We start from the raw sequence: 142,550 nt of genomic DNA, 5'->3' as shown, positions 1-142,550 counted from the left end.
TCATCACTACTGTAAATAATAGCCACAAATTCAGCAGCTAACAGCAGCGCACCGCCAGCATCTGTGATCAGAAACGCCGCACGGGCCTCACAGGGCTGAAGTCAAGGTGTCGGCTCAGCTGTCCCTCTTTTGGAGACTCTGACGGGACCGTCCGTTCCTCTGCGTTTTCCAGCTTCTGGGGATCACCACGCTCCTTGACTTGTGGTCCCTCTAGCTTCAAAGCCAGCATTTCCAAGTCTCTCTTTTCCCCTTCCCCTGCCAACCACCCCCCAACTCTACTTAAATTCTCACAGCTCCTGCAACTCTGACCCTGCTGCCTCCCTATAAGAACCCCTGTGATTCCATTTAACCCACAGGAGAGCCCCCGTTCCAACATCCTTAACACAGTCCCACCGGCAGGGCCCCTTTCGTCGTGTGCAGCGCCGCGCTCACAGGCTCCAGGGTTACGACTGTGCATCTCTGGGGGCAGAGGCATCATTCGGTGCCCCAGCCAGCACTGGACATCTAAACAGCAGGCTGGAGCACAGCTGGCAGCCGGCACCCCACTCCATTTGGCTCAGAAATCACTTTCTGCCTGGAAGCTTTCTCTCCTCAACCAAACTATCAATCAAGTGGGAGGGCAAAATGAAGACATTTTCCAAAGTAAACTCTCAAAAGATTCACGTCCCACACATCCTCTCTCAAGAAACTCCTGGAGGATGTTCCCAAACAAATGACTCAACCAAGAATGAAAAGGCGCTGGGCTTACAGGAAAGTGTAGGTGCGGGGGGCGGAGGGGCGGAAAGAAACGGTATTGGCAAAAGTGTTGAAGACACCCTGGAGGACAGGGCTGGCGTCCAGATCCGAGGGCTCAGAAAGGCCCAGCGCTGCTCCCTGGGGAAGACGGGCTGACTCTGTCCAGTGTCTGTGACCTTACGTGTGTACGGATACTGGGTAAAGAGTGCGCGACTGAATTAGCAGTAAGTTCATGGAAAGCCAGGCGTATGACTGTAAAAACAATGATTGACTCCAAGGAAGGCAGAAGCTGGGCAGGAAAAGAAACGGGATCGTCGATTGTTACTTCGGCAGTTTCCCAGCTGCAAACAGTACTTCCTGGCCCTGAAAATGTGGATATTGATCATCTGTTTTGCCAGAACCAACCTAACACAACCATGAGGGGTGAGTGAGCAGGGCTGGAGTGGGAAACAGAGCTAGCCTCAAGGTTGAGTGAGGATCAGAGAGCTGGGGAGAAAGTGAAGAATCGGGAAGGAGAGAGGTGAGAACGCTGTTCAGGGCCTGGAGGCAGAAGCCGGAACAACCAACCGGAAGAGCCGTCGCTGCTCTTTAGTCACTCAGGCGTGTCTGGCTCTCTGCAACCCCGCGGACCATAGCCCGCCTGGCTCCTCTGTCCCTGGGATTCTCCAGGCAAGAATGCTACGTGAGTTGCCATTTCCTTCTCAAGGAGATCTTCCCGACCCAGGAATCGAACCCACGCCTCCTGCTTTGGCAGGCGAACTCTTCACCACCGAGCTAGCAGGGAAACCGGAAGTGGAGGTGAAGAGGAGTTTGGGTGAGAAAGAGAAATGGGGCCTGCCGGCTACAAGGCCAGCAGACCTTTTCTGCAAACAGCCAGCCGCACAGGTCTCCTCTGGATTTTTTCTGGCCGAATAACAGTCAGAAAGGCGGTGACTCAACACCACTTCTTAGCCGTCAGCTCTGTGGGTCAGAACCTGGCGCAGGTTGGCTGAGTTCTCTGCTTGCCGCTCACGAGCAGAAATCAAGGTGCCAGGGGGCTCCTCTCGCCTGGAGACCCTGGGGAAGAAGCTGCCCCCCCCAAGCTGGCAGCTTCTGGGTCCTGGCGCTTGTAGGACCAAGGACCCCTTTCCTGCTCTGGGGCCCCTCTAAGCTCAGGTCTCACGTGCTTCCGATCTCTCTGCCTCTCTCTTCTGCTTTTAAGGGCCCACCCAGATGACCCCAGGAGAACATCCTTATTTTAAGGTCCACTGATGAGCAACCTTAATACCGTCTGCAAAGCTCCTTTGTCAAGCAAAGTACCACGGTAACAGATTACACCGATGGGGAAGGCCTCACCGATGGGGAAGGTCACACTGATGGGGAAGGCCTCACCGATGGGGAAGGCCGCGCTGACGGGGAAGGCCGCACCACCTCTGTCACCGGGACTGGGTTCTGTCCTCCAGCACAAGAGCGGTCAACAGAGCGGAAACGACCACAGGACACCCAGGGAAAGAGCCAGAAGAGGCCGAGTGCCCGCGGTCGCCGCTCTGGGGAGGGGCTGAGGCTGGCGCAGAGGAGTCCGAAGCCTCGCCTTCTGCGGTGACTTCAGTGTTCCGATTAAGCAATAAAGACCGTACACGTGCCTGTGTGCACTCTGCTGTGTGTAAAACGGGTAACGAACGGGACCTACTGCAGCGCACAGGGAACTCTGCTCCGTGTTACGTGGGGGCCTGACGGGAGGGGAGTCTGGGGGGAATGGATACAAGTGTATGTATAGCCGAGTCCCTTTGCTGTTCAGCTATCACATTGTTAATTGGCTATACCCCGATACAAAATAAAAAGGTTTTAAAAATTGCATGTGTACATAAATAAACAAATGTTAACACAGGCACAGAAAACAATGAGGGTGACTGACTGTGACTGAGGACAGGGGGCTTAAGGAGCTTTTTCTCTCCAGATCACACCTTCCTGTCCCCTATGACTGCTTTGTTACAGTTAGCTGCGGTTATGAAAGAAAGCGTTGCTCAGTCGTGTCCGACTCTTCCCAACCACATGGACTGTAGCCCTCCAGGCTCCTCTGTCCATGGAATTCTCCAGGCAAGAGTACTGGAGTGGGTTTCCATTTCCTTCTCCAGGGGATCTTTCTGACCCAGGTTGAGCCTGGGTCTCCTGCATCGCAGGCGGACTCTTTATTGTCTGAGCCACCAGGGAAGCCCTGAGTTATGGCTTTGGTCAACAGAAAAATGCACACACATTTGATTTTACTGATGTTTATAAAGAGTTCAAGAGCCAGGTAGTAAATAGCTTCAATACGTATCTATAACAGAGAAACACTCATGTTGCAACGCTAAGTTAAAAGTGCGAGAGAAAAGAGCATACCCAGAAAATGAATCCTGCTACATAAATGTTCATGGGAAACAGCTGAAGGAAACCCACTGGGACGCTAACAGCGGGGGTTCCAGGCGGGGAAATCACGGAGAATTATTTCCTCCTTGCTAGTTTCTTAATACTTCCCAATTTTCTGTTATAAGCGTGTATCATTTTTATAACTGAAAAAATAAGCAGTCTTAAAAAAAAAAAAAACCGAAGCGTAAGTGTCAAGTGCACGGCAGGGCCCGTGTCAGTGGGTTGCCAAGGTTTCCTCTCAGCAAAGGCAGCTTGAGAAACACTCAAAGGCAGAGCTATTCCCGGTGAACCTGGGTTCTCAGGAAAGCGAGCCTCAGTGGGAAGGTGAGAGGGGGCTGTGCTATGGTCTCAGTGAGGCCACTCCTGCCCAGACCAGGGCTCTCGGGGTCCTGGAAAGGCCCACCACCCCGGCGCACGGCTGGCACATGCTGAGGAGCTGCCGTTCTCCACACAGACCAGATTTCTGATCCCGGTACTCCCTCCTCTATCATGATACAATGTTATAATATGCCGTAGGCAGCAAGGAGATCAAGCTAGTTGGTCCTGAAGGAAATCAGTCCTGAGTATTCATTGGAAGGACTGGCGCTGAAGCTGAAACTCCAGTACTTTGGCCACCTGATGCGAAGAACTGACTCCTTGAAAAGACCCTGATGCTGGGCAAGGTTGAAGGCGGGAGGAGAAGGGGATGACAGAGGATGAGATGGTTGGATGGCATCACCAACTCCATGGACATGAGTTTCAGCAAGCTCCAGGAGACAGCGGAGGACAGAGGAGCCTGGCGGGCTGCATCCTCGGGGTCACAAGGAGTTGAACATGACGGAGCAACTGAACACCACCACCGCCTCACGCGCGATGTTCCAGCAGGTTGATGACGTGAGCTATTAGAGCACATTCACACGGCTCAGGGGACCATGCAGGCCCCTGAAATGAAGCTCTCACTGGGCAGGCCCTTCCCCAGACAACCCGCATCTGTGACCCGTCAGCCCCTGTCCGGCTGGCAGGGAGCCCCTGCTTCCCCTCCCCCGCATGCTGTGGGAGGCCCGAGCGTGCCAGAGCCGGACACATGGGCTCCCGGAACTCGTGAGCCATGAGACACAGACATGGCCGAGAAGGGGATGCAGACGGACAGTGGGGACAGTGGGGAGCGCCCTGGAAGGCGCCTTGTCAGGGGAGACGGATGCAGCGTACAGAGGGGAGTCACAGCTGAGCTGTGACTTAGGGCGCGTGGAGGACTTGTTCACAGGGAGATGAGAAGAAAAGCGAAAACCCTCCAGCCCATTCCCCGAAAGGCAGCAGGGACACAGCCGTAATAGGTTCCCTGTGAAGCTGGGACAGGATGAGTTGGCAGGGACAGGAACAGAAGTTAGACACTCAGAGGGTTTTGAGATCTGACTTAGAAACAGTCGCTTGCACCCCCAGCGAGAGGGGCTCCAAAGACCATAGAAGCGAAGCAGATCTTGGAGCGTCTCCAGCAATCACGTGCTGTGAGCGCTGACAGGGTGATTCTGAAACGCACACACAGTAAATGAGAAGCAGGCAACACTTGTCACTAGGAACCAAGCTTTTTGCTGTTATTGCTGAAACAATATAAAATCTAACAATTTAAGGAAAAACTCTGTAAGCCTTCAACTAAACAAAAAATACCAATATAACCTCAGCACACTCTTCAAAAGGATAAAGTCTTTCTCAGCAACATCTAGAAACAGCAAGGGACCCAGGAGCTGCGAGCAGCCCCAGCACCCAGCTTGTGGTTTTTAAGTGCCTTTCCTGATAAGAGGCTACCAAGGGTCCACGGAATACAGTTAATTCCAGATATGGGGCAGGAAATACAGAAGATAAGCCTGAAGCACCTGTCTTTCCTAGGGTCACGTCAAAAGGACTCAAGAGGACACTGACGGGCTCAAACAAGCCAAAAATGAGGCAATTTGATCATCAGAAAGAGTAACTGTGGGGAATTGGAGCTCATCACCCATGGGTTCAAAGGGAAACTAAAGCTAAAAGTCTTCTTTGTCATCTCTGGAGGATGTTTAGAAACTAATTATCATTCTGAAAACTGGTAAATATGAAGGAAAAAAATCAGACATCTAAGGAACTCTGCCCTAGAATAATCATAAATCAAAGACAGAAAAATCTTCTTTTGGGGAAAAAAAAATCCAGCAAATGAAAAGAAGGACAGAATCAGAACTTTGCCGTTTTGCTTCCTTGTCACACGATGGATCTGGGCAAAGACCATCGCTGATCCTGAACCCAGAAGGCCGCTGGCCAGTGGAGGACAGAATGGGCCAGGCTGACCATCCGAGTCCTCTTGGTCGAAACACCGGCTGACCAGACACGAAGGAGATGAAAGAACGTGGTGGACTCAGCAAAGTGCACGACGTGGGAAACTCTGCAGGACCAGAGAGCTGACTTCCTCACTAAGTACACTCCAAGAAAAAGATGGAAAAGGCAGGGGAGAGTCCATAAATTAGGAGATTTAAGGATCCCTCAACCAAATGCAGCGTGGGAGTCTGGACCCTGAGTCGCATGAGCTAGCCGTGGAAAGCACTTACGAGTCAATGAGGGGAAAGGTGATGCTGCTGATGCGTTAAACGACTGATGCTTGAGACTCACTTCACAAGGCTTCCTGCGCCACCTCACACGGTCAGAATGGCCACCATTCAAGAGCCTCCAAGCGTCAGACGCTGGAGAGGGGGTGGAGAAAGGGGGCCCCCACACTGTTGGTGGGAATGTGAGCCGGTGCAGCCACTATGCAGAACAGTGTGGCTCCTCAGAACCTAAAAACACAGCTGCCACGTGACCGAGCAGCCTCATGGCTGGGCGTATATCCCGAGAAAAGCGTGGTTCAAGAAGATGCACACAGCCAGTGTCCATGGCAGCACCAGTTACAGGAGCCAAGACGGGGAGGCAACCTACACGGCCGCTGCCAGAGCAATGGATAGCGCCAGGGTGCACCTCTTCAGCGGGACACAGCCCCGAGAACGAGCTCAGTAGCGCCATCTGCAGCCACGGGGCTGGGCCTGGAGACCATTACTCTAGGCAGGACAGAGAAAGGCAAGCACCGCGTGACGTCGCGCGTATGTGGACCCTAAAGGGTGGCAGGGATGACCCTAACAACGAAGTGGAAACAAGCTCTCAGACACAGAGGCCAGACTTGTGGGTGCCCCGGGGCGGGAAGGCTTGGGATCGGCAGGTGCAAAGTCCTGCTGCGGGGTGGGGAGACGACAAGCACCTGCACAGCACGGTTTCCAGTCTCCGGGGATAAGCCGTAGCGGGATGGATACTTTAAAGGATGTATATACGTGCATCACCGAGTCGCTTCACTGTATAGCAGAGACTGGCACAGCATTGTGAGTCAACGGCCCTTCTGTTAAAATAGTAAAATCAAAGTTGTTATTGCAAAATGGAGGACAGTAAAACAGAATGGACCATTAATGATTCATGAAGCCAGTCCTCGTTCAATCTCTGTTCTTTTACACATGTTCAAACTCCCCCCCAGACAGAAGTTTCTAAAACGTTTGAAGGTGTTCTAGTCACGGCTCACGGCATGCACTCAGGAAGAGCTATTCACACAGCCTATAAAAGGTGGCACGTTTCTGGAAATCTGCTTTGGGTGACTTAAGAAACAACTTTACAGCAAAGGTGAAGTCAGCGGTGCATGTGAAAAGTTTGAAAAAAGATTGTTTCATAAAATGAGAGAGTAGGAAAATGGAAGCATTTTGAATTAATATATTGTACAATATGTAATTTTAAATGTGCAACTGCAGTCATAAATAGTATAATTAGGCCACTGCTTATTTATTCTATGACTCTTGCCTGAAAGTTTGCATAGTCAAAGTAGCAAAAATGAAGCTTCTTACTTTTATCCTTTCATTAGGAAAAGAGATTGCCTAAGATGTAGGTTGTCCAGATTCCCTGGAGAAGGAAATGGCAGTCCCCTCCAGTATTCTTGCCTGAATATCCCACGGACAGAGTAGCCTGGTAGGCTATTGCTGGGTTTACAAAGAGAAAAAAACCAAAATCTGTAAAGCAATTATCCTTCAATTAAAAAAATAGAAAAAAAAAGAGTTGGACACGACTTAGCAACAAAAACAACAACAATAAAAAAAAGTAAATAAAATTAATGCCAACTGGTGAATTAAAAGCAAAATTTACCCCATAAAGTTCAACAATACACTTCCCAGTTTGCTCCTTGTAAAATATAAGTGTCCAGATTTGCAACTTCAATAACATAAGAAGTGCCGGTACCAAAGATCAGCATCCAATAGTATTTATTCAACACTCGGTCAGAGGAGATGTGATCCACGCCGGGTGGTGATCCACCCGAGTGTCTGTGGAGCTGGGAGGGGCACCTGGACTCCCTCCCCCCGGGATCCTGCTGAGAGGCAAGTCTGCACCCCACCACCTCTGACTTCATCTCATGGAAGTTAAAAGCAGAGGGGAACCTTGGCAATCGTCTATCTCCTCATGTGTCAGAAGGAAGTCTCAAGGTGGCACCCCAAGTTAGTGGCAGGACCAGGATGATCTGCGGGTCCCTCGACTCAGATGGAGCTGATCTGAAGCTGGGGCAGACCCCCGAGCATGGGCACCCCGAGGTTGTTAGAAGGTCAGTCGTACTGCGTCTGTTAGCAAACAGCTGTTTCCTTGAGCCTCCCAAAAGCACGTGCCCATCCCGGCTGCCTCGTCTTCTGCCCCTAGAGCCTCCCAGACATTGTCATGTCACAAACCTACAGGCCTGTCCGCCAGATGGTTGAGATTTCAAGGAGCGACAGCACCAGTGCTGGGCGGGGCACAGGATGAGTGGGACTCTCCCCAAGTGTCGGTCACAGTGGAAGCGGCACAACTACCCAAACGGGTAAGAATCTCCCTGCAGCGCGGGAGACCCGGGTTCAATCCCCGGGGCGGGAAGATCCCCCAGGAGGAGGAAACGGCAACCCGCTCCCGGATTCTTGCCTGGAGAATCCCATGGACAGAGGAGCCTGACGGGCTATACAGTCCATGGGGTCCCAAAGAGTCGGACACGACTGAGCGACTAACGCTTTCACCTTTCACTTGGAAAAAGCATCTGGCGGCTCTGAGACAGACCGGAATCCGGGACACTTCGCTGCAGCGCTTGCACCTGGACAGAGGTCTCTCCCAGCAGCAAAATACGAAGAAAGCACACGGGGCTGAAGACAGCTGCATGCAGACGCAGTCAGGGCAAATCCCACGGAAGAGACACGGAGAAGTCCCCACTGCCGCTCCTCAAGAGCCAAAAGCAAAAGCAGGTTGCTGGGGGCTTCCCTGAAGCTCGGTGGTAAAGAGTCCGCCCGCCAATGCAGGGGACACAGGTTCGATCCCTGGTCCGGGGAGATCCCACACGCCGCAGAGCAGCTGAGCCCGTGTACCTCAGCTCCCAAAGCCCGAGTGCCTGACCCCATGCGCCACGAAAGAGACGCCACCGCGGTGAGAAGCCGGCAGGCCGCACCGAGTGCGCAGCCCCGGGGCCGTCACCGAGACAGCCCACAGGGCAGTGAAGACCCAGCACAGCCAAGGGTGCATGACAAAATAAAGGAGCAAATCAAGTAATTTAGAGCGCAGGCCATCAGCAGCAAGAGCAGGGCAGGCCCTGCTGCACCCCCTGCCCACAAAACCAGCGGAGCCGCCCCTCTGCCTGCCCCTTGGCACGCCCCTATCCTCAGCCCCTGTGAGGAACGGCTCGCCCCTGTCTCCGGAAGCTGGCGGGAAGGGGCCTGTTGTTGGTTCCCACTCCCGCCAGTGCCGTAAGGGGCCCCAGGGAGGCCTCTCCTGGATTTCTTGTCTGGCCTCTGGTCAATTTCTACGGACAGGGGAAGGCCAAGAACCCTGGTCAGTATCAGATCCTTCCAAAACGAGACATGCACTTCACCTACGACCTGTAAATATCATGCCTGAGTCTTTGCTCAAGAGAAATGAAAACATGTCCACACAATGACTTGTGCAAGAAAGTTCACAGCAGCTCCATCCTTACTCGCCCCAAACTGGAAACACCCACGTGTCTCTAAGCCACCGACTTGTGCAAGGCGGTACTGCGTGGCAACAACCAGGAACGGACTACCACCACGCACAAGGGTGTGGGTGGGTCATGCGCGACGGTCAGAGAACCAAGCCTTGGAAAAAAACTCACTGTGAGTCCATCTACAAGCTGTTCTAGGACAGGCAAAACTAAACCACGGTGGGGAAATCAGAACGCTGCTTGCCTGTGGACTGTGAGGAGAGGGCGAGGAATCTCCGGGGTGATGGTATCTTTTTCTCTACAGAGGTATCAGTTCAGTGCAGTTCAGTCGCTCAGTCCTGTCCGCTCAGTCCTGTGACCTCATGGACTGTAGCACGCCAGGCTTCCCTGTCCATCACCAACTCCCGGAGTTTACTCAGACTCATGTCCTTCGAGTCAGTGATGCCATCCAGCCATCTCATCCTCTGTCGCCCCCTTCTCCTCTTGCCTTCAATCTTTCCCAGCATCAGGGTCTTTTCCAAAGAGTCAGTTCTTCCCATCAGGTGGCCAAAGGATTGGAGTTTCAGCTTTAGCATCAGTCCTTCCAATGAATATTCAGGACTGATTTTCTTTAGGATGGACTGGTTGGATCTCCTTGCAGTCCAAGGGATTCTCAAGCATCTTCTCCAGCACCGCAGTTCAAAAGCATCAATTCTTTGGCACTCAGCTTTCTTTATAGTCCAACTCTCACATCCGGAGATGACTGCTGGAAAATCCAGAGCCTTGGCTAGACAGACCTTTATTGGCAAAGTAATACCTCTGCTTTTCAATATGCTGTCTGGGTTGGTCAAAACCACACAGGTATAACTGACATAAAACATCGTATTAGTCTCAGGTGTATGCCGCGACGACTGGATATCTGTATACACTGTGAAATGATCACCATAATAAGACTGGTTAATACGTGTCATCGTCCAGCTACAGAAGTTTCTTCTTGTGATGAGAACTTTCAAGATCTGCTCTCAACAGCTTTCAGACACACAGTGCAGGGACTTGCCTGATGGTCCAGCGGTCAAGCACCTGCCTTGCAAGGCAGGGGACACGGGTTCCATGCCCGATTGGAGAACTAAGAACCCACGTAAGCCCTTGCATCCCAGCTAGAGAGTCTGTGGACCACAGCGGTCCCACATGGTGCAACAAAGACCCTTAGAGCTGTAGCTAAGGGCTGATATGGCCAAATGTGTAGGTAAATATTCGAAACACACGGACACACGATACGGAATCATTAGCTGCTGTCACCAGCTGTGCCCCCCATTCCCAGGACCTGCTTGTTTTATAACTGAGAGGTTGTGCCTCTTGACTCTCTAGCTGAGGGTATCTTGAAAAGGGCCTGGGTTACATGGGTCTGCGCACTTGTCAGAAACGACACATGAGCTTGAAATTGGGACGTGTCATTACAGGTAAGTGTTGTTGTCGATGTTCGGTTGCTAAGCTGTGTCTGATTCGTTGCAACCCCATGGACTGTAACCCATCAGGTTCCTCTGTCTGTGGGATTTCCCAAGCAAGAATACTAGCGCAGGTTGCCATTTCCTCCTCCAGGGGATCTTCCCCACCCAGAGATCAAACCCACGTCTCCTGCACTGCGGGCGGACTCTCGACCTCTGAGGCACCAGGAAAGCGCAAGTAAATGTCGCTTCCATAGAAAAACGTAAGTGAACGGGGAGCTCTGCGTAACGATCTTCATGCTGAAGCGTTTAGCAGTGAAGCCCGGACGTCTGTGACCCGCTTTGAGAGACATCCTTATAAACCGGACTTGGTTACAGGAATAGAAAGACAGACAGATGTGTGAGAGGCAAGCGCCCAGCAATATTACAGGATCCAGGTGACAGGTAGATAGCTGGCTGTAACATTCATCTTTTCTGTAAACCTCTTCATAATGACACACTGAGGGAAGATCTGCCGATAAAACCCGCAGAGGTGTGGGCAGGTGCTCCCAGGAACTCACCCTGGGCCCCGCTGCCCCAGTTTCTGGCCGGGTGTTAATGGCTTGGGCCCTCCCACCTGCACCCAGGCTGACATGCTTCCCTCCACCCGGGTCACGCTGCCCCCGTGCAGCCTGGGGCATCTCTCCCTGAAGCCACCTGCCCAGGTCAAGGTGCCTGGCAGCCCTCGGTGACACCTACATCTTACTAAGCCCTCTCTCCTGTGAAGACACCTCTCTCTGGGAACATCTGTTTATTCAAGTCACAGCAAAGTTGAGATGTACATTAACAGACATCGCTGATACTGGGTGCCAGACAGTGGGGTGTGGAGGACATTAAGAAAGAGTCCTTAGAGATGCCTTAGGGGCCGGATGGGAGGTTCTGGAGGTGGGGGAGGGGTGGGGAGGGGTAAGATGGAGAACAGAATTTGGATCCTGATCTCATCTCTTACAGCTGCTAAGAGGTTTGAGTTCTGTTCTCAAAGCTACAGAGCTCTCTAAACCCTCCTGAAAAGCTGGGTATAAGTCCTACCACATTTCAAACATTTTACCAAAATGCCCAAAGATTTTGAAATTTAAAAAATGATGCGTGAGACATCTAGACCAGGCAAAGCAACAGTCAGAAAGCAGATGAGAAAGTGCCAAGAGCTGGGGTGGGCAGGGGAGGCGGTGGCCAACGGGTCGAGGCTTCCCGCGAGGGGGTGCAAAGGATGAAGTCAGTGCCTGCACAGGGGAGGCGGTGGCCAACGGGTCGAGGCTTCCCGCGAGGGGGTGCAAAGGTTCTGAAACACACAGATGACGGCAGTGACGGCACAGGTGTGCGAATACACTGACCGTCGGCCTGCATGCTTTACACAGTGGACTCAGGGCATGCGAATTACACCTCCGGAAGGCTACTACCAAAAAACATCTTCAATATTGATTTTGGTCAATTTATGAAGTAAGAGACAGGGAAAGATAGATCCAACCGAATGCAGAGTTCCAGAGACTGGCAAGGAGAGATAAGAAAGCCTTCTTAAATGAACGATGCAAAGGAGAGCAGAACAGCAGAACAGGAAAGACTAGCGATCCTGTCAAGAAAACTGGAGTTACCACGGGAACCTTTCGTGCAAGGATGGCCGTGACAAAGGACAGGAGCCGTGTGGACCTCACAGGAGCGGAGGAGACCAAGAAGAGGTGGCGAGAATGCACGGAGCAACTGTGCAAAAAAGACCTCATGACCCGAATAACTACGACGGTGTGGCCACTCACCCAGAGCCAGACTTCCTGGAGTGCGACGTCAAGGGCGTTAGGAAGTGTTACTGTGAGCAAAGCTAGTGGAGGTGATGGAATTCTAGCTGAGCTATTTAAAATCCTAAAAGATGAGGCTGTTAAAGCGCTGCCCTCAACGTGGCAGCAAATTTGGAAAACTCAGCAGTGGCCACAGGACTGGAAATGTCAGTTTTCATTCCAATCCCAAAGAAGGGCAATGCCAAAGAATGCTCAGACTACCGCACAATTGCGTCCATTTCACATGCTTGGCAAGGCAATGCTCAAAATCCTTCAAACCAGGGTTCAGCAGCACAGGAAGCAAGAACTTCCAGATGTAGACGCTGGGTTTAGAAAAGGCAGAGAAACCAGAGGTCAAATTGCCAGCATCTATTGGATCATAGAGAAATCAAGGGAATTCCAGAAAAATGTCCACTTCTGCTTCACTGACTACACTAACACCTTTCACTGTGTGGATCACAGTCACAAACTGGGAAATTCTTAAAGGGGTGGGAACACCAGACCACCTGACCTACCTCCTGAGAAATGTGTATTCAGATCAAGAAGCAACAGTTAGAACCAGACGCGGAACAACTAACTGGTTCTCAATTGGGAAAGGAGTACGTCAAGGCCGTATATTGTCACCCTGCTTATTTAACTTATATGCAGAGTACATCATGAGAAAAGCTGGGCTGGATGAATCACAGGCTGGAATCAGGATTTCTGGAGAAAGAGCAAAAACCTCAGATGTGCAGATGACACCACCCTTATGGCAGAAAGTGAAGAGGAACTGAAGAGCCTGTTGATGAAAGTGAAAGAGGAGAGTGAAAAAGCTGGCTTAAAACTCAACATTCAGAAAACGAAGATCATGGCGACTGGTCCCATCACTTCATGGCAAATAGAAGGGGAAATAGTGGAAACAGTGTCAGACTTTATTTTCTTGGGCTCCAAAATAACTGTGAACGGTGACTGCAGCAATGAAAATAAAAGCCATTTGCTCCCTGGAAGGAAAGCTATGACCAACTGAGACAGCATATTAAAAAGCAGAGACATCACTTTGCTGACAAAGGCCCTTATAGTCACAGCCTTGGTTTTTCCAGTGGTCATGTACAGTTGTGAGATCTGGATCTCAAATATGGCTGAGCACTGAAGAATTGATGCTTCTGAACTGTGGTGTTGGAGAAGACTCTTGAGAGTCCCTTGGACTGCAAGGAGATCCAGCCAGTCCGTCCTAAATGAAATCAGTCCTGAATATTCACTGGAAGGACTGATGCTGAAGCTCCAATACTTGGGCCGCCTGATGCGAAGAGCCAGCTCATTGGAAAAGACTGTAAAGCCGGGAAAGACTGTGGGCAGGAGGAGAAGGGGGCGACAGAGGATGAGACGCTTGCATAGCATTCCTGACTCAATGCAGTCGAGTGTGAGCAAACTCTGGGAGACAGCGGAGGACAGAGGGGCCTGGAGCGCTGCAGTCCACGGGGTCTCCAGGAGCTGCACACGACTCAGTGAGTGAACAACAACAGCAGGGAAGTCCAATACGGTGATTCAAAAATTTATCTGGGAGATCTTTTGGAGATGAAAATTATTTTATATTGAAAATCAGTTTTTACTTTTTTTAAAATTTAAGATTTGCAAATGTATGCTATACTTGCTTTAAAGGGAGGCATACTACTTGCAAACCCCACCCCATTCACACGGTTCCCAGCAGCGGAGGGTTTGGGTCAGGAGATGGTGTGGTCCACAGCCAGAGAGCGACTGGGCAACATCCGTGCCAGCAGTGAGTGTGAGGCTCCAGTCACGACCCCTCCCCCTCCAGCGGTCTCTATGTTGTCAGTGAGCACGCACGCAAATGTATGCGGCTGTAAGTCAGAGCTAAACCAATTCAACCTCAGTGTAATGATGGAATAGTTTAGCGTAGAACCACAACCTAACACGGCTAGGGGAGCTGTAGGGATCTCTTGGTCCAAACCCCCCTCACTTCATTGCGAAAGCCGACAAAACCAAACTACGCTAAGTGAGTTGGCGTCACACAGCTATTACTAGTAGAAAGCAAGGCTGAGGCTACGAACCAAGCTAGAGGAAGTTAGGGAATTCCAGCTGAGCTGTTTCAAATCCTAAAAGATGATGCTGTTAAAGGGCCGCACTCAACGTGCCAGCAAATTTGGAAAACTCAGCAGCGGCCACAGGACTGGGAAATGTCAGTTTTCATTCCAGTCCCAAAGAAGGGCAATGCCAAAGAATGTTCAAACTGCCTCGCAGCTGTGCTCATTTCACATGCCAACAAGGTTATGCTCAAAAGCCTTCAAGCTAAGCTTCAGCATTCACGAACCGAGAACAGCAAGGGTTGAGACTCAGAGCTCCGTTCTACACATACACTCAACTGTCAAACGCCTTTCACCACTGTCTCTCTTTCTTCTTAATCCATAGTATTCCACTTTTCTCGAGAGAAGGTATAAACAAGGATTAAAGTTACAATGTTAAACATTTCTATTATTTTTAAGGTTTTCTAGGAAAAATGTTTGAGGAAAAATAACTCAAAGTGGTTGAAACTCGAGGTCTATGGGATGATTCTGTCACGCACATTTCACGTGGGTCTCTGCGGACAGAACTTCCTAGGGGTTTATGGAGTCTGCAAACATGACCTATTTCATTAACGAGTACCAAAATACCCTTCCAAAAAGCAAGTTCCACCAAACAAGAAGAAAACCTTTAAAACAGGACGGTCTCTCTGAACGCCCAGCCGCTGACAAAGCCCCGTAGAGTGGATATTCTAAGCTCTGCTTCAAAGACCGAGTCTGTGTTGACTCACACCCCCTACAGCCACAAGAGGGTCCCTGCTCCGGGGAAGACCTCAGGCTGTTTGCTGAACCCACAAAGCAATCCGCTCGAGATGTCTTGACGGTAATCGCACAGGGAACTGTGCGGCTTCACGCGAGTCTGTCCTTCCTGGGCTTTCAAGTTAACCCTTTTTCCTCTCCGCACGGGATGGGAGAGGAAACATTTCCCCTCCCCGACAGTGGGGCTCCAGCTGGGTCTTTCCAGTGGGAGGTGCTCACGGACCCACATACTAAAGACGCTCCCGGACTGCATGGATGGAAGGGGTGGGGGTGGGGGCAGCATCTCCAGTTACCCCCTGCTGTCTGGGCACCAAGAGCTCACCCCTTATGACCCTCCTAAGGCACCCCTTCCTGCCTTAGTTGAAGACTGGTTTCCTTTCTTAAAATCCCTCTCTTAAAATATACAGATCCCCTTTTTCCTTGCGTGCTGACTGACTCTGCCATCTTACTTGACTATGTAACGTTTCCCTGCCTTCTCAAATGGATTCAGAGCCGTGTGTATCCTTGACTTGGTGTCCAGAGTGCATCACAGCGCTGTAACGCTGAGGCCCTTGGGGCCCGTCTTAAAGGGCACACGCCCCTGCCAGCCCTGCTTCACAGGAGCACTTTGTAATGACGGAAGGAGAGGAAAACATTGTTTATGAGCTACAAACGGGGCTTTCCTTATGGCGTACACGGTAAAGAAGCCGCCTGCCATGAAGGAGACCCGGGTTTGATCCCTGGGTGGGAAAGAGCCCCTGGAGGAGGGCATGGCACCCACGCCAGTACTCTTGCTTGGAGAATCCCATGGACGGGGGGGCCTGGCAGGTTACAGTCCACGGGGTCACAGAGCTGGGCTAACACTTGCAGTTTTGTGAGCCGTCACGTGGCGTTGGAAAACACCAGAGGTCTGCCCCCTGCAGAGAGGAAGTGCCAGGACGGGAGCCACCGCGGAGGCTGAGGGAGGGAGGAGCCTGGGCAGAGGGTGGAGCTGGCGCTCACAAGGAGCCCTGAGAGGTCTCTGCTGGCCTGCCCAGGCGCAGGGAGCTGGAGCCCGTCGTGGGCGTGCAGCTGCCTCCAGGTGGGGCGGAGCCTCCCCTGCTCTGTAGGCGCAGCTCCTGGCAGGGAGGGCGGGCAGGCCCCGGCGGAGGCCCTTGGCAGACAGGCAGAGCAGAGCACCGGGAGACGTGGGAAGGACGGGGCTCAGCCAAGGGCAGGGCTGCCAGGGACACGGCCTTCGTGCCACGGTGCCTGGGGGCTGCGGGCGTCTGCAGCCAGCACAGGGGGCTGAAGCCTGCAGGGGCCTCCGCGTTCACACGGAACAGCCTCCAGGGGGCCGGGGCGGGGGCGGCACTGGCGGCAGAGGCCGCAGCAGAGGGCCCGGCGCTGAGCAGGACTGTGCTTCCTCAACAGACGCACGCGGTGCCCACGAGTGGGACCAGAAGCAAGTCTGGCCTCCCCGGGGGCTCAGCGGGAAAGAACCTGCCGGCCAGCGCAGGAGACCCGGCTTCGGTCCCTGGGTCGGGAGGAGCCTCTGGAGGAGGGGATGGCACCCACTCCAGTACTCTCACCTGAAGGATCCCACGGCGGGTCACAGTCCGCGGGGCCCCAAAGAGCTGGACCCGGCCGAGCGACAAAATGACCACGGACGCCGCCACCGAGCAAAGGCCAGGAGAAATCGGAAGCTGGTGAGCAACCCCGTCACGGCGCCCGGTCCCATCACGTCACGGGAAACAGACGGGGAGACAGTGGGAACAGTGTCAGACTTTATTTTGGGGGGGCTCCAAAATCACTGCAGATGGCGACTGCAGCCATGAAATTAAAAGACGCTTACTCCTTGGAAGAAAAGTTATGACCAACCTAGATAGCATATTAAAAAGCAGAGACATTACTTTGTGAACAAAGGTCCGTCTAGTCAAGCCTTTGTTTTTTCCTGTGGTCCTGTATGGATGTGAGAGTTGGCCTGTGAAGAAGGCTGAGCGCCGAAGAATTGATGCTTTTGAACTGTGGTGTTGGAGAAGACTCTTGAGAATCCCTTGGACTGCAAGGAGATCCAACCAGTCCATTCTGAAGGAGATCAGCCCTGGGATTTCTTTGGAGGGAATGATGCTAAAGTTGAAACTCCAGTAATCTGACCACCTCATTCGAAGAGTTGACTCATTGGAAAGGACCCTGATACTGGGAGGGATTGGGGGCAGGAGGAGAAGGGGGCGACAGAGGATGAGATGGCTGGATGGCATCACTGACTTGATGGAACTGGGTGAACTCCGGGAGTTGGTGATGGACAGGGAGGCCTGGCGTGCTGCGATTCATGGGGTGGCAAAGAGTCGGACATGACTGAGCGACTCAACTGAACTGAAGCGATCCCAAAAGCACCAGAGATGATTCAGCACTCCAAAGGAAAAATAAACACCTTAAACTTACTTTAGTTTCTTTTAAACTAAGTATTTTAATGCAAAATTAATGTATTAGTTAATTAATTAAAACCAGTTATGCCTTTATTCAGCTGTGCGGGGTCTTGGCTGGGGCATGTGGGATCTAGCCCCCTGACCAGGGCTCGAAGCTTGGCCTTGGGAGTGCGAGTTTTAGCCTCTGGACCACCGAGTGGTCCAGTGAAGTCGCTCAGTCGTGCCCGACTTTGCCACCCCGTGGACTGTAGCCCACCAGGCTTCTTCGTCCCTGGGATTCTCCAGCCAAGAACACTGGAGTGGGTTGCCACTTCCTTCTCCAGAGGATCTTCCAGACCCATGGATGGAACCCAGGCCTCCTGCATTGGAGGCAGATGCTTTACCGTCTGAGCCACCAGGGGACCACCAAGGAAGTCCCTATATTAATTTTTAAATCAATTTTAACTTTTAGTTTAGTTTTAATTGTTTATTGAAAAAATCTGTACGAGCACAATTCACAAATCAAAGGAAGACAGAGACACCGTGTTCAGAAGCCTCACTCCCACTTTGCCCCTCAGCTTCACTCCTCCCCGCCCACCAGGTGACCACACTAGTTAGTTTCTTGTGAAACTGCAGGCAGCTATGAAGGAATCTCCGTGTCTCCCTCCCTGGCTTGCACGAGCGTGGTGGGCTGTGCGTGTGAGCTCACCTGGGCTGCTGCAACCGAGCACCGCACGCTGGGCGGTCCTGGAGGCTGCAGGTTTGGCATCGGGGTACCGGCAGAGTCGGCTCCGTCTGAGGCTGGGCTGGACTCCGCTCCAGGAGCCGCCCCTCGCCGGCAGACAGCCCAGCCGCCGGGCACACCTGGCCGCGTCCACGTGCCCGCCCTCTCTAGGGGCGCCAGTCATCCTGGGTTAGGGCCCCCGAATGACCTCATTGTCACTTGGCTCCCTCTTTTTAAATTGCTTATTGCTCTATTTTTGGCCGTGTCAACATGCAAATTTAGGGAGACAAAATTTAGCCCATAACACTGCAATACTGTTCTGCTTTCTCTTTTTTCTACTTAGTCACGTGACCCTGGAGATCTTCATATGTCGACACAGAGAGAATTTTCTTGTTAGACTTCATTTTTTTGTAGACACCAAATTGCCATATAAACACGAGGCTGTTTATGGACTATATCCATTTCTGGTGAACAAGTACCTATTTTTCTTTCAGTAATACACTGTTTTAATTTCTCTACTGAAATTAATTAATATTATGAATTAAATTAATACAAATATTCTCTGTTGAAAAATTAACGTTTCAATATTTGATTGGTCAAGTCAGCTCTCTGCACCACTGCCTTTTCCAAGTTGTACTGCCCATTTCTGTATTTCTTTAAAAAAAACATTTTATTTAAATTAAAAGCAAAAAACTAAAAATTAAATAAGAAATATGGAAAATCTTATAAAAGGCAGTCTAAATAAACTATCCAAAACGCTGACAAGCAGGAAAGAAAATAGTGTTAAATATGGGAGGAATATAATTTCAAACATATGTCTACAGCCGGATTTTGTTAAAATTTCAACCATGAGAGAAGAATGAAAACTTGTGTGAAACTGGAAAAAATCGCTGAACTTCAGAAAAAAAGGGCTTTTAAAAATAAGATGTCCCTAAAATATTTCTCTGAGGTTATAAAACAATTAGAAACTTGGATATACGATATGCTTGCATCTACGTGTCTCAGTTGCGGAAGAAAGCTGCGGACTCCTTGCTGCGCAGGAGGAGATTTGCGCTCTCAGAACTCTGTCTCCACTAGCGCTTTGTCACTTAGATTTTAATTAGTATTTGGTCAAGTGTTACAACGCATTTAGTTCAACAAACATTTCTCCAGTTGTGTAGTTTTAATCTGTGTTTACATGAGTCTGGCACATAACACTGGCCTTTCTTTTCTTTTAAACTGCATGAAACCTTTTACACCGTTTTCATCTCATCACTGGTTCTAGTTCTTGTCATTCTTTTTGTGTGTGTTTTTTTTTGCGAGACGCGCCATACACAATATTTCTTGTGTCCTTTTGTGATGGTGTGTGGCTTCCTGTTTCCTTTCTTGGCCGGTGACAAGCATCCAGGCTCCCACTTCCTTCCCCCCAAACATTACTAATATTGTCCCCTCCCTGCAACGTTCGGTGGTGGTGCTTTAGTTGCTAAGTTGTGTCCACTTTTCCAACCCGTGGACAAGTAGCCCGCCAGGCTCCTCTGTCCACGGGATTCTTCCAGCAAGAAGACTGGAGTGGGTTGCCACTCCCTTCTCCAGGGCACCTTTGCAGCCCAGGAATTGAACCCAGGTCTCCTGCATTGCAGGCAGACGCTGTACCAACTGAGCTACGAGGGAAGCCCTCCCCCCTCAACACACACATAATGTTCACTGGTCACAAATGCTGCTGACCTCCTCCCTGATAAATGACTTGTTTATCCACCTAGATGCTGGAAGGATTACGTGTTCAGTCTTAAGTTCCAATAATTTCACAAAGTCTAAGGTATTTAATCAAACGCACCACTTTATTCAAATGCACACCCCCTCCCCGGTTCCGATAGGAAAATCCACACTGGAGAAAAGCCTCACGAGTGCAGTGAATGTGGGGAGTCTCTTCCTGCTGGCTCCGGCCTCCAGTATCAACAGAGTCCACAGCGGAGCAGGGCAGGTGTGCAGTGAAGACGAAACCTTTAACAGATCCAGTCTCTTTGCTCATCAGAGAATTCACGCTGGAGCAAGGCCTCTTGAGCGCGGTGAGTGTGCTGCTACTGCTGCTGAGTCACTTCCGTCGTGTCTGACTGTGCGACCCCATCAGGCTCCCCCGTCCCTGGGATTCTCCAGGCAAGAACACTGGAGTGGGTTGCCATTTCCTTCTCCAATGCATGAAAGTGAAAAGTGAAAGTGAAGTCTCTCAGTCGTGTCCGGCCCTCAGCGACCCCATGGACTGCAGCCCACCAGGCCCCTCCATCCATGGGATTTTCCAGGCGAGAGCACTGGAGCGGGATGCCATTACCTTGTGAATTTGGGAAACCTTTAATAGCAGATCAGGTCTCTTTGGTCATCAGAGAGCTCGCACTGGAGAAAGGGCCTTATGAGTACAGCTGAGGACAGCGCTGGGGTTGGCGGAGCCTGGGGTGCTAGCAGCGTGGAGGACACGGAGCAGTCACCAGGCAGCAGGTGGACCATTCCTAGGGAGGAATTGGAGGCACCGGGAGGGTGCGTCTTCTAATTATCATCTCCCAGCAATGGACAGGTATTTGGGATTCAGGGTCAGCTTGCCTATTTCAGGACAAGGGGAGTCTGGTCACTGCAATCTTCTTTCCCTTCCAAGCCAGCTTTGGGAACTCAAAGGACACCTAGCCAGCCCTCTGTCCCTGCCCTCCCCGCCCCTCCTCAGGAGCCCTGCTCAGACGCTGCACCCCACGCTCAGTGGGCACGACGATCCACTGGGAAGCAACGCTGATGGCTTTCCTGTGAATGAGCCCGTTGCCTCCCTGCTAATGCCCTGTCACCCCCGTGCCAAGCTCTGCACTGGGTTTAGGGCGGCCAAGGGTGGAGAGGAGACCTGGATGATACTGTGTGACATCACTTGGGTGCGGCTGACAAGCAACGGGAGTGAATGCATGTGCCGGATAGCAACGGGCTCAGCCTCAGGGGCCTCGCTGGAGGCTCGCTGACGGACAGCCTGCCAGCGCAGGAGATGCGGGTGCCACCCTGGGTCGGGAAGACCCCCTGGAGGAGGGAGTGGCAGCCTGCTCCAGGGCTCCTGCCTGGAGAGTCCTGCGGACAGGGGAGCCTGGCGGGCTCCAGACCGTGGGGTCACAAAGAGATGGACACGACTTCGCAGCCACAGAGACGGCATTGATCGTTCTGGATAAATTTCCCCCAAACACCCTGTGTTCCTCTGCGCCAAGGATGTCATGGTGTCCTCACTACAGGGCTCCTTGACTCCGACCTACTCACGGCCCTCCTTTCCGTCCAGCGTCCTGGGTGCCGGTTCTGAGCTACTCCAGTCATCCTTGTGTCTGTTCGTTCCGTCATCGCTTCAAACCCGTCACCTCAGCTGCTGCAGCCTCTTCGTATTTTCCTCCTGAAATGACTGTGTTATCTCAGACTCCATGTTCTGGATCAGGAATCAGGTGTCTTGCTCTTTCCAGATCACGTGCTGGGTCTGGGATAGTGCTGGACTCTCGTTTTTCGTCTGTTTTATTGCCTCAGCATCGAGCTGGGTTTTACTGAGTTCGTATCCTCTCTAGCTGCTCCGTATCATGAAGCGCGCCTGGACGTTTGCTTCTGTTCCGTAGACGACGTCTTCCTCCAGGCCGGGTTCTTTGATATTCCATGAGCATTTTATGCGTTTTGCTCGTTATAACCTTGCGTAGCTGCGTGCCATTTCCTTCATCTTGCACGTTCTTATGACAGTACCCATCTGCCCAGAACTTCCATCTGCCCAGAACTTCCATCTGCCCTGCTATCGTGCGGATAAGCTCTCCTTGACGTTCTTCCCAAGACTCAGTTTATGTTGCACTCTGAGTGACTTGAGGGCACGTGGTGTGGATGGGGTCAGTGCAGAGTCAGCTGGAGCTGTTAGCGGCCCTTGTCAGGTCACTGGCTCTCTCCTGAGCATTCACCTGGGGTCTTGATTCTGAAACACCCTCCCTCCCTCCTGGGGGCTCTAAGCTGTCTCTCTGAGACACTGGCCTCTCTGTAGCCTGGGGGTGACGCATAACATTTCCTGCTTGTAAGGTTTCCATCCTCTCCTCCCCAGGTCTTCCTAGCTACCACTCCATCCATTTTTCTTGCAATTGGAGGATGTTTGTGAAATTTTCTATGCTTCTCTCTGTGAGAGGAGGTGAAGCGGAGGATATCCATCAGTTTCAAGTACCTCTGGGGGTATTTCAGTAAAACATTTTACTGAACCATTTAACACATCAGAATCAAGCGTAGATTGATGAGAAGAGAGACTCCACAACGGGGAGCTGGGGACTGCAGCCGGCTCAGGGCAAGATGACAAACACCACAAGTGGGAAGGAGAGAGCCTGGCTATATGGCCAGACACTGGAAACAAAATGCAAAAAAAGGCCAATAAAAGGTCCACGGAGTCGGTTTCTCGTTTGATGTGCTGGGTTGCGATACTGAACTGCTCACCCTAAGGCTTCAAAATCCCGGTCAGATAGGCTAGACACGCAGCCTCGAATCAGTGGGACTTCCAAGAATGACGATATTCTGCTGGTGTTATGAAAGTGAAAGTCGCTTAGTCGTGTCCAACCCTTTGCGAATAGTCCATGGAATTCTCCAGGCCAGAATATTGGAGTGGGCAGCCTTACCCTTCTCCAGGAGATCTTCCCAAGCCAGGGATCGGACCCAGGTCTCCCACATTGCAAGGGGATTCTTTACCAGCTGAGCCACAAGGGAAGCCCAAGAATACTGGAGTGGGTAGCCTATCCCTTCTCCAGCGGATCTTCCTGACCCAGGAATTGAACTGGGGTCTCCTGCATTGTAGGCAGATTGATTACCAACTGGGATATCAGGGAAGCTGTGGTATTCTGGGGAGCGTCCAAGAAAAAGAAACCAGCAGTGAAGAAAAGGAAGCAAAGTCTAGAACACAGAGCAGAAAATCGGTGGACGTCTTAAAGGCAGGAATGATCAAGAGAATTAGTCCCCCCATTAAACCATGAAAATGTCGGCTGGGGAAGGCAGGTTTCCAGTTTTCTCGCCAGACACAGGACGACGGGGTGACACTCACCCGGCATACAGACACACTGTACAGACACAGCCAGCTGTCAGCTGTGCTGACACCGAGCCACAAACGTGCAGGAACAGAAGCTACAGGTTTTCCTTGAGACAGTTTGCGTCACAACCATGTCTCCTCTGTCTCGATACGTGGAATTGTTATTTTCGGGCTTGTTAAATTATTCATGTAGAATCTACACCAGAAGCCTTCTAAAGACCTTTCATATGTAAATATTAGATAAAACTATTATTCATTGGGGATTTTTGCATTTTTTAATTGAAGTAAAATTTACATAGTGAACTGCCCAGATCTCAGAACACAATTCAATACATGTCAAAAAATATCTCCATCCACGTAGCCAACATTCGCGATGCAGAACCTCTCTAGAAGCCCCAGAAAGTTCCCTTGTACCCTCTTCTGCTCCTCTCCCCCATTCCAAGCAGCTACTGCTCTGAGTTTTCTTGTAGGTTGTTTTGCCCGGTTTGGAACTCCTGTGAAAGGGGTCACACAGCGCAGGCCCTCTTGCACCTGGCTCCCTCGGCTCCTCACTCTCCACACTGTTGTAGCGTCACCAGATTGTGCCTTTTCTTGACTGGTCAGTATTCTCCTGCACGGATACGCTGCCGGTTGCCTGTTCTCTTACTGCTAGACATTTATACTATTTCCAGGTTTGAACCATTCTCTTCTGTGTCTTCTTGCGAACAAACATTTCTGTTTCACTTGGGTAGAGCTCACAGGTGGAGTTTCTGGAAGGTGTGTACCCACCTCGTAGGAAAACACCAGCTTTCGGCAGTGGCTGTGTGCTGTGCACTCCCGCCAGTGATGGGGCGCGTTCCGGCTGCTCCTCGCCTCTGCCGACGCTTGGCGCTGTCCTAATATTGCCATTCTGTTGGTAAGCAACAGGGCCTCATTTGGTTGGAACAGCGGTTATCGGATGACAGAGATGTGAGCATCTCTACACGTGCTTGTTGGCTATTTGAATTCTTTTTGAAGTATCTGCCAGCAACATTTGATGGAAAATCAACTGACTGTGTACCAGTCTATTTCTGGATTCCCTGTTCTCTCCCAGTGACCCACTGGTCCATGCCTGTGGCCGTAGAATGCTGCCTTTGATCTCTTTAGCTCTGTAGTAAGCTATGAAATCATCCTGCGTGAGTCCTCAGCTTTGCTGAGTTTTTTCAAGATTGTTTTGACTCCTCTATAATCTCTGTGCTTATATAAGCTTAAGAATTTATCAATTTTTGCCAAGGGTCTGCTGTACTTTTGATTAGAATCACATTAAATCTGTAGATTAACTGGGGGGAGATTTTACATTTTAGCTAAATCGAGTCTTCCTGTGTCTAAGTTGGGTATATTTTTCCGTTCAGACCTTTAATCTCTCCTTGCAATGTTCTATATGCAAATACATTTCACATACATATAAAATGTGAATGCTTTTATGCAAATAGTCAAGGAAACTATATTTGCATGATTGCTAAACACTTCTGGCGTTCTCAGTGAACTGATAAAAGACCCCTCGCCGAGCGGGAAGAGCGCATAGTAAGCACCGTGTGGCTAAGAGCAACTGGATCCTCGGGAGCTCCCGGTTCTGTAAAATCGGTGATTTGACTCTGAAGCACAGTAGCAGCCCTTCCGGTTTCCTAGGTGGTACAGCGGGAAAGAGCCCGCCGGCCAGTGAAGCACACTCAGGAGACCCGGCTCCGATCCCTGGGTGGGAAGATCCCCTGGGGGAGGCACTGGCAACCCACGCCCGTCTTCTTGCCGGGAGAACCCCACGGACAGAGGAGCCTGGTGGGCGACAGTCCAGGGGGTCGCACAGAGCTGGACACGACTGCACACACCTGCACAACACAGCAGCTTTCAGGGGAAAGCAGGGCGGTGCTGGGGACAAGAGTTTAGTCTGACCGCCGTCCTGGGTGAAGCATGCTGTCCACCCCCACGCTCCGTGGCTTGTTCCTACACTCATCGCCCGCTCTGCCCGCGAGTCTCTCCTTTCTGTCCATCAGAGGGGTGCCCTGCCCCCAACCGGCCACTACCCTGGAGCCGGGTGCTGCTCACCTCCTCGCTAGACCACCGTAATAACATCCTAACTGGTCTTTGCACACCCAGATCTTCAGCTGCCAATTCAACGCACATGCTGGGCTCCAAAATTACTTTTAAAAGCATACACCTTCGTGTTGATATATACTTGCTACTTCTGCTAAACAAAATGTTTCTTACATGTCGCTTTCTTTCATATGGTATGGCAAAATACAATCTCCATATATCCATGGTAGTTCTGTTAAGTTAGAGGTTATTAACTTCCCAGTAAATAAAAGAATATGCTTTGAATAGTTTGCTTGAGACATCTGAATCACCACTCATTTTTCTCAGCTACAAAATGATCGAATTTGAAAGAAAATATGGCAGGAAGACAGAATACACCTCCTGCCTCTGTGAAGAACGTTAACTTCCCACCAGACCAAGCCTCCAGACTGCAGAAGAAGCCACCAGCAAATTGAGTCTCCCTGATGGATGATCTGAGTCAAATCTTCCTGCCTGTGACTTAAGTCCTGATTTAAAATGTGATTAGCAACGATGTAAATAAATCCACACTTCCTGGAAGCCATGTTGGCAAAGACAAATAGTTGGCCATCATGTCAACGACCCCAAGAGAAGATTCCAGTGTGATCTGCCAAGTATAAATCAGCAAGAGGAAATCTCTCCTGGATAGAAGTGCAGCCTTGTGCCTCCAAGGGGTTCATCCACTTTACTTCCAAGCCGTTCTACAAGCCTGACATAATCATGTCAAGGGGAAAAAAAGGCAAGACAAAAGGCGGCGTGTGCTGCCGCGTCTCTGCTTGCGGCTGCAGCGTCCGGCGCGTTCCGGCAGCTCCAACGGACAGAACAGCGCCCGTCACGCTCTGCATGGCAATTGCTCCCCGCCGCCCTCTCCCAGCTCATCATAACATCATTACGCTCCATGTTTTTCCCAGCCAAGGGCATCTATTTTCTCTCATCCAGGACAACAGCTTCAGGGCCCGGCCTTGATGCCTCCTCACAACGGTGAAGTGTGTTTGCTTTTTGTTTCAGGCTTGGCAATCCCCATTTTCACACTCCTGTTTGACAGATTTTCTTGCTGCCAAAAAAACGAATGCATTCAGCCCCGAAGCTTCCATGGGGCTGAGCAAAGGAGCTCCCAGCTCCTCGGTACTGTAATTTACCCCCGAGCCAAGTTGTTCTGGGACTGTGTTGAGGAGACGCACCGCTCTCATTCTTTTTATAGCCTCATAATTGCCCAAGGAGGGCTGCCTTTGTGTCCAACCCATCGGAACATTTCTATTCCTCTTTCTATTTGCGTCTACACGCGTCGACGTTTTCTGGGCCAAAATCTTGTCAATAAAAATGTTCTGCTTTCACGGAGAACATTCTAAGATCTCGTGTGAATAGTAAGACTAGCTAATGGCTTTTCTGAGCATTACTCAGGGACAGACCAGTTTCTCGGGGCTTTTGGTTAAAAAAAAAAAAAGGCTACCCTCATCTTCATGCCAGTCACCAGGTGGTACCCCCAGGATTCTCCCTTTCCAGAACAGGGTGAGGAGGTCAAAGGGCTTGAGAAAGTTGCCGCTGCAGACGTGGTGGAGCTGGAGTTAAGCCCAGGCCACCAGAGCCCAGGTCCCTGCCTTGCCCTCCTGCCTCCCACGGGGGCCACCGCCAGCTCCCAGGGGGCTCAGACCCTCCTTCCAGCCCTGCCAGGAGGCAGTGTGGGCTCCTGGCTCACAAAGCAGACGATGGGCGTTAGAAGCCTGACGCACAGTCGGCACTGGCTGCGTCTGACACACGGGGGCCTTGTTGAAATTTCTCTTCCTGGCTGTATAGATTTTTAAACTGCTACAGCCTTGATCAAAGACCATATGTGTATCTGAGCATCAGCAGTTCTTCATCCCCGAGGTTGAAGTGGAACAGGCTCGCAAGCCGCTAGTCAAAGGAGGCCACGTAGGAAGCCTGGCCACGTTGGAGAGACACTCGTGGAAAGATGACAGACGGAGGTGGAGGTGCCCACAGGCCCGGCTGTTCAATCGTCCCCGTGCCAGACGCGTGACAAGTGAGACTTTCAGGCAGCCCAGCGAGTCACCTTCCACCTACGACCTCAAGAGACCCCAAGCAAGGACTGCCCAGCTGCCTCAGTCAAAGCCCAGACTCATGGGCACAATGGACGGGGGCTCCTTTTCAGACTGTTGCCTTGGGGTGGTCTGTCACCATGTGAAAGAGCATCAGAGAACAGCGGGGGGACATCCTGGTGGCTCACGTCTGCACCAGATGTTTGCAGGCGGACCCACCATCGCGACGAGCTCACTGCCTCTCCAGAGCACGCTGGCACCTATCGGATTTGCATCCCTCGGGCCGGGTCTTACGTGAGGACGGCCATGATTATTGAAGTTTTGCGTGCCACCTGGGGCCTGAGACAAGTCCGTCCCCAAACAAGAGCTACATGGACCCAAATGAGAGGCGGATAAACAGGATCACTGTCTTGGCCAGGCAACGGGCAGCGCCTGCGTGTGAGGGTGAGTCGTGGGCCGTGGGCAGTGGCTTCCGCAGGGACGTGGGCCCGTCTGGGGGTGCCAGCCCCTGGGGGCCTGGAGGGAAGCAGGGGCCACACGGGACCCGTGTCCCCATCAAGGTCACCAAGGTCTCGTGGGAGCTGAACCCGTCTCTTGCTTCTCATACGTCCGTGGCTTTCTCTTCTGTTCGCCTCGATATTTAATGAGGGCTTTTTGAAAACTGCTGCAAGAAATCAGAGGTGGGCACAGCCCTGAGAGGAGGTGCTGGGTTTCTGCGGGGACAGGCAGCTGCTCCCCGGTCCACTGCAGCGCTGATCACAAGAGCCGAAGTATAGAAACGAGCTTCCATCCACAGACCCCTGGAAACGAGATGGAGCCTGTTCTTCAGACTGTGTGTGTCCAGCCCGGCCTCAAACAGCAACAGGACTCTGCCCCGTACGATGGCATGGATGACGCAGAAGACACTGTGCTTAAGCGGTTAGCCAGACGCCAGAGGACAAATGCTGTAGGGTTCCACTCGCGCAGATAACTCAGAACAGGCGACCTCACGGAGGCTAAGGGGTCGGAGAGGGGGGTCAGTGTCCGACGGAACCAGACGCCATCCGGGAAGATGAGAAGCTTCTGGAGGTGATGGAGGTGATGGAGCAAGTGACTCCACAGACAGAAAGTAGACGAGAGGTTATGGGGTCGGGGAGGTGGGTGGTCAGTGTCTAATGGAACCAGACGGCATCCGGGAAGACGAGAAGCTTCTGGAGGTGATGGAGCTGATGACTGGACCACGCTGTGAACGTATGCGATGCCACTGAACTGGAGACTTTGAAATGGTTAAAAGGGTGATTTCTATATTATGTGTATTTAGCACAGTAAAAAGAGAGCAACACACCGTCCCTCGCAACACGAGGAGGAAGGTTACGGGGGACAGAGAGAGGGTCACGTGCCCCAGGCCCCATCCTCCACGCAGAGTTCTCCAACCACCGCTAAAACCAGACGTCTTGGCCTCATAGGCAAAGAATCCCTTCACTAATCATGATAAAACGACAATGAGAAAAACAGCAGGCACGTCAGGAGCACCCGCCAGCCTCACTCACTGTTCTGAACACACGTATTAACACATTTGGTCACAACCGCAAGCTTGGGAAGAAGCGCTAACTTCTAGTTGTGTGTACACACACCTACACCAGACACAGACAGACACGACAGAGGCTGAGCGACCCGCCGGGAGCCACAGAGCCGGTCGGGTGGGCGGGGGCTGCTTAGCACCTGCAGCCGGTCCCGGCCGAGTGGGGGCCACTGGGGCTGGGAGCCTCCCACAGATGGGGGCACAGTCCAAGCGGCTGCTGGCACAGGCAACTGGTGCCCCACAGAAGCCAGGGCCTCGGGGGACTCAAGCCAGAGACCGGCACAGTCAGGCTCAGCAAAAGGAACCGATCACGGTGCAGCGAGCGACTCAATTGGAAATGGATGGTGAAACCTCAAAACCTGTTCATTTTTATTTTTGCCACAATTCACAAGAAAAGACACGCTGGCCATTTGCCAGCAGCTTGAAGCAGAGAAGCCTGCTCCCTGCAGGCACCTGACTTCCACCGGGACCCTCGACTGGGGAGGACGCGGTGGGCTCCAAGCACCCCTCCCCGCCCTGCCTCGCAGGCCTGCCTCTCTCAGAAGCCTGCCTCCAGCTTCATGCGGGTCCCACAGGGGCTCACCCTGTGCCCTGTGCCCCAGCCAGTCAGGGCCTGGCATTCCCGGGTTGCAGCAAGGGGGCAGGAAGGGCCATGTGACCAGTCCGTCTCCTCGCCGCCCCCTCCCCCACGGGGTGCAGGGAGCCAGACCCACAGCACGAGGGGGTGGTGGTTGCTGCGGGCCGGTGGGAAGATGTCCCAGCCGAGACGTCCGCTCTTCTCTGAATATCGGTGGGACCAGCACATGCAGGGGGGCCCGACAGGGACGCGAGGGCGGAGCCACAGGCCCCTCCAGCCACTGCTCCGTCGCTGCAGTCGTGTCCGACTCCGTGCGACCCCAGGGACAGCAGCCCACCAGGCTCCTCTGTCTATAGGATTCTCCTGGCAAGAACACTGGAGTGGGTTGCCATGCCCACCTCCAGGGGATCTTTCCAGCCCAGGGATCGAGCCCACATTCTCCTGTGTCTCCTGCGCTGGCGGGAGAATTCCTTACCACCAGCACCACCTGGGAACACACACAAAGCTGAATGCACAGAACGAAGCTCCCTCCTGACGTGTCGCCATAAGTGCGCACAAACTCAGGCCTTGAGGTTTTACACGCAGTGTGTGAAGGACATTCTCAGAAAGTTAAGACAAACACTTGAGACCAGAACAACTGATTATAAGTATCACGGTTCGGACACAACAGACACAGAGGATACAGGAAGAGGCGGCAAGACCGCACAGAACTGTACATAAGAGGTCTCAGTGACCCAGATAACCCCGATGGTGTGATCACTCGCCTAGAGCCAGACATCCTGGAATGTGAAGCCAAGTGGGCCTCAGGAAGCATCACGGCGAACAAAGCTAGTGGAGATGTTCCAGCTGAGCTATTAAAAATCCTGAAAGATGATGCTGTGAAAGTGCTGCACTCAATGTGCCAGCAAATTGGGAAAACTCAGCAGTGGCCACAGGACTGGAAAAGGTCAGTTTTCATTCCAATCCCAAAGAAAAGCAAAGCCAAAGAATGCTCACACTACCGCACAATTGTACTCATTTCTCATGCTAGCAAAATAATCCTCAAAATTCTCCAAGGCAGGCTTCAATAGTACATGAACTGTGAACTTCCAGATGTTCAAGCTGGATTTAGAAAAGGCAGAGGAACCAGAGGTCAAATTGCCAACATCCATTGGATCATAGAAAAAACAAGAGAGTTCCAGAAAAACATCTACTTCTGCTTCATTGACTACACTAATGCCTTGACTGTGTGGATCACAACAAACTGTGGAAAATTCTGAAAGAGATGGGAATACCAGACCACCTGACCTGCCTCCTGAGAAGCCTGTATGCAGGTCAAGAGGCAACAGTTATAACCAGACATGTAACAACAGACTGGTTCCAAATTGGGAAAGGAGTACATCAAGGCTGTAAATTGTCACTACCTATTTAACTTATATGCAGAGCACATCATGCGAAATGCCAGGCTGGAGGAAGCATGAGCTCAAACCTAGATTGCCGGGAGAAATATCAATAACCTCAGATGTGCAGATGACACCACCCTTATGGCAGAAAGTGAAGAGGAACTAAAGAGCCTCTTGATGAAAGCGAAAGAGGAGAGTGAAAAAGCTGGCTTAAAAGTCAACATTCAAAAAGCAAGATCACGGTATCTGGTCTCATCACTTCATGGCAAATAGATGGGGAAACAATGGAAACAGTGGCTGAGTTTATTTTCTTGGGCTCCAAAATCACGGCAGATGGTGACTGCAGCCATGAAATTAAATGCTTACGTCTTGGAAGGAAAGCTATGACCAACCTAGACAGCATATTAAAAAGCAGAGATATTACTTTGCCAACAAAGGTCTGTCTAGTCAAGGCTATGGTTTTTCCAGTGGTCATGTATGGATGTGAGAGTTGGACTGTGAAGAAAGCTGAGCACCGAAGAATTGATGCTTTTGAACTGTGGTGTTGGAGAAGACTCTTGAGAGTCCCTTGGACTGCAAGGAGATCCAACCAGTCCATCCTAAAGGAGATCAGCCTTGGGTGTTCTTTGGAAGGACTGATGCTGAAGCTGAAACTCCAGCACTTTGGCCACCTGATGTGAAGAGTTGACTTATTGGAAAAGACTCTGATGCTGGGAGGGATTGAGGGTGGGAGGAAAAGGGGACGACCGAGGATGAGATGGCTGGATGGCATCACTGACTCGATGGATGTGAGTCTGAGTGAACTCCGGGAGTTGGTGATGGACAGGGAGGCCTGGCGTGCTGCGATTCATGGGGTCGCAAAGAGTCGGCCACGACTGAGCGATTAAACTGAACTGAACAGGGGGGCACCCGGAGCGTTGGAAACTGAACATTTTAGTGAAATGGAGACAAGGTCCACTGTCTAGTGTGACAGTAATTATGATTTGTGGTTACCCATGAACTCTAGCCCACGCCCCAGATAATTTCTCTCTTCCACGAGAGCCATGTCTTTACTAGTAACGAGCTCTCTGAGGGAACTCGGTGTTGGAATCGCTTCATTTTGTGTCAGGGACACCAAGGCACAGAGGGCTGCCTGGCTCGTGCGCGCATAGCGAGCAGTCATTGTGAAGTGGGGTCTCTGCAACCCCACGGACCGCAGCCCGCCAGGCTGCTCTGTCCAGGGGATTCCCCAGGCAGGAATCCTGGCGTGGGCAGCCATGCCCTCCTCCAGGGGCTCTTCCTGACCCTGGGACTGAACGCGCGTCTCTTACGTCTCCTGCACGGCATGCGGCTTCTTCAACACTAGCGCCAGCTGAGCAACCTTAACGTGAGGAGCCATAGCTCCCAGCCTGCCCAGTGGCCCGCGCTGCGTAGCTCAGCACGCTCCCTCCTGTGTCTCCACGTTCCAGAGCTGGCTGCTCAGAGCCACGTGCGCTGAAGATGTCCAAGTTACGTTAAATGAGAACACAGCGGCTGAACACGTGCAGAGAGCGAGTGCAGTCAGGAGCGTTTTGGGGATCGCCATATTAGCCGGTCCATTCCGAGCAACCTCTGGTCTACTGGAAACACAGGACAAAGAGCAGTCCCTCTCTCTCCTGCTGGGCGTGAATAAGGCGTCAGGGCTTCTCAGCAGTAGTCAAACAGGACAGAAGGAGACCCCGTCCAAAGCAGACAGAAAGGGGAGAGAAGGCAGGTCTTGGCGAGAGTCCCGAGCTCCCCAGTCCGGCCTCACACAAAACGAGCCCCAGCGCCAGGCTCTCCAGCCACCGGACTGGACTTAGCGCCCTGCCTTTCATGCTCCAGGAGGAGCCCGCCTGAGTCCCAGCGCTGATACAGCTCACACCGCGTTGACCGTCTGGACGGGTCCGGGAGAGGCCGTCACACGTTCCCGGTGATTCTTCGGGTGTGAAAACTGCAGGGGCCCGTAGGACTTCTGCTTCCCACTTCTCAGCCTTCTGCACAGTGTGCATCTTTATTTCTATGATACTGAGTAAATAAGTGCCCCTGCCAGGGCAGGAGATGCGAGAGGCAGGTTCGATCCCCAGCCGGGAAGATCTCCTGGAGAAGGAAACGGCAACCCACTCCAGTATTCTCGCCCGGAGAATTCTACGCCGGAGAAGCCTGGCGGGCTACAGTCCATGGAGTCGCAAGGAGAGGACGTGACTGAGTCCACACGCACCCCTAGATGAATGAGAAAGACACGTCCAAGGAAGACTCAAGCTTGAGTGTCAGGCCCCCGTAAGCATCATGGCGGTGATGACTGCAGCTAATCAGGGAAAGCGGCCTCCTTTCTGAGGTCAAGTTGGACCTTTCCTACATGTTTAGGATGAGACTGTATGAAGGTTGTTTAAGGGATACTCATAAATCATAATCTAAAGTCAAATTATAACATGCTTGTGGGCAGTATAATATACTACATACAATATATTCTGTGGACAAAGACACGCAATGAATGACAATACATTCATTGAATTGAAATGAATGTATGATTGAAACCTCGCTGCGATGATTGAAACCTCGCTGAATTCAGAGAAAGGCTTCGATGCCTAATTTGAAACTACAGTGACATTCTCAAAGTTCTGGACTTGACCCTCAGCTATGACACTCAAGAAAATATCTAACCCGATCAATGAAACATGGGTAAGAAAAAGGATAGCATGCTATTCTTATTTCCACAGAACGCTGAACTGTGAAAAATAATTCATATTTTACCCAAAGGCATTCCAAGAAAGACCTCAGGAAGTTGGTAAACTAGTCAAATAGAAGATAGAATTCAGCTGCAATAGAGTTCTGAATTTACACAGGAAAAAAAATGACCGAAAAAACCATGGAACAGTGGGAAACTTTTCAACAGCAGCACAAATTTTGTCTTTCCAGGTGAACACGAAGCGCTTCCCCCTAAGCAGTGCATGTGGGATCCCCAGATCACACGCCCTTACTCACACCGAAGCTAGAGTTGCCTCCCAGGTCTGGCTCTGAGATTTCAGCACGAAACATCCTTCGAAACCTCGGCGTTGTCAGCCACGCCCGCGCAGAGAACCCGCCTCACCACTCTCAGTCTGACCGCCTCCTGCGTTTTGCGACTCTCGTTCGGGTGTACAGACACATTTAGGGTGTTCTGTCTTCTCGATGAGTTACATAATGTCCTGGTCTGCCTCTGGTAATCTTCACTGTCGCTCTGAGGTCTGCTTTATCTGATATTGGTACAGCCGCTCCTGCTTTCTTTTGATTAGTATTTGTGTGGTATGTTTTTCCAGGCTTTAATTAGTTTTAACCTACATACATCCTTACAGTCAAAGTGAAGCTCTTATACACAACATATAGTTGGGTGTGTATTTATCTCCTCTGTCAGCCTCTGTTAATTTCTGTATTTGGACCATTTCCATTTGGTATAATTTTGGTACCTCATGGATTAAGTCTGGAATTGGGGCATAGAAATGTTTTCTGTTGGTTTCCTCTCCATTTTTATCTTCTTTTTCCTGACTTACTGATGTTTTCCAGAATTCCATTTAAATGTATCAATACTTTTTTTTTTTTTTTTGACCACACCGCAAGGCCTACGGGATCTGAGTTCCCCCACCAGGGACTAAACCCCGGGCCCTCAGCAGTGAGAGCACCGAGTCCCACCCAATGGACTCCAAGGAGTTCCCTATCGAGACTGTTTCAAGGGTATCACTTGCCATCGGTTTTTTAGTGGTCATATTAAATTATATGCATAAGCGATCACGGTCTACAGTGTTGACATCTGGCTCGTTCGAGTGAGCTGTAGAAAGCTAACTGCTTATCGTCCCCGTTCAGGACCGTCTTACACATCTCATATACTCTAGAAAACTGGAGAATCGCATCAAACACAGTTTTAATTTTTCTTCCAGCCATCAAACGTAATTTGGAAAACTAAAAAGGACCAGCGAGGGTGGGAGGGAGGCTCAAGAAGAGGGGATCTGTGTGCACTGGGCTGACTCGTGCTGTCTTTACAGCAGAAACTAACGCAACATTGTAAAGCAATTATACTCCAGTTAAAACGAATAAATAAAACGGAAAAAGCTAGAAGGAAACTCCGTGGCGCTCAGCCTTATTCTGACCCTGCTGCTGTGTTCCCTTCCTTCCTGATACTCCCCAGTTTGCTGCTTCTAACCTTTCCTTTCTGTTTCGAGAAGTCTCTCGGTTACTTCTGCAGCTGGCAACATATTCTCTTAGTTTCCCTTCGTCTGAACATATCTTGATTTGCCTGAAAGATGTTTGCTGGGTATAGAATTCAGTATTGATGGCTTTCTTTTCTTTTTTTTTTTTTTTTTTGGACCATCATGGTTTTTGGAGAAATTCACTTGCAGATTTTTTCCCACGTAGACACGGTGTCATTTATCTCTCATTGCTTTCAAGATTTTTAATTTTTAGTTTTCAGGGTTTTACTTCAGACACACACAAACCGTGTGTCTTGCCGTGGATTTCTTTGGGTTTATTCTGCTAGGGGTTTCCTCGGCTTCTTGAACCTGTAGGCTGATGTGTTTTGCCGAATCAGGAAAGGTTTGAGCCGTGTTCCTTTGAGCACTTCTTCAGGCCCAGCTTGCTCCTCCTGGGACTTCAAAGACACCACTGTCAGACCTTCCAGGATTATCTCCCGGGTGTCCAGTCCATTCTCTCTGCTTTCCAGACTGAGGATTCTGTCTCCTTCCAGCTCCCAGTTTACAGACTCTGTTCTTGGCCTTCTCCATTCCTATTTAGCCCATCCACTGGATTTTATCGTTGTATTTTGCGGTTCTAAGGTTCTCACTTGGTTTGTGTGCCTTCTACATTTTGCTGAGACTTCTATGTTCTCAGTTGTTTCAGGCACATTTTCAACTGCTTACTGGAGCATTTTTCATCACTTAAACCACTGCAGGTGATTGCGACATGTGTATTATTTCGCTGTCTGTTGATTGTCCTTTGTCATTCAGGTTGGTATTTTCCTGGTTCTTGGAATGATTCATGATTTTTTATTGTGTCCTGGACATTTTGCGTGTTATGTTATGAGTGTCTGGATCTTACTTCATCTTCTGTTTGCAGGAAGCCTCCCCTGCTGCTGGGGAGGGATTGAGGATGTAACCTTCTTACAGCACATGCCACACTCAGCCTCTACTGACCCCTCCAGTGTGGGGGAAGACCTCGTCACTGCTGAGCAGGGCTGGGGGTTTAGGCTCCCAACTAGACCTCCGTGGGGGCCTTCCCCAGCGGCTCAGTGGTGTGGAAGCTGTCTGCAAGGCAGGAGATGCGGGTTCAATTTCTGGGTCGGGAGAAGAATCTTGGATCTGGAAATGGCAACCCACTCCAGTATTCTTGCCTGGAGAATTCCATGGACAGAGGAGCGTGGTGGGCTACAGTCCACAGGGTCCCAGAGAGTCAGACACGACTGAGCACTCACTCACTCAGACCCCCACGGACCCTCCCTGGCCAGGGAGAGAGGGACACCCTAGTGCCAGCTCTTGTGTGCCTCCCGTTACTGCTGCCGGGAGAGAGGCTTGTTACCACTGGGTGTAGGTCCCGGCTCCCCACTCGGCCTTCTCTGATGCCCCTCAGTTGGGAAGGATGTCATCTCATAACAACTGAGCCCGAGTGGAAGTCCAGGCTCTCTAGTGAGCCTCTGTTATGGACAGAAGCCATGGTTTCTCTAGGCTATTTGGCAGGAGAATGATTATTACCTGGACGTCTTCTGTCTAGCTAAGCTGTGCTTTTCTTGGTCGTTTGCCTAAAGAGGATTTTATCAAGGTGGATTTTGGGACAGGTATCTGTTCTCATGGGTGTCCCCAGGTCGTCATCTTCTCCAGCCCGCATTCCAGGGCGTATGAAGCAAAAGGGAAACCCGGAGAACGCACTGCCATGGTTCTCCCCAGCCCCCAGGGTCCCTGGGTGGTCTGCTTTTTCCCTCCACCTTTCAGGCTCGTCTCACCTGTTTTGTAAATAACATTCAGGGTTTTTAGCTATATTGATCAGGAGGAACAGAGAAAAGTGTAACTATTCCATCTTGTCCACATCCACTGTTCATTTCCTCACTTTAAAAACAACTGTTTTATCATTTATATGTTTCTCCCTAAACTTTATGTCATATGATTTTCCTGTCTTTGCAAGAGTTATCATATTGCGACTTGCCTTTTCAACTCGATATCACGATTCTAAGATCCATCCACGCTGCTGCATTTGGCAATGGCGCCCTCATTCCCTGCTGTGTGACAGTCCATCCTGTAATATTACAGTAATATTACCACTGTGTGACAGTCCATCCTGAGTAGAACACAATTGACTCTGCATTTCCTGTCGATGGACATTTGGGTTACTTGTGGGTTTCTTGTGGTTATGAACAACGCCACCGTATACCCTCTTATACAAGGTTTCTGCTGCGCAGAGGCAAGAACGTCTCAGGAGTGGAATCGCTGTGAATGATGAAATTCAACACTTTCCACACTTCAGTTCAGTCGCTCAGGCGTGTCCGACTCTTTGCGACCCCATGGACTGCAGCACACCAGGCTTCCCTGTCCATCACCAACTCCTGGAGCTCGCTCAAACTCATGTCCACTGAGCTGGTGATGCCATCCAACCATCTCATCCTCTGTCGTCCCCTTCTCCTCCCGCCTTCAAGCTTTCCCAGCATCAGGGTCTTTTCCAATGAGTCAGTTCTTCCCATCAGGTGGCCAAAGGATTGGAGTTTCAGCTTCAGCATCAGTCCTTCCAATGAATATTCTCCTGAATATTTTCCTGATTTTCTTTAGGATGGACTGGTTGGATCTCCTTGCAGTCCAAGGGGCTCTCAAGAGTCTTCTCCAGCACCACAGTTCAAAAGCATCAATTCTTTGGCACTCAGCTTTCTTTATAGTCCAACTCTCACATCCATACACGACTACTGGAAAAACCATAGTCTTGACTAGACAGACCTTTGTTGGCACAGTAACGTCCCTGCTTTTTAATGTGCTGTCTGGGCTGGTCGTCTGAAAAGAACATGTTATCTAAAGCTTGCCGCTGGCCGCTAAGCATCGCTTACTGGACTCTGTCGTCTACTCCATCTCTCTGCTCTGCCTTCCGTGGTGTCAACTGTTTCCCAAGGCAAACGATTTCCTCCAGGGCCCCAAGGTGACAGCCGAAGCCTTCCCAGGGCTACACGGGCTTCCTCCTTCTGATCCAGAAGAGGAGAGAGAGGTTCAGCTCCAGCGCCCCCAGGACTGCAGGCCTCATGAGCATTAAACTCACCACGTGGGCGGATTTGGGACAAGGCCTGGGGAGGAGCAAGGCTGCAGTAAGGTTGTGGCTGGTGGATAGCCACCTGGCTCCATGCACCAGTCAGGGGGCTTTCCAGTCTGGCCACACAAGCCCAGTGGTTCAAACTCACCCTTGGTCAGTACTCACAGACTTAGGAAACAAACTTACGGTTGCTGGGGAAAGGGATGGTTGGGGAGTTTGGGAAGGTCAGGCACACTCTGCTGTATTCAAAATGGGTAGCCAACAAGGCCCTTCCTGAGTTCCAGCACATGGAACTCTGCTCAGGGTTATGTGCCTGGCCGGAAGGGAGGGGAGTTTGGGGGAGAATGGATACATGCGTATGTCTGGCTGTTCACGTGAAACTACCACAACATTGTTAACTGGCTGTATCCCAATACACAATAAAATAAACAGTTTAAAGTCTGAAAAAAAAAAAAACCCTGAAGACAGTGTTGATAGGGACAAAGTATATAATTAAATAGTTAATCCCACTAGCAGACTGTAAGCAGAAATAACACAGGAGACCCCTGTAAGCTGCTGATTACTCGAAAAAGCAGGCTTGTTAAACTACCAAGCAGGCCGCTTAGTAACGAAACCGTGCAGCAGAGGCATGAAGCATGCCCCCAAACAAGAACACGGCCGGTCGTGGCGTGAGACCTCCTGCCCAGGGAGCCCCATGAGTTCACGATCCCTAGGACACGCCCTGAACACATCAAAAAAACAGTAATTTCTGGAAAGGGCACATTTTCAAGTCAAGACCCTCATCGCACTGAGACCTGAAATAATATTTCCATCGTGCCGTGATAGACCTGGCTTCACCACCTAGGGACGAGAAAACTCCAGCACCCAGCCTGGAGGAGCTGATGATGGAGACTTTCTTCCCCAAATGAGGAAGAAAGTGGACCCCTCCCTCGCCCCGCTTCTCCTCTGATTAGAAACCGCGGCCCACTGAGTTCTCAGGGTGGCAGCCTCTGGCCCCTGCTTGCAAGCCTCGAGCGAGCCGTGTGCTCAGTCGCTCTGTTGTGTCCAGCTCTTTGCAACCTCATGGACTGCAGCCCACCAGGCTCCTTGGTCCACGGGATCTCCCAGGCAAGAGTACTGGAGTGGGTTTGCCATCTGCTTCTCCAGGGGATCTTCCTGACCCAGGGATGGAAGCTGCACTGGCGGGTGGATTCTTGACCATTGTGTGGTGGGCCAGGTGTCAAAATCTGGCCTACACCCGACCCTCAAGGGACGGCCGAGGTCAGACAGCACCATGCAGGGAGTTTTAGCACAAGCCGGATAAACAGAAAACCCTTCGGCAAGGGAAGTGAGGACGAGCATTTCGCTGAGTCACGCAAGGAGAGAGGGGCACGGGCACCTGCCGCTTCTCCGGGAATACCCGAGTCGCAGTTACTGGAACCGAGGCTGCTGGTTGAAGATGCAGGCTCCTGAGGGTGGTCACCATGGGGTGAGTCCGTTCGTGCATCCCCTCTTCCTTTCTCACGGCAATGCACACTCCATCTCTCAGCACAAGACTGCCCAGGACAGAACACCGATTTTCCTATCTTTCAGACAGAAAGATACAGCTGCATATCAGAATAGGCGCCTCTATTTTGGCAGTCAGATGTAAATGGGGGTGTCATGCTACACTTCCAGGAAGGGTTGTCCTATGTGACTCATGGTTGCCCTTTGCCTCTTTTTCCCTTCCTCCTTCCTCCTGGCTGGAAAGCAAGCACAATGGCTGGAGCTCCAGCAGCCCTCCTAGCCCATGAGGTGACCTTGCAAAGGGAAGCCTGTCACAGCTGCACGAGGTGAGGTGTAGCAGGGCCCTTGGTGGGGAACATTCTACCAGCTCTGCACTGCTCACATGCAAGCTCCTTGCACGTGAAACAAGCTTCTGTCTTACATAGACCACTGCTACTTCTGTTGCTTAATCAGACCTCACCCCAACACAACAGGTGCTTACTGAACCTACAAGTCTTGGTGGGGCCAAGGAAGTGGCATTTAAGCTGCATGCTGCTGGCCTGAATGAACCACGATAATCAGTACTGACCTTCCACTCCCTCATTTGTTAAAAAAAGATATTGGATGATGACCCAGCAATCCCACTACTGGGCGTTTACTCTGAGAAAACTGTAATTCAAAAGGACACATGGGCCCTCAAAGTCCAGTGGAGCGCTATTCACAACAGCCAGGACTGGGAAGCAAACTAAATGTCCATCAACAGATGAATGGGTAAAGATGTGGTGCACGCACACGCACGCGCGCACATGCACACGCGCACGCGTGCACACACACGCACACACGTGCACACACGCACACGCGCACACACACGCGCGCACACACATGCACACGCGCACACGCACACACGCACGCGTGCACGCACACGCACACACGCGCACACACGAACACGTGCACACACGCACGCGTGCACACGCACGCACATGCACACGCACACACGCACGGGCACGCACACGCACATGTACACGCACACACACGCACATACACACACTCACGCACATGCACACACACGCACACACGCACGCGTGCACACGCACATGCACACACGTACATGCACACGCACACACACCCACGCACACGCACACACGCGCACACACACGCACACGCGCTGGACTGTTACCATAAAAAGGGAATGGAACCGACTCACTTGCAGAGACGCAGGTGGACCTAGAGCCTGCCATCCAGAGTGAAGTAAAGTCAGAAAGGAAAAAACCAACACTGCTCATTTATGCATACATTTGGCATCGAGAAAACTGGTGCAGTGAACCCATTTTCAGGGCAGGAATAGGGATGCAGACGTAGAGAAGAGACACGCGGGCCCGGCTCGGGGAGGAGCCCGCGGGAGGGGCTGAGAGCGCGGCAGTGACACAAGAGACCACCGCGGGTAAAAATAGCAGCTCGCGGGGAGCGGCCGGCAGCCCCGGAAGCCCAGCTCGGCGCCCTGTGACGGCCAGAAGCGCGGGACGCGGACGCGGCGGGGGAGACCCGGAGGGAGGGAAGTATGCGCACACGCAGCTGACCCCTCGGGACGCAGCAGGGACTGAGGCAGCGCTGTCAGACGGTATACGCCAATGAGACCGTGCCTAGGCCGCGCAGGCTTCAGGCTTCCGGACACCAGACTGCATGAAACCGGCCCAAGTCTCGGCCCTCGGGAGGCATTCACCTCTAGTCACTCTGACTCTCAACTCTGGATCCCTAGCTCAGTCTTCTCAGGGCTCTTGAGACCAGAAACAGAGTGTCACTCACTGGGGAGGTGTAGACCCCGTTGGAGATTACTGAGGTACACACCAGTCTCTGAGGAATTTGATTTCTGCAGAATGACCCAGGCAACCATGAGCACCTTGATTAACATGCATTCACAGAGCCTTCAGAGCTGCAGGGCAGCGCCGCCAGGGCATCGAGACATCTCCACCACACCCCGACCTCGATCCAACTTCAGGGGACACGACAGTGGACACGCAGACTGCGGGGAAAATTGACCAGTACTGGGCCCCTGCCTTAGAAAGCCCGCTTACTGATGCTTGCGTTAAATGTTCAGATTGTTACTTTCTTTTCTTGTGATTTGAACAGGTCTTTTATTTTTTAGTTTTTTAAAATATTTTACTTTGTATTGGGATATAGCTGATTAACAGACAACGTTGTGACAGTCTCAGGTGAACAGCTAATGGGCACAACTATATATGTGATATTATATGTAATCAATTAATAATATATTAATATATTATATCTATCATTTATATAAAATAATATAAATTTATAAAAACAAATTATGTTTATATTATAATATGATTTATATTATATTGTTTATTATATTATATATTATATATACAACTATATACATATAAACACACATATATATCCCCAGGGATCGAAGCCAGATCTCCAGCATTCCAGGCAGGTCCTCTACTGTCTGAGCTCCCGGGAAGCCCACACGGGTGTCCATTCTCACCTAAACCTCCCCCCGCTCAGGCTGCCACATAACGCAGCCAGGGTCTCCTGTGCCATGCAGCAGCCCCTTGTTGGTTGTCCGTTTTAAACACGGCGGTGTGTACACGGCCGTCCCGACACCCCCGGAACGACCCCCTGCCCCTCCTTGGCCCCAGTGACGGGAAGGTCGCTGGCTAAGGCCGGGAGTCTGTTTCTGCAGATTTCCGCTTTCGCTGCCTCGGTTCAGCACGGGCCTGACCGCGGCCGCCGTGAGAGCCGGGGCCGGTCTCAGAGGGGCAGGGCCAGCTGCTGCCCTTGGGATCGCGGGCAGCGCGCCTTCCGCGGCTCCCACCGGCTGCAGCGCCCGTCCTAGGAGCTTTCAGGGCATCTGCCTCCTAACAGCTCCGAGAGACGGAAACCGCTGTCTCCGAGTCGCAGACAAAGAGATGAGATGATACAGTCTGTAGCCCCTGGTCTTTTTCTACCTGTTTCGAAACGATTTATATCACACGTCAAGAAGGAATCCTGTGTTAACAGTGGCCCTTCAGATTTTTAGACTAAACTATTCTGTAGCATGCTTTTGTGAGAAAAGGCAAGAGGAAAGCAAGACGTGCCTAGAGATAAGTGAAAACACAACTCAAGACCTCTCGGACGCAGCGAAAGCAGTTCCAAGAGGGGAGTTTTTAGCCGTACAAACTTACTTCAGGAAACAAGAAAAATTTCAAAGGCACCACCTAACCTTACACCCAAATGAGAACTCACAAAGCTCACAGTGAGAAAGGAAAGACGTCGCGAGGACGAGAGCAGAGAGACATGGAACAGACACGAAGAACGACAGAAAGACAGTGAGGCCGAGCGCCGGCTCTTCTTCGAAATCACGCACAGACTGATGGGCCTCTAGCCAGACTCATCCGGGGAAAGGGAAGGGGCTTCAGTAATGAGAATTAGAAATCGAAAAGGAGACTTTACGAGGGTCAGCACAGAAATACAAAGGATAAGAGACTACTGCAAGCAACTATGGGCCAATACGATGCACAACCTGGGAGAAATGGACAAATTCTTAAAGGTACCACCTTCCCAGACTGAACCAGGAAGAAAGAGAAAATATGACCAGACCAGTTACAAGCACTGAAATTAAACCTGTGGTTTAAGAACCTCCAACAAACACAAGTCCAGGGCCAAATGGCCTTGCAGGTGAATTCTATCAAACATTTAGAGAAGCGTTAACACCTATCCTTCTGAAACTCTTCAGAGGTCGCAGAGGAAGGAAACCTCCCAAACTCATTCTTTCAGACCGCCATCACCCTGATACAAAACCATACAAAGATACCACAAAGAAGAAAATCACAGGCCAATATATCACTGATGAACACAGATGCAAAACTCCTCAACAAAACACTGACAATTCGTATTCAACAGTACAGTAAAAGGGTCGTACACCAGGACTGAGTGGGATTTATCCCAGCATGCAAGGATTTTTCCATACACGTAAATCAACCAATGTGGTATAACACATCTCATCAACAAATGGAAGCGCAAAAACTGTACGATTATCTCGACAGATGCAGAAAAAACTTTCGACAAAATGCAATACCCATCTAGGATAAAATCTCCAGAAATTTGCCGTAGGGGAACCTCCCTCAACATAATAAACGCCACATATGACAAACCCACAGCAAGCGCCATCCTCACTCAGAAAGCTGGACAGCTACACGTGAAAAAAGAGAGAGGAGGACGAGGGGTTTGGCTCCGCCATGCCGCGTGCTCCCTGATCAGGGGTGGAGTCTGCGCCCTGCGGTGGGACTGTGGTGTCCTGGACACCAGACAGTTGTCAGTGTCCCAAAATTAGAACATTCGCTAACACCATACACGAAAATGAACTCAAAATGGATGAGAGGCCTAAATATAGGACGGACACTATAGAAGTCTTAGAGGAAAACATAAGCAGAACACTCTTTCACATAAATCATAGCAACATCTTTTGGGATGCACTCCCTTGTGACTCAGCTGGTAAAGAATCCGCCTGCAATGAGGGAGATCTGGGTTCAATCCTTGGGTTGGGAAGATTCCCCTGGAGAAGGGAAAGGCTACCCATTCCAGCATTCTGGCCTAGAGAATTCCATGGACTGTCGGACACGACTGAGCGACTTTGACTTCACCTCCCCAGTAACGAAAATAAAAACAGAAGTAAACAAATGGGGCCGAATCAAACTTAAAAGCCTTCGCAAGCAAAGGAAAGCATCAACAAAAAGATAACCCCACAAAATGGGAGACATTATTTGCAAAGTAACCAACAAGGGATTGATTTCCAAAATATAAAACAGCTCAAGCAGCTCAGTGTCAAAAAGAAACAAAGAAAACCCACAAACAACCCAGTCAAAAAGGGGCGGAGGATCTAAACAGACTTTTCTCCAAAGAAGACATGCAGATGGCTGAAAAGCACATGGGAAGATGCTAAGCTTCACTAATCACCAGAGACGCTAAAATTAAAGTGATTGCAAATTAGAACTGCAGTGAGGCATACCTCACCCTGGCCAGAATGGCCGTCATTAAAAAGTCTAGAAGCAATAGATGCTAGAGATGGTCTGGAGAAAAGGGAACCGCCCTAGACTGCTGGTGGGAATAGAAATTGATGTAGCCACTGTGGAGAACAGTATGCAGTGTCCTTAAAAAAAGAAAAAAAATCTAACTAGAAATAGAGCTACCATACAATCCAGCAGTCCCACTCCTGGACATATATCCAGAGGAAACCACAGTTCAAAAAAGATACCTGCACCCCAGTGCTCTCTGCAGCACCTCTTACAGCGCCCAAGACATGGAAGCCGCCTAAGTGCCCACCAGCAGAGGAGTAGTTAAGGAAGACGCGGTGTGTACAGACACACACACACACACACACACACACACACACAGCGTGGAACACTGCTCTGCCATAAACAGGCATGAAATCACGCCATTCGCAGCAACACGGCTAGACCCAGAGATGATCATTCTACGTGGAGGAAGTCAGAGACAAACACAGGTCATCACTTATATGTGGAATCTAAAACCACGATGCAAGGACTGCGAATGAGGCGGGCCAACCTACAGCCTGTTATACACAGCGGAGTAAGTCAGAGAGAGAAAACAAATACCGTATCTTAACCCGCTTATATGGAATCCAGAAAGATGGTCCTGATGAACCTATTTGCAGGCAGCAATGGAGACGCAGACCCAGAGAACAGAAGGGAGGGGGTAGGAAGGAGAGGGTGGGACAGACGGAGAGAGTAACGTGGAAACTTATACGATTCATGTGTACACTAGACCGCCGGTGGGAATCTGCTGTGAGGCTCAGGGAACTCCAACGGGGGCTCTGCAGCAACTCAGAGCAGCGGGGTGGGGTGGGCGGCGGGAGGGAGGCGCAAGAGGGCGGGGACGAACATATACCTGGCCGATCCGTGCTGCGCGGCGGAAACCAGCGCAGCATTGTAATCATCCTTCAATTAAAAATAAAAATTTTAAAAGATGATACAAATGAGCTTATTTACAAAACAGAAACAGACTCACAGACTCGGAAAATAAAGTTATGGTGGCCAAAGGCGGTGGGGCGGAATGCATTAGGAGGTTGGGACTGACGTGCACACGCTGAGTCTGTGAAACGGTTCCTCAACAAGGGCCTGTGACGCAGCTCAGGGAACCCACTCCGCGTTCTGTACTGACCCACATGGGAAGAACCCGGAAACAGAGAAGACACGTGCACATGTGTGACCGGACGTCCTCCATGCGCCTGGAAATCACACGCCATTGTGAATCAGCTACGAAGAAAGTGTCAGTCGCTCAGCCGTGTCTGACCTGCAGCTTCATGGACGGCAGCTCAGCAGGCTCCTCTGTCCATGGGATTCTCCAGGCAAGAATACCGGAGAGGGTTGCCGTGCCCTTCTCCAAGGGATCTTCCTGACCTAGGGATCAAACTCAGGTCTCCTGAATTGCTGGCAGACTCTTTACCATCTGAGCCACTAGGGAAGCCCAGATGAGCTATCAGTCCAGTCCAGTCGCTCAGTCGTGTCCGACTCTGTGCGGCCCCATGAACCGCAGCACGCCAGGCCTCCCTGTCCATCACCCACTCCCAGAGTTCACTCAGACTCACGTCCATCGAGTCGGTGATGCCACTCAGCCATCTCATCCTCTGTCGTCCCCTTCTCCTCCTGCCCCCAATCCCTCCCAGCATCAGAGTCTTTTCCAATGAGTCAGCTCTTCACATGAGGTGGCCAAAGTACTGGAGTTTCAGCTTTAGCATCATTCCTTCCAAAGAACACCCAGGACTGGTCTCCTTTAGAACGGACTGGTTGGATTTCCTTGCAGTCCAAATAAACTATACCCCAATAAAAAATAAAAACAATCACAAGCAAAACAATTTTCTTATTTTTTAATTAAAACATTAAAGTGCATGAAATGGAGGCTCTCTTGGGGCCTGAGCTGACTGGATCCAGTCACTTGTTCTATGTTTCTGTATGCCTTTCAGAGTCTGGGCCGGGCCTCTAGCCTAGGCCTCTAACTTAGGAAAACAGGATCCCAGTCATCTAAATGGTCTGAGGCAGCCCTCCTTCTGGGGATCTGGCCTGTTTTATGTTTAAAAACTATGGACATTCCCCAACCCACCCACCCACAGGCCTTCAGCAAACTCGGCCAAACAAACAAAAAGTAATCCAGGGTTACAGGGCCGCTATGGGGAACTTTCGATCTCCCCAGAGCTGCTTTTCTTAAGATTAAACTGAAGGACTTGAAAATTAAATAACATGAACGGGGTATTTTTCTTCAGTGGTATCTGGAGGCTTCCAAATGTGCACAAAACTCTAAAATGGCCTCTTTGCAAGATTCCGTTACTAAATTGGCCCAAATAACCGAAACACTAGAAGAGAGGGCTTCCCTGGCGGCTTCGCGGTAAAGAACCTGCCCGCAGCGCAGGTGACACAGACTCGACCCCTTGTCCGGGAAGACCCCACACGCCGCGGAGCAGCTGAGCCCGAGGGCCACAGCGGCCGAGCCTGTGCCCGGAAGCCCGTGCTTCGCAACAAGAGGAGCCCGCACCCCACAGCTGGCGCGCAGCCCCCACTCACCGCAGCCAGAGGGAAGGCCGCGCAGCAGTGAGGCCCAGCACAGCCGATGACAGACACACACACACACAGAAGTGCTTAAAACCAGGAGAGGGCAGAACGGCTCCTGAGCCCCCAACCCCTTGCGTTCCCTTCCCCCAAGTTCTTTCTCCCGGGGTCCAGCCTGTGTGTCTTCCTCTTGTCCCAGACTCCACCAGGCAGCCACCAGTCCACCCCGACACCAACCTCCTGCCCCCTGTGCCCTGCACCCACCTCTGAGCCCGCCCTCGCTCTCTGCCCTTCTGAACCCACTAGAACCTGCCATTTTAAAGGTAAACCCTCTGAATTTCCAAATAAACCTCCGATTCTTTATATTTGCACTAAGACTGCACAGCAAGCTGTTGTTAGCTTGTTTTCTTTAAGGTTTTAAGGTCACGTTTATTGAAGTAGAATTTACATTCAGTAAAACTCTCTGTGAAGTTTGACAAACGCAATCATCGCCATAATCTCAGTATAGAACAGCTGTGTAGTTCAGTTCAGTTCAGTTCAGTTCAGTCGCTCAGTCGTGTCCGACTCTTTGCGACCCCATGGACCACACCACGCCAGCCCTCCCTGTCCATCACCAACTCCCAGAGTTTACTCAAACTCATGCCCATCGAGTCGGTAATGCCATCCAACCCTCTCATCCTCTGTTGTCCCCTTCTCCTCCTGCCCTCAATCTTTCCCAGCCTCAGGGTCTTTTCCAAGGAGTCAGCTCTTCGCATCAGGTGGCCAAAGGATTGGCGTTTCAGCTTCAGCATCAGTCCTTCCAGTGAATATTCAGGACTGATTTCCTCTGTAGCCCCCCTACCTAAAACTCCCCCCTGAACCTTAGGAATTCACTGATGTGTTTTCTGTCAAAGGGGACACACTTAATCACCAAAATGATCTATTATAGAAAAAAAATTGTAAGCATCACAACCGAAGTTTTTCGAAGGATTCTTGGAAACGTACAATCTTTAGAATAGTCAAAGGAACGGGATTTAAAAATAACCTTTTTAAAGTAAAGCAGCTGACAAAGTTGTCTTAAAGATAGTTGTACAACCGCTAGTCTAGTTGCTGTGTGGAGCTTGAGGCTGGGGTGGCTGGCAGGAAGACTATTTTAAATAATGGAATGGAATTCTACAGGGGCAGGTACATGCTCTTACAGTAAGTGGCTCCCCTCCTGCCGCCGTGAAAAGGACAAAGAAAGCAAATGCCTCTGTTCTGTGCATATCAGCTGTCACGTGTTCAACTCCACTTTATCTCCTGAAAAGCTTCTTTCAAGCATCAGTCCTGAAGTCTGTCAGCCTCTTGAGCTGGACAGAGCTGAGCCACACGCTGTGGCCAAAAGCGCAAGCTGTGGTTCAGGATTTTCCAAAAGCACCAGAAGACCCCCACAGACGCACTGATGAATTTAAGGGGGTCATTCAGACCCCTCGCTGGGCTTTCAGGTTCGTATCAGTTGATTCACAGGCTTGTGGGTGAAAGTCAGGCTCAGCGATGGGTGGAGTTGGCGCAGTGGCAACACCCCAAAAGGGATTTAGAGACACAAGCCTTGTTTCGGGGGAGATGTGGAAACCCCGGCAGAGAGCTCCACCGCAGTCGCCACGGCCTTTCCCGAGCCCGTCGCCTGGGACAAAATTCCAGCTTGTGTGCAGAGGTGTGATGGTTCAGTCTGTGATGATCACAGTCGGCTTTGAATCTTGCAAACCCCAGTTTCCCTATGGAAGCTTTGAATTCTGTGTTCACACACCAAACAAGCGCCTTCTCCTCCTGGTGAAAAGGACGAGGAGGGAACAGGAGGCTCGTCCACCCCGCGTGGCAGATCAGCTCACTCGCACCTTCAGCGGTTCAGCATCAGCCAAGAAGAGCCACAAAAAGCCCCAATTTTCAGGACTTCCCTGCTGATCCGGTGGCTAAGATTTCATACTCCCAATGCGAGGGGCCTGGGTTTGACCCCCGGTCAGGGAACTAGATCCCGCAGGACGTAACAAAGACTGGCAGGGCCAAACAAATTAATAGATTTTTGGGGGGGGTCAAATCCTGTTTTCAGCAGCAACAAGTGGAGGCCCCTGAACAAAATCAAAGCGGAGGCTGGCTACTGCTGGAACTGGATTCCAGATTTTTCTCTCACGGTCAAGACCCTGCACGTTTCACTAAAAAAAATGACCAACTCAATTCTATGGGGACAACAGGAGGACATAGTCTTTAAAGCCTTGAAGGAAAGTGTAATGAGCCCTTCTGCCCTTGGGCATCCCAGGGATCAATGTCCTTTTTTCCCTTCTGTGAGCAGGAAAGAAGGGAGTGCTCTTGGGGTTCTCCCCCAAAAGCACGAGTCTCCCCATCAGCCCACGGGGTACCAAAGCCAGACCTTTTCGCCCAAGAGTCCACTTCCTGCTTTAAAGCCATCCCCCCTGCCAGCCGCCCGAGGAAACAGTTATGGATTTGCCTGTGACCACGCTCACATCTCACGTGGCGGGAGCCCCTCTAAAACCTCACCATGCACATCTCTCTGCTAGCTGTCTCCCCTCTTACGAAATTCTTTTATTAACCACTTCTCATTTAACTTTCTCTCCTTTTTATAACCTCGATTCCGCTCCCCTCCTACAGTCCCCCCACAGCTGCTAGCACTGACGGATGCCTCCTAACACCCACCCCCACGACCTTTAAGAAGCTTCGGGGTAGCGCTGACATCTCACGGCTTACTGACGGTGCTTCAAGAGAATAAGGAAGACGCTGCCCTGGCTCTTCGGTACCGTGCCTTTTGGACTACTTAAAACAACGCCCTTGCTTCGGTTACTCTAGCCCAGTGGGAATCCCACGTGGCGCAGCTGGAAGAGAACCTTCCTGCTAATGCAGACGTCTCAAGGGACGCAGGTTCAGTCCCTGGGTCGGGAAGATCCCCTGGAGGAGGGCATGGCAACCCACTCCAGCGTTCTTGCCTGGAGAATCCCATGGACAGAGGAGCCTGGTGGGCTACAGTCCATGGGGTCACACAGAGTCGGACACGACTGAGCGACTGAGGATGCACGCGCGCTTGTACTGTTCCAGGACACTTCAAGGCTTGGCAGCCGATTTTATCCAGCCTCCCCGACCTTGTGCACATAAATAAGCTCTGGTTGCGGTGGGTATGTTTTCTCATGGACTGAAGGCTTCCTTTAGGGATAAGCTACTGCTTCTGCTGTGGCCCAGGTCCAGGTGGCGACCACTCCCGCCCAGGGAACCTCTCCTGAAACTCAGTCACCGGGGAACTCACTTTACCAGCCAAACACTACAGCACATCTGTGCCGTTTGAGTGGCTCCGTGGCGCTTTCACTGTGTCTCATCCTCGGCCCTCTGGGCTGGTCGAATGCAGCAACTACATCAGTTCGTTCAGTCGCTCAGTCGTGTCCGACTCTTTGCGACCCCATGAACTGCAGCACGTCAGGCCTCCCTGTCCATCACCAGCTCCCAGAGTTCACTCAGACTCGGTGATGCCATCCAGCCATCTCATCCTCTGTCGTCCCCTTCTCTTCCTGCCCCCAACCCCTCCCAGCATCAGGGTCTTTTCCAATCAGTCAGCTCGTTACATCAGGTGGCCAAAGTATTGGAGCTTCAGCTTTAGCACCAGTCCTTCCAATGAACACCCAGGACTGATCTCCTTTAGAATGGACTGGTTGGATCTCCTTGCAGTCCAAGGGACTCAAGAGTCTTCTCCAACACCACAGGTCAAAAGCATATAGTCCAACTCTCACACCCATACATGACCACTGGAAAAACCATAGCTTTGACTAGATGGACCTTGGTTGGCAAAGTAATGTCTTTGCTTTTCAATATGCCGTCTAGCTTGGATGTCTGTAGAGTCTGTGTGGCTAACAGCACAGCTGCTGGTCCTCCTGAATCCCAGGCCTTCCTCCTTTAGGGATCACAAACCCCCACCCTTTGACATCACCTCAAGACATCCTAGGCACTTTCTCCCACTTCATCCACAGCTGATAAATGGAGACATACATCTATGTTGCAGAGGCTTAACTGCTTCTGTTAAAATAACCATGTGAGCCGGTCCTGGTGGAGCAGCGGATAAGCATCCACCTGCCAGTGCAGGGGGCGGGCTCAGTCCCGGGTCTGGGAGGACTCGCATGTCATGGAGGAGCCGAGCCCGTGCGCCATGGCTACTGACGCCTGCACGCGCCAGGGCCGGCGAGCCGCAACCACTGAGCCAGTGGGCCGCAAGTGCTGCAGCCTGCGGGCCGAGAGCCTGCACTCCGCAAGGGAGAAGCCATCGCCATGAGAAGCCCGCTCGCCGCAACTGGAGAGGCTCACACGCAGCAACCAAGACCCGCACAGCCTCAGATGAATTTTAAAAATACAGAAATATAGTAGTGCGTACAGACATAAACCAGATTTTTAAAATAAAAAGTAGCAAAAAATAACCACGTGGAGCACTCTGCACAGTGAAATGAAAACCGATATTAACATCACACCTAGAACCTACGTCCCCAAGGACTGTCCCCAGCCCCGCTGGAAGGGCCCCACCAGGTGCCGTTGAATAACGTCTGTGCCGCCCCCTCCAGGGAGGGGGCGCCCGGGTCCGCGAGCTGCACCTCACCTGCAGCAGGACCTGAGCCCCCGTGGACCTGCTTGCCGCCCAGCAGCCTGGGAACAGAGCCTGCAAGGCCTGGGCAGTGGGCGTCGGAGGCCGACAGCTTTCCCAAGACACCCGACGAGGCCTGAAGGCCGCTCTCCCCACACTGTGTCTCACCTGTGTGCTCGTCACCCCCACAAAGGGACAAGGTTCCCATCCACACTGCCCAGCCCCTCGCAGAAACCTCGCTGATGGCTAGACTAGCCGTCAGAAACCTCAGTCCGTCCAGGACACCCGTGGCCCTTTGGTTCACCCTGTAAGCGACCTCCCAGGGTTTTCGGACGCTGTGGGAGGTCCAGGATATCCCACAGGTCCACTCTAAAGAGCCAGGGAGCTAAGCCCACTAAACTGACAACTTGCTTCAATTTGACCCTGCCCTGAGACGGGAAAACAAGACCTTGACTACGTGATGAAAGTCGGGGTCTGGCTAAGTAACGCTCAGCCTCTGTTCCGGAAGTCCACAGACAGTATCATTTGTGGGAGGGGCTGGGGTACACCCCGCTTACGCCTTCATGGCTGGAAGTCTGGGGACGCCCCTCACGCTTGGAAAACTTCCTGCCTCAACAGCTGGAGAACACAGGGCACCGAAGGACAGAGCCCTGCTGCGCCCGTTCCCCCCTGCGCAGCCGCAGGCCCTGCACGGAGCGCCGCCTTGTCGTGGGGAGCGGCTCGCACAGCTCACTGACGCTGTGAGCCACGCCTCTGTGGAGGCGCTGATGCTGACGCTGAAGCTCCAACACTCTGGCCGCCTGATGCAGAGAGCGGACTCACCGGAAAAGACCCTGGTGCTGGGAAAGGCTGAGGGCAGAAGGAGAAGGGCACGACAGACGATGACATGGCTGGATGGCATCACTGAAGAAAGCCTTCCTCAGCGATCAGTGCAAAGAAATAGAGGAAAAGAACAGAATGGGGAAGACTAGAGATCTCTCCAAGAAAATTAGAGCTACCAAGGGAACATTTCATGCAAAGATGGGCTCTATAAAGGACAGAAATGGTCTGGACCTAACAGAAGCAGAAGATATTAAGAAGAGGTGGCAAGAATACACGGAAGAACTGTTCAAAAAAGATCTTCACGACCCAGATAATCATGATGCTGTGATCACTCATCTAGAGCCAGACATCCTGGAAAGTAAAGTCAACTGGGCCTTAGGAAGCATCGCTACGAACAAAGCTAGTGGAGGTGATGGCATTCCAGTGGAGCTCTTTCAAATCCTGAAAGATGATGCTATGAAAGTGCTGCATTCAATATGCCAGCAAATTGGGAAAACTCAGCAGTGGCCACAGGACTGGAAAAGGTCAGTTTTCATTCCAATCCCAAAGGAACGCAATGCCAAAGAATGCTCAAACTACCACACAATTGCACTCATCTCACATCCTAGTAAAGTAATGCTCAAAATTCTCCAAGCCAGGCTTCAACAATATGTGAACCGTGAACTTCCAGATGTTCAAGCTGGTTTTAGAAAAGGCAGAGGAACCAGAGATCAAATTGCCAACATCCGCTGGATCATGGAAAAAACAAGAGAGTTCCAGAAAAACATCTATTTCTGCTTTCTTGACTATGCCAAAGCCTTTGACTATGTGGATCACAATAAACTGTGGAAAATCCTGAAAGAGATGGGAATACCAGACCACCTGACCTGCCTCTTGAGAAATCTGTATGCAGGTCAGGAAGCAACAGTCAGAACTGGACATAGAAAAACAGACTGGTTCCAAATAGGAAAAGGAGTATGTCAAGGCTGTATATTGTCACCCTGCTTATTTAGCTTCTATGCAGAGTACATCATGAGAAACACTGGGCTGGAAGAAGCACAAGCTGGAATCAAGATTGCCAAGAGAAATACAAATAACCTCAGATATGCAGATGATACCACCCTTATGGCAGAAAGTGAAGAAGAACTAAAGAGCCTCTTGATGAAGGTGAAAGTGGAGAGTGAAAAAGTTGGCTTAAAGCTCAACATTCAGAAAATGAAGATCATGGCATCTGGTCCCATCACTTCATGGCAAATAGATGGGGAAACAGTGGAAACAGTGTCAGACTTTATTTTTTTGGGCTCCAAAATCACTGCAGATGGTGACTGCAGCCATGAAATTAAAAGATGCTTACTCCTTGGAAGGAAAGTCATGACCAACCTAGACAGCATATTAAAAAGCAGAGACATTACTTTGCTAACAAAGGTCCATCTAGTCAAGGCTATGGTTTTTCCAGTGGTGACGTATGAATGTGAGAGTTGGACTATAAAGAAAGCTGAGCGCCGAAGAATTGATGCTTTTAAACTGTGGTGCTGGAGAAGACTCTTGAGAGTCCCTTGGACTGCAAGGAGATCCAACCAGTCCATCCTAAAGGAAATCAGTCCTGGGTGTTCATTGGAAGGACTGATGTTGAAGCTGAAACTCCAATACTTTGGCCACCTGATGCGAAGAGCTGACTCACTTGAAAAGACCCTGATTCTGGAAAAGATTGAGGGCAGGAGGAGAAGGGGATGACAGAGGATGAGATGGTTGGATGGCATCACCAACTCGATGGACGTGAGTCTGAATGAACTCCGGGAGTTGGTGATGGACAGGGAGGCCTAGCATGCTGCGCGTCATGGGGTCGCAAAGAGTCGGACACGACTGAGCGACTGAACTGCACTGAACTGAACTGACTCAACGGACATGAGCTTGGGCAAACTGTGGGAAATGGTGGTGGACAGGGAGGCCTGGCGTGCTGCAGTCCACGGGGTCACAAAGAGTCGGACACGACTTAGCAAGTGAACAACGGCAACCGAAGAGGCCGGCTCACAGGTCAGCCCTACTCCGCCTCTGCAGCCGCCTTCCCAAGAACTTCCAGGAGTTCTTCCGGCAGCAGTCACCTCATTCACCAGCCAAGTGGTATCACTGTTTTGCAAAAGCTGCCTGTGCGTAAATGCCTCTGGGGAAGCAGATACCCAGTTGCATAAAAGTAAAGAGTAGGCACCCTGGTTACAGCAAATGTCACCTGACGACCTGTGGTCTTTTCAGTCACAGTGAGCTACCTACACACATGCTTCCAAGTTGCAAACGTTCAAATGTGTGAACGTGTATCTGATTCCAGCAAGGAGCTGGAATCAGCCTAAGGCATTGGAGTCTGCCCGCCCCCGGCCCCTACTGCGGACGACCCTTCAGCTCCACCATCCTCCGCCTCCTGTCCCTCCCCCAGGCGGTAACTCTTCTTGCCTGTTCACCTGAGGCCAGCCCCCGTCCAGCTGTCGGGCTGTACTGCTGGACTTCTCAGGGCACGGTCCTGTGAGATTGAAAATGCCATTCTTTCTTGTGTTTGCTATGTATGACTTGTGTGAAAAGTATTATAAACCTGTTGTAGGGCAGTACTATATAGCTGATTGTGTTACGGGGTACCTAGGCTAGCCCCTCCCAACTCCCCGCCTTTTCCCTATAAAAGCAAGTTCCCTTCCTTATTCTCCGATTTGCCTGCGGTTCACCCTGGTTTACATATCCTGAATAGTAATCTCTCTGCCCTTCCCAGATAAACTTGCTTCTGCTGGTGAAATAGCTGCCTATATCGTATTGCTAAAGTTGACAAGTTACATCAGCTATATTAAAATAGCAATGTATTAATTTGGCTGAATCAGCTTTCTTAAATGTCTCTTTACATTCGTTTACTTTTAACCTCCTATATTTATATTTAAAGAGTGTTTTGTTAACAAAGAGTTGAGTCTTTGTTTCCTGTCAAGTGTAACAATCTCTGCCCTTTTCACTGGGGGCTTATTCCATTCAGATTTAAGTTTCCCAGATGACGGAGTTTAAGCCTCCCACCCTACTATTTGCTTTCCATGTGTCCTTTCTGATCCCCTATTCCTCCTTTCCAGACTCTTCAAGCTTTTTAGTGTGTTCCTCTTTATCTCCCCTATTGGATTTTTTAAAATTAATTAATTTATTTGACTGCACGGGGTCTCTGTTGCAGCATGCAAGACCTTTGTTGTGGTCCATGAGCCTCTCTCTAGTGAGAGGGAAAGTCGCTCAGTTGTATCTGACTGTTTATATGGTCCACGGGATTCTCCAGGCCAGAATGCTGGAGTGGGCAGCCTTTCCCTTTTCCAGGGGATCTTTCCGACCCAGGGACTGAACCCCGGTCTCCCACACTGCAGGCGGATTCTTCACCAGCGGAGCCACATGGTGGCTCATCAACTCAGTTCTCCACAGCTTGTGGGGTCTTAGTTCCCCAACCAGGGATCAAACTCACATCCCCCGAGCCGGAAGGGGAACTCTTCACCCTGGGCCACCAGGGAGGTGCCTCTTCTCCTGGATTTAGTCACAACTCACGTTGCACTGTCGTCTCTACCCTGGAGATTACGGCATGCGTCCCGAATTCATCACACTCCACCTCAGATATTCGAATTCTACCCGTGATACAAATCCCACCACATGCTGACTACTTGTCTTTAAATGCTCACTAACTTTCCAATGTGTTTTTTAAACTCGTCTCTTATGTTTATATGGCCATTTATTTTTCCAGTGGTCCTGATTCCTTGGTGAATACATGGACTTCTATCCGGGGTCTTTTCTCTTCATCCTGGAGAACTTTGGTAATTCTTACGGTGCAGGCCTTCCAGCCAGAATTTATTTCAGCTTTAATTCTGGGGAAAATGCCTGTATTTCCCTTCGTCTCTGAAGGGCGTTGACTGGATTCAGCACTCCACGTCTTCTTTCTTCCCACGCTCTCCGGATGCCATTCGCGCGCCGTGCCCTTTGCCAGCCCTGGGGGGGCCGACATTCGGCTGCCGTTCCCCTACACGGGTGTCTTTTGACTGTTCCTCTGGATGCAATTTCTTGATTTTCTGCCTGCTCTCAAGACCCCTCTCTCCACTGCAATGTGCTCAGATGTGCCCTCTTGGTCTTTGTGAGTTTTCTGAGCGCACGGGCCTCTTGGGATCGATCCCTGGGCTAACTCATCAGTTTCAGGAAGCACTCGCCCGTTGTTTCTTCAGCTCTCTCTCTGCTCTTCTGCTCCTGTTCCCCTCTGGAACGTCAGCTGTGCACCCTTCAGATACTCTGAGACTGTCCTACGGGCCCTCAGTACTCTGTTCCGGTGGCGCGACGGCTGTTCTTAACGAGGATACTCAGGATACGTGAACTAGGCCTTTTGGGGTTTTAACTGAATGCCCAGAAGGGATGTCCACCAAGGCCTCTGGCTAGGCTGGCTGGAATCCTCCGGCACTGTGTGACCTCTGAACCCTCTGCTCCCTGGGAGCGGCTGTCTCCTGGGCCTCGTGGTGTCTCGCCCTAAATATGTCCCTGAGGGTCTGGCCGGGAACCTGGCAGGGAACCTTCTCTGATATTAAGGAACTCCCCTCCCTTCTGGCACCAGCCTGCGGATTACAGCGTCTCAGCAGCCACGCTCTCCGCTGTTTCCTCTGTCCAGGAAGCTGGTCGTCCTCACTGGACTGGACTTCCCGGGGCTGTGTTTGCACACCACCCCTCCAGCAAGAAACCGAAATAAACACGGAGGTCACCCTGAGGGCACCCCTTGGCTCGAGGATCATGGCCCCAAACTACACTGCTGGGATTCCCTGGTGGCCCAGTGGTTAAGACTCTATGCTCCCAACACAGGGGGCCTGGGTTCAATCCCCGGTCAGGGAACTAAGATCCCACATCCTGCAGTCGACCCCAAAGACGCCATGTGTGCAGCGAAGGCTCGGCGCAGCCGGGTGACCCAAGCCAAAGCAAAGCCCCGCGAGCTGCCCACTTCCCGCCGGGCCCGCCCTGAGCACAGGTCCCAGCCTCCCCACCTTTCCCCACAGCCGGGGACAGGCAGTCCCATTCAGGCTGACGTTCCACCCGACGCCCCTTCTTTCATTCCGAGCCCTCCCCACGACTCAGGAGTTACAGAATGGCCTTTGTTTGGAGGAAAGCGACACTCAGCGAAAAGTCTCCAGAAAGGCCTCAAAATACGAAGGTTATACAACATGACAGCAACACGACAAAGGCTTCCGAGCGGAGGAGTGAGTCCCGTGAAGGCCGGACGCAGTGTGAGGAATGACAGCTGGGAGCGCCGCTGGCTCGCGACGCAGTTTAACAAAAGGCAGAAACCCTCCGGACAACTGCGCCCTAGCGGAGGAATGGCAATAACAGATCGCAGTTCAAAGCAACTCTGCCGTTCATAACAGGAAAACAGAAAATACAGATCTGTTTCCGCGGGAGACTGAGAATGTGCGTGTGTGTGTGTATGTGTGTGTAATAGTCCCAATCTACAGCTCAAGTTAAGGTTGGGGTTGAAAGTTTATCACAAAGAATCTATAAAATGGAAAGCAGTGAACATTTCACAGCTTTAACAATTTGTTGTGCGCGATACTGGGGTTTCGCGCCTGGGGTTTACAGGCGGCTCAGCGGCTCACTGGCTCCACTTGGCAATGCAGGAGACCTGGGTTCGATCCCTGGGTCAGGAGGATCCCCTGGAGAAGGGGATGGCAATCCACTGCGGTATCCTGCCTGGAGAATCCCATGGACAGAGGAGCCTGGCGGGCTACAGTCCTTGGGGTCACAAAGAGTCAGACACGGCTGAGCGCTCATGCAGGCAGGCACATGCAGCCACAGACCCACTCTCGGTGCTTCCAGACGTTTCTGAATAAACGTGCATAACACAAATCCTTATGCATCGCTCACAGCAGGTCTCCCTTCAAGCACCACACACAGACTCTTCCCCGGTCCCCTTGTCGACCTGAGTTCTTACCCAGCCACTGTGTTGACTGTTTCCACAAATCTTGTTTAACTTGGAAAATGCATCTCTAAGAAGCATTCTATCTTCACATCTGGCTTTGGGGACCATCAGCTTACCAAGTCCACTCACGCCTGCCAGTGTTTCCACAAGCTTTATTTCAGAAAGTCGGTAATCTCTGGCTTCGAAACACGTGTACAGAAGATTTTTAACATAAGAAGCCCTGCCTGCATTGTTATTTTTAAATAAATGTATGCAACTGTTAAATTCTGTGCTTCTGGGGTTTTTGTTTTCCACAGCTGCCCGGGCAGACTCCCAGTCAGGAAACAGGGTCAGTGAAACAGCGGCAGTCATGAAGAGGGGCCAACAGCCACGAGCGAGAACCGGCGGGAAGGTCCGCCGCCGTACTGGCGCGCTCTCGAGGAGGAAGCGGCGCGGTGTAAGGCGTCGAGGGCGAGATTTCCAGGCAAGGCTGTTTTTTTCAAAGATTTTTCATGTGGACCATTTTTAGTCTTTATTTAATTTGTTACAATAACGTTTCTGTGTAATGTTTTGTTTTTTCTCCGCAGTGAGGCATCTGGGATCTTAGCCCTTCTACCCGGGATGGAACCCCCACCCCCTGCGCTGGGAGGAGAAATCTTAACCACTGGAACACCAGGGAAGTCCCCGGTGTTCCTCAAAGGCTCAGAAAATCACAAACATGTTGGCAACGCTTCATGGACATGTGTACATGTGTAAAATCAGCAATGTAGCATTCATCTGAAAACATGCTAAGTTCTGAGGCTAATGAACACTCAGGCGGTGGAGTGGAAGAAATTTAACATTTTTCTTCTTGGAAAGCAGCCAAAGTGTTGATGCGACCCCATGGACCGCAGCCCACCAGGCTCCTCCTCTGTCCATGGAACTCTCCAGATAAGAACGCTGGAGTGGGTGGCCCTTTCCTTCTCCAGGGGATCTTCCCAACCCAAGGATCCAGCCCGGGGCTCTCCTGCATTGCAGGCAGATTCTTTACTGTCTGAGCCACTAGGAAGCCCTAATTTTGTTCTAATCTCAACCCTGCTCCTACTTAGTTGTGTAAACATAAGCAGATCATTGAAATAACCCTCTGTGCTCCCAGCGCAGGGGGCCCGGTGTCCAACCCTGGTCAGGGATCCAGGTACCACATGCCGCAACTGAGACCCAGCTCAGCCACAAAAAAAATTAAAAAAGAAAAAAGAAATAGCATGACTCGTCTTAGTTTCCTTGTTGGAAACCAAACGATTTCTCAGATTTCTGCTATGTTATCCACCCCCAGCCCTAGAAGTCTGTAATTCTCTGGGAACTCGATGTATTTCTTTCAGATAATTACATGCTCTTAGCTGAGTGCTATAGGCCACAGTGGAAGACTGGCTGGTAGGAAATACTCTCCGTGTCAAGGCTTATGTTTAGAGTGTACAAAACAGGGGGCCAATGTCCGACTCAGTGTCCCGGTTACGTTCTTACTGTCAAATCTAATGTTTTAAACTTTTAGTCCGATACTCTGAGGTTAGTCATATGATGACCTAATTTATAAATGACTTTATTTCATGCTTAAATGTCCTACACGGACCCTCACACAGGCAAGTATCGGCATCGTTCAGTCATTCAGTCGTGTCCGACTCTTAGCGACCCCACGGACTGCAGCCCGCCAGGCTCTTCTGTCCGTGGGATTTTCCAGGCAAGAGTACTGGAGTGGGCTGCCATTTCTTCCTCCAGGGGATCTTCCCAACGCAGGGATCAAACCCACATCTCTACGTATTGCCGGGTGGGTTCCTTACCCCTGAGCCACAAGGGGAGCCGGGCGTACGCTTCATTTAGAACTATGTAATTTTCATTTCTAATGGCTGCCCAATAGGCTAGTCAGAAACACCTGCATGTTTATCTTTTCATCCTTAAATATTCTTAAACGTGGACGGCACGGTTTCTCAGCACTGAAGGCCAGGCAACCCCCACGCTTGTCCTGTTTCCCGCTGCCTGGAGTAAGACGTTTACACCCGGCAGCGCTGTGGAGCAAAGCGCCTCTAAACGTGGCGGCTTTCAACAGTGAACAGTGAACAGTCACCATTTGCCGCAGCTGAGCAGCTTGCCCAATTCGTCTAGTTACGAGGTTGGCAGTGGGCTTGGTCCCTAGAGGCCCCACTGGCGGGTCCGGCATAAACCTGACGTCAGCGAGGCTCCAGCCTTGCCCCTGATCACCCAGCTGGCCGGCCTGGGCTTGTCCGGGTGCAGGTAGAAGGGTGCTCGGCAGCAAGAGAGGGCAAGCCCAGCTCTGGGCGCCCTCCCTGTCCATCTGCCCACATCACATGACTGTGCTCCCCCGACCAAAGGGGCCTGCGGCCAAGCCCACAGTCTGCACGGAGCAGGGGCCGTCCTGCAGAGTCTGCCCCACGCTCCCTTCCAGTTCCGCTCTGGCCTAATGTCTCTCGCAGACGTGTTCAACATTCCATCTTGTTCTGACGGTTCCTCGGTCATCTTGCGGTTGGATGGAGTGGGGTGGGGGGACGAGCCTTCTTCTGACCCGACCAGCGTGTGCTGGCTGCAGCCCTGACCTCCAGCTCTTCGGAACACAGGCCCCGAGTCCGTGGATGAGGAGGATGTGGCCAGAAAGCCCAGGCCGGGGACCCACCCACTCACCCAGCCAAGCTCCACCCCTGGACTGCTTCGTCTTGCGCAGAGTCAACTGCCAGGGGCTTCCCTGGGGGTCCAGTGGCTGAGACTCTGCGCTCCCGGTGCCGGGGGCCCAGGTTCAGTCCCTGGTCAGGAAACTAGACCCTGCAGGCCACACCTAAAGGTCCCACACACTGCAGATAAGACCTGGCACAGCCAAAGAAAAGCAAACACCAAAGGTCAGCCGCCAGCCCCCAGTCTCACTGGATGGGAACAGAACTCTCGCATCCAGGTGAATCCAGGGAAGGGAGGACCTCCGCCTCCTGACGGGAGCCAGGCTCACCGCCCCACGTCTCCTGCAGAGATGGACTGCAGCATTGCTCCAGCCTGTCCTGAGCTACCCGGGTACAGAGGGAGCCGTCCACGCGCTTTTCTGAGTGCCGTCCACCTGTAACAGCGAGGTATTTCCTAGCCTCTGACACGCTTTAGCCGATGAGATGTTAGCGGAGGAGATGCAAGCGGAGGCTTGGAAGTGCTCACGTGGCTGGGCTGCCGACTCTTCCTCTGAATGGAGGAGAACACTCCTGGCCAGGCTGTTGGTCCAGGGAAGCCGAGGGGCCTGCGAACAGAGCTGCCTTTAAAGGGGGCCCTCAGCTCACCCAGCCGGGCCAGGAGAGCCACCCTGCCACGCTGGGCATTGTCTTAAGCCGCTGAGTTGTGAGGCAGTTTGTTGAACAGCAGTGTTACAGTCATTAAAAATGGAGTTTGTGAGTGTCGGTGACCCTGGCAACACCCTCAGGGGCCTCAGTGAAAAGATGACCTACTTTCTGGCTTGGAACACGCCCCTCTCAGCCGCGGCTGGAGCCTCTGGGGTCACAGCTGACCACAGGGTTCCGCCGGGAGCAGCCAGGAGCCCCAGAGCTGTGGGCTTCCTTTCTTCCCTCCACTCTCTCAGTCTCCTTCACTCCCAGACTCTAATAAACACCCCCGCTTGGCACAGCGCTAAAGGCACAGGAGTCCCTTCGTACCTACTGCTTGAATAAATTAATTAGTGAATGCACTGAAGGTCATTTTCTGAAAGTGTCACGTGAGGCAAAAGGTCCACCATTGACGGTATCTAATGCAGTAAATATATCCCCGACATTACGGAAAAGAAACAAAATTACATTTCCGGTGGAACCTGGTTGCGATTGCATCTCATTTAACATCTAGCTCTGGGAGTCCAGCACTGACGGGAGCCGAAAGGGCGGCTGGACTGGGACACTCACTGCCCTCCGGCCCTTCTGAAGCCGGCACTAAGAGAAACCTGCTCGGCCTGAAAGAATTTTGTGAGTGCTGTGTGCTCAGCCGTGTCTGACTCTTCGCCACCCCGTGGACTGTAGCCCACCAGGCTCCTCTGTCCATGGGGATTCTCCGGGCAAGAATACTGGAGTGGGTAGCCCTGCCCTTCTCCAGGGAATCTTCCCGACCTAGGGATCGAGCCTGCGTCTCCAGCACCGGCAGGGATTCTTTACCACTGAGCCACCTGGGGAGCCGAAAGAACCCCGTCCCTGCGCTAACACACTCGCTGAGTCACTCAGCAGAGTTGGAGCTGCTTGTGTCACTGCGGCACTCCTCGGAACTTTTAAGATGCTGAGGCAGCACATTGTCAAGCTCTGAGGGGGGAATCAGTGCAGTGCCCGTCCTGGGCCAACTTGGCCCCGGGACGCTGAGAACCTCTTGTGCTTAAGGGCTCTGGTGTGATTGACACCAGCCCACGGAACGGCTGGAGAGTTTCTGCTCATTGTCAGTGACCTCCCCAGTACTGAATCATGCCGTCAGTTACATTTAAATTCCACCTTCCTGGCCCTGAACTGACCAGCCAGGCGGCCCTTTTTACGGCCGCAGCACACACAGAAAGGGAGGCAAAGGATGTGGGAGGAATGGGTAAGAAGCCACGGAACAGGGCAGAAATAAAGACAGTGAAAACACTTCTCGAGCCGAACAAATCTCACAGGCCTGTGAGGAAACCGTCCACGGTTATCTGATATCCGTAACAAGTTAAAGAGCGATACGGGGACTTCCTTGGTGGCGCAGCGGCTAAGACTCCACGCTCCCAACGCAGGGGGCCTGGGTTCAATCCCTGGTCAGGGAACGAGTTCACCTACACGGACGAGCTCACGTGAGGCAACGAAGATCAAAGGTCCCGCGTCCCAACCGGACGGGGACAGCCGGGTAAATAGAAGGAGAGCGGGGGAGGGGACAGAGGAGGGGCCGGGGGGCGGGGCCGGGGAGGGGCGGGGCCGGGGAGGGGCGGTGCCGGGGAGGGGAGGGGCCGGGGAGGGGAGGGGCCGGGGAGGGGCGGTGCCGGGGAGGGGAGGGGCCGGGGAGGGGAGGGGCCGGGGCGGGGGAGGGGCCGGGGCAGGGGAGGAGCCGGGGAGGGGGAGGGGCCGGGGAGGGGCGGGGCCGGGGAGGGGAGGGGCCGGGGGAGGGGACAGGGGAGGGGAGGGGCCGGGGCGGGGGAGGGGCCGGGGCAGGGGAGGAGCCGGGGAGGGGGAGGGGCCGGGGAGGGGCGGGGCCGGGGAGGGGAGGGGCCGGGGGAGGGGACAGGGGAGGGGGAGGGGGAGGGGCCGGGGAGGGGACAGGGGAGGGGCCGGGGCGGGGGAGGGGCCGGGGCGGGGGAGGAGCCGGGGAGGGGAGGGGCCGGGGGAGGGGACAGGGGAGGGGGAGGGGCCGGGGAGGGGACAGGGGAGGGGCCGGGGAGGGGCCGGGGGAGGGGCCGGGGCGGGGGAGGGGCTGGGGCGGGGGAGGAGCCGGGGAGGGGGAGGGGCCGGGGCGGGGGAGGGGCTGGGGCGGGGGAGGGGCCGGGGAGGGGGAGGGGCCGGGGAGGGGCGGGGCCGGGGAGGGGAGGGGCCGGGGGAGGGGACAGGGGAGGGGGAGGGGGAGGGGCCGGGGAGGGGACAGGGGAGGGGCCGGGGCGGGGGAGGGGCTGGGGCGGGGGAGGAGCCGGGGAGGGGGAGGGGCCGGGGAGGGGCGGGGCCGGGGAGGGGAGGGGCCGGGGGAGGGGACAGGGGAGGGGGAGGGGCCGGGGAGGGGACAGGGGAGGGGCCGGGGAGGGGCCGGGGGAGGGGCCGGGGCGGGGGAGGGGCTGGGGCGGGGGAGGAGCCGGGGAGGGGGAGGGGCCGGGGCGGGGGAGGGGCTGGGGCGGGGGAGGAGCCGGGGAGGGGGAGGGGCCGGGGCGGGGGAGGGGCCGGGGCGGGGGAGGGGCCGGGGCGGGGGAGGGTCCGGGGCGGGGGAGGGGCCGGGGCGGGGCCGGGGAGGGGTGGGGGAGGGGCCGGGGAGGGGCCGGGGGAGGGGCCGGGGAGGGGCCGGGGGAGGGGCCGGGGAGGGGCGGGGGAGGGACCGGGGAGGGGCGGGGGAGGGGCCGGGGAGGGGCCGGGGAGGGGCCGGGGAGGGGGAGGGCCCGGGGAGCGAGAATGGAGGGAGCGCTGCAAAGCTACAGGAGTGAAAGCCGAGTGTTACTGAGACAGGATAAACAGATCGCCCGGCAGGAAAAGAGAGCGCAGAAATGCACAGAAGTTAAGTAAGGCGAGGCGGTACGGGAAAAAGAATTTCCGAGCAGACACCGCAGAGGGAGCGTTCTGTACAGGACTGGGACAACCAGCTCAACAGTCAGAAAAAAAAAAAAAATAAACACAGATGCCACTTCACTCGCTACAGCAAAACAAGCCCTAGCAGGTTAACATTGCAGGATTTTTAAAACAGACAAGCCCATAAACACACAAGAAACCCTGATGCAATTTTAAATAATCTTGTGACAGAAAAACCTTTCTAACCACGTTGCAAAGCCCAATAAAGAACAAAAAGCTCTTCTTAAAAAGTCCGTAACACTGAAAGACAACAGGAGAGGGAGGGGGGATGTTTGTAATGCATATTTGTAACATACTTTGCCTACAGGAAGAGTAATTTAATAGCATTTATATCTCAAACCTCAAATAAACCGATAATAAAGCAAACTTACAAAAGGAAAACAAAGAAGTTGAACGAGAAAAAGGACTACAAACCGGCAACACGAAAAGATGTTCAATTTTGTTAACGATCCCAGAAAATAAAAACAGGATAGTATTTCCTGCCTAACAAAGTTGCACAGACGAGTGTGTCTGTCTGCAAGGGCACACGACCTTGGGTTCTAGCACAAGGCTTGTCCAAAGGGGGCTGTGGTTGTGATCACTGCGCTCACGTACAAGTTTTCCATAAACAACATTTTCAAAAGACAAAAAAGTTAGGAATGAGTAAGAAAAGCCAGGCCAAACTGCAGAGTGAGGCTCCCTGTGCAGTGAAGAGGGAGCCCAGAAAGTGAGGTGGCAGGCGGGCGGCCCGGGTGTGATCAGGGCGGCCTTTCAGCGGCGGAGAACCTCCACCGGGAAGGGAAGAGACAGTATGGTTCCTCTCACCGCAGCTGATTGTTTGTGTTAAGTGTCCTGACTTTCATAATGACGGTGTGGATGGTGAATACAATCCTGTCCTTCGGATCACATGAGTAAATGTTTAGGGGCGAGGGAAGTCTGGATATCTGGAATTTCCTCCCAAATATTCAGAAAAAGTAAAATTATATGTGAAATAAAAATATAAAATACATATATTTATATATGCCTGTGTGCTAAGTTGCTCGGTCGTGTCTGACTCTTTGCAGCCCCATGGACTGTAGTCTGCCAGGCTCCTCTGTCCACGGGATTCCCCAGGCAAGAGTACTGGAGTGGGGTGCCATGCCCTCCTCCAGGGGATTCTCCCGACCTAGAGATTGAACCCAAGTCTCCTGCAGCTCCTGTATCGCAGGCGGATTCTTTACCACTGAGTCACCGGGAAAGCCCCAAGTTGTATATATATAAATATGTAATTGTATTTATTTGGGGCTTCCCTGTGGCTCAGTGATAAAGAACATGTGTGAGTGTGTGAGTGAGTGTGTGTGTGTGTGAATGTGTGTAAACCTTGACAGAGAGGCAAAAAATTAACCACTCACTGGTGAGCCCAGGTGAAAGGTAAGCGAGAGTTCAACACAGTATTCTTGTGGCTGTTTTGCCTGCTTGAAGCTCTTTCAAAATAAAAGGAAAAAGGGAAACAGTCCCCCAGGTAGAAAGCCAGTGGGCCGAGAGCACAGCCCTGCTGAGGGGCTCAGGTCTGATAAAGCTCCCGACGACTCACAGAAAGTGGGTTATTGCCGGCACAGACTGTCATCTTGAAGTGACCCTGGCCAAACCTCTGGAATGTGTTCCAGCTGGATACATTACAAGTGCTTTTTAAGGGTGGTGAGGCTCTCTAGTGGTCAACTTGAGCGTCCCTCTCTGAGTGAATAAATAAATGCAAATTCGATCAAACCAGTTTCGTTTTCTTTTCTAAAATAAATTACAGAAATGGTCCGAAGTATTGACGCTGTCAATCCGTGGTGTTGGAGAAGACTCGTGAGAGTCCCTTGCACTGCAAGGAGACCCAGCCAGTCCATCCCAAAGGAGATCACCCCTGACTATTCACTGGAAGGACTGAGGCTGCAATACTTAGGCCACCTAGGCTACTGAGTAGCTTTTAGGCTACTGAAGCTCCAATACTTTGGCCGCCTGATGGGAAGAGCTGACTCATTGGAAAAGACCCTGATTTGGGGAAAGATTGAAGGCAGGAGAAGGAGGGGCCAACTGAGGACAAGATGGATGGATGGCATCACCGACTCAATGGACACGCCTTGGAACAAGCTCCGGGAGACGGTGAAGGACAGGGCCGGCTTGCGTGCTGCAGTCCACGGGGTCTCAAGGAATCAGACACGACTTAGTGAGTGGACAGCAACAAGCTTCATTTTCTTTTCTAAAGTAAATTAGAGAAATGGCCCTCAGCCCAGTGTCTTGATTTTGGCAAAGTTTTGGAGAAAGCTGTTCATGACATAGGAGCTTCCCAGGTGGCTCAGTGGTAAAGAATCCACCTGCTGATGTAGGAGACGCAGGTTTGATTCCTGGAGGAGGGCATGGCAACCCACTCCAGTATTCTTACCTGGAGAATCCCACGGACAGAGGAGCCTGGCGGGCTACAGTCCACGGGGATCACAAGAGTCAGGACTGGGCGACTAACACTGCCTTTTACACTAAACGGGGAGGGAGTAGGGTCCTGCTTCCAGTCCTTACAGAGGGGGCAGTGTTCACGTCGGCCTTCCAGCAGCGATTCACGGGTCAGTCAGCTGGCAAGGATATTTTCTAAGCTAAACTACATAATTTAGCCCAATGCTCACTTCCTGGCCAGGCCAGGTTCCCAGAGACGGGCCATGATGCATCATTTAAGCTTCTAGGCAACATCCCTTCAGCGATTACCTTTTAGCCAAAGCGATAGAAAACAAAGGTCAAAAGAAACAGACCCAACGTGGAGTCAGATTAGTCCTTCCCCATTACAGACGCTGTCTTCACATCCACGTGGTGTCTCCTGCGTGTGTCTGTCTCCAAATTCCTCCTTCTTAAAAGGGTGCCAGTCGTGTTGGACGGGAGCCCACCCTAATGACCTCACCCTAACCGGATTACCCCCGCACTGACCCTATCTCAGCGTTTGATGAGGCAGCTGGTATAGCAGCCGTGGGCTGGGGGCGGGGTGTCCAAGGCCAGCTCTCTCAAACGTCCATGTGCCCCGCGGTCGGCCTGAGGCTCAGCGCACTCCTGGTGGCGTGAGCGTTAGAACGGGGAACAGGCAAAGGCTTCATGCAAACGGCAAGCCCACATCAGCCCCCTGGCCTCAGGCACCCCCAGGCAAATCCCACGACTTTTCTCTTTTTATTAAACTTTTTATTTTAAATCAGAGTATAGCCGGTTAACAATGGTATAGTAGTTTCAGGTGGACAGCAAAGGGACTCAGCCATACATGCACCCATCCTCCCCCAGAACTGTTCGTTCTGATATAATTACAAACTTACAGGAAAGTTCTAACAGAAGAGCAGAAACTCTCACAGACCCTTTACCAGACTCACTGTCTGTATTACCTTTGTCATGACACACCCTCTTCATCTGCCCTATTAGAATATATAATGCTGCTTTGCATATTTTAAACAAGACGCGGCCCATGAGCTGGGGCTGGCGGGGTGCAGTCAGGGTCTGCAGGCAAGATCCAACGTCACTTCTTCACAGTCATCTTAATCACTTTCGGAGACAGGGGGCTACTCATGTACAAACCCAACCGTGTGCTAATTTAGTAAACATACGTAGGAGGTTTCCACGCACTTCCAGAGAAGTGGAGCCATGCAGTCCTTGAAGAGGCTCTCCACGGCCTCCTGCTAGAGCGTGTCCTCGCAGACCCCAGCTACCCCTCACTCAGCCTCACACTTACTTCCCGGGAAGAGCCGCTCTCTCTGCGGCCGGCACAGACGGCCGGGCTCCTGTCTGCGTGCCTGATCCTGCGGGCCTCTCTCCCCTCTAACACGGGGATCCTCCCCTTTCCAAGGGTGTCTCGGCTCGTGCCTTTATACAGACGTAAAGCTTCTATCCTAACACATCCTCATTTACCCTGAGGTCCCCTTCTGCCCATCAGCATTTCCCAGGTGTGTGTCACAAGGGACCACAGTCACGCCACAGGCCCAGGGTGGCAAAGTCAAGTGCGGTTAGGAAATGCTTCATCTCTTTCCTGCAGGAATCATCAGAGCCTTTAATTCTCCAAAAAAGATGGGTCTGAAACGCAGCGCTCCCCACGCTGTTCTAACACAGGTTCAGAACTTCATCTTTTGGAACGTCTGGAGGGGCGAACGCCAGCTTTCAGGAGCGCTGGTCAGCACGCAGTGTCTCTGGGTCCAGCTGGTCTGCGACGGACGCGGCCGCCTGTCCAGCAAATCCTCTTCCCTTCCTCCTGGTCACAGCGCTGGACTCGGTTTCCCAGCCCCCCTCTCAGCGAGCTGTGACCGCGTGGCCTCCACCTTCCCAGCATGAGATGTGCCTTCTCCAGCCCCGACCCCCACACCTGCTGTGTGCTCGCTCCCACAGCAGCACCCCCGGCGGACGCGGCTCAGCACCGCCGCCACAGGGCGGGTGTCTGAACAGCCAACGGGCGGAGGAGCCCCTGGACGGTGCACACGCTTGCCGGGCCGCCGCAGAAACCGGAGGCGCGCATGCCCGTCCGTGCCGAGCCCCGGGCTGCTGCGGCCGGTTCTCGCCGCCGCCCAGCCCGCACGCCGCGCACCCTCATCTTCCTGTTATCCGGCCTCCGCTCCCCACCTGCCACGAGACGACCACGACGTGCCCGCGATGTTTCCGCCAGGTCCTGGGGTCCGATCTGGGCTCTCAGTTCTTCCCGTAACCCGACCCTCCTCCCAGCACTTCCTCCTGGCTGGCGTCCGCAGCCGAATTCCGTTTCCATCGCTTCGATTCTCGGAGTATTTTTCTCCTGTCCCTCCATCTCCACCCCGACCTTGGGTGTGACCCCGTCCTCGGCTTCTCTCTCTGACGTGGCTTCATCCCTGATCCCGTGGTGTCTACCATCTCATCCAAGAAAACAGAGGCAGGAAGGATAACGTAACTGTCCCCTCACCAGGGCATATTCTTCCAGGAAAGAAGCTTGTTTTGTTCACAGCCGTTTATTAGCCTCTAGTTATGCCTGGCACAGAATAGATGCTCCATGAACATCATTCGTTTTTCTTTTTTTATGTATTTATTTTTATTTACGGTGTGCGGGGTCTTCGTTGCTGCCCCTAGCCGCAGCGAGCAGGAGTTTCTCCTCGCTGCAGTGGCCTCTCTGTAGAGCACAGGCTCTGGGCATGAGGTCTTCAGCAGCTGTGGCCACCGGGGCTTAGTTGCTCCACAGGTGGGATCTTCCGGGACCCGGGATGGAACTCGCGTCCTCTGCACTGGCAGGCGGGTCCCTGCTCGCTGCAGCACCAGGGAAGTCCAGTGTCTGTTAAATGACCAGACAAATGCCGGCCCTATGGACTCTACCCCGCCGGTCTCCTCTGTCCTTGGGATTCTTCACGCAAGAATACTTAGGTGGGTTGCCATTCCCTGCTCGAGGACATCTTCCCTCCCCAGGGATCACAGCTGCGTCCCTTGAGGCCCCTGCATGGGCAGGTGGGTTCTTTACCACGAGCGCCACCTGGGAAGCTCGGCTAGACAAATGGTCAGACGTAAAGGGAGGCGTTACTTTTCTGGTGTCAAAGCCCAGTTAGCCCCCGTGATGGGGAAGGACAAAATCCAGAGCTCAGCGGGGAGTTTGGAGAGGAATTGAGATCTCGGGGTGTCACTGGGGAGTCAGGGCGCTGCGCAACAGCCCTTTCTCGTGTAATGTGGCATGGGGGTCTCTGCCGCCAGCGGGCGCCTGCACGGAAAGGAAAGGGCTGGGGCGCAAGCATGGCACAACGCTTCAGGAGAGGAGCCACGTGAGTGGTGAGGGAGGACACAGAACAGGAAGCAGAGGCCCTGTTCTCTGCAGAAGCCGACTGCTTCTGAAAAATTCCACGTCTGGGCCTCCTTGCACCGGAGGGTCCACTGTGTGTCAGCCACTTCGGCACTCTGGGGACGCACGGCTGAGAGTGGGCACTCTGTGCCCAGAGAAGCCCACCGCCCAGCAGCACGTTGGACCCAAACCACGGCCGTGAGGCCACGCGCCAAACGCCACCTGCCAGCAGCAGAGTGGGGGGCCTGGGCACAGAGGGCGGTGCCCGTCACCCTGCCGGGGACGCGCACTGGGACAGACACACAGAAGAGCTGACGCCTGGGCTCCTCCTGGGAGAAAATCCCCCTATTAAGGGCATCCGTTCACTCTGCAACTGGTACTGAGCTCTGACCCTGTGCCAGGCTCTGGGCCACGAGGGTGGGCACAAACAGACACAGCCCCGCCCTCTTCCCCGGGGAGAAGTGCCATCAGCTCCACAATCAGGCCAGCAAACGTACAACCTAAATCTGAAACCAAGGCAAAGTCAGAGCGGCGCCAGGCTCTCCCGGAGGAGAGACAAACCCGTGTGCATGGGCGGATCTATGGAGAACGTGGAGGGCAGAGACTGCGGGCTGGACCAGAGTGTAAATGACAGAGCTGCCGGCCGCCCAAGGAGCCCAGACTGCCCGGGTCCACCCTCGGGGGCGAGGTTTGACCAAGTCACGGGCAACAGTATCTGGGGTGTGATTCCTGAGTGCGTCCCTAAAGGAGGGACTTCTTTCCCCTCCCTTTTTTCACCTTCCTCCCCCGCTGGAGGTGGGGGTGAGTCGTCTTGGAGCCTGTGGACCACGGCGAAGCTCCAGGGAAGCTGGAGGCGAGGGGCCCCAGGGCACTGATGCTGGAGCTGCCTTCGGAGCCTGGGAAGCCTCCCCAGGCAGGCGTGTCAAAGAGAAACGGACTTCTCCCTTCTTAGGGAACTGTGACTGGAGTGCTTTGTGAGAGCAACTACACTCACCTTCTTTTTTTTTTTTTGAATGAGCCTTATTTGTGTGTCTGGGTCAAGTCTTAGTTGCAAACAGACTCCTCATTGCATCAGGCGAGAGTCTCTTCGTGCCACACAGACTCTAGATGTGGTGTGCGGACTCAGCAACTGTGATGTGTGGGCTTAGCTGCCCCTCGGCGTGTGGTAAACAGCCCGCCGGCCAGTGCAGGAGACACAAGAGACATGGGTTCGATGCCTGGGTCAGGAAGATCCCCTGCAGGGGGGCATGGCAACCCACTCCAGCGTTCTCGCCTAGAGGAGCCTGGCGGGCTACAGTCCATGGGGTCGCACAGAGTCAGACACGACTGAAGCGACTTGGTACACATGTGGGATTTCAGTTCCCCGACCAAGGATCGAACCCATGTCTCCAGATTCTTAACCACCAGAGCGCCAGGAAGTCCCCAAACTAATACTTCTTAACGCACACATCTGAAAGATATGGTCGCTTACCTTTCTTTTGCTGAAGAATTGATGCTTTTGAACTGTGGTGTTGGAGAAGACTCTTGAGAGCCCCTTGGACTGCAAGGAGATCCAACCAGTCCATCCTAAAGGAAATCAGTCCTGAATGTTCATTGGAAGGACTTATGATAAAGCTGAAACTCCAATACTTTGGCCACCTGATGCGAAGAGTTGACTCATTGGAAAAGACCCTGATGCTGGGAAAGATTGAGGGCAAGAGGAGAAGGGGAGGACAGAGGATGAGATGGCTGGATGGCATCACCAACTCGATGGACATGGGTTTGAGTGAACTCCGGGAGTTGGTGATGGACAGGGAGGCCTGGCGTGCTGCCGTTCCTGTGGTTGCAAAGAGACACAACTGAGCAACTGAACTGAACTGAACCGAACGTTCGCTTAATAATCCCACAGACAGTAACAATTAGTCAGGCCTGTTGAGAAACAAGCTGGACTCTGCCTCAAGAGAGATTTGATTATTCGTGTGCCCAGGGTCTGAGGAACTCATTGCTGGGGAAATGAGATCATCTCGGGATGTGGAGAGAAGTTTGGCTTCTCGAAGGCTTGTGACCTTTCCAAACCCCCTCGAATCTATTAGATTAAGCTGTGTGCAGCCCCGGCCACCCCCAGGCCGGGCTGTCTAAGGGGCTTGTCACCCCAGGAATGGGAAGACAAAGCTTAGCAGACAGACGGCACTCCCTTCTCCACCCTTCCCCGTGACAGGTTCTTGCAGCGGGAGAGCCTCCGAAAGACACGTGGCTCCTGCCTCTGGCTTAGGACACGACACAGTATCAGCAGTGAGAGGTGACCGTGGCCCGATTTCAAGACCTGTGGGGAGAGGAGTCTGCATTTTTTTTAAATGTTTATTAATTTTAATTGGAGGACAGTTACAATATTGTGATGGTTTTTGCCATACATCAACATGAATTGGCCACAGATATACATAGGTCCCCCCCATCCCATCCTCAGCCCCCTCTGGACTTCCCTCCCCAGCCGCCCCTCTAGCTTGTCCCAGAGCACCGACTCTGGGTGCCTTGCTTTGTGCTTCTTTGAGGTCGCACTGGTCATCTGTTTTACATATGGTCTCATATACGTTTCAGGCTATTCTCTCAAATCCTCGCACCCTCTCCTTTAAGGCCACCTGCCTCCTCAGGAGAACACCGCTTGGGGACAGGGTGGCTATCACAGCACCTTGCAAGCATCAGCTCTCTAATAACGTGGGTGTGAGCTGGCTGCGTTAGAGGCCAGCCTGCTGTCCCTGGGGCGTCCCTGGGGCTTTCCTGGTGGCTCAGATGGTAACGAACCTCCCTGCCATGCAGGAGGCTGCAGGTCCGACCCCTCCCTCGGTCGGAAGAGCCCCTGGAGGAGGGCCTGGGAAAATTCCACAGACACAGAAGCCTGGCCGGCTGCAGTCAAGGGCCTCGCAAAGAGTCGGGAGGACTGAGCGGCTGAATGGCAACAACTGCTGTCCCCAAGAGTCTGAGCTCTCGCAGCAGCTCACAGGCCCTCCAGGAGCGGAGGCCGGCTAGTTTAAATTTTTTAAACCTAATTGCCTTGATCCTTTGACATATGGCCCTTCTATGTATTTTTATATTATTCCCTGAACCAGGTTTTTTTTTAGGTTACATCACACAGCATGTGGGATCTTAGTTGCTTGACTGGGGATTGAACCTGTACCCCCTATATCTGAGGTGCAGATTCTTAACCACTGGACCACCAGGGAAGTCCTTTGGAGGCCAGCGAGGACGCCTGCCTCCTGCCTCTCCCAGCTCGGCCCACCACCACCCCGTCAGTGCCCGCTCCCTGACCCTGAGCTCTCTGCAGGGCCAGCATGCCCAGGCGGACAGGGCGGAGCTCGTGGCCTCGGGAGGCGTTGGCACCTGGCTGCAGAAGGGGGGGGGGGGCGGTGAGCCCCGTGTGCCCGGCCGCACCGCGGGGCTCCCAGCGCGTCAGGCCGGAACAGCCGCAAAGGACAAAGAAACGACTGCGTGGCGACGGCTGGGAGCTCCCGTGCTCACCACGAGGCTCGGGCACGCGGCCCCTGCAACACGCGTGTACACACACACGCGCACGCACGCAGGCTCGACGGCGCGCGCTGCCTGCGCCCGGGGCGGGCGCGGAGGGCGAGCAGCTGTCCGCGCGGAGCTGCCAGGTCGGTGCCCTGCCCGCGGGACCCGCGCGCCCTCCCCGCGCGTCTATTTATATGCGCCCCGGCTCTGCCCACATTGGCGGGCGCCCGGCCGGTCAGGCGCCATCGCGGCGGCCCCAGCGGAGCGAGTGCGGCCGCGCCTCCCGCCGCGCAGCCCCGTAAGTAGCGGCGACACTCCCGGGGGCGGGGGGCCCACCCGCGCGTCCCGGGTCCCTCGGCCCCGCGCCTCCGCCGCGCGCGCGCAGCCCCGCGCTGGGACCCGCCCGGCCCTGGGGCGCCCTCCTCGCCGGCCCGTGAGCGCTGGGGCGGGGGCGCCTGCCGGTCCGGGGGTCTTCCTGGAACCCGAGGACAGTGCCCGGCACAGCACACGGTCCAGAGTCCTCACTGCAGATGGAAGATTCTAACCGCCCTGCGTCTCCCTCCCGCCCGGACCCCGGGGGGATTCTTGAGGAGCTCTGTGCCAGCTAAAGGCTCCAGGGAGAATGCAAAGAGGCCGCAAAGGCAGCAGCAAAAGAGACGCGTCTTTAGCTTCTCTCCCTCCCGGTCGGCCTTGAGGCCCCGGTGTGGTTCATTTCCATGCAGTAAACCCAGGGTTGTCAGTACCCGGGGAGTCTCGGGGCACTCAGGCCGGTCCGGAGCCATTTCGGCCAGGCTCTGAACAAGACGGTGATGCTGAAAGGCAATAAGGCTGGAGACTAGTGGGGAAGCCAGGGGCTCCCAAGGTAACGCTGTAGGGGCGAGAAGAGCACAGCCCCGGAGGAGTTAGAGATGGGGGCGGGGTCAGGTCCGGATCCGGGCGTGGGGAGTCGGGGAGGCATGTCCGCTCTGAGAGGGGGGCTACTCGAGGGCTGCCCGGTGGTCTGCGAGGTGGGTGTGTGTGTTAGTAGCTCAGTCCTGTCCGACTCTTTGCGACCGAGGACTGCAGCCCACCAGGCTCCTCTGTCCATGGGATTCTCCAGGCAAGAGTACTGGAGTGGGTCACCATTCCCTTCTCCAGGGGATTGTCCCGACCCAGGGATCGAACCCGGGTCTCATGCATTGCAGGCAGACGCTTCGCCACTGAGCCACCAGGGAAGGTGGGGTTGCCAAGGCCTGCCAGTGGCCTCGCCACGCAAATCAAGAACCCCCTGTCGCCCTGTCTTCCTTTTTTTTTTCAATGGGTGCTGGAATATGTCAGCTTTGCATGTTGACAAGTTACCAAAAAAAAGTCTGTGCGCTGCCAATTTGCTATCTCTGGCTTCAGGCCCCTAAGAACAGGGGCCGGGGCCAAATTCCTGACCACACGGTTACTGGGGATGGATTTTGAGGGCCAGAGGCCTGGATGTCAGAATGTGTCAAGCTGTAGGCAAGGAAATCGAGGCAATGATTCTGCAGCATTTGCGTGCCTTGGACAAAGGGATAGCAACTTACAGAATCAAGCGCCACCTTTATACACAGAAAGAAAACATCTTCAAGATATTGGTTACTAACAAACATAAAATCTATGAACTTGTAATTTCGGGCTAAGCAAAGCATTCATTTAATTGCACAAACCATGTTGAGCAGCTCTGCTGTGCCAGGCAATGTCACAGACAGACGCTAATAACACAAAAGGAGAGACTTCCCAGGTGACCCAGCAGCTGTGAGTTTGCTCTCCCGATGCAGGGGGCTCAGGTCTGATTCCTGGACAGGGAACTAGATCCCACATGCCGCAGCGAAGACCCAGCACCGCCAAATAAGTAAATAATTTTTTTAAAAAGAGTATAGAAGGGTTAAGATCGGAGCCTCTACCGTCACTGTGATCTCCAGTGGAAAGGGAGGAGCGTGGATACATAAGTAACTGCCGTCACAACAGTGCTTTTGAACTGTGATGGAGAAGACTCCTGAGAGTCCCTTGGGCTGCGAGGAGATCCAGCCAGTCCATCCTAAAGGAGATCAGTCCTGAGTGTTCGTTGGAAGGACTGATGCTGAAGCTGAAACTCCAATACTTCGGCCACCTGATGCAAAGAGCTGACTCATTGGAAAAACCCTGAAGCTGGGAAAGATTGAGGGCAGGAGGAGAAGGGGGCGACAGAGGATGAGATGGTTGGATGGCATCACTGACTCGATGGACATGAGTTTGGGTGGACTCCGGGAGTTGGTGAGGGACAGGGAGGCCTGGCGTGCTGCAGTCCATGGGTTTGCAGAGTCGGACACGGCTGAGCGACTGAACTGAACTGAACTGAACACCAGTGCAGGCTCTGCTGAGCTCAAGGTAAAAAGCAAGGAAGAGCCTTGAAGGCTTCACTGAGAGAGTGACGACTGGGCTGAATTTTGAAGAGCCAGCCCATTTTTTGAGGCGGAAGCAGACGAAGGGTGCTGCAGACACAGAGAAGAGCGTGTGAGGCTGGCCGCCCTGGAACAGCCAGGGGCTCACCGTCACGAAGAGCCTGGTCATACAGGGAGGCCAAGTCAGCCGGTGAGGCAGGCAGGGCTGGGAGGGCCCGCTCAGAGAGGGCCTTCTGATGCCTGGGTGGCGCTGGTGCTGGTGAAAATTGGCTCGAGATGACTTCTGTGAGGGTGGGGAGACTGATTTCATGTGCAGAGTCACCAGCTCCCAGAAGGGCTGTGTGCTAACTCTGGAACTCAGGCATCACTTTCTGAGGTCACGTTGACCTTCCTGGGCTTGCCAACCAAAATTAGTTCAAAGGGGTTTTAGGCTGGAATTTGGGACCCTAACCGCGTAATTTCTTAGGTCGTCAGTCTTTTTCATCAACAAAATTCAAGGCTTTGCTGTTGACCAACTCTATCATTTCAGATTATAACCTCCTCACATACTGAACATGTCTATGGGGAAAAAATATATGCACTAATTCAGGAATCCAGTAACTTCTTTTCCCACCAAAGCAGATGTAGGAAGACATTGTTCCTGCCTTTCTCCCAAGGCAGTTCTCATTCAGACTGGAGAAGTAGGGTGTAAGTTTTTGGATTTTCCAGTGACTCATAAGTTAGGTTGCCTACACTGTGACAGGCTTGAAAGGAGATTCATAATGTATCCATATATCCTGTCTGTCTGTCTCTCTCTATATACACACACTAATGTGATTTACAATGTAGGTTACATTTTCAAAGTTTGTAAGTTTCTCTAATGTTAATACAAATTTTAATTTTAAACTTAGTTTATGCAATATTTAAGACATGCAAAAAGGCATAAGGAATAATAATAAAATGCGTCGGGTGGCCACCGTGCAACCGATGAAATTAAACGTGGATTATTCAGTCAGAGCTCCTTGGGCCCTTCTCCAGCTGTGTCCCCTTCCTGCCGCGCCTTCTGAGGGCAGGCGCTGCCCTGAAGGCGGTGTTTATAGTTACCTTTCATTTCTTTATATTCTGCTAAACTTGCATGTATCCTTAAAGAATATACAATTCTTCCAACTTTCTTCTTTATTTGTTTATTTTCTGGTTGCTCTGTGTGGCAGGCGGGACCTTATTTCCCCGACCAGGGGTTGAACCTGCGGCCTCTGCGCTGGGAACGCAGAGTTCTAACCACTGGACAGCCAGGGACGTCCCATGACTTCTCATTTTAATACAATGTCAGGCTCACAGGACGGATCTAATAGTAACACAGAAAGCTCCCTAAAGCCCTTTACCACTTTCTCCAAATGTTTACGTTTCCTTTGTCATAAGACAGCCTCTGTGTTTACTCTATTAGAGTGTGTAATATTGCTTGCATATTTTAAACAAGACGTCCATGGCACGCAGCCCCTGTTCTTCGCAGCCTTTTCACACACTAAGGTTTGTGGCCCACGTTGATGCATGTAGCCCTAGTTCACTGTTTCTTAGGCTTCTACAAGCTCTTTTCAAATACTGGACAATATTCTCTTGAATGAATATGCTGTAGTCTATCTGTTCTCCCGGTATTGGCTATTTAGGCTCTTTCCAAAGCTTTGCTAATTCAAACAATGCTGCTGTGATTTAAACTACTTTTGACTTCAGCAAAATATAGAGGCACAGTCACGTATGAATCATTATTCAGAGAGGGTTGGATGGCATCACCGACTCAGTGGACATGAGTCAGATTAAACTCCAGGCGTTGGTGATGGGCAGGGAGACCTGGCGTGCTGCGGTCCGTGGGGTCGCAAAGAGTTGGACACGACTGAGCGACTGAACTGAACAGCTTTAAAGATAATATAAAGATTATGAAGCTAAACATAGTAAAAAGAACAACACTGGCAGTTTAAGTAAATTAACAGTCTTATGTCCCGTTAAACTTTATAGCAATCCACTTCTTAAAACTAAGTATTCTGGACGTGGGTGAAACTGCATGTTGGGTTTGCAGAGTAATCAGGCTTTATTCTTGTGACATATTTATCTTTGCTACTCATTTTTCCCCATTATTATGGGCACTGTTAACATGAGCGCGCCAATTCAGTCTTCTATAAATCGGAGCAGAGAATAACTCCCCATTGATATCACTGGGAACATTTGCACAGCTTTATTTTGCTGATGAAGGGAGAATGCCCTCTGTGCCCCAACCCCCAGGGAAAAGTTACTGTCTGTTCTTTCACTGGTGAGCCGTGTCTGTGCCCACAAGCAGTTTGTCTAGGAGCCCAAACTTCTTTTGTTCATAAATTATTTGCCCAGGTGTATTCAGCTTCACCAAGCAAATTATGCATTGGACACGCATGGCCCTGTTCAATTCTCCCAACTGTTCTCATATAATTCTCAACACTGGTCTCACGCCAGGAATCAGAAAGAGGCTGAGAAACTTGCTCGTGTTGTGAATGGCACAGCCAGGTCGCAGGCCTCAGGAACCCAAGAGAAAGCCCATGTCCCTCACCTCTGAGCCACACTGCTACCCCCCATGAGCACCTTGGCCCAAAGGACTGATCCAGCTGTGAATACTTTACTTATATACAGCGCCCGCATCTTCCTGATGCAGAACCCGACGTGCAGAAAGGTTCCATGTTCTAGGATGACAGCAAGTAGATGGCTCAACTCAGACCTAGGATTCTGGGGTGTGTGTGTGAGTTGCTCAGTCGTGTCCAACGCTTTGCGACCCCCTGAACTATAGCCCGCCAGGCTCCTCTGTCCATGGAAGTCCCCAGGCAAGAACACTGGAGTGGGTTGCCATTCCCTTCTCCAGGGGTTCTTCCCAACCCAAGGATTGAACCCAGGTCTCCCACACTGCAGGCAGATTCTTTACTGTCTGAGCCACCAGGGAATCCCAGACCCAGGACCACCTCACTTTAAAGCCCCCGTCTGCAATACCAGTGTCTTCTATGCAGATCTTGCGTACAAGAAGCAATTCTGGGAACACTTATTGAAACATATAACTGCCCGAGCATTTTCCAGAGTTTCACCAGGAAAGTCATTTGGTCTGTAAATCCATAGCAATTAGAGTAGCTTTCAGGAGTGGTAGAAAAGGTGGTTAGAAGGAAAGTGAACCAGTGAAATCGCTCAGTCGTGTCTGACTCTCTGTGACCCCATGGACTGTAGCCCACCACGCTCCTCCATCCATGGGATTCTCCAGGCCAGAACACTGGAGTGGGTTGCCATTTCCTTCTCCAGGGGATCTTCCCGACCCAGGGATTGAACCCGGGTCCCCCACACTGCAGGCGGACGCTTTACTGCCTGAGCCCGCAGGGAAGCCCCGCGGTTAGAAGGAACAGATGCTCAAATATATGCTCTCACCTAAAACAGTCATGAATGCTCTTCCAAATGTGAAAAGTATTATTTGTTGCTGTTGTTGTTGAAGCCAGTGTTTGGGGCGGAGAAACTGCATCCAAACATTTATTTAGAAAATTGATTTATCTTTGGGAATCTCGGGGAGACAACAAGATGATCTTTTTAAAACAGGACTCTGAGCCTTCCCCGTCTCAAACTCTCCAGCTGGACTGCAGCACAGGCTTGCAGGCCGGGCGCCAGGCAGGGTCTGGGCGGCGGGCTTCCCCCGACAGCGGTGCAGGCTTGGTGTCCTGCTGCCTGTTTTGTATAGCCCACGAGCTCAGAATGAATTTCATCATTTTAACTGGCTTTTTAAAACCAAAAGAAGAACAACATTTCATGATGTGAAAATGTATGAAATGCAAGTTTCCGTGTCTGTAAAACATCCATTTCTGGCACAGAGCGGTGCTCGCCTGTTGCACACTGCCTGTGGCTGCCCCTGCATCAGCCTCAGACACGCAGACGACCCCACCCTTACAGCGGAAAGCGACAAGGAGCTAACACGCCTCATGACGAAGGTGAAAGAGGAGCGTGGAAAAGCTGGCCCAAAGCTCACCGTTCAGAAAACTAAGACCAGGGCATCTGGTCCCATCAGTTCATGGCAAATGGATGGGGAAACAGTGGAAACTGGCTGACTTTATTTTTCTGGGCTCCGAAATCAGATGGTGATCGCAGCCATGAAATTAAAAGACACTCACTCCATAGAACTCTTGCCTGGAAAGTCCCATGGACAGAGGAGCCTGGTGGGCTGCAGTCCAGGGGGTCGCTAAGGGTTGGACACGACTGAGCGACTTCACTTTCACTTTTCACTTTCATGCACTGGAGAAGGAAATAGCAACCCACTCCAGTGTTCTTGCCTGGAGAATCCCAGGGATGGGGGAGCCTGGTGGGCTGCTGTCTATGGGGTCGCACAGAGTCAGACACGACTGAAGTGACTTAGCAGCAGCAGCAGCAGCAGTACTCCTTAGAAGGAAGTTATGACCAACCTAGATAGCATATTAAAAAGCAGAGACATTACTTTGTCAACGAAGGTCTGTCTAATCAAAGCTATGGTTTTTCCAGTGGTCATGTATGGATGTGAGAGTTGGACTATAAAGAAAGCTGAGCGCCAAAGAATTGATGCTGTTGAATTGTGGTGTTGGAGAAGACTCCTGAGAGTCCCTTGGACTGCAAGGAGGTCCAACCAGTCCATCCTAAAGATCAGTCCTGGGTGTTCATTGAAAGGAATGATTTTGAAGCTGAAGCTCCAATACTTTGGCCACCTGATGTGAAGAGCTGACTCATTTGGAAAGACCCTGATGCTGGGAAAGATTGAGGGCAGGAGGAGGAGGGGAAGACAGAGGGTGAGATGGCTGGATGGCATCACCGACTCGATGGACATGGGTTTGGGTAAACTCCGGGAGTTGGACAGGGAGGCCTGGTGTGCTGTGGTTCATGGGGTCACAAAGGGTCGGACACGACTGAGCGACTGAACTGAACTGAACTGAAGCCCTGCATTGCAGTGGCAGCGCTGAACTCGGACAGAAATCCCACGGAGCCTGAGGCTTCCTCTCCGGCTGTAGTCGGGTGCTTGCGTTAGGGGGCTGATTAAGAGGGCAGGCTCTGGAGTCTGGGTTCAGGACTCAGTCCCTCTGGTTCTAAGATGCTCTGGTCACTGAACATGAAGAGGTAAATTCAGAAGAGTTGACTCCGTGCTTCCCGCCTTCCAGCAAGGAGAAGTGAGCGACGCTGGAAACGCCTGCAGTTCTTTTGCTGCGCAGTGCAGTAACAGACCGCAAGCGTACACCGAGTGAAACCGCGATGCGCATCCGCAGGGCCTCGGGCCACGCTGCCCCGTGCTCACGCACATGCCGCTCGTGCCAGTGAGGCCTCCTGCGTGCCAGCTACAGCACCCAGCAACGCAAGCTTGCTCAGACATCGAAGGGACTGGCATCTCCCTCTGAACTGAAACGTACGGACATGAGGGATGTCTGAAGCGCCGCCGCCTTTCCTGTCCTGGCTCTGTCCTCGCGCCGGCTGTGGGCACACGATCTGTGCAGCGCACGGCTGCCCCTGACCACGGCACCAGAGGCTGAGCATCACTGCAGTCGGGCCAGAATCAGGCTCCCACCGGCCCCTGAAGCAGCCTCAGGGCGAGGGGTGTGGGGGGGAGCCCCGAGGGAGGGAGGCTGGTGCTGAGGGGACGCTGGCGCTGTGCGCACAGAGCTGCGTGTGAGACGTTACCTGTGACGTGTTTACCAAGCAAACTGGCCCCGGGCCTTCCCTGGTGGTCCGGCGGCGAGACTCAGCGGTCCCAGTGCAGGGGGCCCCGGTTTCACCCCTAGGCAACGAACTGGATCCCACACGTCGCAACTAAGGGCTCACATGCCACCCAAAGATCAAAGCACCCACGTTCCGCAGCGGCGCAGCCAAATGCATGAATAAACGAGATGGAGGTTTAAAAACAGAAAACCCGTCCATCAGGGACCAAGGATTCCGTTTTTAACCTCTTTGAAACGAATGCCACTTCTGTTTTTATGAAACTAGTCCTAAGCCAAAAGGTTCAACTAGGGTGGCTTGGTTCCTGCCTGAAAGGTACGAAATCCTAGGCTGCAGCCGTAACGCTTGGGTCCCCAGTGCCTCGTTTCCCTCCAGCGCCATCCAGACAAGCTTTAGCAGTTAGCAAGGCTGAACTGCCTGGATCGTGTTAGATCCTGCAACTCCACCGGGAAGCTTGCTCATGGCCTTCTAGCACTGTGGGGGTGGGTGCCCTCTGAAAGTCTTATATATCAGCAAACGGAATGGAAATCTTCAAACATTTATTTCCTTATAAGAGCAGTTTTACACTTTTTAGGTTGAGGCAACAGCTGTCATCTGTAAAGCTGACTGATGTGTTTATGTATAAAGAAGGCTACATAATATGCTTTGGACCACTCGTAATGTGTTGCAGGAGAGCTCAGAAAGATGATGACTGCCTAATTACCCATAGTTGGATTCTCTTTGTAAAAATCTACAACAAAGCAAAAAGCAGAGGCTCACCTTCAGCCGGAAAACTCTCACACGTGAGCTTCACCTTCTTACTGGAGAGCAGCTGAGCCACTGTCCCACTCCTATTGCTGCTTAGTCGTAAGTCATAGCTGACTCTGCGACCCCATGGGCTGTAGCCCACCAGGCTCCTCCGTCCATGGGATTTTCCAGGCAAGAAGACTGGAGTGGATTGCCATTTTCTCCTCCAGGGGATCTTCCAGACCCAGGGATCGAACCTGGGTCTCGTGCGTTGGCAGGGAGGCTCTTTACCACCGAGCCATTACGGAAGCCAGCTGAGCCGTTTACTGCCGGAAAGTCCGTCGAGGAGGGCTGCGTTCTCGTCTCAAGTGTAGGCTTCTGGGACTGGCTAGTCACTATGATTCCACAGCCTTGAGCAGTCATTTTTTTAGGTCTTACAGTTGCTATCATATCATTAAACATCCCTTTCATGCTTAACACTCCTTTCCTGAAATGAACTTTAATTTAACATCGAAAACGTGCCATGTCTCATTGAGACAGATGAGATTTCTAACACTTTACCGGATTACAGAAATTTAGAAAGCTTATAACCTTTACAAGGTTATAAGCGAAAAGCAAAGGAGAAAAGGAAAGATATAAGCATCCGAATGCAGAGTTCCAAAGAATAGCAAGAAGAGATAAGAAAGCCTTCCTCAGTGATTAATGCAAAAAAAATAGAGGAAAACAACAGAATGGGAAAGACTAGAGATCTCTTCAAGAAAATTAGAGATACCAAGGGAACATTTCATGCAAAGATGGGCTCGATAAAGGACAGAAATGGTCTGGACCTAACAGAAGCCGAAGATATTAAGAAGAGGTGGCAAGACTACACAGAAGAACTGTACAAAAAAGATCTTCATGACCCAGATAATCACGATGGTGTGACCACTCACCTAGAGCCAGACATCCTGGAATGTGAAGTCAAGTGGGCCTTAGAAAGCATCACAATGAACAAAGCTAGTGGAGGTGATGGCATTCCAGTGGAGCTCTTTCAAATCTTGAAAGATGATGCTGTGAAAGTGCTGCACTCAATATGCCAGCAAATTGGGAAAACTCAGCAGTGGCCACAGGACTGGAAAAGGTCAGTTTTCATTCCAATCCCAAAGGAACGCAATGCCAAAGAATGCTCAAACTACCACACAATTGCACTCATCTCACATCCTAGTAAAGTAATGCTCAAAATTCTCCAAGCCAGGCTTCAGCAATACGTGAACCGTGAACTTCCAGATGTTCAAGCTGGTTTTAGAAAAGGCAGAGGAACCAGAGATCAAATTGCCAACATCCGCTGGATCACAGAAAAGCAAGAGAGTTCCAGAAAAACATCATTTCTGCTTCATTGACTATGCCAAAGCCTTTGACTGTGTGGATCACAATAAACTGTGGAAAATTCTGAAAGAGATGGGAATACCAGACCACCTGACCTGCCTCTTGAGAAACCTATATGCAGGTCAGGAAACAACAGTTAGAACTGGACATGGAACAGACTGATTCCAAATAGGGAAAGGAGTATGTCAAGGCTGTATATTGTCACCCTGCTTATTTAACTTCTATGCAGAGTACATCATGAGAAACGCTGGACTGGAAGAAACACAAGCTGGAATCAAGATTGCCGGGAGAAATATCAATAACCTCAGATATGCAGATGATACCACCCTTATGGCAGAAGGTGAAGAGGAACTAAAAAGCCTCTTGATGAAAGTGAAAGAGAAGAGTGAAAAAGCTGGCTTAAAGCTCAACATTCAGAAAACGAAGATCATGGCATCTGGTCCCATCACTTCATGGGAAATAGATGGGGAAACAGTGGAAACAGTGTCAGACTTTATTTTGGGGGGCTCCAAAATCACTGCAGATGGTGACTGCAGCCATGAAAATAAAAGACGCTGACTCCTTGGAAGAAAAGTTATGAGCAACCTAGATAGTATTTTCAAAAGCAGAGACATTATTTTGCCGACAAAGGTCTGTGTAGTCAAGGCTATGGTTTTTCCAGTGGTCATGTATGGATGTGAGAGTTGGACTGTGAAGAAAGCTGAGCACCGAAGAATTGATGCTTTTGAACTGTGGTGTTGGAGAAGACTCTTGAGAGTCCCTTGGACTGCAAGGAGATCCAACCAGTCCATTCTGAAGATCAGCCCTGGGACTTCTTTGGAAGGAATGATGCTAAGGCTGAAACTCCAGTACTTTGGCCACCTCATGCGAAGAGTTGACTCATTGGAAAAGACTCTGATGCTGGGAGGGATTGGGGGCAGGAGGAGAAGGGGACGACAGAGGATGAGATGGCTGGATGGCATCACTTACTCGATGGACGTGAGTCTGAGTGAATTCCAGGAGATGGTGATGGACAGGGAGGCCTGGTGTGCTGCGATTCATGGGGTCGCAGGGAGTCGGACACGACTGAGCGACTGAACTGAACTGAACTGATAACCTTTATAGCTGACAGACTCTGCTTTCACGGTGTTGAAGTTATCGCCACCCCTTGTTTCTCAGCTCGTCTGCTGACGTTTCTGCCATCGATGTTGATTCTTGCTGTGTACAACTTTGGCCACGTTACACCTGGACGAGGTGACAGAGGCTTGAGATCCACTCCTCCCATTCAGGGCTTCCAACTCTGGGAATGTCGTTCTTTAGAGCAAAGTGGCTAATTAGCTTCCATTCCCCTGGGAAAGGGGAAGCTGAGACAAGCTTAAAGGAATTTTATTTAGACGTGTGCCTTTTCAGGCAGGAAGTAATTCCGCCGCTGCCTCTGCCTCTGGGAAGCAGGAAAGAGCCAAGGGAGGGTCAGAGGAGGCGGGGGACTCCTGTGGGCTTTGTGAGTTTAGGACGATTTGGTTGTAAGTTTCAAGTGCTCTGAGTTCCCACATCGACAGACAGACGCTTGGCTGTGCTTTGCTTTCCCAAGCCCTGTTTCAAAGTATTTACTCCACAGCAAAGTCTGAGCAGAATTTTAGTGGACTGCTTTTCCAGCCAGCCTGCATGGCCCCTTGTGATTTTGCAGACCGGCTGTGATCGCATCTGGGTGTGTTCTGGGGGATTGCGCTTGTAACCTTGGGGGTGGTGGGGTTGCATCTCCACAGAGAGACTGTCTCCTGATGGCCCTGGTCCGCCACCTGAGGGTCAGCTGAATTTGGTAACAAGAAGTGGACACACAGAAGGTGCCCGTCTCGACTCCCTGCTGGTCCAGTGGTTGAGAGCCTGCCTGCCAATGCGGGGGACACAGGCTCGATCCCTGGTCTGGGAAGATTCCACACGCCTCGGGGGGTGGGGGTGGGGGGACGAAGCCCGCACAGCCTAGAGTCTGTGCACCGCGGGAGACCCCTGTCCTGGGCAGCCTGCACCCCGCAGCCGAGAGAGCCACCCAGCATCTGAGAGCCGGCGCCACAGGTAAACAAGTAAGATTAGTGTTTTTAAAGGTGTCCGTCTGTTCTCTCTCCATTCACTTTGGCAGGAAGGTCTTCCCAGCCCTCCTAGAAAAATCTCTGCCATTAGTTAGAGAAATATTGTTCGTGGTTAATAATTTATTGGTTTTTCTTTTTCTTCTTCTTCTTTTTTTTTTTACAACCAATGTCTCTTGTTGCTGTTTCCTCACTAGGTCGTGTCTGACTCTTTGCGACCCTGTGAACTGTGGCCCGCCAGGCTCCTCTGTCTGTGGGATTTCCTGGGCAAGAATCCTGGAGCGGGTTGCCATTTCCTTCTCCAGGGGATCTTCCCGACCCAGGGACTGAACCCGAGCCTCCCGCTTGGCAGCTGGGTTCTTCACTGCTCGGCCACCAGGGAGGGCCCCTAGTGGTGGTCTTAATATAAAAAGTCTCTGCTTGGAATGCATGTTTACTTAAAAATACCTCTTAGAAATAATGCTGCATGTTTAAATTTCAGAGGATCTTTTTCTTAGAAGAAACCTGCCTCTTTCCTTCCCCTCAGGAGTGCTTCATGACATCTCTGTTGCTTGGTGAGTAATCAGACATGAAAACAGGCCCTCGAGAATCAAGCTACATTTAAAGAAGACCTTCTTAGGCACCGGAGAGGGCGCCATGGAGTGCAAGTCCGAGGGGAAAGAGAAATACCAGCACAGCTTGAACCTGCTGAACAGAATTAACAGCATGAAAGAGTTAGCAGAGATGATCGACGTTGTGATCATCGCGGAAGGGGAGGCGTTCCCCTGCCACAGACTGGTCCTGGCTGCCTTTAGTCCGTATTTCAAAGCCATGTTTACCTGCGGGCTGCTCGAGTGCACCCAGAGAGAGGTGGTGCTTCACGACATCACGGCGGAAAGCGTGGCGGTGATACTGCGTTACATGTACCACGCGGCCCTGGAGGTCAGCAACGCCAACGTGCAGACGGTGGCCGTGGCGGCCTACTTCATGCAGATGGAGGACGTCTTCCAGGCGTGTCAGAAGCACATGATGGCCCACATGGATGCCTCCAACTGTGTCGGCATCTATTATTTTGCAAAGCAGATTGGAGCTGAAGACTTAGCCGATCAATCGAGGAAATATTTGTACCAGCACTTTGCCGAGGTGAGCTTGCACGAGGAGATCCTAGAAGTGGAGGTGCACCAGCTCCTGACGCTGATCCAGTCGGACGACCTGAACGTGTCCCGAGAGGAGAGCATTCTGGACCTCGTCCTGAGGTGGGTCAATCATTGCCCGGACCGACGCACAGAGCACCTCGTGGAGCTTCTGAGGCAGGTGAGGTTGCAGCTGGTCAGCCCTGCCTTCCTGAGACAAGCCCTGAGGAGGAACACGGCGCTCCTGTGCGACGCGAACTGCATCGACCTCATTCAGAACGCGTTCAAAGCCATCAAGACGCCCCAGCCGCATGCCCGGAACCTTCGTTACGGCATGGAGACCACCAGCCTCCTGCTGTGCGTCGGCACCAATGCTTCCGGGATCAGGTCGAGACACAGGAACTACGGGGACGCCAGCTTTTGCTATGACCCTGCGTCGCGGAAGACCTATTTCATCTCCTCTCCCAAGTACGGGGAGGGTTTGGGCACCGTGTGTGCTGGCGTCGTCATGGAAGACAACACCATCGTCGTGGCTGGGGAAGCCAGCGCCTCCAAACTCTCCAGACAGAGGAGCAAGAACGTTGAAATCTACAGGTTTGTACTGAGTGATGTGCTTGTAAGTTTGTTGACGTTATCTGGCTTTGACTCTGGCAGCAGAAGCCACGGCTGAGAGAACATGCTTTAAAGCACATGTGTTCTGAATCACCCCGCGGCCACGCATCTGACATCGAGGTAAAATTCATAAAGAAAGCGCCCACCTTATTTTCCCTCTCCCTTTCATTGTTAAGAATCCGCCCGTGATGCAGGACACCTGGGTTCGATCCCCAGGTTGGGAAGATCCCCTGGAGAAGGGAAAGGCTCCCCACTCCAGTATTCTGGCCTGGAGAATCCCAGGGACTGTATGGTCCATGGGGTCGCCAAGAGTCGGACACGACGGAGCGACTTTCACTTCACTTTCATTGTTAAGAAGGTATAGGTGAAGCTGCGTGAGTTAAGTGTGTATACGTTACAGTTTCTGTCTGGTTTCCTCCAGTTTCCACTATTTATCCATATGCTGTAATCGCTTTGCTTTTGAAGAAAAGTTTACTAACAGCGACTCCTTTTTGCTGCCACTCTCTAGGTCACAATGCAGAGTAAGAAGTGATTTCTTGACCAAAATGTACTATGCATCCTGTCAGTTTTCATCCTGTGCCCTTCATGAGTGGGTCTCTCCTAAACCTCTTGGAGAAGGAAATGGCACCCCACTCCAGTATTCTTGCCTGGAGAATCCCACGGGCAGAGGAGCCTGAGGGGCTACAGTTCACGGGGTCGGAAAGAGTCGGACACGACTGAGCCACTAACAGCCGCTTCCTAAACCTCTCATAGTGTAGAACGTTGGCAGCCAAAGAATGCTTCCACCTAGAACCGTAGGAGAGAAGTGTCTGCTTAGCAGTCGCGTCTGTCCAGGTCTTGTACGTGGAGACAGCAGGAACTCAGCCCTGAGACGGACCTGGGTGAATAAGAACTGTGCAGGTAGGCCCTGAAGCCCTCCTTACACACCAGCCCCTCTCGGGGCCCTTGAGCCAGACTTTCTCAGACTCTTCGCGCGGGAAGTGCTTCTCGACAGCAAAGTGGGGACAGAGAGAGGAGAGGGCTCTCTTTAGCTGTCACCTCCTCGCATCGCAGGACCGCATCGCAGGACCGCTTCAGGCTCCAGCGGGCGCCCCTCACCCGCACACGCTGAAGGCACGTCACTTCTGCCCAGCAGCGGGGGCGGGCATGGAAACCCCGGGCAGTGCCTGCCCCTCTGGTCTCTGCCCACGGCGACAGAGCGGGTGTGGGTTTGGACCCCAGGTCCCCGGGGGAAGGGGGCCTGGGTCTCCTGGGGGGAGTCTCTGGGCCCCTGACACTCGCTGCCTGTTGCTTTTCCCCTTGGAGCCTCAGGGGGAAAAGCCTTCAATGTTTGCCAGCAACAGGGTCTTTTCCAATGAGTCAGCTCTCCATCAGGTGGCCAAAGGATTTGAGCTTCAGCCTCAGCCTCAGTCCTTCAGCTGCATATTCAGGATTGATTTCTTTTAGGATTGACTGGGCGGATCCCCTTGCAGTCCAGGGACTCCCGAGTCTTCTCTAACACCGCAGTTCGAGAGCACTGATTCTTCGGTGCTGAGCTTTCTTTATGGTCCGACTCTTACACCCGCTCCTGCCTACTGGAGAAGCCGTGGCTCTGACTGGACAGCCCTTTGCCATTGTGAGAAGCGCTGCTTGGGGCTTGAATGAGGTTCCCCTGCCGTGCGCATAGTTAAGGTCTGACAGTACTTCCTGAGGGCCCCTCAGTGCCAGGCTTGCGATTTGTCGTTTCTGTTTGGTCGATCAGTGGTGTCCAAACCTGCAACCCCATGGACTGCAGCACGCCAGGCCTCCCTGTCCATTGCCAACTCCCGGGGCTTGCTCACAGTCCTGTCCATTGAGTCGGTGATGCCATCCAACCATCCCATCCTGCACCATCCCCTTCTCCTTTGCCTTCAATCTCTCCCAGCATCAGGGTCTTTTCCAGTGGGTCAGTTCTTTGCATCAGGTGGCCAAAGTACTGGAGCTTCAGCATCAGTCCTTCCAATGAATATTCAGGACTGATTTCCTTCAGGATTGACTGGTTGGATCGCCTTGCAGTCCAAGGGACTCTCAAGAGTCTTCTCCAACACCACAGTTCAAAAGCATCAGTTCTTTGGTGCTCAGCCTTCTTTATGGTCCGACTCTCACATCCATACATGACTACTGGAAAAACCATAGCTTTGACTATATGGATCTTTGTTGGCAAAGTAACTGTATCTGCTTTTTAATATACTGTCTAGGTTTGTCATAGCTTTTCTTCTAAGGAGCAAATGTCTTTTAATTTCATGGCTGCAGTCACTGTTCACAGTGATTTTGAGGCCAAGAAAATAAACTCTCTCACTGTCTCCACTGTTTCCCCATCTATTTACCGTGAAGTGATGGGACCGGATGCCATGATCTTCGTTTTCTGAATGTTGAGCTTTAAGCCAGCTTTTTCACTCTCCTCTTTCACTTTCATCAAGAGGCTCTTTAATTCCTCTTCACTTTCTGCCATAAGGGTGGTGTCATCTGCATATCTGAGGTTATTGATATTTCTCCCGGCAATCTTGATTCCAGCTTGTGCTTCTTCCAGCCCAGCGTTTCTCATGATGGACTCTGCATAGAAGTTAAATAAGCGGGGTGACAATATACAGCCTTGACGTACTTCTTTCCCTATTTGGAACCAGTCTGTTGTTCCGTGTCCAGTTCTAACTGCTGCTTCCTGACCTGCATACAGGCTTCTCAGGAGGCAGGTCAAGTGGTCTGGTGTTCCCACCTCACCAAGGGAACATCTCTTGCAAAGACAGCCACAACAGAGGGCAGAAGCCGAGCGGACCCAGCAGAGGCCTGTGGTGGGCGCGAGCGCCTCTGCCTGCGTTTCCGCGGCCGTGCCCACGCCGGCAGCTGCCCTTGCCCAGACGCTCTCCAGCGTGCCTGCACCCTGTAGGTCACGGGTCTCCACGCAGATGCCCTTCTTCTCGACTTAACAGAGGGAGGGGACGGTGCACTGCAGTCGGTTCTTTCTGTTTTAAAAGCACGCCTCCCCATCCTCTTCGTCCCTCACGCTTTGGTAGACAAGCAGCTGAGGACAGTCGTCTTTCCACCGACGGCCTCTGAAAGGACGCCGCGCGCTTCCCCACGGTCGTTGCCTTCTTTGTGATGCGTCCAAGACAGTGAGCTTCCACAGCTTCATCTGGGCGTTTTAGCTCCTCATCCTTCGTGCAAAATGCTAAATCAATTACCAAGCTGCCCAGCAAACATGTATTCCCAACCCTCACGGGATATATTTTTGTTCTTGGCCTCTTAAAGCATGTCTCAGAAAAACAAAAACTCAGCTTTTGAAGATTTTTTTTTTAACGTGGACTGTTCTTAAGGTCTTTATTGAGTTTAGGACAACGTCGTTTCTGTTTTCTCTTTGGGGGTAATGTGTGTGGGGTCTTAGCTCCCCCACCAGGGGTGGGACCCCCACTCCCTGCATTGGAAGGTGAAACCCTAACCACTGGGCCATCAGGGAGGTCCCCCAGACCCCCAAACCCATTTTCCATCCTATTGACAGGCTCACCGTCTGTTCCAGGAGCCCCCGCCTGTAGACGCGCGATCCTCCCTTCTCTAAAATCCCCTACAGTTCAAAGCAGTGGTGAAAATATTGTCTGTGCTGCTAGGAACTCTGGTTTCCTGCCTAAAATCACTGAGAAGACAGCTGTCCTGAGGGTTGATAAATGCTGGCCTTCAGTGTGTGACCAGCCAGACAAACCTGAAGGAAAAGAGCAATCTTTGGGTTGGAAAGAACAGGCTTCCAACTTCTCTGTCCCACCTGAAGTAAAACGTCATCCTGGGGAAGAATGCAAGGGTTGGTCTAGAACAGCTGGGGGAGATGCCTGTGAGTAGGTTTAACTGTCGAATGTTTGCTGCACGATCAGTGACCTGTACGTAGAAGCTGTACTCTGTATAGACCACACACAATTTTTCACCTGTTTCCAAACAGAACCTTTCTTTTTCTTATTTGCCACATTTTTCCTGGGGTTTTCCAGGCACGACTTAGCGATCAAACACCACCGCGTGTCACTGTCTTATATTGATGTTTCTTCCTCTCCAGTTAGAAGAACCAAATCATGTTGTTCTTGGAAAAGAAACTTGTGTTTCTTTGGCAGCTTGTTTTCACGTTGAATCTAATCCTGGTTCTCTCTCTGTTAATTCACAGGTACCACGATAGAGGAAACCAGTTTTGGGAGAAGTTATGCACGGCAGAATTTCGAGAGCTCTACGCTCTGGGCGCCGTCCGTAACGACCTCTATGTGATAGGAGGACAGATGAAAGTTAAAAACCAGTATCTTATCACAAACTGTGTTGACAAGTACTCTGTGGAACGGGACACCTGGAAAAGGGTGTCTCCACTTCCTCTGCAGCTGGCGTGCCATGCGGTTGCCACAGTGGACAATAAACTCTACGTGATTGGAGGCTGGACCCCTCAGGTTAAGAGAGCTCCTGTGTGCTACGTGGCACGGCTGCGCCAAGCCTGGCCGCTCTGTTGAAAATCGTTGCAGTTGTTGAATACTAAAAGAGGGTGGCTCCCGTTTTTGGTAACATGCTTTTTATTTTATAGAATATTAAACAGAAGATTTTAAAGTGTGAAAGCAGCTTTGCTGTCCAGTCACCAAGTCGTGTCCGACGCTTTGTGGCCCCGTGGACCGTAGCCCACCAGGCTCCTCTGTCCACGGAATTTCCCAGGCGAGAACGCTGGAGTGGGTTGCCATTCCCTCCTCCAGGGGGTCTTCCTGGATCAGGATTCAGATCGCATCTCCTGCATTAGCAGGCGGGTTCTTCGCCACTGAGCCGCTTGGGAAGCCTGATAAAGCAGTTTAGGGGAAAGAATTTTATTTTATTTTTTTAGGGGAATGGCTTTTAAAGTGCGTTATTCTAGACCTGACTTCACTCAGTATTTTGCTGTGTCCCTCAAAACCCACCCATTCTTGCGGACGATGAAGGAGGCCTGTGCTGAGGGCTTATGTGTGGGAAACATCTCAGCTGGAGGCAGAGAAGCGGGACCCCCAGCCCGGTTCTGTCTGCGTGTAACTTTCTGGTCTTTCTCATATAAAGCTTCTCACTCTAAGCGGGAAGTTGAAATGCTTATCTGTGATTTCACAGCCATTTTCACAAGAGGGTGCTCCCTCTGTCTCTGCTGGGCGTCAGAGGGAGAGACGGAGGCCAGGCTGAAGCTCGGCGGCAGGGCTGCAGGACGGAGGAGCCTGCGGGCCGGGCCACAGGGGCCTCTTCTCTGCGCTTTGCAGGCCCTGCCAGCGCCTGGGGCTGTCACAGGGGTCTCACGCAGCTGCCTTCTGCCCCGGCCGCCCAGTGTTTGTGGAAAGATCAGTCTCACTGCTCACTGTCCGTCCCCACGGCGTTGTCATCATTGTTCAGTGGCTGAGTCGTGTCTGAGTCTTTGCGACCCCAAGGACTGCAGCACGCCAGGCTTCCCTGTCCTACACCGTCTCCCGGAGCTTGCTCAAACCCGTGTCCATCGAGTCGGTGATGCCATCCAACCATCTCACCCTCTGTCTCCTTCTTCTCCTCCTGCCCTCAGTCTTTCCCAGCATCAGGGTCTTTCCCAATGAGTCGGCTCTTTGCTTCGAGTGGCCAGAGGACTGGAGCTTCCCACGACGCATACTAGTTCTATTTTTGCCTATTTTTGCCTATCTGGAGTTCTCCGTTCTCCAGATTTGCTTCCTGATACATCAGCTGTCTGATACATCTTTTTGCAGTCATTTCCTGAGTTTCCATTTTGCCTTTCAGGAGGTGTCATACTTGTTTTTAAAATTTTTAACTTCACATTTGATACATGTTGTAAACTCGTGCTACGCATTGAAAAGTAACTTAGAGTTAATCACAGCCAGTAGCTGAGACCTGACAGAGTTTTTGTAATTAAGCTTTTTCAGAGCTATTCATGATGTAGTTAATTTTGCATGAATATGCTCCAAAGAAAAGCTTTCCTTTGATTTTTTTAGCAGTAAAGTAGAGATTAAATACTTAAATTATAAGGAAAATTAAAACAATAAAGTCAGTATTTCCTAATTTATAATGTCTTTGAACATGTGACTATTTCCTGGATAATGAAAGCCTTTGCTAATCTGTGCAGAATACAGAGCATTACATTGCAGGGAAGCCTGGGAGTGTGATTGCAGTAGTGATTATAACCCTGAGCCGAAACTCACTGCATGACCTTCATAAGCAAGGAAACTGTTTCTGTGTTGGACACTGGCCCGAAAACAAAAGCGAAAGATACCGAGTCATCTTTAGCTTGACGTCTTAGAAGTTCCTAACACGTTGCAGACAGAAAATATTACTGTACCTGAAGTTTGTTACTGTTGTTGCTGGAAATTTAGGAGCAGGGAAAGCCACATACATCTACGTGTATTTAGCTTGTAATGTTTCTACTCATGATATATGGATATACATTTATTATATATATACATTTATTATATGTATATATACATTTCTTATATATATTTATTACGTATATTTATATGCATTTATTATATATACATTTCTTATATATATTTATATACATTTATTTTATCTATATAATAAATGGGCTTCCCTGGGGTAGCTCAGTGGTAAAGAATCCACCTGCCAATGCTGATCCCTGATTCAGGAAGATCCCCTGGAGGAGGGAATGGCAACCCACTGCAGTATTCTTGCCTGGAGAATCCCACGGGCAGAGGAGCCTGGTGGGCTACAGTAGCCCATGGGGTCGCAAAGAACTGGACACGACTCAGTGACTGAACAGCAAATGTAAAATAAATACATAAAAATAACTGCAAATACTTTCTATCAATCCATGTGTCTTTAAAATTAAATTCAAACCACTCCTATACTATGGTATAAAAATACTCTCATTCCTAAAACACTCAATTGGTTTTTAGCTTTGCTCTATTTCGATTATAAAAATGTTATAAAAAAAAACGCTTTATAAATTATTAAAGTTGGTTTCTCACAAGTATTATTTAACCAACCACTATGAAGCTTGGTAAAATGAATACACTTTAAATAGTGTTCAATAAACCTTGGCTTGATTTTTAAGGCTTTGCAATGCTCCATTAAAAAATAAAAACAAAAACGTGGTATTGTCTCCCTGCTAAAATCACAGGTTCTTTGCTAAAACCAACACCTTAGCGCCATTAGCACAGAATATAGCTCCCTCCACTATTGACAGGGTCCTTATAATCCCAAGCCTTGGGATTTGGTGTGGCTGTGAATATAAGTCACTGCGTTAACCTCTATTTATCTTGGCTGTCTGCTTTGATTAATTGCACTCATGTGCTCACAACGATCTCTAAATGGGCCGTGATTATATTGGCTGTCATATTTCATATAGATGGATCTTCCTGACGAAGAACCTGATCGATTGAGCAACAAGCTGTTGAGATACGACCCCAGCCAAGACCAATGGACGGAGCGGGCGCCCATGAAATACTCCAAGTACCGGTTCAGCACAGCTGTGGTCAACAGTGAGATTTATGTTTTGGGTAAGGAGAAGCTACATGGCTCCTTTTATTTTTCTCAGCCGTTTGCCTCCATGAAAATGAAATATTCTTCCTTCTCACATCCCAGTTCAACTACACACACCACTAGCCTCCAGTGTTCTTTTATTTTCTAGAGGACAGTCAGATAAGATTACATGAAAGTCCACTGACATGTTGAAGGCAAAGTTACTTTTATCGAATTTTTCAGTCATCTGGAATCCAAGATCAGCAGTGATACATCATTGTATACCCACCAGCTAAAATGCTGTGAAAAGGCAGTAAGCCTTTGGCCACCTACGTGGATCCAAACGTAGGCTTTAATAACCAACGGTTCTCTGCACTAATTAAAGAAACAGGTCATGCCAGTCCTCTTCACTTGCCTCACTCACCAGAATTCCACTAAGGTGGCATCAAATGATGTTTTATCTGAATGCATTTGTCCCTTATCTCTGGAATAAGCGTGTGTGGTCTTGCGCTGGCCAATAGGGGTTGGTGAGAGGCTGGTTCCTTCCCACTGAGGTGGGTCTGCGGGACTCCAGAGCATCCTTGGTGCCTCCCTGTCCTTCCCAGTCCTTGCCTAAGCTGCTTACTTCCTCCTAACGTCACCCTCTGCCAGCCTGCCTTCCCCTCCCATGAGCATGGGCAGACAGGGGCTGAGACAGGCTGAGCGCACTGGTAAAATGATGCCGATTCTTAATTTCAACCCCTTCTGCAATGCTGGCCAACTGGCAAAAATAATGGGTAACAGAGAAATGGCAAAAGAAAAAAAAGAAAGAAATATGGGCTGAAAGCAAACCAAGTCTTTGAGTAGCTTCTTTTTTTTTTTTTAAAGCTAAATGGAAGCCATTATCTCTTGGCTGTGCGCACAGCGTGAAGCAGAGTAATTAACGTGCTGCAACGTTAATAGTTGTGTGATTTTAAGAACAAGAACATTGCGCCGCATGCTGTATGACCGCCTCAGTTAGGAAACTCGCTTGAGGTTATAATTAAATTTTTCCTCTGGGTAGACGTTTGTTGCTTTTGTTATAACCATGCGCAGAGCCATCGCCCAGTAGAGATAACATCTATGCTAGGATCAGTCTCCTGGGATTGATGTATATGGAACTCGAGGAGCACAGGGCCGATCTACTGATTGTATTAAAGTTGGAGGCAGTCGAAAGTGGGATAGAAGTGATTGTCGATGGAAGCGCAGTGAGATTCCCAGCCCCTCCCCAATGTGAAAACAAAACCGGGCTAAATGTGAACTAAAACCGATAGTGTCATTTTTGTAAATTGTATGGAAAGGACCAGATGGTCAATACAGAAATCAGATTGATCATATTCTTTGCAGCTAAAGATGGAGAAGTTGTATACAGTCAGCAAAAACGAGACCGGGAGCTGACTGTGGCTCCGATCATGAACTCCTTATTGCAAAATTCAGACTTAAATTGAAGAAAGTAGGGAAAACCACCAGGCAGATCAAGTAGGACCTAAATCACATCCCTTACGATTATACAGTGAAAGTGATTAATAGATTCTAGGGATTAGATCTGATAGAGTGCCTGGAGAACCATGGACAGAGGTTGCTAACGTTGTACAGGAGGCGGTGAGCAAAACTATCCCAAAGAAAAAGAAATGCAAGAAGGCAAAATGGTTATCTGAGGAGTTTTTATAAACAGCTGAGGAAAGAAGAGAAGCAAAAGGCAGAGGAGAAAGGGAGATATACCCAAATGAATGCAGAGTTCCAAAGAATAGCAAGGAGAGATAAGAAAGCTTCCTCAGCGATCAGTGCAAAGAAACAGAGGAAAATAACAGAATGGGAAAGACTAGAGACCTCCTCAAGAAAATTAGAGATACCAAGGGAACATTTCATGCAAGATGGGCTCGATAAAGGACAGAAATGGCAAGGACCCAAAGAAGCAGACACGATTAAGAAGGGATGTCAAGAATACACAGAACTGTGCAAAAAGGGTCTTCATGCCCCAGATAACCATGATGGTGTGGTCACTCACCTAGGGCCAGACGTCCTGGAGTGTGAAATCAACTGGCCTTAGGAAGCATCACTACGAACAAAGCTAGTGGAGGTGATGGAATTCCATCTGAGCTGCTTCAAATCCTAAAAGATGCTGTTAAAGTGCTGCACTCAGTATGCCAGCAAATGTGGAAAACTCAGACTGGAAAAGGGCAGTTTTCATTCCAAACTCAAAGAAAAGCAATGCCAAAGAATGTTCAAACTACTGCACAATTGCGCTCATTTCACATGCTAGCAAGGTAATCCTCAACATCCTTCAAGCTAGGCTTCAACAGTATGTGAAGCAAGAACTTTCAGATGTACAAACAGGATTTTGAAAAGGCAGAGGAACCAGAGATCAAATTGCCAACATCCACTGGATCATAGAAAAAGCAAGAGAGTTCCAGAAAAACATCTACTTCTGCTTCATTGACTATGCTAAAGCTTTTGACCATGTGGATCACAACGAACTGTGGAAAATTCTTAAGAGATGGAAATACCAGACCACCTGACCTTCCTCCTGAGAAACCTGTATGCAACAGTTAGGAAAAAAGCGACAGTTAGAACCAGACATGGAACAACAGGCTCGTTCAAAATTGGGAACGGAGTACATCTTCTGTATATTGTCACCCTGCTTATTTAACTTCTCTGCAGAGCACATCATGAGAAATGCCAGGCCAGATGAATCACAAGCCAGAATCAAGACTGCTGGGAGAAATATCAACAGTCTCTGCTATGCAGATGATACCACTCTGATGGCAGAAAGAGAAGAGGAACTAAAGAGGCTTTTGATGAAGGTGAAAGAAGAGAGTGAAAAAGCTGGCTTAAAACTCAACATTTAAAAAACGTGAGATCATGGCATCCAGTCCCATCACTTCATAGCAAACAGATGAGGGGAAAAAACAGAAGCAGTGACAGATTTTATTTTCCTGGGCTCCAAAATCACTGCAGACACTGACTGCAGCCATGAAATTAAAAGACGTTTGCTCCTGGGAAGAAACGCTATGACCAACCTAGACAGCGTATAACAAAGCAGAGGTATCACCTTGCCAACAAAGGTCCATCTAGTCAAAGCTATGGTTTTTCCAGTAATCATGTATGGACGTGAGAGTTGGACCGTAAAGAAGGCTGAGCGCCGAAGAATTGATGCTTTCGAACTGTGGTGCTGAAGAAGACTCTTCAGAGTCCCTTGTAAACAAGGAGATCCAGCCAGTCAATCCTAAAGGAAGTCAATCCTGAATATTCCGTGGAAGGATGGATGCTGAAGCTCCAATCCTTTGGCCACCTGATGCGAAGAACTGACTCATTGGAAAAGACCCTGATGCTGGGAAAGATTGAAGGCGGGAGGAGGAGGGGACGACAGAGGATGAGATGGTTGGATGGCATCACCGACTCCATGGACACGAGTTTGGGTGAGCTCCAGGAGATGGTGAAGGACAGGGAGGCTGGATGTGCTGTGGTCCATGGGGTCACAAAGGGTCAGACACGACTTAGCAACTGGACACACACTCTTAGTTCAAGGCTTGTCCATGGACCAGATGCTTCTGGGGGTCATCTGGAGAAGCTCAGTTTAAGATCCGTAATGGGTGTGTGTCCAGTTCTGTTTACTTTCTGAAGCTCTGAAAATGTTCATCCCACGTTAGGTCTAAACCAGCAATCTTCCATTCCAGGGTCTTTTCTCTGAGGCTCGTTTTCAGTTAGAGCCCATTTACGAAAGGAACTCCCGTTTGTTCTTCAGCCGCTAAGTTGTGTCTGACTCTTTGCAGTTGCACAGACTGTCTTTCGCCAGACTCCCCTGTCCATGCTATCATCCCAGCAAGAATATTGGAGCGGGTTGCCATTTCCTTCTCTAGGGGATCTTCCTGACCCAAGGACCGAACCCGGGTCCCTTGCGTTGGCAGGCAGATTCTTTGCCGCTGGGCCACCAGGGTATAGTACAAAAAAAGAGGACGCGGTTTTCTGTGCCTTAACTCTTGGGTGCATCCAAGAAAGCGGAAAGCTTCCTAGAGTCTGTGTTCAGAGTCTCCTACTGGTTCACCTTTGTGGGCGTTTGCATTTGAATCTTTGCATTGTAGTCACTCATCCAGCACCACTTAGACGACCACATGGACAAGGTCTTTGTCTGGAAAAGGGTCATCGTCTTACTTACAGGATAGACTGCCTTTGAGTGGGCGGGCAGTCCAGCTTTGCAGTCCGAGGTCGCAGTAGTGCAGAAACTGTTTCTGGCGTTGGAAACTGAGGCAGTCTGGACAGTTACGTTTTCCAAATAGTTGATGCCAGCGTCTTTACCATTTAACTCATTTGCTGTGTTGGGTCTTAGTTGGGATCTCTCGTCAAGGTGTGTGGACTCTCCAGGGGTGGGCCTCGGGCTCAGCAGTTACAACCCATGGACTTAGCTGTCCCATGACGGGTGGGACTCTAGTTCCCTGACCAGGGATGGAACCGGCATTCCCCTGCAGTGCACGCTGGATTCTCTGTTTGTTTTTCAGAGTTTTCAAACTTATTTTCCTTCATGTGTGATTCCGTGGTATTTATATAAGTTTTCCGTTTCATTTTTCAGATAACATTTATGCAAAACTTGGTAAGATTCTCTGAGGAATCTTGGTTCCTTTGTGGTGGTTTCTGCCCTCCATCAACATGAATCACTCCCGGGTACACGTGTGTCCACTGGAGCACCAGGGACGTCCCAATGCCAGCACCTTTGAGTGTCAAATTTTGGCCAACATTTCTAACTAGAAAAAACATTTTTTAAGTTATCATGTTCTTCCCTATCTCTTGAGAAATTGCTTGGAGGGAAAGTAATAATTACTGAAGAATTACTGAATGCTAGGTGCCGTTTCCATGCACAGCCTCAGTTTCCACAATCGCCCTAGAAGGGAAGGCCTTTGTCTCCTTTTATTACCGGAACAGTGTGATTAAATCCGCATTCAGACCCAAATCTGTCCCATTTCAACGCTAAAATAACTTTTAAAAGTGATCGGTCATTATGAGCCCCAAAATCACGCTCCCTGCGTGTGCGAGCCGCCCCTGGGCACGAAGGACGGCGGCCGCCGCGTCTGGATGGCCCTTCCTTTCCCTTTCGCTGCTGCTACACTCTCTCCACTTCCCACCGCTGTGACGCCCGTCCATACAAGACTGTGCACACGGCTCACCTGCACTGCCCGTGCCGGCCGTGGTGCAGAGCACAGGCCTCACGGGTGCGCTCCCTGGGGCCGGTGGGCCAGGCGCTTTCAGCACAGGCTCCAGGCTTTGCAGAGGAAAGTTCCGACGCCCATCACGGCCCCGCTGCTGCCTCTGTTCCGGCTTTGCACCCGTGTTCTGGGCGTGCAGTCTGGCCTCTGTTACATGAGGCAGACCGCTACACAGCTGGAGCCACAGGGACTGGGAAACCTCGGACCTGACTACCGCAGGGAGAGAGGCAGTCAGCAGGGGCAGTCTGGGCTGTGCGATGAACGGCCTCACCGTCACGGTATTATGATTTTATAAGTCTTCCGAGTTAATCCCATCTGTACAAAGACTCCCCAAGAGTCTTCTTGGCTGAAACAAAGTTCCTTCTGCAGACAGACCCTACCCTGTAAGTTATGAACACCCTATGATTTCCCTGGTGGCTCAGAGAGCAAAGCGTCTGCCTGCAATGCAGGAGACCCGGGTTCGGTCCTTGGGTCTGGAAGATCCCCTGGAGAAGGGAATGACAGCCCACTCCAGTATCCCTGCCTGGAGAATCCCATGGACAGAGGAGGCTGGTGGGCAGCAGTCCGTGGGGTCGCAAAGAGTCGACAACTGAGCGGCTTCACTTCATGATTTCCAGCAAGTGGGTTCACTTCTCCGAGTCTGTTTTCTTCGTTCGTAAACCGAGGCGCTTCAGAGAGCTGAGCCCTGGGCCGTGTGTTCCGGTGCCCAATAAACAGCAGAGATGGTATCACCACGGGAAGTAAGTGGGCGGAGGGAGGGCTCCCGCGGCCGTCCGCCGGGCAAGGCTTCTCGCTTCCCATGCAGGCGGCGGGAACTAACATCCATGAGCCTCACAGCGCAACCAAAACAAACCCAGCAAAACAACAAGAGAGGTGTGTGTGCCAGCGCCGGTCGCTCCGTCGGGTCTGACTCTGCGACCCCGTGGACTGTAGCCCGCCGGCTCCCCTCTCCGCGGGGCTCTGCAGGCGGGAACGCTGGAGCGGGTCGCCATTCCCTTCTCCAGGGCACCTTCCCGACCCAGGGACGGGCCCGGGTCTCCTGCATCGCAGGCGGATTCCTGCCTCTCTGAGCCACCAATTTAAAAACGTGTTTTAGGAAAAGTGGCAGGGGTGTCCTTACACTGTAGTGTCCTAACACGGCCCCAGATTCTTTCCTATCTTCAGAAGCCTGCGGTGTTCCAGCTCCTGCCCGGCAGGTCTCTGCGCTGGCCTCGCAGCCTGGAGCGGGGGTCCTGGTGCTGGGACCGCGCGTCCCCAGGCCTTTGGAGTCAAAGGACCCCGTCTTTCTACTCTCCCCCCTCCTCCCCTCGCGGACACGCGCCTGCCTCCCTCCTCCCCCCGTGGACACGCGCCCCCCCTCCATCCTCCCCTCGCGGACACGCGCCCTCCGCCCTCCTCCCTCCGTGGACTCGCGCCCTCCGCCCTCCTCCGCTCTCGGACACGCGCCCGCCTCCCTCCTCGCCCTGCGGACACGCGCAGTGGCCCGGCGTCCATTCACACAGCCTGCCCCTGCGTGGGGGGAATACCAGCCAGGACGTCTTCCTCCTGTAGGAACTAAAGGTGCGCACATCAGACAGCCGGGTGCTCTCCCTGGCTAATGCTGCCCCTGGAGGTTTGATTCGCATTGTAAAGATTTAAGTTAAAATCTGCACTAAATGTTTATTGTGAAAATGCCTATATTGGAAGACCGCATCATCACAGACGCCATGAATAATTTGAATTTATGTGAAAAGGACCCCAGAAGTTACGACTAGCAAAGAGTGCATTAGTAAGCTACTGGGTGGTTGTTCCTGGAAAACAATATATTTCCTTCTTAACATACAAATACAGGCACTTTCCCGGTGGTCCAGTGGCTAAGACTCTGCACCTCCAATGCAGGCGGTCTGGGTTTGATCCCTACTCCAGGAACTAGATTCTGTATGCTGCAGCTAAGACCTGACATAGCCAAATAAATAAATAAATGTTTAAAAATAAAATAAAAATTCAGGAAAGCATCTGTCTAGGTCGTTGCTAAAGTGATTCCACTGTTCATGCATTTACACGTGTATTTTAGCGGCTTCCCCACATGGTAACTGGCTCTTCTGGTGGGTGACTTTCTGGAACACTTAAATAGTCTCCATGGAGCCTTATGAGTAAAGTGCGTGCTCGCTCAGTGGTGTCCGACTCTTCGCAACCCCAGGGATGGTAGCCCTCCTGGGTCCTCTGTCCATGGGGTTCTCCAGGCAAGAATATTGAGTGGGTTGCCTTTTCCTCCTCCAGGGAATCTTCCCAACCCAGGGATCAAACCCAAATCTCCCACATTGCGGGCAGATTCTTTACCACTGAGCCAATGATGCCCTTGTTAAAATCTCCAGGTATTTGAAATGAGCTGATTTCCACGCTGACGTTTTCCTGAGAGCTCCCTCGGGCAGCTCGTTCTCAGAAAGAGCAGGGAAGAGGCGCTGTGTCTTAACAGAACCCTTTGAAATCCTCTGAGAGGAGACTCCTGGAAGGGTGCTGCTTGAGGCCATGCATTTTAAGGTGTTTTTTTTTTTTTTAAAGAAAACTCTTTTGTCGTTTGTACTGTGAGAATTCATTATAAGAGACAGTTGAGCTACTTTAATCCAAAATATGGCTTAATCCTCTAAAAAAGGTGTGAGTGAGCACTGTCATTTCAGAAGCAAGCATACTGTATTCAGAAGTGTAACTGTGATCCTCTAAAAAGTTGTCAGCCCAGTAATTTTAGGTCAAGATCCTATTGCTAGGAGAAAATGTTATTAATTCCTGTTTTCAAGGCTTTCAATCCTACTTTTGTGAAGAATAGGAAAGAAATTACGTGAAGACTCTTTTGTAAAGTTTTTTTTTTTTTTTAATGTAAACCACTTTTAAACTCTTTGCTGAATGTGATACAACACTGCCTCTGTTTCATGTTCTGATTTTTTGGCTGCGAGGCATGTCGGATCTTAGCCCCCATTACTGCTCAGTTGCTGTGTCCAACCTCGTGACTCCGTGGACTGCAGCACACCAGGCTTCCCTGTCCATCACTATCTCCCTGAGCTCGGTCAGATTCATGTCCTTTGATCTGGTGATGCCATCCAACCATCTCATCCTCTGTCGTCCCCTTCTCCTCCTGCCCTCAATCTTCCCCAGCATCAGGGTCTTTTCCAGTGAGTCGGCTCTTCGCATCAGGTGGCCAAAGTATTAGAGCTTCAGCTTCAGTCTTTCCAGTGAATAGTCAGGGTTTAGGATGGACTGGTTGGATCTCCTTGCAGTCCTAGGGACTCTCAAGAGTCTTCCCCAACACCACAGTTCAAAAGCATCAGTTCTTCAGTGCTCAGCTTTCTTTATGGTCCAACTCTCACGTCCATACATGACCACTGGGAAAACCACAGCTTTGACGAGACGGACCTTTGTCAGCAGAATAACGTCTCAGCTTTTTAATATGCTGTCTAGGTTGGTCATGGTTTTCCTTCCAAGGAGCAAGTGTCTTTTAATTTCATGGCTACAGTCACCATCTGCGGTGATTTTGGAGCTCAAGAAAGTAAAATCTGTCACTGTTTCTACTTTTTACCCGTATACTTCCATGAAGTGATGGGACCAGATGCCATGATCTTAGCTCCCTGACCAGGGATCAAACCTGCAGCCCCTGCATTGGAAGGTGACGTCTTGACCCCTGGACTGCCAGAGAAGTCCTCTGTACACTCTTTTTAGTAAAGTTTTGAGAAAGACAATGCCTTCTGGGCTCCACCTCATTGAATCCAGCTCCTGGTGCTCTGCTATAAAATGCTGACAGAATGTGACACCGAGGGCTCTCTCTCTGAAAGCGGTTTCTGTGAGACGAAATTCAGATTTCATAGCATCAGTTACACCTTTGAGTGCAGCATGCTTGCTTCTGCAATGACAGGGCACTTATAAATATACCTGGGGTTTTCCTCAAGTGTTTTTAAAAAGCCAAATCGGATGCCGAAGTTCCTTTAACTTGATGGGTCAGGAGAAGTCAAATATAGAAAGTGAGCCACAAGGTCTATTTGTGGAAATGCTGAGACCTGTCCCGGGCCGGCCCCGGCAGCCACGTCCCTGCCCGCCCTACCGTGGGCCCTGGGGGTCACCCCCGAACAAGCCTCCCTTCTGCGGCTGGGTTTCCTCTCTTCCCTCTGCTTTTAAGCCTCCGCATCTAGACCAGTGCACCCTTCAGGGTCCGGCAGGACGCCACCCCCCGAGGTGGTTTGTGTGAATCAGGGGCGCGGCTCTCAGCAGGGTTCTGGCCAGGCTCCCTGGACACCCAGGGGCAGAGAGCTGCCCCGCTTGTCAGGCTGTGTCTGTTCTGACCTGCGGCCTGGCTGCTCCACGTGACCAGCGCTCACAGACATCAGTTGATGGGACTGACCTTTCTCTCCTGCTACTCCACCAGGGCAAAAAACCTCAAACAGCGTCAGAGTTCCAGGCGTCGTAGGGGATTTTGCAAAGCCCAGATTTTTCACTTCCCTGTCCAGGGAGCCAGGTAATACCAAGTCTCCCCACATGGCCCCAGGGGTCGTTTTCACTGGGTGATGGCGCCCCTTGATGGGGCTAGTTACACAGAAGCTTCCAGCTGCTGCAGTGAACTCGTGTCCGTGAGCAGTCCAGAGGTGAATTACATTACGAGAGGACCAAGCTTCATCATTGTTCTGATTTTGCCTTTTTATGTCTTTTGATAAAATTTGAGGCAGTATTTTTTTTTATTAATGTTTTGCAAAGTAAGCTTAGAAAATTTCTTTAAATTTATTTTTACTCTTTTTCTGCTGCAGCAAGCGGCACGTGAAATCTTCGTTTCCGCCCCAGGGCCGACCCTGCTGTGCCCCCTGCATTGGGGGCACAGAGTCTGAACCGCCGGGGAAGTCCCCTTGAAGCAGTTTTTTAAAAATAGAAACATGTCTCACATCACCCAGGCTGTTCAATAAAACGGCAGATTCCTGGCCCTGACCTGTGGCGAATTCTGGGCTGGCAGGTCTGAAGTGGGGCCTGGGGTCTGGTCTGTGGGAAGCGCTGGGCGGCTCTGGTAAGAATGCCCGCAGGGATGCAGGTGGCAACGTTCAGATGCTGGGTGAGGAAGGGAAGACGGGACGCCGCGTTCAAGGAGGGTGTTTTTATATGCTCACAACACTGACCAAGCCCCTGGTGCATGAGCCGCCCCGGCTGGTGTTTAGGAGAGACCAGAGGTGAAGGGACAGGGGACCCCCCGGCACAGCAGTGTCCCAGGAACGCAGGTTGGGCACTGCTCGGAGCTCCCCGTGTCTGCACGTCCTCAGGGCGGGCTCTGGGTGTGCTCTGACCTCCTCCCGGGAGTCTTCTGGGCCTAGAGATAGCTTCTTAGGCTCACGCTGGACAAAGAAAGAAGGTGCCGTTTCAACGGCCGAAGCAGTTCAGCGGGGAGTCCCCGCGCCCCCTTTATTCTGGGAGCAGACTTGAGTTCTGAGACACGACAGCTGAAGTGGCTTCGAACCAGAGAGAAGGCTCGCCGTGTTTTCGCGGTCGGTACCTGTGAGACGTCCTTCCAGGGAAGCCTGTGAAGGGTTTTCGCCTTGATGACCTGGCCCGCTCACTGGGGGACCCAGAATCACGGGCTCCCAGAGGCCAGGGTCTGCCCAGGGTGCTCACCGGCGTGCCGCAGTCCACGTGACCTCAGAGTCCACGTGACCGCAGAGTCCACGTGACTGAGCGACTGAGCTGAACTCACGTCACAGCGTGGCTCACTTTCATCTCTGATATCCTGCAGACCCAGAGTCAGCAGCCCCACGCTTCAGTGTGGCGGTTAGTGGGAACTTGTACTCTTGTTGGACCGATACATAATTGTAATGCTGTTTTATGATGGTTTCTTATTTGCCTTCAGTTTCCCAAGACTGAGTTTTATGCACACAAAAAAAACACAAAACACAAATAAACAAAAGCCTTAAACTTGTTCTCTAGTACCTAGGAGAGACAGGAAGTAAATATCCGAAATATACATACAGATTGCTTAAAAATAGCTGGAGGGCTTCCCTCGTGGCCCAGAGGTGAAGAGTCTGCCTGCCCGTGCAGGAGACACAGCTCTGATCCCCGGTCTGGGAAGACCCCACAGGCCTCGGAGCAACTGAGCCTGTGGGCCACAACTGCTGAAGCTCACACACCCTGGAGCCCGCGCTCCGCAACGAGAGAAATCGCAACAGAGAAAAGCCTGCCCCGCAACTAAGACCAGCACAGCTGAAAATAAACACATAAAACTAGCTAGAAGTTCACAGCGATTTTGACACCGAAAGCAGAGACTGTCAGAAAGTGCTACGGTGTGAAAGCCCCGGATGGACCGGGATGAGACCGTTACCAAGAACAGACGGGGGACATCTGGCAGATGCCGTCTGGGTCTCTGACTTGTTTGTGTTTGCAGAGGAGCGTCAGGATGCAGCCAAAACCTTGGGCAAATACTTTCTATGCTGTGCTCTCATGAGAAGAGGTAAGTAGCTCAAAGCCGCACCGAAAGCAAGGATTCGTCCAGCAAAGCAAATCCAGCTGTGTTTTCACGCAGCCTGGTGTACAGAACCGTCTATGTCTGTGGGATGCTGGGGAAGCAGTGTTAGCTACTTCCCAGACCTTAAGAAAACCTTGACACTGGTATCATCAGTTCAGTAAGGCAGAGAGAATGTAATGTATGTTTTAAAACAGCGTGAAGAGTTGAAATGGGAAAATTTTAATGCTTTAAAGAAGAAGATATCTATTTTAAAATCCTGTCGTTTTTGAGTGCGATGCATTATCTTCACCCAGTGTATCCGGATTCATGTCTGTGATCATTTTTTAGATACTCCCTTCCTTTCCCTTCCTTGGGTAGATATAGGGATGAGCACAAACTATCCCTTTCCATAATGATTTTATTTACACACGGGCAATATGCCAGATTTGTTAAGACTTTTTTTTTTTTTTTTTTTGCTGTTCTGGGTAGCTTGTGGGATGTTAGTTCGCTGACCGGGGAGCAAACCTGGGCCCCAGCTATGAAAGCGCTTGAGTCGTAACCACTGGGCTACCAGAGGGGCCCCGAGATCTTTTCTCTGCAGTAATTTTTCGCCACACGCTGTCAAGCCCCCTTTAGAAGAACCTCAGGGAACAGAATGATGCGTAGCCTCCCTTCACTCTCTGCATCCTGTGTGTCTACGTTTGCAAGCTGTGGAGTACGCCTGATAAGTGCATCTTTGCTTGGTCGCCGACAGAATTATTAGTATAAACTCAGCCTGGGTCCTGTTAGGTTACGTCCAGCCAGAGTGAGGGGAGGTCAGTGACTTTCCAGGCAGGCAGACCTGGGGGCAAAGATGAGCCCAACAACAGACACCGACAAGGTCCCTGTCTGCGCCGGGAGTCCTGTGTCCTTAAGCAGGTTGTGTTTATAATCTGACAGGAAGTGAGCATTCAGCTGTTTGGACTGTCTGGGGCTTGACCAGGTCTAGAAAGCTAGTCGTCACTTTGTGTTCTGACAGGAGAGTGGAAGAGGACAGCGGTGCCCGCAGCGTGGGAAGGGCTGGGCCACGCACGCACTCAGCTAAGCTTTGTTTCCCGACTGTCTGCCCCAGCGAGGAGTGTGGGGTGCGCGGATGGGAACGAGGCACCCTTCTGCTGCCCAGTGACGTGCAGCCCAGGAAGACACACAGGAGCAGCGTCTTTATAGGAACCTCGATCTCTGTTCAGAGAGCAGCAGGCGCCCGAAGGAGGGGATGGCCGCTTGCAGAGACACAACGCCTTTCTTCGGGGTGATGGCTGAGCTGAGCCTCGAAGCAGGGATTTGTCCTCGTGGGGAGGAGAGACCCATCCAGGCGGAGACCAGCCTCTACAGAGGCCTAGAGGGGAACTACCTCACTGTTGGGATCCAGGCTGAGCCAGCCTGGAGCACGGGGTGCTGCGAACAGGGCGGCCGGGGAGACAGGCAGGGAGGGGAGGAGTGGGCAGAGGGGTGGCTGAAAACCAGGCACGCCTCTGGGAGACGGACAGGCCCGAGACGGCTGGGGGCTCCTGCCTGAGGGTGGCGAGGTGACGGGAGGCCGGCCCCAAGGTTCTGACCTCTGCAGGCGCTCCCTTCAGCCCCTGCGGGCTCGGCTCCTGGACCTGCTGGGACCTGCAGGGACCTGCAGGACGCGCTGGGGAGGACGGTCAGGGCAGAAAGGAGGCAGAGATGGCTCAGAGTCTGGAAGAGCAGAAGGGCGAGGCGCGCTGAGGCCCACGGACGCCCAGGACTGGGCCGGAGGGAAGCCCAGCGGTTGTCCGGAATCAGCCACAGATACGGCTGCGGCTTCTTTGGTGCCCGGGACTTGGAGCGAGAACTTCTGTCAACCGTCTGCATGCCCACTCGGTAACTGTCAGGCACTTCACGCACTTGAGTTTCCCTCCAAAATCAAGCAGAGTCAAGCGCTAACCAGTGGAACTCGGTCTTTCCTTTCAGCTCTTTTATTCGATTTTTCCCGATCATCTGTTTAGAAGAGCAAGCAGGCTGCTGATGGACGGGCAGGGTCAGCGGGTGAGCACAGAGGGCGCCGCCGCCCCGGGTGGTGGGCCGGACAGTCCTGGGCGCGGCCGGGAGTTTGTGAAGGCAGGTGGCCCTGCCTTTCACCCTGTGCTGAGGGGCTTTTTTCCTTTTCTGAAAATACCCATTAGAGCCTGGCACTAACTAACGAGGGACGAGCAGCGAGGTCGTGCCTTCTGGGGTTCAGGCTTCACGTCTGGAGTTCCTGAACAAGAGCAGAAGAGAAGCAGAGCCCTTCCCTGGAGGCTCGACGGCAACGAATCCGTCTGCCAATGCGGGGCGGGGCACACGGGTTTGCTTCCTGACCCGGGAAGGTGCCATAAGCCACAGGGCAACTAAGCCCACGGGCCACAGGTACTGAATCCCGCACACCCAAGAGCCAGTGCCCTGCACCAAGAGACGCCACCGCGATGAGAAGCCCGTGGACACAGCTGGAGAAAAACCCATGCCCAGCAATGAAGACCCAGCACAGCCATACACAAATAAATGTGATTTAGACGAGAGAGAGAGCAGGCAGCCGGAGTGAGAATGACGCCGGCCGGGCGTTATATTGTCAGGAAGAGGCCGCACCCACAAGTGAGTCAGAGCAGCCCCTCCACCCCGACCTGAGGCGGCCTCACTCCCGGACGCCCCCCCACCAAACAGGATCCTCCCGCCTGTCTCCCGTGGGGCCACCTGACCATTCCCGCCCCCCAAAACGCTTGACCTGATGCACCGTGTCAGGGAGCCCGTCTCCCCGCCCAGAGGTTCAGCTTATCGCTCAGCCCTTCAGCCTCCAATCGCCTCCATCCAACCTCGAACGAAGCATTTAAGAGATTCGCCCCTTCAGTCAGTAAGCCCTTAATCACAGACATGCAGACAATTAAGTTGTGACCAAGCGAACCGAAGGCGTCAGCAGCTCCCGTGAGCACCGGCTTACTAACACAGCGTCCTGGACCACGGGGGAGGAGAGACGGCCATCCCCCCTGACCTGCTGCACGCTGGCCGCTTGCTCTCGCGGGTGCGTGGGAAGAAGTCAAACTCCTGTCCTAGCGGTGATACTTGGGTTTGCAACGCTCGTCTGCTCCTCCTCTCCACACTCCTCCTTCACGTGTAAGTTAATCTTTGCAACATGAAACTGAAATTCTTATCCAGAACTTACAGATGAGCAATTTGAGACCTAGATTTTATTGCACAAAGCTGTCCTGGTGGCTCAGACAGGTAAACTGTCTGCCATGGGGGGACCTGGGTTCCGTCCCTGGGGGCAAGATGCCCTGGAGGAGGGCGTGGCGGCCCACTCCCGGATTCCTGCCTGGAGACTCCCACGGACAGAGGAGCCTGGCGGCTACAGTCTACGGGGTCGCAGAGAGTCGGACACGGCTGAGCGAGCAACGCTTTCCCTTTCACTTTCTGTTTCCAAAAGCCCACAGATTTTTTCCAAGGCCCGTAGGAGCCGGCAGCAGTGAATATATTTATTAAAGCTTGCTAAGGGGCTTCCCTGGGGGTCCGGGGGCTAAGACTCCTAGCTCCCAATGCAGGGGACATGGGTTCAATGCTTGATCAGGGAACATGGTCTCACATGCTACAACTGAGAGCTAAAACAACCAAATAAATAAATATTTTTAAAAAAAGAGCTTGTTCAGCCATGGAAGCAACTCTGGGAGCTTGTCAGAAGTGCTCCAGAATCACCCCTCCTTTGGGGTCCAGCCCAGAGCAGGGCAGAATAAGCTCCTGATGGCAGCCTGCGGGGGAGGGACATAGGAGCAACCCCCGAGCTGTGGTCAAGGCCCCATGGACAGCAGGTCCTGGCGGAAGTCAGGGAAGGACCACGCCCTGCCGTCTCCAGCACCTGGCCGAGGCTCTGTGTGGGGAGACATTTCATCTCTGAACAGGGAAAGACCACGATGACCAAACACACCAAGAGCAGCTCTTCATCTTGGCAGAAATAAAAGAGGAGAGAGAGGCGCCCTCTTCTGTAATCACCCCCTCCCACCCCACCCTACCCCAAAAGAACTAAGGTTTGTATATTGCCCCGGAGGTCCGCTGACGCAGGACTTGCAAAGAGAAACTGTGAGCCTGCTTCTGAATACAGGCAAGTCAGGCTCTGGTGGCACAGAAGTGAGAGATCTGGGGCGGCGCACTGAAATTCTAAAGCTGCTCTGTCCCATTGCAGGATCAAAAGCCTTCTCTCGTGGTGCTGGTGCTGACTTATTAATACATACCACGCCTTCATGGGAAGGTTTGTCTAATCAGCCCCCACTTTCAGGTTAGGCTCATTAAGTCGCTGGGACTAGAGGGCCCCCGGAGCGTGCTTGGTGCTGGAACTACACCCAGGGGAGACGGGGTGCGTTCGGGGGCGGCGGTCAGAAGCAAAGGCAGAGCCCGGGTAGCGCGGGTGGAGCCTGTGAACTCCGCCAGCCAGGCAGCAGCACAGCGCCGTGAAGAGCTGAACGGCACCATTAAAGGCACTTAGCGGCAGACGGAAGTGACAGGCCCTCTAATTATCCCAGCAACCTCCAGCACAAGCCGCGCTGCTTGTACATTACGCTGGGAGAGCTTCCCTGATGGGCTTTATGTGAACTTCTGATCACACCCAGGGCGCTGGCGGCTGCCTGTGCAGCCTGATGGCGAGCGACCCGCGTGCCCTCTGCTCGCCTCCACTGACCGGTCGTCCCAAGTGCTCGTATTAACAACAGAAACCAGCCCGGTAACCGCCCTCCCCATCCCAGGGAGCACGGAGCTAAGTGACCTCGTTCTTACCTGATGGGTGGTTGCCAGGGTCAGCGGCTACGGACAAAGCCTCTTTCTTAAGGCCGTCCTGCCCCTCGGACAGAGACTCCCCGATCTGTTGGACGAAGCAGCCTCTGGCCACCCCAGCGCCAGCAGGGAAGTGGGTTTGTGAGCGTCAGAGAGCGCAGTTGACAGAGGCCCACGTGGCCCCTCCTTGGAAGTGCAGCCACTCAGACTTGGCACAGTAATGGGCTAAATTATTTATCCAGGCGGAGAAGAGAGAAAGCGCTAAGAGCTTCCTGTGCTTACAGCCTTCACCCCTGGATGTGTCCTGAGACAGGAAACGGGCCGGGCTCCATCAGCAAAAGGGGGGAAGAAAAAGCTTCCTCCCGCACGCTCTCCATCGCCTCTACTCTGGGTGGGCCCGACCCGGGTGAGAACAAGCCATCCCATCCGTCCTCTCGCAGTCACTCAGGGCCGAGCGTCACGCACTGTAACACGAGTACGGATGTGAGAGCTGGACCATGAGGAAGGCTGAGCGCCGAAGAATTGGTGCTTTCACACTGTGGTGCTGGAGAAGACTCTTGAGAGCCCCTTGGACTGCAAGGAGATCCAGCCAGGCCATCCTAAAGGAAATCAACCCTGAATAGTCATTGGAAGGACTGATGCTGAAGCTCCAATCCTTGGGCCACCTGATGCAAAGAACTGACTCATTGGAAAAGACCCCGATGCTGGGCAAGACTGAAGGCGGGAGGAGAAGGGGACGACAGAGGATGAGATGGTTGGATGGCATCACCAACTCGATGGACGGGAGGCAGGAGGGCCGCCAGCCGCACACGGGAGGAGGGGCCGTACATGGGAGGAGGGCAGCGGGGAGGGCCGCCGGCTGCACATGGGCGGGCACGGGGTTAAACGATGGAAGAAACGCCACCGGGCGTCCTGGCATTAGTCTCTAAGTGGCACGACACGCTGGGCAGAGGCTGTGAGAGCCCAGAGGTCTCAACGCTGGTCTCGGTGTTGCTGTAAACTCCAGAGCCAAGTCCCCCCACTGCCGCGACCCTTCCAGGACCCTCCAGGGTAGCCGAGGCTGGCACTGTCCCGACTCCGATGGGCCGTGCAGAGCAGGTGGTCTGATGGGGTCTGCGTGCAGCGAGGTCACCAATGAGAGGACTGCCTTCCCCTCCAGGAACCTCACCTGCTGCCCAGGAGCCACGCTTCAGACAAGGAGAGACAGCCCGACGTTTACAGCCTTTCCTTGTGGGGCAAGCTCCTGTTTCTTATTACAGTGGATTGGGAATCCTTATGCCATCACTGCCCCAGCGGAGGGTGGGACTTAGAGTCATAATTATGTATGTGGTGTTTCTGTTAACTTGTTGCAGTCTCTGGACTTCTGAGCATAACCCCTGTCTCCTATGAGGTGCCTGTCTTGATGCCTGAAAGTGAAAAGTGAAAGTGAAGTCGCTCAGTCGTGTCCAACTCTTTGCGACCCTGTGGACTGTAGCCTACCAGGCTTCTCCATCCATGGGACTTCCCAGGCAAGAATACTGGAGTGGGTTACCATTTCCTTCTCCAGGGGATCTTCCCGACCCTGGGATCGAACCCGGGCCTCCCGCATTGCAGGCAGATGCTTTAACCTCTGAGTCTGCTCTCTGTTTATTCATCCGTGTGGCTTTCCACCCCATTAGCTTCCTAACGGCAGGAAACACGCCCCACTCCTTTCCCAGCTCATCCCGAGCGCGGCCGAGAGCACCTGTTGAACGCACCTTGTCGCCGAAAATGGAAGACGCAACGGGCGTTCGGGTTTGGGGCCTCCCTTTGAAACTAAAGCTAAAATTTACCAAAGGCTGGCCCTGCCCTGAGGAGGGAAGATTCCTGCCCCTTAAGAAGAGAGGGAGAGGGGACCCAGTGGTTAGGACTCTGCCCTAGCTTTGCACCGGGGACAGGTTCGATCCCTCATCAGGGAGGTAAGATCCTGTAAGCTAGGAGTCGGTGCTGCCAGAAATAAAATAAAAACAGGAGGAGACGGAGAAACGGGCTGGTCACCTTGGGGAGGGGAAAGGACGTTCGCTCGATAGCCAGGTCCCTGGGACCCTACCGACCGCAGGACGGCGGATGTCGGAACTGGGCCGCCCTCACACTCAGATCACAAAATCCTCCTCTCAAGGGAGGGCCCCTGAGACAGCCAGTGTGCGTCTGCCCCGCGTGTGAGCACAGACCAACGGCACTGGGGGTCAACGGGCTTGGGCTTGGCTGGGTGCACAGCAGGCCTCACCACTGCTTAGCAAGCATCTCGGGATAGATGTGTGGAGAGAGTAACGTGGAGACTTCCATCACCACGTGTAAAGTAGGTAGCCAACCGGAATTTGCTGTGTGTCTCAGGGAACCCCAACAGGGGCTCTGTATCAACCTGGAGGGGTGGGATGGGAGGGAGCGGGGGAGGCTCAACAGGGAGGGGACGTGTGTAGACCTATGGCTGACTCAGGTTGAGGTTTGACAGAAAACAGCAAATTTCTGCAAAGCAATTATCCTTCCATTAAAATAGTTAATTAAAGAAAGAAAGCATCCCGGGAAAGGAGCCAGGTGCACGAGACCGCCCAGGCCGCGAGCCTGGGGTGTGGGCCGGGTTGGGGGCGTGCCTGCGGGGACGCGCCACCCCGGTCACTCTGTCCTGTGTCCCTCTGCAGGTGGGATCGGCTGCGTCGGCCGGGACAGGGGCCAGGTCCGGAAGTGCCTGGACGCGGTGGAGATCTACAACCCGGACGGCGACTTCTGGAGAGAGGGGCCCCCGATGCCCACGCCCCTGCTTGGGCTGCGCTCCAACTCCACCAGCGCGGGCGCCGTGGATGGGAAGCTCTACGTCTGCGGGGGCTTCCACGGAGCAGGTACCCACGGGGCCGGAGATGCCGCGACCGGCAGTCCCGAGACGGGGGTGGGCTGAAAGGTGCTGCTGAGCAGTGAACGACGCCGACGCCGGGGTTCTTGGCCCCGGAGGACAGGAATTCAACCCGGGGCCAGTGACGCGGCTCGATCACTCAGAGCTTTTGTGTATTAAAGTTTTATTACAGTATAAAAGAGATAGAGAACGCTCTGACACAGATGTCAGAAAAGGGCAGAAAGCGTAGCCCCCTGCTAGTCTTTAGCTGGATGTTATACAGCTACTAGCAGACTGCTAATTAGAGGAAGGGAATGTCTCAAAACTCAGGGGCTGGAACCAGGCCCCTCACCCACACATGATGCATTGAGATAACCTTGGCACCAGGTGAGTCTTCCCGGGCCATCAAACGATCGACGTGAGATCTTTAAGGCAGATTTCCAAGCACACACAGTTTTATTAGCACAGATTAGAACAATGTGTGAGTGAAACATCCTGGTTTGTCCAGTCAGTTCTGAGTCTTGGGCGGAACCGACTTGCAGTCTAGGGTAAAAGTATAGTCCATTGACATAGTTTAAGACAAACATTTCCATAAGGAAAACGCATTGCTCAGCTCAAGGTTTGAGAACAGTCAAGTTCAGGTGGAGACACAGAACTTTAAAAGAGAAGCCTCTTTCTAAATTTGTGTCGAGAAGGGAAAAATCTCCAGAAGGGAAGACTCTCGAGAAGGAAAGACTCTCGAGAAGGGAAGACTCTCGAGAAGGGAAGACTCTCGAGAAGGGAAGACTCTTGGCCCTTGTCATTTGCTTCCTCCTGCCGCCTCAGAGAGAGAGAAAGAGAAAAAGCGTCTGACGCTCGCAGCCTGTTTCCTCCGTTTGGAGACCCCCGGCCTTCCTGCCTGTCACCCTCTCAGGAGACTGACTCAAAGTCGGTGACTCTGACCTTGGGCCTTCACACCCTCGGCGGGGGCTGCCCCCTCCTCAGTGGGTGGGGTCGGGTCTGTAACGCGCCTGGCACCCGGCGGCCTTGCGATCAGAAGGAGTTGAACACGAGGGGACGAGGGATGGGGGAGGGAAGGCTGATGCCCGACTGGAGAGCTCAAACACACGAGGAGCCCACGGAACAGGGGCGACCTCACTCCTGCACTGCGGCCACTCGCGACAGGTCGCTGGGAAGCGCTTCTAAGATAATACCTAATCCACACATTCATCACCAGCCTGTCTCCAGAAATCTAATTGCTTCCGTTGTTGCAATCTGCGGTATGGATTTATAATTTTTAATGCAACAGGGAGAATCTTAAATAGGCATAAATCTAATAAACAGCTGTCTCCAGAGTTTGATTAGTTGCCCTGGTAACTAAGGCGGAAAGCACTCACACTGAAAACGACGAGGAGTCCCGCTCGAACCTCCCTGATGGACCTCGAGGCCAGGACAGGTCTAGGAAAAACATGCCTCCGGAGCACTCACAACTTTGGACGCACGCCAGATAAAAATGGCACAGCCCCTGAAGAAAGCCAAGCCAGAGGCACGCCTGCCCTCGTGTTGAAGCACATAAATATGTTTAAGTTAAAGAATAAAGTTTCCATTAGCAACTAAGAGGCTTTGGAGATCTGTGAGCCCGACATGATGAATGTGCCTTATTAGGCTCTTGATTCAAACAAATCTGCAGAAAGATATTTTTTTCAGATAATCTGGGGAATCTGAACGTGGGCTGGGGTGTTAAATGGGCCGGAGTATTAATGCCATCTAATACTACTTGGTGTTAAGGAACTGGTAATTCTGTTAGGTTATGATGATAAGGCTTTTGCAGGCACTTTCCTGGTGGTTCAGACAGTAAAGAATCTGCCCGCAATGCGGGAGACCCAAGTTTGGGCCTCAGGAGGAAGGCATGGCAACCCACTCCAGTGTTCTTGCCTGGGAAATCCCATGAACGGAGAAGCCTGGTGGGATACAGTCCAGGGGTTCGAAAAGAGTTGGACACAACCACGGGCCTAATGCTTTCCCTTTTTTCACTGTGGCTTTACGTAAGAGAGGAGGAAAAAGGAAAAAGGTCACGGATGAGCAGAGACTGTGCAGAAGTTTTTATAGATGAGAATGATACGCTGTCTGAAATTTGTGTTAATCTACCCTGCTGCTGCTGCTGAGTCACTTCAGTCGTGTCTGACTCTGTGCGACCCCATGGACGGCAGCCCACCAGGCTCCCCCGTCCCTGGGATTCTCCAGGCAAGAACACTGGAGTGGGTTGCCATTTCCTTCTCCAATGCATGAAAGTGAAAAGTGACAGTGAAGTCACAGTCGTGTCCGACTCTTGGCGACCCCATGGACTGCAACCCACCAGGCTTCTGCGTCCATGGGATTTTCCAGGCAAGAGTACTGGGGTGGGGCGCCATTGCCTTCTCCACTAGCAAATTTTTTTTTAATTGGATGGGGACTGGGCGCTGGGGACGGCGAGAACAGACTCCACAGCACTGGTAGAGTGCGGGCCACTTTGCAGCTGGGTGATGGCTGCAGGGCTTTACTTACTACATTTTCGCTTTCATTCCGGCCACGTGGGCTGTGGTATCTTAGTTCCCCAACCAGGGATCAAACCTGGGTCCCTGCTCTAACCGCGGGACTGCCCAAAGCCCATGTCTACTCGCTTTTGTATGCTTGAAAGTCCCGGTAACAAGAAGCTTCAATTTTCCTCTCTCTATTTGTTCTTCATAGAATTTTCCAAAATATATTTTTTTAATGGTTCTAATAGCTTTCATTATTATACTTTGGCCACCCGATGTGAAGAGCTGACTCATTGGAAAAGACCCTGATGCTCGGAAAGATTGAGGGCAAGAGGAGAAGGGGACGACAGAGGACGAGATGGCTGGATGGCATCACCGCCTCAACAGACATGAGTTTGAGCAAGCTCTGGGAGATGGTGATGGACAGGGAGGCCTGGCCTGCCGCAGTCCGTGGGGTCGCAGAGTCAGACACGACTTACCGGCTGAACAGCAAAATATTTTGTTATATTAACCATCAGACGCTCACGTAAAGGTGGTTCCTGTCACAGTAGCGAGAACCCTGGCAGGACAAGGAGATCTTGTCAGGATCCTCGTTGGAGCCACGAGTGTAGGGGGGCCTGGGAGGGGCAGGAGGGAGCCCGGGCGCCTGACCTTCTCTTGCCCCCGCCTCTGGGGCTCCCCTCCAGCAGGGACAGAGCTCAGCCTCCCGCCCCCGCCCCTGGGGCTCCCCTCCAGCAGAGACGGAGCTCAGCCTCCCGCCCCCGCCCCTGGGGCTCCCCTTCAGCAGGGACGGAGCTTAGTGCTGCCCAGGGAACAGGGAAAGAAAGAAGAAGCACAGAACCCCTGCTGGTCGCGGCCCTGCCCTCTGCCCTCTGCCCTCTGGCTGCGGGCTTTCTCTGGAGCAGAAGGCAAGACGCAGGGCAGCCTCGGGACCTCCGGGGCAGTGGCCGGTGATCAGTGTCTAAGGATCCAGAAGACACACTCTTCATCTCGTTCCTCGTCTCATCTGCCTTTGTATCATATTGAGTTAGAGAATTGATGTCCTGTGTTTCAAGACTGTCTGAGCCGACCTCTTCTCCTGGAACAATAATGGACTAATAATGCTTCCAGCCAGAGGGAAATGGGTTTACCAGGCAAGCTCTCAAACTCCATTTTAATCATTTGCTTCGAGGACAGTAACTGTCCGGGACTGGATGAGTGAGCTGTCAGAGGGTTTATGGAAAGCAGAACAAGGGTATTAACGCAATCGCAGGCTCGTGATGAGCCACGGACCTCAGGGTCGGACCCGAACGCAAGCGCTGACTTTTCTCTTCTCACGCAGCACGAGCCCGCGCGTCCCGCTTATTTACTCAGAAAACCAGTCGAGAAATTCCTCTGGCTTCTCCGGTGGCTCCGTGGCGCACAACCCGCCTGCCACTGCGGGCGGCACAGGCAGAGAAGCGTGGCAGCTGCAGTCTGCGGGGTCGCAAGGCTCGGACACGAGTGGGCAGCCGAGCTCAGCTCGATGGATACCAGAGCAGTCAGTAAACACAGTGGTAGGTTTTGGCTAAAATGGGGGGAGGACACCTCTGTTTCCTCCCACACTCCCTGAAAAAGACAGTACGTGGAGTGAACAGTGAGACGGAAGGGGACGGGGGCAACGGCATCACAGTGTTGGAAGCACATAAGTGGGTGGCTGAGTAAGTGCCCAGACGCAGGAGTTCAGCGCTCACCTGGTAACAGGAAAAGGAAGCAGAAACCACGGACCCCCGGGAGCGATCACCCGCCTGCGGGAGGGGAGGGGGCTGACACTGATCACGTGGGGACAGAGGCAGGAAGGAGACTCCATCACGCCCTCCCACACGGAGCTAAAGCCCTTCCTGCACCCCAACAAAGACAGACGCTGAGGACGGGGCGGGGCGGGAGAGGTGGTCACTGACAAAAACAGGGAACTGGAGAGAACAGCTACATCCCGGACCTCGAGAGCATCAGCTTTCTTCCTCCTCTGGCTCCCAGACGTGGGCGATACCCTCTAGTCAGGAGACTGGACGACGCTACCCTGGGGATCGACCAGCAACCCCTCCTCCCCTGAAAGGGAAAGCAAACTCACCCCCTAAAGAACCTCACAGAAAAGGCTTCCGTGGTGTCCCTCTGTTACAGACAGCAAACAGCTGGGAGTCATCAGACCTCTGCAGAAAGCGTGTGCGTAACAGAGAGAAATGAAAACACAGAAATGAAGAAACAGGCCGGAGGAAACGAGCTATGCCAGGAGGAGACGCGTCCTTGGAGAGAAGAGATAGAACCTGCGTCGGTGCCAGAGGGCTCCTGGAGGTGACGAGCACGATGGGAAAGGAGCCTACAGCAGGGAGCCCGGGCTGCAGGGTGGAAGGGACGTCTCAGCAACTGGAGAGGAAACGAGGGAAAGAGAGTGTGTCTGCAGTGTCCAATATCTGAATAATGGGCGTTTAGTAAAAAAGAAAGAAAAGAAAGAAAGAGAGACGATGGCTGGATGAAACACCCCTGCGGTAAATGAGGAAAGCTTCCTGGAACTGAAATCCCCGATGAAAGGTACCAGCCACCCCAGCGGAGCGGGAGGAAACGGACCTGAAGTGAAGCGCGGGACGCCGGGGACACGGGAGGGCCCCGAGAGTCCGGGAGAGAAAGGGCTCGTCTCGTGGAAAGGGTCGGGAGTCAGAGGGGCCACCCTCAGGAAGCAGGATGCTGGGAGCCAGAAGAAGGGGAGGCCCGCGCCTTCAAACGCCTTCGGGAAAGCCACCTTCTCCCCGCACCACCGTGCCTGCCGAACCGCCAAGCGGGGGCCGCGTTTTCAGACGTGAGACACAGTGTGTCTCCTGAAATCTGTCTCCCCCCTTCCCTTTCATGAGGTTTTCCTTCATCAAAAACAAGCATCCGAGCCAAGTAAGAGTAGGAAGTGGGGGCTTCCCTGGGTGGCTAAGACTCCGAGCGCCCAGCGCAGGGGGCCCAGGCTCGACCCCTTGTCAGGGAACTAGAATCTGCAGGCTGCAATGGGAACTGATGATGCTCTGTGCCACACCCAGCCACGGCCCAGCGCAGGCAAGCAAACACACAGAGACAAGATACTTTAAAAAAAAAGCGTAGCTGGGGGCCAGAAGACAGTTAAACACGGCAAGGGCAGTCAGTCACGCTCGCTGGCCGTTGTTAAAGCTCCCAGTTGCGGCGCTTGGGGCTCCGCTCCTACAGCGCAGCCTGCTGACTGTTCGGGTGCCGCCTGGCACTCCCCGTGCTGCCGTGGGGCTTGGGGCTCAAGCTACTGGCAGCTTTAAAGCTGCAGGTGCACTCGGCCCTTCCTCCAGACCCCGGAGTTTCAGGCCATCTGCCGGTATCCGTGGAGCTGCAGCAAGCTCGCTAGCAGAGCCTCAGACTCCTCACAGTTCTTGCCCAGAGCCCTGGGACGCACCCGGGTAACAGACAGACTCACAGCCTCTGCTGTCCACCGCCAGCACAGGCTGAGGAGGCCACGGCGACATCTCAGAAAGATCAGTGCTCATGGCACCAGGGCGTCACAGACTCACCGGATACAGGAGACGAGGGAACGTTTCCAGCTCTTCTGATGAGCCCAGTATTTCCCTGACACCAAAACCGCCCAGACATTGCAAGACCTCAGGCCACGACCCCTGGATGAACACGGATGCCAAAGCGCTCCGTAAAAGGCTGGCAACCTGAACACGGCAGTATGGAGAGAGAGCTCCGCGCTGCGACCCAGCAGGAGCTGCCCCAGGCCCGGAAAGTCGGCGCACCAAGAGCAACCAGCGGGACCTGCCATCAGCGTATTTGTAGGAGAAAGGACAGGGCCAGGTTGATCGTCTCCAGAGATGCAGAAAAAGAGTCGACAGAATCCAACACCATCCATGGTATAAACACCCAAAACACAGGGATGTGCTGCTAAGTCACTTCAGTCGTGTCCGACTCTGTGCGACCCCAGAGACGGCAGCCCATCAGGCTCCCCCGTCCCTGGGATTCTCCAGGCAAGAACACTGGACTGGGTTGCCATTTCCTTCTCCAATGCAGGAAAGTGAAAAGTGAAAGTGAAGTTGCTCAGTCCTGTCCAACCCTCAGCGACCCCATGGACTGCAGCCCACCAGGCTCCTCCGTCCATGGGATTTTCCAGGCAAGAGTACTGGAGTGGGGTGCCACTGCCTTCTCCTAAACACGGGGATAGAACCCAATAAAGGGTGTCTATGAAACTCCACAGGTAGCATCAGATGTATGGCCAGACTAAACATTCTCCCCCAAGATCAGTAACAAGACAAAGATGCCCACCACCCCGGCTCCCCATCACTTCTAGTCAACATTGTGCTAATCAGGGCAGTTAGGAAAGAAAAAAAAGGCGTCCAGATTGGAGAGGAATAGGTAACTGCCCAGGACATGGTATTTCCTTTGGAAAACCTGGAGGGACCCACCGGAAAAGCTCCGAGAGGGACTTGGCCAGTGCCCCATCGCTTGGGAACTCATCTTGTGGTGCAAGAGACGCGGGTTCGATCCCTGATCGTCGAGGAACCAAGATCCCACAAGCAACAGGGCAACGACGGCCACACGCCACAACCACAGAGGGCCCAGCCTGCTGCAGAGAGGCTGAGAACAGAGGCAGGAAAGCAGATAAATGTTCACAAGAGAAAAAAGCCACCGGAGCTCACACGAGGTCACCAAGGCTGTAGGACACAAGACCAGTGTGCATGAATCAGCTGTGTCTCCCTACACTCACGACTCCTCCAGAAATAACGTCGAGAGAGCGACTCCGGGACTGCCCCGGTGGTCTGGTCGCTCAGACCCTGCTCTCAGCACAGGAGGCCTGGGTTCGATCCCCGGTCAGGGAACTTGATCCTACGCACCACAGCTAAAGGTCCGGAGTGCTGTAACTAAGCACAGCCAAATAATTACTAAATGAATAGACTTTTAAAAAGAAAAAATTCCATTTATAATAGTATCAGAAATAATAAGGGGCTTCTCTAGAGGCTCAGACAGTAGCGAGTCTGCCTGCAGCGTAGGAGACGAGGATCTGATCCCTGGGTTGGGATGATACCCTGGAGAAGTGAAGGGCAACCCACTCCAGTATTCTTGCCTGGAAAATCCCATGGACAGATGAGCCTGGCGGGCCTCAGTCCATGGGGTTGCAAACAGTAACACACAGACACACACAATGTGACTCCAAAAACCTCAGCACTTGTACGATGAAAACTGCACGCCATTAGTTCAGTTCAGGTCAGCCGCTCAGTCGTGTCCGACTCCCTGCGACCCCATGAATCGCAGCACACCAGGCCTCCCTGTCCATCACCAACTCCTGGAGTTCACTCAGACTCACGTCCATCGAGTCCGTGATGCCATCCAGCCATCTCATCCTGGGTCGTCCCCTTCTCCTCCTGCCCCCAATCCCTCCCACCATCAGAGTCTTTTCCAATGAGCCAACTCTTCGCATGAGGTGGCCAAAGTACTGGAGTTTCAGCTTTAGCATCATTCCTTCCAAAGAAATCCCAGGGCTGATCTCCTTCAGAATGGACTGGTTGCATCTCCTTGCAGTCCAAGGGACCCTCAAGAGTCTTCTCCAACACCACAGTTCAAAAGCATCAATGCTTCAGTGCTCAGCCTTCTTCACAGTCCAACTCTCACATCCATACATGACCACAGGAAAAACCATAGCCTTGACTAGACGGACCTTAGTCGGCAAAGTAATGTCTCTGCTTTTGAATATACTATCTAGGTTGGTCATAACTTTTCTTCCAAGGAGTAAGCGTCTTTTAACTTCATGGCTGCAATCACCATCTGCAGTGATTTTGGAGCCCAAAAAAATAAAGTCTGACACGGTTTCCACTGTTTCCCCATCTATTTGCCATGAATTGATGGGACCAGATGCCATGATCTTCGTTTTCTGAATGTTGAGCTTTAAGCCAACTTTTTCACCCAGCTGTGGATGTGACTGGTGATAGAAGCAAGATCCGATGCTATAAAGAGCAATATTGCATAGGAACCTGGAATGCCAGGTCCATGAATCAAGGCAAATTGGAAGTGGTCAAACAAGAGATGGCAAGAGTGAACGTCGACATTCTAGGAATCAGCACATCATTAAAGACATTGAAAACCCAAATAAATGGGAAGACATCACACACACAAGTTGACAAACTGATCCTGAAATTTACATGGAAATGCAAGAGATGCAGAATACTCAAAACAATCTTGTAAAAGAACAACGAAGATTCGTATTTCCTAATCTCAAAACTTCCTTCACACATACAACAATCAGTGACTGTGTGGTAGGGGCCCCACAGTAGACATGGAGATCAGTGGAAATGTATGTGAGAGTCCAGAAAGGGTCCCTTATTTTAATGGTCAATTTATTTTCAATAACAGTGCTAGACAAGTCAATGGGGAGACGATCCCCTTTTCAGCAAATGGTACAGGAATAATTGGATATCCACGTGCAATAATTGGATATTTATTCACGTGCAAATGAAGGATGTTTGGCCCTCACACAGGCACAAAAATGAACTCAAAATGGATCAACAACATAATCCCAAGAGGAAAAACTATACACTTTCAGAAGAAAACATAGGTGTAAATCTTTTTGATCCTGAATTAGGCAATGGTTTCTTACATAAGAGCTTCCCTGGTGGCTCAGATGGTAAAGCGTCTGCGTGCAATGTGGGAGACACGGGTTTGACCCCTGGGTTGGGAAGATCTTCTGGAGAAGGAAATGGCAACCCACTCCAGTATTCTTGCCTAGAGAATCCCATGGATGGAGGAGCCTGATAGGCTACAGTCCATGGGGTTGCAAAGAGTCGGACAACTGAGTGAATTCACTTCACTTCTTATATAAACGTAAAGCACAACTGAGAAAAAATAGATGCATTGTACATCAAATTTTAACTTCCGTGCTCCAAAGGGCCATGTCAAGAGAGTGAAAGTATCACTCACAGGACGGGAGAAAACATCACACATCTAATAAGAAACTTGTATCTGGAATCTGTTAAAAGTCTTACAACTTTAATAACACAAAGAAAACGATTAGTAGCACTCTTTAAAAAACTGGCGAAGGACCTGAATAGATACGTACCCAATGAAAATAAGAAATGGCAAGGAGTCACATGACCAGCCACTGCTGCTGCTGTTCCTAAGCCGCTTCAGGCGTGTCCGACTCTCTGCGACCCCATAGACGGCAGCCCACCAGGCTCCCCCGTCCCTGGGATTCTCCAGGCAAGAACACTGGAGTGGGGTGCCACCGCCTTCTCCAATGCAGGAAGGTGAAAAGCGAAGTGAAGTCGCTCAGTCGTGTCCGACCCTCAGCGACCCCATGGACTGCAGCCCACCAGGCTCCCCCATCCATGGGATTTTCCAGGTGAGAGCGCTGGAGTGGGTGCCACCGCCTTCTCCGACCAGCCACTAGGGAAATGCAAACCAAAACCACAGTGAGGTCATCCTTTATACCCACTAGAGTGATTGTAAAGAAAAGAAACAGCTAATAACAAGTGTTGACAAGGATTGGAGAGATTGGAGCCTCATACCTGGCTGGTGGGATTGTAACATGTAGCAGCTTCTGTGGAATTTGAAACCTGAGATTTTGGAGTCACATCGTGTGTGTGTGTGTGTGTGTGTGTGCATGTGCGTGTGTGTGTGTGTGTTACTCTCTGTAACACCATGGACAGCAGCAATTCCCCTCCAAAGCACATACACCGGAGAAATGAGGGCATCTGTCCACAGGAAACAGGCACAAGTGTTCAGAGCTGCAGGGTTTGCAGCAGGCAAAACGCGGGCAACCGGAGTGTCTATCAGCTAACGATGGATAAACAAGCACGGGCCAGCCACACAGGTTCCCTGGCGATAAAGGCATGAAGGCTGACAGAGGTTACAGCGTAAATCAACCTTGAAAACGTTGTGCTCGGGGAAAGACGGCAGTCACAGAACCCCCCAAATGAGTCCATTCATACAAAATGTCCAGAAAAGGCAAGTGTGTGGAGATCGGATGTCAGGGGCTGGGGGAGGCGTGAACAGGAACTTACTGCTAATGGGGACAGGGTTGCTTTCTGGGGGTGATGAAAACGCTCTCCAACCAGATGGTGGTGACGGCTGAGACAGTTCAGTGAAAACACTAAAACCACTGAGTTATTCCCTTAAAAGAGACAACAGTGTGAGAGCTGGACCGTGAGGAAGGCTGAGCGCCAAGGAATTGATGCTTTTGAACTGTGGTGCTGGAGAAGACTCCTGAGAGTCCCTTGGACTGCAAGCAGATCCAACCAGTCCATCCTAAAGGAAATCAGTCCTGAATATTCACTGGAAGGACGGGTGCTGAAGCTGAAACTCCAATACTTTGGCCACCTGATGTGAAGAACTGACTCATTTGAAAGACCCTGATGCTGGGAAAGATTGAAGGTGGGAGGAGAAGGGGACGACAGAGGATGAGATGGCTGGATGGCATCACTGACTTGATGGACGTGAGTGAACTCCGGGAGTTGGTGATGGACAGGCGGGCCTGGCGTGCTGCAGTCCATGGGATCGTAAGGAGTTAGACACAACTGAGCGACTGAACTGAACTGAATGCTTAAGACCCAGAGAAACATAAGAGAACATATAAGGAAAAATTATTAGAATGACTGTAGGGGTCTCCAACCAAAGAGACCAGAAGCCAGTGGAGCAGAATCTAAGCATAGAACACACACAGAGACACAGACACACACACAGAGACACAGACACACACACACAGAGACACACACAGACACACACACAGATACACACAGAGACACACACAGACACACACGCAGAGATACACACAGACACACACAGACACACACACACACGCAGAGATACACACACAGAGAAACACAGAGACACACACACACAGATATACACAGACACACACACAGAGACACACACACACAGAGATACACACAGACACGCAGACACACACACACAGATAGACACACACACACAGAGACACAGAGACACACACACAGACACATACATGCAGAGACACAGAGACACACAGACACAGACACACAGACACACACACGCAGATACACACACACAGACACACACAGACACACACACGCAGAGACACACACAGACACACACACACAGACACACACGCAGAGACACACACAGAGACAGACACACACAGAGAGACACACAGACACACACGGGGAGACACACAAAGACACACACACGCACACAGCTGCCTGCACACACGCACACACACGCACACACGCACACACACTGCCAGCTCTGGAATTACAAATCCAGCACAAACGTCCCCCAGAATTGAGGGCAAAATGACAATCAAACTGTCGGAGGCGGAGGAAAGCAAAGAGGATGTCTGCCAACAAGCCTGCTTTAAAGAGAGAGAGAGAGAGAGGAGAATCCTCTGCATGAAGGGCAAGGGGATCGCTGAGAAGACGTCCTGGAGGAGAGAGAGACGCAGAGGAACCCGGTGGAGCCGGGCTAAACGCAGCGGGCGGCGCGTCCTCCTTGTCAGTTCTTGGGCTCGAGAATGGCAGCTGACAGGGGGAAAAATGAGCATTGTCTGATCTTGTTCTCAGCGTGGTTACTGTTGTGCAGAGAGGGCCGTCTCCCTGTGGTGACAATTAAGTGGAAAAGGGTGGAGAGGCTGAGAGCCTAGATGTGGTGAGGGGAGCTCCCGCCTCCACTTACATGATGAGGTATAAATGCAAACAGTCTGTTCAAAGGTACTGCAATCCTTAGAACAACTACTAAAAAACATCTGTAGAAAGAACATGCTTAATAAAAAAAAAAAATTTTTAAACAAAGAAAAAAAAAGGAGGCTTAAAATCTCAAGATAAATTAAAATGGGATATTTAAAATAGTCAAGCAATCCAGGGACTTCCCTGGCGGTCCGGTGGCTGAGAATCCGCCTTCCAGTGCAGGGCATGTGGGTTTGATCCCTGATCGGGGAACTGAGATCCCATATGCCTCAGAGCAGCTAAGCCCGGGAGCTGCAACTGCTGAGCCTGCTGGTCTGGAGTCTGTGCTCCGAAAGAGGCAAGCCCACGCACCGCAGGAGAAACCCAGGGAAGCAAAAAAGAGAGAGAAATTCAAATAATCCAAAAATAAGAAGGGGAGACAGAGCAGAGTAGAAATATGAGTTCAGTGGCTCGGAACGATCCCCCGGAGGAGGAAACAGCAGCCGGTACTCTTGCCTGGAGAATCCCGTGGCCAGAGCAGCCTGGTGGCCACAGTCGCTGGGTCACAAAGAGCCAGTCGTGACTCCACACAAGGGTGAACCTGGGGGACGTGGTGCTAAGCGGGACAGTCCAGACCGGAAAGCCATCCCCGTGTGGTCTCAGGGAGACGCGGACTCCAGAATAACCAAACTCACAGCAGCAGGCAGTGGAGACGGGAGTGCCGGGGACTCGGGCTGGGGCAGGGCAGAGGGGGAGATGCTGGTCGGAAGGTCCAGACCTCCAGCTCCACACTGAGGGCGTTCTGGGATCTAAGGCCTGGCTGGGGACTGCAGCTGACGGTACTGGGAGCCCCCTGGCCGTCCAGCGGTCAGGACTTGGGATATCCCAGCTGCGGCCCAGGTTCGATCTCTGGTCAGGGGACTAAGATCCTAGAAGCCGTTTGGCCAAACAACAACAACAAACAAACAAACAAACCCAGAAAACAACACTGCATCGTGTCCCTGAGATCTGCCAAGTGTGCTCAGCACACAGAGGGACCATGTGGGGGAGGGCGTGTGAAAAGCTTGACTGTGCAGACCACTCCACAGCGTGTGTGTAACTCAGTCATCGCCTGAGTGACGCCTGAATGTGAGGTCCCACGCGGCCTTTCTCCGTTCCTGACATGTCGGGAGCACTGTGTCTGCCGCGGCGCGATGTTCATGCTGTTAGCTGACTTTCGGAGCCCAGCACCTTCTAGCGGAAGCTGTGCGATGGCGACGACGGCCTCTGGCTTCAGTGCCGCCCTTCTCTGTTGCTTTTCAGATCGCCACGAGGTTATCTGCAAGGAGATCCTGGAGCTGGACCCCTGGGAGAACCAGTGGAACGTTGTGGCCGTCGACGTCCTCATGCACGACAGCTACGACGTCTGCCTGGTGGCCAGGATGAACCCCCGCGACCTCATCCCCCCGCCATCGGATCTGGTGGAGGAGGGCGGGGGGCGCTGAGGTCAGCGTCGCCCAGGGGCCTCCCGTGGTGTCTGCGGCGGAGGCACTGGGCGTGGGGGTCCACACGTCCATCCGTCACCCAGGACACGTGGGTTCGCATGAGTAGTGGCCCCCAAGCAGAGCAGCGCGTGCTGGGCGCCGCAGGGGATGTGGGTTATGCAGACAGAGGGGACCCAGCCTTTGCAGTGTCTTCCCCACGGTCGGAGGGTAAGGACAGAGCTGCCCGCTTCAGTCACAGTTGAGCAGTACCGGGAAACAGCCTTCTCTCAAAATACAATTTAGGAATGTTGTTTGAACAGCCCTTGGACACCCGTCTATTTCACTCGTCATCTCTGCTTCTGGAAGCCCGCTGCATGCAGAGTGCATTCCGGTCGCTGTCCTTCACCAGTTTCCCAAGGGTTTCATGTGCACAAGACTCTTACTTAAGCAGGAACAGTCAGTGGACCCCTCTGACTTCCCCAGGGGAGACCAGAGTAGACAGAGACAGCTTTGGAGCAGAGCCGTGGGACCGTGTGGTTGGTGTTCAATCGCACAGTCGTGTCCAACTCTTTGCGAGCCCGTGGCCTGCAGCACGCCAGGCCTCCCTGTCCATCCCCAACTCCCAGGCTTTGCTCAGGCTCATGTCCATGGAGTCGGTGATGCCATCCAACCATCTCATCCTCTGTCGTCCCCTTCTCCCCCCGCAATCTTTCCCAGCACTAGGGTCTTTTCCAAGGAGTCGGTTCTTCACATCAGGTGGCCAAAGGACTGGAGCTTCAGCTTCAGCATCAGTCCTCCCACTGAATCTTCACAGTCGATTTCCTTTAGGATGGACTGGTGGGATCTAGACGTGACTTTGACCTCTGGGAGACAGTGGAGGACGGAGGAGCCTGGCGCGCTGCAGTGCCTGGGGTTGCAGAGAGCGGGACCCGACTTAGAGGCTGGACAGCAGCGACAGCCTCCTCTTGCTGATAGAGTTAGTGGCCCAGCCTCAAGTGCTTCCCTGTCTGCCCCGCTCTCGCCCGAGGTGAAGGCTGTCCCAGTGCGTATTGATGGGGGGACTCATAGAACCGGGACCGTTGCTGGTTCTCTTCCATGTGAGACAGGATGGTTTGGGGCTGAGCAGGGGGCACAGGGTGGGGCTGGGGGTAGTGACCCGGGCGCTGAAGCATCATCGTTCTCCCTGACTGACTTTACAGTGGGCAAGAGTAAAATGAGTCATTGAATGAGGCCTCGCTGATGGACGCTGGGCTCATCTTGTCTCTCGTACTGCGATCTAGGGTAGCTTTCATTTGGGGGGGGGGGGCGGTGCTCAGCACTCCCCGAGCGGGAATCAGAGTCAGGGAGGAAGGACCGTCTTCAGGGACATCAGGAGACAGGCCCAGAGGCCGGGACATGGGTGGGTGGCCAAGGACAGGGTGTGGTCCCGTCCCCAGGGTAGCCGAAGCCCCAGAGGACATGGAACCAATCACAGAAGACGCCCAAGGAGCAGAGAGAGAGACAGGAGCCGCGGAGACTGCACGTCCCTGAGATGAGCAGCTGCTGCGGCCAGTGCCCAGAGGGGGGCGGGGGCACAGCCTGGACCCTTGGAGTCTGGGGATGAGGTCGTGGGGACAGTGACGGACAGGCCCCCTCGCCTGCGGGGCGACCTCCAGTTGGCTCTAACAAGGGCCCCAGGACTCAAAGAAGGAGGTTGGCGCTACCCCCCGAGGCATTGTGTGAGTGACTCGCTTCCCGGAGCAAAGTGACCCTAACTGCGAGGGCAGTGGGGTGTGCAGCCAATGGTAGGGGCTCCTGGGGGGCTCCTCCCATGGACAGGTGGACAGAGGGGGCAGCCTGTGCCCAGGCCCCGCTCGGGAAGGGCGTGGCGGGCAGGGTGAGGGCAGGGGGCCACCCTGGCCGGGCCGGGCGGGCCGGCTCCGCGTGCTCTCCCCGGCGGCCCGCGCCCTCCCAGGCCGGGCTGGCGGGTCCTGGAGCCGCGCGCGGCGAGGACGCGCGGTCAGTGGAGCAGCTGCGCCCCCTGGCGGCGGCACCGGGCCGCGTTCCCACGGCGAGGCCGCGGCCGCAGCGCCGTCCCGCAGGGCGGCCGCCTGGACGGCTGCGCTCGGGAGCAGCTCGGGCGCCCGGGGAGGCAGCCCGCACCGGGGATGAGCAAAAAACAAAACCAAACCTGGAGAACAGGGAAAGAGAGGGAGCCTGGAGGGGGAAGGAGCTCATCCGCTTGGATTCGGGGAGCAGCGAGTCCACCCCGGAAGAGGGGCCGCTTCACGCGCGCGCGGGCCGGGGCGAGGCAGCGGCGGGGGTGCTGGGCGGGCCCCTCGTGGTGGGCGTGCAGGCGGCCCGGGCAGCCCCGTGGCCTGAGCTCGCGCTGACCGCAGGGTTTCTGCGAAGTGGGGTCAGGAAGTGACCCAGCGCCCAGCACAGGACAAGGCACGAAAGTCCAGGCACGGTCCTGCTTGCAAACCCCACAGAAGCGAAGCGGATCCGAGCAGGCACGCGTCTGCGCGGGGGAACCTCGGAAGTACAGCGCCGAGGGCAGGCAGGCCGCGGACCAGAAACCGCGCAGCACCACGCGGTCGGGCTGGAAACGCACAGGAGCGCCCTGCATGACTCAGAGGGGCCGCGGGAAGCCGAAGAGCGACAGCCTGCGGGGGACTCTGGGACCTGGCTGGCGGCCTGGAGGGAGGGGTACACCACGCAGGGGGCGGCTCGCGGGCTCAGGGCCCTCCGAGCGTTCCCGGGCCTCAGTGGCTCTGATCCACGCCACGCACGACGCGGGGTAGTATCTGTCTGTCCTGGATGTTTCAGTTCAGTTCAGTCGCTCAGTCGTGTCTGACTCTTTGGGACCCATGGACTGCAGCCCGCCAGGCCTCCCTGTCCATCACCAGCTCCCAGAGTTCACTCAAACTCCTGTCCGGGGAGTCGCTGATGCCGTCCAGCCGTCTCACCCTCTGTAGTCCCTTCTCCTCCCGCCGTCAGTCTTTCCCAGCCTCAGGGTCCACGGCATCTCTTACCCCGTCCTCTATTCTTTCTTTTACTTTTATGATACATTCTGTAATCGTTTGGTTACAGCATTTCTCCAACCTTGTTTGGAGTGAGACCCACATGGCGGGAGCTCCCTGGACTAACCTGGCCTGGCGCCCACTGGTCAGCGTGTGGCCTCGGTCACTCAGCTTGCTGCGCTTGTTCATGCTGGTGTCAGGGAGACGCTCCGACCGACCCTGTTGAGAGAAGTGAGGGAGTCAGTCCTCCAGGGAGTCATCCAGGGCCTGCGATGAGCCAGGCAGGGGGCAAGGCGGACACAGAGGCTTCGAGGCTGGGGGCAGGGGGGCGAGTGGGGCAGCTGACCCATGCCCCCGCCACATGGGCCCCCTCCCAGGACAGCCAGCAGCCACAGGTGCGCCCCGACACAGAGGCTCCTTTTCAGCAAACACAACCTCCTGTCTGTATCCAGGACAGGTCCCCACAGGGCACACACGTCTTTCCTTTTCTCCAACCTGAGCTCACCTCCCTTTACACCTGAAAGACCAGCCCTTCTCGGACAATCAGACAGAGGAGGCTGGAACCTAAGGGAGCACTCAGTGGGCACGGTGGTCCCCACACTTCAGGGTTTACAGCAGCAATAAGCAAACTTTGTGCGTGAAGAGCCGAATGGCTAGATGGTCTGAGTCCAGTCTTTGCTGGTTTCTGTATGGCCGGCAAGGGGGGGCGGGGATGTTTTCCACATCCTTTAAACGTGCAATTCTTGCACCGAGGCCTGTAAGTCTACAGAGATCACTTGGGGTGTGCACCCTAGGGACCTAGGCCCCAGCCCAGACGCTCTGTGTCAGGAAGTCCAGGAGAAGGCCCGAGACCGCGTTTTCCAGGGCAGCTGCCTCCCTCTACCCCAGCCCCTTCCCTCCAGCTCACCCCACCCCTACCCAGATCCTCCTGGGGGAGAGGGGGTCCCCCGGCCCCTCCCGTCCATCCCCTAGGACCCCAGGAAGGCCCACCAGGCCCAAGGCACCCAGATGCAGGCCTGGCGTCCCCTGCAGACCTGGTCCCTGCGCCCCTGGCCTGGCCAGCCTGGCCTACAGCCAGCAGCCGGACGGGATGTGTGGCCGTGGCTCTGCTGGACAAAGCCCAGCCCTGCCCGGTACAGGCAGCTGGCCTCCCCGCTCGGCTCTCCACCACCCGCCTGCGGTTCCCTTTCCTTCTTCCACCCTCATGCTGCAGGCTTTATTCTGTTCCTACATCTCAGCCAAGCAAGCAGAGGGCCGAGACCCCGATCGGTCTGCTCTGTGTCTTTCCATCACCCCTCAGCTCGGGGAGGGAGGCCGCAGGGACACGCAAACGGCTCCGGGGACGGCCAGCAGGGGGCACAGCTGAGTAGGGGCAGGATGGAGGAGTCGGAGTTCAGGGTCCAGAGACGGAAGACGCAGCTAGGCTGCGGCAGCTGGCAAACTGTACGCCCGGCTTCCAGAAGCACCTTCCCCTGAGCCCAGGCCGGTGGGCATAAAGGAGGAATTTCCAGCAAAGAAAAAAAGCAAGCCTCTGCTAAGGAGTCGAGCGATTGTCGGCAGAAGAGAGAAACAGGCCAGCGCAGCTCTGCAGCGGTTTTATTGAGATAAAATTCACACATCCTGACGCTCACCCACTGACAATGCACAGTGATTCAGAGTATTCAGGGCTGTGCAAACATCAGAACGACCAAGCGTAGGACATTTTTTATCACCCTGAAACGAAATCCCGCGGAGACAAGGACATAACGGAGAGAAGACACTTGGGACTGCGACGTTGGGGTGGACAGACCTCACTGCTGACCACAGCTCTCTGCTCCGCCTGTGCGCTCTGACACAGACAGCAGCTGAAATCAGCCTACTCGGGCTCGTAAGAAAAAAGAGACCCCCCCCACTTTCCAGGCGCCCCTTCACTTTCTCCATCCCCACCCCGCCCCTGGCAAACACTGACCTGACCTCTGCCTCTACCGGCCGCCTGTTCTGGACGCTTCGCACAGCGCGTGGCCCCAGGGACTGGCTCCTTTCGCCGAGCACCACGCGTCCAGGGCTCAGCTACGCTGAGGAAGAGTCAGCACTTCACTTCTTCCTGCTACAGCCTAAAGAACGGACCACTTTTATCTTTCTGTTTTCCAGTCACACCAGCGCATGTCGAAGTTCCCTGCCCAGAGATCAAGCCCGAGCCCTCTGGAGTGGAAGCCCAGAACCCGGACCACCGGACCACAGGGAGCTTCCTACGTGCCTGTTTTTATTTATCTCGCCTCACTCGCTGGGCAGCCGCCACTTTTGGACTATTGTGAACACTTCTGTGCAAGCTTTTGTTTGAACATCTGTTTTTAATTCTTCGGGGCTTATATTTAAGCATGGGATTCCTGGGTCAGCGGATAAAGAACGGGCCTGCAATGCAGAAGACACAGGGGATGCGGGTTCAGTCCCTGGGTCAGAAGATTCCCCTGGAGGAGGGCACGGAACCCACTCCAGTATTCCTGTCTGGAGAATCCCGTGGACAGAGGAGCCTGGCGGGATACAGTCCACAGGGTCGCAGAGTCGGACTTGACTGAGTGATTAAGCGTGCAGGACAACTCACACGGAGAACATTTAACAGTCAAGCCATAAGCCATGCCTTTGACATTTAATCGCTAGTCATCTAGTCACTGAGGAACAGCCGGACGTGTTTTCCAGTGTTGACAGTGTCTTAAGTTTCAACCAGGAGTGTGCCTGTAGGCAGCCCTACACCTGAGGAAATGACCAGGAGGCCTGGACAGGGCACTGGGTAGGTTGGTCACAGCTCTCCTGCCAAGGAGCAAGCGTCGTTTAATTCCATGGCCGCAGCCACCATCTGCAGTGACTTTGGAGCCCCCAGAATAATCTGCCACTGTTTCCACTGTTTCCCCATCTATTTGCCATGAAATGATGGGACCAGATGCCATGATCTTCGTTTTCTGAATGTTGTTTTAGGGCAACTTTTCACTCTCCTCTTTCACCTTCATCAAGAGGCTCTTTAGTTCTTCATCACTTTCTGCCATAAGGGTGGTGTCAGCTGCATATCTGAGATGATTGGTATTTCTCCTGGCAATCTTGATTCCAACTTGTGTTTCTTCCAGTCCAGCGTTTCTCATGATGTACTCTGCACAGAAGTTAAATAAGCAGGGTGACAATATACAGCCTTGACGTACTCCTTTTCCTATTTGGACCCAGTTGTTGCTTCCTGACCTGCATACGGATTTCTCAGGAGACAAGTCAGGTGCTCTGGTATTCCCATTTCTTGAAGAATTTTCCAGTTTGTTGTGATCCACACCAGCAAAGGCTTTTCTGAACTCTCTTGCTTTTTCTAATAAAGGATGTTTAGCCAGAACTTACAAAGAATTGTCACAACTCAATAATAAGAAAATCCAAACAATCCATCTTGTTAATGGGCAAAATGCCTGAAAAGATGGTCAGTCAGTCAGTTTAGTTGCTCAGTCGCATCCGACTCTTTGCGACCCCATGAATCGCAGCATGCCAGGCCTCCCTGTCCATCACCAACTCCCGGATAACCCACCCCCCCAAAAAAAAAGATCTACAGATGGCAAGTATGCGCATGAGAAGAGGCTCCACAGAACGAGTCAGTGGGAAAATACAATTTAGAAGCACAGTAAGAGCTCAGAGCCTGTTACACACAGTGAGGGGCGTCCCTGGCGGCTCAGATGGTGAAGAATCTGCCTGCAATGTGCAGGACCCAGGCTCGATCCCTGGGTCGGGAAGATCCCCTGGAGAAGCAACTGGCAGCCCACTCCAGTGCTCTTGCCTGGAGAATCCCGTGGGCAGAGGAGCCTGGCGGGGTCATAAAGACTTGGACACGACTCGGCACCTAACACACACACACACACACAGTGAAGTACGTCAGAGAGAGAAAAGCAAGTTCCGCATAGTAACACATCTACGTGGGATCTGGACAAACAGCGCCAACGCACGGTCTGCAGGGCAGGGACAGACACACAGACGTGGAGAGTGGACCTGTGGACACGGGCAGGGAAGGGGGGCGAGCTGAGAGGACCAGTGATGTGTGCACACTGTTGTGCGTGGGACAGACAGCCCGTGGGAGGCCTCTGGGCAGTGCAGGGCGCTCACCGCGGTGCTGCGATGATCTGGGCGGGGCGGGCAGGGAGGCCCACGAGACAGGGGCCTGTGGATACGTACCGCTGGTTCCCGTTGTCCTAAGCAGAAGCTAGCACGGCAGCATGCAGCGATATCCCCCGTATAAGACACACAGTAAGACGCCACACGAGAGAGACTGACGGTTCATTAGCAGCCTGACACGAGCCACTGCTGGTCAGCCTGCAGAGCAGCTGGAACCCTCGGACGCGGCTGGGGGTCTGCAAGGCTGTGAAGAGGCAAGCTCTGCAGAAGGGCTCGGACAACTCGGTGAGTCGGGTGCCAGCCGAGCCGGAGGACCCAGTCGCAGAGCCGACACACTGCACGGCTGTGTTCGTATGGAGGCGTGAAGGTAAAACCGTGGGGACAGAAGACCCGTCCGTGGTCGGCAGGAGCTGAGACTGGGGGCGGGGCGCGGACCACAGAGGCACCGCGGACCCAGCTCCTCTGCGTCTTGGCTGCAGTGGTGGCTGAGGGGCTGCGTGCTGTCGTCACTCGCTGCACAGCTGTCCAGGAAGAAAGGTGAACTTTGGGGGCTCCCCGGTGGCTCAGTGGTAAAAGAATCCACCCGCCGGCGCAGCGGGCAGGAGTGCAACCCCTGGTCCAGGACGATCCCACAGGCGGCGGAGCAGCTGAGCCCGTGGGCCACAACTGCCAAGCCTGTGCCCGAGGGCCCAGGACCCGAGACAAGCACAGCCACCGCAATGAGAGGCCCGCGCAGCGACCACAGTCACTCCCGCCTGCGGCAGCGAGAGGAGGCACGCAGCAACGGAGACCCAGCACGGCCAAAAATAAATGAAATGTTTAAAAAGAGCAAATCACCACACGCACAGCAACGCAGACTCTCACAGTCGTGCTTGAGTGAAACGAGCCAGACACACGAGGGGCCAGGCTGAGTGCTTCCGTGTGCGCAGAGCTCCAGAATGTGCAGCAGTCAGCAGCGACAGCAGAGGCTGGAACAGTGCGCACCTGGGGCAGGTCTCGAAACTGGGCCCACACTAGGAGCCTGTGGAGGCACCGAGGGCCCCGCCTCGGTCCTGGACGTGGTGACCCCAGTATCGATGCGTGTGAGTGCTTTCCTGCCGTGCATCTTACTTAGGCTCAGCGACGCAGGCCCCAGCCGCCCTTGTGTGACGAGGGACTGGAGTCCGGCCTACGAGAGCTGCCTGGAAGGTCTGTGTGTGCAGTTTCTGGAGAGGGTCTTTAAAAGGAGGAAAGCAACTCTCCCTTCCTCTGTTCTGCTGGCTGGCTGGCACGTAGATGCAAGACTGGTGCTTGAGCAGCTATGCTGGACAACGAGGTGTCGCAGGGACGGGGCAGTAACAGAAGGAGCCTGGGCCTCAGAGACCACGGAGCCTGGCGGCTGCGCTAGGACAGCTACCTCCAGACTCCTGGAAACTGACAAGAGAAACCAAGTGTCCGACCTGCTGTTATTCGGGGTTTTCTGTAACAAGCAGCCAGACCTACTCCTAAGTGATACAGACACGGGGAAGGACACGTGAGCTCTAGAAGCCTGTGGCAGGTGGGCTGGATGGGGCTGCCCGGGAGTGCAGGAGGGCAGTTACTTGGCGATGCGTCCTGGCAGTGGACGCTGGGCTGGAAGGCACTGCGGAGGTCGCGGTGGATGCGGACATGAGGACCACAACAGGGCAGTGAGGTGAGTTCAGATTTCCAGGAATTAGGAAAGTGAGGGCTCTGTACAAACACGGCAGGAAGCAAGATGCGGAGGTTTGTGAAGCAAGAGAGTGACCCTGATTCCCCTTCATCGACTCCTGAGCCAGCAGTGACTGACCGACGGGCGCCTGAGGAAGCACCCGGCGCGCTGAGCGCTTCACGCCTTCCCTCTGAGTGCTCAGCGCCCGACATAGCTCAGGCGAGCTCGGCTCGGGCTAGGCTACCGCCCTTGGTTCCGGGGCCCGTCAGAGACCTGAGTTTGAGGCCGCGCCTTCTGACTCTGAAGTCTGAGCTCGGAATCCCAACGACGTTGAGCACCGCGAACCCGGCGGGTCTCAAAGATGGAAGGTGACCCCCCACCCCACGGGCCTGGATCTACCCACTGGGAGCCGCTGGCACTTGGCAACCCTTTCCCGCCGCGGGGCGCCTGGCGTCAGGCCCCCTTCTGTCCAAGTGCCCCCTGCGCCCGAGAACAGACGCCCCCTCTGGTCTTCAGCCACTTCCCTCGGTGGCCCCACCTCCTCCCGGGAGGAAACTGGGCTGGGGAAAAGACAGCAAAGCAGAGCAGCTGCCACGGCCCCCGACCCGACCCCCGGAGCCCGGTCACGCGGGACGCTGGACTGCCCCAGCCCTCCAGCTCCCGGGGGCCCGACTCCCTCGGCAGACGCGCCCCGAAGCCCCCGGTGCCCGTTGCTTGAAGCCAGCGCAGAAGGGCCAGGGCCGCCCTGCTCGGAGCCCAGGGGCAGGGCAGCGCCCGGACCGGAGGCTCAGCCAGCCCGCACCTCGGGGCGCCTCTCCCCTCGCGAGGCCGGCGGAGCCCCGACGGCCCCCACCCCTTGAGACGCCGGCCCAGTGTCCCCACAGAAGGTGCTGGGAGCAGCCCCTGCGCTCGGGCGTCCGCGGAGGGCCAGGGACTCCCCGGGCCGCAGCCCGCTGCAGCCCCCCAGCTCCCAGCAAATACCAGTGGGATCTGGTCATTTAAAAGCTCCAACTTTTCTCCCTTGTGCTTAGCCCAGGTCCACCTGCCCGCAGGAAGCCGCATGCAGGGCCCGCGCGCCCGTCCCCTCAGAGGTCCCCGTGTAAGGCCTGTGCGGCCCCCACGCCGCCTCGGGCCTCGAGAGACTCGGGGCGTGGACCTCGTGGACCTCTCGCTAGAAAGGCAGGCAGGGAGCGCGCTCTCCGGGGTGTGAGCCCACACCCCTCCCTTCTGACGGCAGAGGCTTCCTCTGCTTCTGAGCCGACTTATGCGCGCTCTGCAGGCTCCGCAGGAGGACCCTGGCCCAGGGCCAGCGCGAAAGGGTTGGGAACACGGACGGGCTTCGGTGGGCTGGAACCTGTTGGGAGCAACGTCGTCCAGGTGAGGGCACCCACCTGCAGAAAACCACAGGCGCCAGGCACGGGGCGGGGGGTGGGGGGGAGGCCTAGGGGATGGTGGGAATATTCTAGAAGGTATGGCCGGTCCTGCAGGCCACGTCAGCCAGATCCCGAGAGGCCCGCACACAGCCCTCTTCCATTCCAGCTGAGAACACGGGCCTTTCGTGTTTAAAATTATTATCACCTGCTTCAGAGTCAAACTAGGCGCAGCTCAACTTCAAGAAACATGGCAACACACGCCAAGGCCTTGAAACAGCGTGCTGCCGCCGACCCGCCCAGGAGCTCCAGAGACAAGAGGGCGCGGAGGCAACACCTCGGTCACGCGGAGTCATCCAGTGTGGTTTTAACAGTGCAGACTCTAAACCCCTAACTCCAGGGCGATCGCTGCACAGCTGGCACACGAGCCTATGTTCCCCGGTTCTTTGTCTCGTCACAGCGAAGCTTTGGAGTGACGGGCATTAAGCCCCCTCGGCGCGTCACAGCTCTCAGGTCTTGTGTAGACCGTGTTACAGCTCTTAGACAGCTCAGTGTTACAGCTCTATTTTATTTAGAAGATAGCAGGAAAATCCATCTTCGGGCATCGATCTAGAGACGAGGAGGAGCGCCCTACCTACCATATATATGTATATGAAACACCGTGGATACAACACCACTACATATTCCTGGAAGCACCTCCCATGAATAGAATATTCAAATGTGGTTTACGGGAAAAAAATGTTAGTGATACGAGGAAAATAGTACACAGTAACACTGAGAATACTTATCTAAATATTAAAACTTTGAAAATCAAAAATGATTTAGAAAAGCAATACAGAAGAAGACGTGGCCGCGATCGCATTGCAGACAGGTGCGGAGCGGAGGCAAGAGACCGGCCTTCCTTCCCGACGGGCAGGTGGCGGAGACCTCCCGGCACTCGTTTGTGCGTCCTCTAACACCTTTAACGCCCTGAGTTACTTCGCAATCAGAACAGGGGCGTCATGTTTGCTGAGAACCCGTCTTCCTTCCAGCGAGAAGACACTGCTCAGCTCACCTCTCCGTCACCATCTCCTCCCTTCTCCCTGGTGAGACCCAGAGCCTGACTAGACCCCCTTGCCCCGTGCCCAGTGACTGCCGCTGGGGAGAAGACGCCTCAGGACCACAAGCCCGGGCAGGCTTTTGGGGGCCCTGCTGCCCTCCTGGGTGGGGCCAGCCCGAGACGCCGGGCCTCTCAGAAAAACCGGAAAGCCTGGGCTTACATTCTTCCCAGGCACCAGGCTGGGGTGAGTCAGGCTGAATCCTGATTCACTCTGCTCCAGTGCCCCACCCCCAGTGCACACCCAAGCTCGCTTCCCTCATTTACAAGGCCCCAGGATTTACCTGCACCCGTGGGCCCAAGTGAGACTTGACACGCAGACGTTAGGACGCTTCCTTTTCCTGCTTCATGAAGACAGTGCAACAGGGAAGAATGAGGTTTAGCAGAAACACGCGACAGTGAGAACAGCAGCTCTAGGCATCCAGTTTCAGGCCGAGCTGCAGCGACGGCAACACCCGCCCCGCAGGCCAGTTGCTCACCCAAGTCTTGGATTTCATGAGCTTACAGGCAGTTTTGTCTCTTGTACTGGCCCTGAATTTGCCACTTAGCCTGCTACCCTCAAACCCTCCCAGTGACATTGTTAACTGCTATCTCAGTCAACGTTCGTTGACTGTTCTGTTGTTCATGCTGGAGGAGGAAACAGAACAGGCTGTTTTGAAAGTGGGGCTCCATCTTGGGCTGGACTGTGGACTCTGAGCCATATGCCCAGTATCTACAGAAAAGACACACCATCGGGAAAACCAGGCCCCCCAAAAGGAAGAGCCCCAGGGCTTGTACCTAGACCCTCTGCCTGAAAGAATACCCTAATTATCTGTGTAACCTCTGAGCTATATGCCCAGTATCTACAGAAAGACATGCCATCGGGAAAACCAGGGCCCCCGGCAGAAGAGCCCCAGGGCTGGTACGTAGACCCTCGGCCTGAAAGAGTACCCTAAGTATCTGTGTAACCGATAGAATCGTGCATTCTAGTATGCTTACTGGGCTGTGCCCACAGGCCTACTGATAATTGTCCACTGTTAGCCACCTCGGCTTCAGGCTTATGAATCATGGGTTAACTTTGATTGTATCTTTCTTTTCCTTTGTTCAGACTAGTTTCAGGGAATTTGGGGAGGTGGGTTTGAGCATGTACACTTAAGGCATATAAGGTTTTCACAAAAACTGGTTGGGGACCCTGGCTAAGAGGAGACTGTCCCTCAGAGGTCCCGCCGGGGTAATAAACCGCACTCCGCCATCTGCAGTCCTGGGTGAGTTTGCTTCCCGGAGCACGTGGCTACAGCAGTGTCCAGCCTCTGGCTTTCTTGCCCATCCAAGCTGAACCCCTAGGCGACAGACACAAGTTGGTCCCATAGTTCCTCAAGAGTCTGAAGTATGAGGCGTCCCTGCGCACATACTTCATTCACCTGACACAGAGGCATACTTCCAGTAAGAGCATTTCCAGGTCAACAGTACTTGTGTTGTTATGCCCAGAGTCCGAGTCCCCAAAACTGAGAGAATGAGACATCCACAGCAATGCAAAAGCATAAAGGGGTTTATTGCTAGCTCGAGCCAGGGCCCAGGTCTCATCCAGCACAGTGGAATCCGACAAGAGCCGGGAGCTCTGAATCACATCTGCGTTTATACAGAGGGTTTTGTTCCTGTGAAAGCATAGCTGATTGGTTAAACCGTGCACGTGCGCGGGACTTTTAACCTCGCATCCCTATCCGGATTGGCTCAGGCCTGGCGGGCGGGGGCTACGGGGTTTTTTTCTGATTGGTCGAGCTACACTGCCTGCGGGAGCTCCCGGTGCCTCAGCTTCCCTAGAGGCTAAGCCTCAGGCCTCGCCTGCCCCTTAGAGCCAGTCCTGGCTCCAGCTCGGCCCTAACAGCGTCACGGTATTAGGAACATAAGCTTAGGTGTGTGACTAGGCTGCAGTCCAGTGTAACGAGTGACCTGTGAGTAGTGATTTGCTTCTAAGTCAGACTGAATTTGTTTGCACTTTGAATGTGGTTTCTGAGGGGACGAAGGTGTCACAGAGACGCTCAGGAAGGTAAGCAGGCACGAGCCCAGGGACTGTCTGCAGTATGCCGCCTGCCTTCCCAGCACAGCGCCGTGGAGTCCAGCCCATCCCGTGGCCAGCGGCCGCAGCGGGATGACGGGAACCTGACTGCAGACAAGGGTACCGTGCGGTCCTCGGAGAGACCGCGGCGCCAGACGCAGCCTTCCCTGGTCTCGCTGCCGCAGCGCCAGCGGCCGCCTTGCACGGCCTGTTCACTCTCTTCTTTGCCTCCAGGTCATCTCAGCTGATCTGTCCGTGAGGCTGGATTCTTCTACCGCCTAGTGCAGTCTGTTGAGCCCTCAAGCGAATTCTCCCCCTTCAGTTACACCTTTCTTTTACGCCCTAATTCCTGGTGTTATGGGTATTCTCACACGCACGCACGTGTGGTTGTTCAGTAGCGTTAGACTCTTTGTGACCCTTTGGGCTGCAGCTTGCCACGCTCCTCTCTCTGTGGGATTTCCCAGGCCCGAATGCTGGAGTGGATTGCCATTTCCCTCAAGGGGAATCTTCCCAACCTATGGATCAAACCCTCATCTCCCGCGTGGGCGGGCAGATTCTTTACCACTGAGCCACCAGGGAAATGTCTCTAGACCTGACTTAGCTCTGTATATATTTAAAAGAGCTTAGTCCTGGTCTAGTAACTCCCATGTCTGGGCATCCTTATGGACAGCGTCTGTGGACGCTCGTTTCCGGTGTGTACGCCGCATTTTCTCTCCGTTGCTGTTTCTTGCCATGTTTCCCGTGTTGCTGACAGCAGGGTATTCTAAGCAAAATAAACTGGCAACTCTGGGAGTCAGACTCGCTCCCCTCCCCAAGGCTGGCTGCAGTTTCTGTTGCTGCCTGTTATTTACCTGAACTGACTCTGGAAAGCAACGTGCGAGCACTGAAGTCTCTGTGGAGACAGCTAGTGATCAGGCAGGGCTCGCAGAGTGTGCCGAGGGCCCAGCCCTGGATAGGTCTGCCCAGCCCTCATGCCTGCTATGGGGCCTCGAGGCAGCACAGCGCCTCCCAGGT

The 142,550-nt window shown here is 52.8% G+C and overlaps 1 protein-coding gene, 1 long non-coding RNA gene and 1 other non-coding gene across 4 annotated transcripts; 2 read left to right on the top strand and 1 right to left on the bottom strand.

Annotated features, from left to right (window-relative positions):
• Positions 1 to 57,322: 57,322 nt before the first annotated feature.
• On the top strand, positions 57,323 to 57,395 carry TRNAG-CCC (transfer RNA glycine (anticodon CCC)). The gene has a single exon. It is a non-coding gene; the product is annotated as a tRNA-Gly (tRNA).
• Positions 57,396 to 74,088: 16,693 nt separating this feature from the next.
• Positions 74,089 to 129,492, top strand: KBTBD12 (kelch repeat and BTB domain containing 12). 2 transcript variants are annotated; one of them, XM_069562446.1, is made up of 6 exons: positions 74,089 to 74,254; positions 86,721 to 87,900; positions 92,075 to 92,345; positions 95,246 to 95,396; positions 114,462 to 114,659; positions 128,091 to 129,492. In XM_069562446.1, exons 2-6 carry the CDS (start codon positions 86,831 to 86,833, stop codon positions 128,270 to 128,272), a joined length of 1,872 nt encoding a protein of 623 aa, XP_069418547.1. In that variant the 5' UTR covers positions 74,089 to 74,254; positions 86,721 to 86,830; the 3' UTR covers positions 128,273 to 129,492. The 2 variants fall into 2 exon arrangements, with proteins under 2 accessions (XP_069418547.1, XP_069418548.1); XM_069562447.1 differs by lacking the exon at positions 74,089 to 74,254 and adding an exon at positions 85,482 to 86,183.
• LOC138424897 (uncharacterized) lies at positions 92,448 to 139,860 on the bottom strand. Its single transcript, XR_011250999.1, has 3 exons — positions 139,786 to 139,860; positions 131,381 to 131,472; positions 92,448 to 92,719 (listed from the first exon to the last, which is right to left on the bottom strand). It is a non-coding gene; the product is annotated as an uncharacterized lncRNA (long non-coding RNA).
• Between the last annotated feature and the right edge of the window lie 2,690 nt (positions 139,861 to 142,550).

This window comes from Ovis canadensis, chromosome 19 (assembly GCF_042477335.2).
Source record: "Ovis canadensis isolate MfBH-ARS-UI-01 breed Bighorn chromosome 19, ARS-UI_OviCan_v2, whole genome shotgun sequence".
Taxonomy (NCBI): Eukaryota; Metazoa; Chordata; class Mammalia; order Artiodactyla; family Bovidae; genus Ovis; species Ovis canadensis.
The sequence above is the reverse complement of the archived record's forward strand: the minus strand, read 5'-3'. Positions and strand labels throughout refer to the sequence as shown.

Coding starts and splice junctions, on each gene's coding strand:
- KBTBD12 (XM_069562446.1), top strand. CDS start 86,831: ATGGAGTGCAAGTCCGAGGGGAAAGAGAAATACCAGCACAGCTTGAAC. Junction 87,901..92,074: donor AAGAACGTTGAAATCTACAG/GTTTGTACTGAG, acceptor GTTAATTCACAG/GTACCACGATAGAGGAAACC. Junction 114,660..128,090: donor CGGGGGCTTCCACGGAGCAG/GTACCCACGGGG, acceptor GTTGCTTTTCAG/ATCGCCACGAGGTTATCTGC.